Source organism: Mobula birostris, chromosome X, assembly GCF_030028105.1.
Source record: "Mobula birostris isolate sMobBir1 chromosome X, sMobBir1.hap1, whole genome shotgun sequence".
NCBI classification, from domain to species: Eukaryota; Metazoa; Chordata; class Chondrichthyes; order Myliobatiformes; family Myliobatidae; genus Mobula; species Mobula birostris.
The window spans coordinates 46244051-46388229 of record NC_092402.1 but is presented as its reverse complement, the minus strand read 5'-3'; the positions used below and the strand labels follow the sequence as shown (position 1 = coordinate 46388229).

General features: G+C 41.5%; 1 protein-coding gene across 13 annotated transcripts; it reads right to left on the bottom strand.

Moving 5' to 3' along the window:
• Positions 1 to 28697: 28697 nt before the first annotated feature.
• Positions 28698 to 134436, bottom strand: lrrc3ca (leucine rich repeat containing 3Ca). Of its 13 annotated transcripts, XM_072249313.1 has the most exons (6): positions 99305 to 99875; positions 90399 to 90494; positions 86527 to 86591; positions 75356 to 75416; positions 70167 to 70415; positions 28698 to 32512 (listed from the first exon to the last, which is right to left on the bottom strand). In XM_072249313.1, the coding sequence occupies exon 6, from the start codon at positions 32424 to 32426 to the stop codon at positions 31644 to 31646; it is 783 nt and encodes a 260-aa protein (XP_072105414.1). In that variant the 5' UTR covers positions 32427 to 32512; positions 70167 to 70415; positions 75356 to 75416; positions 86527 to 86591; positions 90399 to 90494; positions 99305 to 99875; the 3' UTR covers positions 28698 to 31643. The 13 variants fall into 13 exon arrangements, with proteins under 13 accessions (XP_072105414.1, XP_072105413.1, XP_072105411.1 ...); XM_072249312.1 differs by lacking the exon at positions 90399 to 90494; XM_072249310.1 differs by lacking the exons at positions 70167 to 70415; positions 75356 to 75416; positions 86527 to 86591 and adding an exon at positions 94730 to 94771 and having other exon boundaries at positions 99305 to 100171.
• Between the last annotated feature and the right edge of the window lie 9743 nt (positions 134437 to 144179).

Genomic DNA, 144179 nt, shown 5'->3' with positions numbered 1-144179 from the left:
CCCTTTTCATGTGTATGCCTCATAAACCTCACCATGGCAACATGAAATGAAAAGTGAACTGAGCACTTCCAGGCAGCCACAGAAGAATAGTCACTGATTTCAGACCTCAGGTTGCAGTCCGACACCACTTGAACATTTACGATATTACTGTAGATCCAATGACACTGACACATTTTTGGGAGGATAATCCAGAGTGTTTCGGGACACAATCAATTTTGTGGATGAACTGCAGGCTATAGTTGTACCTACTCAGGCCAACCCTGCAGTGAAGTATGGTCTACTGAATATTCTGGGTTTCATCACCTAAGTTACAGAGAAAGGTTGAACAAGTTGGGTCTTTATTCTTTGGAATGTAGAAGGTTGACGGGGGACTTGATAGAGGTATTTAAAATTATGAGGGGGATAGATAGAGTTGATGTGGATAGGCTTTTTCCATTGAGACTGGGGGAGATTCAGACAAGAGGACATGAGTTGAGAGTTAAAGGGCAAAAGTTTAGGGGTAACATGAGGGGAACTTCTTTACTCAGAGAGTGGTAGCTGTGTGGGACAAGCTTCCAGCAGAAGTGGTTGAGGCAGGTTCGATGTTGTCATTTAAAGTTAAATTGGATAGATATATAGACAGGAAAGGAATGGAGGGTTATGGGCTGAGTGCAGGTCGGTGGGACTAGGTGAGAGTAAGAGTTCAGCACGGACTAGAAGGGCCGAGATGGCCTGTTTCTGTGCTGTAATTGTTACATGGTTATATGGTTAAACAATACAGTGCCTTCACCCGAGCATTGATGGAAAGTAGCACATGTAGAGGAGGTCCACGAGAATTATCCTGGGAATGAAAAGGTTAATGTATGAAGAGTATTTGATAGCTGTGGGCCTGTACTTGCTGGAGTTTAGGAAAATGAGGGGGGACCTCACTGAAGCCTATCAAATATTGAAAGGCCCAGATAGAGAGGTGGAGAGGATGTTTACTATAGTGGGGGAGTTTAGGACTAGAGGGCACAGCCTCAGAATAGAAGGACATCCCTTTAGAACAGAATGAGGAGAAATTTCTTTAGCCTGATGGTGGTGAATCTATTTAAAGCGGAGGTCGATAATTTCTTGATTAGTAAGCGTTTCAAAGCTGATGGGGAGAAGGCAGGAGAATGGGGTTGAGAGAGGTAACAAATCAGCCACGGTGGAATAGCAAAGCAAATTTGATAGACCAAATGGGCTAATTCTCTTCCTCTATATTATGGTCTTATTTCAGTACGGTGTTGACATTTTATTAGCAATTTCTTTGATTTCATCTCAATCTCATTGGCTTCAAAACCAAGAGTGGAACCTTGAGACCAAATAAACACAAGCAACTTAAATGATTCTCCCCCAGAAGAAAACCAGTTTTATTATTGTCACATGTACCAAGGAACAGTGAAAGATTAGATCAAGAAGAGTTGAGGAAGACTTTGAGAAGTGACTTGCAATTCAGTAGACCTCCTGCCATGCCAGTCTGATGTCAGTTTGTTACCTTGCTGCTCATCATAGGGAAGATATATGAATTTACAGAAAAATTAAAACCTAAAGAATACTGCTGTGTTAGAAATCAGCAACTCTAAGAGCCAGCATCACTTCAACTGGCCAAATGGATTCTTTCGATGCCTCAAGATTTAATCAAGGATTGAGAATCAACTTCATTCACCATATACATTTACATGTGTTAGGAATTGTTGTGGTGTGTTGACAGACCTGCAACAGAAAACAACTTTTAAAATTCATGAAATCTGAAACTAAGTATAGAAACAGTAAATTAGGGAGTTCTACTAAGGCACAGACTATTTTAGCTCAGTGTGCTATATCACTGAAGACTAGCAAATTTCTGCAGAGCAGCTCGTGGTTGATACCACTAGAGATCAGTTATTTTGGATTGGGTGTTGTGCAATGAACTGGAAGAGATTGAAGAGTTTAAAGTAAAAGAACCCTTAGGGGTAAGTCATCATAATATGATCAAATTCAACCTGAAATTTGAGAGGGAGAAGCTAAAGTCAGATGTATCACAGTTGAGAGCATCCTGGCTGGCTGCATCACTGCCTGCTATGGGAACTGTACTTCCCTCAATCGCAGGACTCTGCAGAGAGTGGTGCGGACAGCCCAGTGCATCTGTAGATGTGAACTTCCCGCTATTCAGGATATTTACAAAGACAGGTGTGTAAAAAGGGCCCAAAGGATCATTGGGGACCCAAGTCACTCCAACCACAAACCATTCAAGAAATGGTACCACAGCATAAAAGCCAGGACCAACAGGCTCCGGGACAGCTTCTTCCACCAGGACATCAGACTGATTAATTCATGCTGACACAACTGTATTTCTATGTTATACTGACTGTCCTGTTACACATACTATTTATTATAAATTACTATAAATTACACATTGCACATTTAGACAGAGACATAACGTAAAGATTTTTACTCCTTATGTATATGAAGGATGTAAGTAATAAAGTCAATTCAATTCAATATTACAATGGAGTAAAGGGAATTACAGAGGCGTGAGAGAGGAGTTGGTCAGAACTGATTGGAAAAGAACACTGGCAGGAATGATGACAGAGCAGCAGTGGCTGGAAGTTCTGGAAATAATTCAGAAGGCGCAGAATAGATACATCCCAAAGAGGAAGAAGTATTCTAAAGGTAAGGTGACACAACCGTGACTAACAAGAGAAGTCAAAGCCATCATAAAAGCCAAAGAGAGGACAGAAAATAGAGCAAAAATTAGTGGGAAGTTAAATGATTGGGGAGCTTTTAAAAAACCATCAGTTATTTTATTCTGAATAAGTATTTTGCACCAGTCTTCACTGTGGAAGACACTAACAATATAGCGGAAGTTCCAGAGTATCACGGGTCATGAAGTGTGTGAAATTACCAATTCTAGGGAGAGGATTGTTGGGAAACTGAAAGGTCTGAAGGTAGATAAAGTGACCTGGACCAGATAGTGTACACCCCAGGGTTCTGAAAGAGGTGGCTAAAGCGATTGTGGAGGCATTAGTAATGACCTTTCAAGAATCAATAGATTCTGGAATGGTTCCAGAAGACTGGAAAATTGCAAATATCTCTCCACTCCTTAAGAAGGGAGAGAGGCAGAAGAAAGGAAATTATAGGCCAGTTAGTCGGACCTCAGTGGTTGAGAAGATGTTGGAGTTGATTTTTAAAGATGTGGTTTCAGGATACTTGGAGGCACATGATAAAATAGGCTGTGGTCACCATGGTCTCCTCAAGGGAAAATCTTGCCTGACAAATCTGTTGGAATTCTTTGAAGAAATAACAAGTAGGATAGACAAAGGAGAATCATTTGATGTTGTGTAATTGGATTTTCAGAAGGCCTTTGACAAGGTGCCACACATGAGGCTGCTTGACAAGCTACAAACTCAGTATTGCAGGGAAGAATCTAGCATGGATAAAGTAGTGGCTGACTGGCAGGAGGCAAAGAGGGGGAATAAAGTGAACCTTTTCTGGTTGGCTGCCGGTGATGAGCAGTGTTCCACAAAGGTCTGTGATGGGACTGATTCCTTTTACGATGGTGCAATTGATAGCTTTATTGCAAAGTCTGCAGATGATGTGGAGGCAGGTGAAGGGGCAGGTAGTTTTGAGGAAGTAGAGAGGCTACAGAAGGACTTAGACAGATTAAGAGAATGGGCAAAGAAATGACAGATGGAATACAGTGTCAGGAAATGTATGGTCATGCACTTTAATAGAAGAAAAAGAAGGGATGATTATTTTCTATATGAAGAGAAAGTACAAAAAACTGAGGCTCAAAGGAACTTGGGAGTCCTTGTGCAGGATTCCCTAAAGGTTAATTTGCAAGTTGAGTCTGTGGTGAGGAAGGCAATTGCGATGTTAGCATTCATTATAAGAGGACTAGAATATAAAACCAAGGATATAATATTGAGACTTTATAAAGCGGTGGTGAGGCCTCACTTGGAGTATTGGGAGCAGTTTTGGGCCCCCTATCTTTGAAAAGATGTGCCGAAACTGGAGAGGGTTCAAAGGAGGTTCACGAAAATGATTCCAGGTTTGGACAGCTTGTCATATGAAGAGTGTTTGATTGCTTTGGGCCTGTTTTCACGCGAATTCAGAAGAATGAGGAGTGACTTCATTGAAAACTATTGAATGGTGAAAGGCCTTGGTAGAGTAGATGTGGAGAGGATGCTTTCTATTGTGGGAGTGTCTAAGACCAGAGGACACAGCCTCAGAATAGAGGGCATCCTTTTAGAACAGAGATGAGGAGGAATTTCTTTAGCCAGTGAGTGGTGAATCTGTGGAATTCTTCGCCACAGGCAGCTGTGGAGGCCAAGTCTTTATGTGTATTTAAGGCAGAGGTTGATCGATTCCTGATTGGTCAGGGTATGAAGGATTACAGGGAGAAGGCAGGAAATTGGGGCTGAGAGGAAAATTGGATCAGCTATGATGAAATGGCAGAGCAGACAAGATGGACCAAATAGCCTAATTCTGCTCCTATATCTTATGGTCTTGAGGTACTGTGGAGAGCATTCTAACTGATTGCATGCCATCTGGTATGGAGGGGCAATTTCACAATATTGGAAAAAGCTTCAGAGGGTTGCAAGCTCTGCCAGCTCCACCACGGTCACTAGCCTCCGTAGCATTGAGGACACCTTCAAAGGACAAAGCCTCAAAAAGGTGGCATCCATTATTAAGGACCCCTATCACCCAGGACATGTTCTCTTCTTATTATTACCAACAGGTAGGAGGTACAGGAGCCTGAAGACTGACACTCAATATTTGAGAAGCAGCTTCTTCCCCTCTGCTATCAGATTTCTGAGCAAACAATGAATCCAACCCAAGAAAACCACCTCACTATTTTGCACTATTTATTAAATTTAATTTTTAGTATGCTTTATTATTATGCACTGCACAGCTGTCACAAAACAACTAATTTCACAACAAATGTCAATGTTAATAAACCTGATTCTGATTCCATTGACCGCTATGTCCAGATGCCACTCATTGACTATAGCTCAGCATTTAATACCATCATTCCCACAATCCTGATTCAGAAGTTGCAGAACCTGGGTCTCTGTACCTCCCCCTGCAACTGGATCCTGAATTCCTAACCGGAAGACCACAATCTGTGCGGATTGGTGATAACATCTCCTCCTCACTGACGATCAACACTGGCGCACCTCAGGGGTGTGTGCTTAGCCCACTGCTCTACTCTCTCTATACACATGACTGTGTGTCTAGGCATAGCTCAAATACCATCTATAAATTTGCTGATGATACAGCCATTGTTGGTAGAATTTCAGATGGCGATGAGAGGGCGTACAGGAGTGAGATATGCCAACTAGTGGAGTGGTGCCACAGGAACAATCTTGCACTCAACCTCAGTAAGACGAAAGAGCTGATTGTGGACTTCCAGAAGGGTAAGTCAAAGGAACACATACCAATCGTCATAGAGGGATCAGAAGTGGAGAGAGTGAACAGTTTCAAGTTCCTGGGTGTCAAGATCTCTGCGGACCTAACCTGGTCCCAACATATTGATACGGCTATAAAGACGGCAAGACAGTGACAAAACTTCATTAGGAGTTTGAAGAGATTTGGTATGTCAACAAATACACTCAAAAACTTCCATAGATGTACCGTGGAGAGCATTCTGACAGGCTGCATCACTGTCTGGTATGGGGATGGGGGGGGGCTACTGTACAGGACCGAAAGAAGCTGCAGAAAGTCATAAATTTAGTTGGTTCCATCTTGGTTACTAGCCTAAAAAGTACCCAGGACACCTTTAGGGAGCGTTGTCTCAGAAAGGCAGTGTCCATTATTAAGGACCTCCAGCACCCAGGGCATGCCCTTTTCTCACCGTTACCATCAGGTAGGAGGTACAGAAGCATGAAGGCACACACTCAGTGATTCAGGAACAGCTTCTTCCCCTCTGCCACCCGATTCCTAAATATACATTGAACCCGTGAACACTACCTCACTTTTTAAACAAATATTATTCCTGTTTTTGCACAATTTTTTAATCTATTCAAAACATATATACTGTAATTGACTTATTTATTTATTACTACTTTTTTCTTCTATATTATGTATTGCATTGAACTGCTGCTGCTAAGTTAACAAATTTCACGACACATCCCAGTGATAATAAACCTGATTCTGATTCTGCAATCTACAGAAAATGGATTTTAGTGCATAAGAGGCTAAGGATTATGTGGGCGTAGCTTTCTCTTCAAGGAATTCGATAAAATGAAATACGCCCAGCAAGACACTGCTGTTTTACAGCTGTTGTGTCAGAGTCAATTTTGATTCATGGAGTCTATACCTAGAGTAAATGTCTGCTGCTCAGGGATTTTCAGGTCTGAGCTGATCCAAGATGCAAGATTCAAAATTGTTTGAAGTCATTTCCAGTACACAAGTGTAAAGGGGAATGAAATAATTGTTACTCTGGATCCAATGCAGCATGAAAAAAGCACAATGAGATAAAGAACACAATAATAAACACAAGAAATATACCATAAATACATAAGAAAGCTTATATACTTAGGTTGATTGTATGTCCATAAAGTGATGCTAGGCATATGCGTGTTCGTATAAGGTGACTGACAGGAAACGATAAAGTAGTAGTGGTGGGAGATTGTGGAGGGGTGGGTTAGTGGGTGGAGGTGTTAATTAGCCTTATGACTTGGAGAAAATAACTGCTTTGTGGTCCAGGCATGGATGTTACGTAGCTTCCTCCGTGATGGGAGTTGGACAACAATCCATGTGCAGGGTGGGTGGGATCCTTCATGATGGTACTGCCCTTTTCTGGCACCTTTCTGTATGTATGTCCTTGATGGCGAGTAGGCTGGTGCTGGAGATGTGTTGAACAGTTTTGACTACCCATTGTAGAGTCTTCCTACCCACTGCTGTGCAGTTTCCGTATCAAGCAGTGATGCAGCTTGTTGAGATGCTGTCTACTACGAATCTGTAGGATGATGTGAGTATGTGTGTGCATAGTCCAGCTCTCTTCAGTCTCTTCAGTCTCTTCAGAAAGTAGAGATATTGGTGAGTTTTCCTGATAGCATAGGATGTCAGAGACTCTGTAGCTTGTGTGCATCAGGGAAGGGAAAGTTACCTGATACTTTGATACAAGAGGAAACCACTCTTCTTAGATTAAAAATGCAAACACAAGGAAATCTGCAGATGCTGGAAATCTTAGATTAAGTTGACATGGTTGGTCAGTTGAGATGAAAAGGTGGATGTGATTACAAGTGGGGCAGATATGGTAAGTGGAATAAGCTTCAACTGGTATGAGATTCTTGTAGCTTGTATGGGCAAGAACTGAGACAGCTGTGCGGATGAGCAAACTGACCACACACTGGGATACAAAATGGCTGTCAAACTGGGGAAACGAAATGGAATATTGTCGTGATCAAAGTTAATATGATTACCAGGGTAGATGCCGTTTTGCATCTTCGGAGCCATACAGCACCAAAGTAGGCCCTTCAGCCCAACTGATCCATGCCGGCTAAGATTCCCATCTAAGTTAGACCTTCTTCAACCACTTCCTTTGGCAGCTCATTCCACATACACACTACACTCTGGGTGAAAAAGTTGATTATTGGGAAAATATACAATGGCAATGGAAACCCTCCACCTTTTGGAATATAATGTTCAGTTTTTGTCAACCTGTTTTAAATAAGATAGATGCAATTATGTTGAAAGGGGGATTTAAGAGGATGTTGCCCAAACTTGAAGGTCTGAGTTACAGAGAGAGGTTAAGCAGGTTTGGATCTGCTTCATTTGATTCAGCTTTAACTGTGAGTTCCAAAGACCGTTATCTGTCAAACTCCGGTCTTAAGGTTATCTCCTTGGAGCCGAAGACGGACTTGGAATGGAAGAGGAACGATTCAGTTGTCAAGGTGCATGTGGAAACCAACAACACAAGTTGGACAGAGGAGGTTCTGATGAAGGAATACATCAGAATCTGAATCAGATTTATTATCATTGACATATGACATGATATTTGTTGTTCTGAAGCAGCAGTACAGTGCAAAGATGTAAAAATCTATTAGTTACAAGTGTAAACAGTGCATAATAAAGGAATAATGATATAGCATTCATGGATTCAAGGACCATTCAGAAATGAGATGACAGTGGGAAAGAAGCTGTTCCTAAATCATTGAGTATGGGTCTTCAAGCTCCTGTACTTCTTCCATAATTGTAGTAGTAAGAAGAGAGCATGTCCAGATGCTGGGATCCATATTTTCAACCAGAAGCACAAAGCCATAGGTTCTAGGTTACTGCCACCTATAAATTACCACGGGATCAACTGAAAGAGAGAACTGAGTGTGCCACTCACTGACTGGTAAGGGGGAAAGTGTTTTGAATTCTGGGGCACTGGCAGCTGTACTGGAGAAAGAGAGATAGTTCATTTAAATCAGTGTGGCTCAGTTTCCTAGGAAATCGAATAACTAGAGCTGAAGATGAGGCTTTTAACTAAGTAGCGTGGGATCAAAGGGTCCTAGGAAGGGACAGAGCAGATCAACTGTATGTTGCAGTCAAAAGAGTGAAAAATAGTAAAAAGGCCAAATTGAAGACTCTGTCTAAACATATCCAAACGTCAGTATAGAATAGATGAATCAGTAGCAAAAATAGAAATATGTTCAGTTGCCACTTTATTGGGTACCTGCTATTCCTAATAGAGTAGTCACTGAGTGTATGTCGGTGGTCTTCTGCTGCTGTAGCCCATCCACTTCAAGGTCTGACATGTTGTGCATTCAGAAATGTTCTTCTGCACACCACTCTTGTAACGTGTAGTTATTTGAGTTACTGTCACCTTCCTGTCAGCTTGAACCAGTCCGGCCATTCTCCTCTGACCTCTCTCATTAACAAGGTGACCTCACCCACAGATCTGCCGCTCTCTGGATGCTTTTTGATTTTTCACATCATTCTCTGTAAACTCTAGAGACTGTTGTGTGCGAAAATCGCAGGAGATCATCAGTTTCTGAGATACTCAAATTAAGCCATCTGGCACCACAGTCAAAGTCACTTAAATCACATTTCTTCCCCATTTTGATGTTTAGTCTGAACAAAAACTGAACCTCTTGACCAGGCCTTCATGCTTTTATGCATTGAGTTGTGGCTACACGATTGGCTGATTAGATATTTGCATTAGCGAGCAGGTGTACAGCTGTATCTAATCAAGTGGCCCTTGAAGGTAAATGGTTTAATTTTAGCTATCTGTGATTGCAGAGAGACAAGGATAGGAAATTAAATGTTGAGGATCCTTATCATCTTTTAAAAAAAGGCAAAATGAAGAAGAGGAGCTGTTCTTAGATAATAACGGTTTGGGTAAACGTGCAAGCTGATAGGGTTGTTAAGAAGGTGTATGGCATGTTGGCCTTCATTAGTCAGGGGATTGAATGCAAGAGCCATGAGGTAATGTTACAGCTCTATAAAATCCTGGTAAGACCACACTTGGACTATTGGGTTCAGTTCTGCTTGCCTCATTATAGGAAGGATTTGGAAGCTTTAGAGTGCGCAGAGACTATTTACCAGGATGCTGCTTGGATTGGCAAGCATGGCTTATGAGGATAGTTTGAATGAGCTGGGCTTTTCTTTTTGGAGTGAAGGAGGATGAGAAATGATTTGATAAAGGTGTACATAATGATAAGAGGTATAGATTGTGTGGACAGTCAGAGACTTTTTTCCCAGGGTGGAAATGGATAATACAGGGGTGCATAACGTTAAGGTGATTGGAGGAAATTATGGAGAGGGGGATGTCAGAGACAGTTTTTTTGTAACACACAGAGTGGTGAGTGCATGGAACATGCTGTCAGGGATGGTGGTAGAGGCAGGTACATTAGGGACATTTCAACAATTCTCAGGCACATGGATGATAGAAAAATTAAGAGTTTTGTAGAAGGGAACGATTAGATCAATCTTAAAGTAGGTTAAAAGTTCGACATAACATTGTGGGTCGAAGGACCTGTACTGTGCTGTAGTGTTCTATGATTTACGCTGTAGGATCTTAACTCAGAAAACCAATATGTATAATTCAATTTGGTTGCAAAGAAGGAACAGCAAAAGGCAGAAACCAGTAGGAGACAGAAGAGACTGCAGGCACTGGAGCAAAAACAAATTGCTAGAGAAAACCAGTGCATCGGGCAGTTTATTGTAGTTTTAGAGCGATACAGCACAGAAACAGGCCCTTCGTCACGACTCACATAGTCACAAATGTGTAAGGCACTTTCACCCTGGAAAGCTAAGTCTTATCCTGTTTAATAAGACAGCCAATGTATGGCTGTGATTCCGAACGTTTCTCTCTTCCATTGTAAGATGTCAGATGGTTTCTTCGGCAGTGACCTCTCATCTGGTGTATTCAGTGATAGATCTCTGGAGGTGGACCATGAGGTAAGCGCTCAATCCTGTCAGTGAAATATTGGAAAAGTGTCTTTTGCTTACACCACTACAGTTGCTAGAGATGTTGTACGCACAACTTTTGTGATACTTGAGACATATCCTTCACATTTGAGACCTACAGCATCCCTCCACAATGATCACAGAATGCAATACTTCGTCTGTTGAAAGTAGGTTTGATTGGAAGAAATTTTGCTCCAGTTGTACAAAGTCCCGCTAGCAACACTGTGTACAGATCTCCTTCCCCAAGGAAGGTATGCTTGCGATGGAGTCATTGTGGTAAGGATTCACCAGATTGATTCCTGGAATAGGACATTTGTCATATTGAGGAGTTAAACAAACTGAGCTATTGTTTCAAGTAACACACACACAAAATGTTGGAGGAGCTCAGCAGGTCAGGCAGCATCTATGGAGAGGAATAAAGAGCTGATGTTTTGGACTAAGAGCCTTCATCAAGAGTTAATATAAATCCCTCTGTCATTGATTCAAACTCACACATTTGACTCTCCCCTTCCTGTTGGCAGGTAAGTTGGCAACAATACTTCCAATAATCTGGCATCCAAAAATGAGCAGTTTGGAGGTCCAGAGTGCAAGTTGGATGTGCAGCCGGATTTGGGGTGGGGATCTGAATATGGCATTGGAGCAAAGATTGGGTCCCAGGAGGTGTGTAGGTTTGTGGCTGGAACTGAGTTCTGGAATGCCAATGCCTGTAAATTTTCAGCTCCCTCTCCCTCACCAAAGAATCCACTTATAATGCAGGAGTGTGACAAAGGTTCTCCAGATTGAATACTGGGATGGGGAACTTCTCCAGACAGGAGCAGTTAGACACACTGGGCTATATTTTCCTGAGTTTTGTAAAATGAGGTGGTTTCACCGAAGCATAGAAATTTCGATTGCAGCAACAGGACAGATACAGGATTGATGTTTTCCCTGATTGGAGCATCTAGAACCGGGGATCATAAGGGAAGAGGCACTCTATGATAAGACAAGATTAAGGTAATGATTAGCTTTGTCACCTGTACATTGAAACATCAGAACATACAGTGAAATGCATTATTTGTGTCAACGATCAACACAGTCTAAGGACATGTTGAGGGCAGCAAGTGTTGCCACACTTCTGGCATCAACATAGCATGCACACAACTTACTAACCCTAACCTGTACGTCTTTGGAATGTGGGAGAAAACCAGAACATCCGGAGGAAACCCAACACGGTCGCGGGGAGATTGCGCAAACTCCTTACGGACAGCAGCGGGAATTGGACCTCAATTGCTGGCACTATAAAGTATTGCACTAACCACTATGCTACCGTGGCGTCATTCCGGACAGAGTTAAAAAGAAATTTCTTCTTCGCACAGAGAGTAGTGAACTTTGGAATTCTCTGTCAAAGTAGATTCAGTCAGTGTGTCTATTCATGATGGAGGATGATAGACTTTTGAATATGGAGTCAAGATACAAGGTGATTGCAGGAAAGTGGCGATGAGTTAAAGGATCAGCTATTGAATAGCAGAGTAGATACAAGGGACAAAATGTCCCACTCTGTTATTACAGTGGATTCCGGTTAATTGAGACACATTGGGGCCAGCACATTTTAGCCCAATTAAGCGGCTACCCCGATTAGCCAAAGCTTGATGGAAATAACTAAAGAGGTATAAAAAAGACAAACCACCATTGAACTGAGTAACAAATTATGCATTTAAATGAAATATGGAAAATAATTAGAACACTACCAACACTACTACGGTACTGTAAAACTGTGTATAAGTTCCCAGCAGTTACCCATGGAGGAATTCATTCAGTGTATGTTTCCACGTTCTTTTGATTTACTGTAAATGAACAAAATCAGCACAGATATAATGCTATTGATGATTGCAGTCTGCAAATCTTCATTTTCATTATAACATTCAAGATGATTGTCAATACCTTCAAATTCTTCATAGTTTATAACTTGTTGAATTAGTGAAATCACTTGATTTTCACTCCCAGTCATTTTGCACATCTCTAAGCCTGAATGCTCGAAACTGCAGTAAGCAAAGCAGTTCAGAATTGTCTTACTGCTTATTTCTTTCTGTGACAAAAATCACTGCATTTTAAACACAAAGACATGCAATGTTATTTAAAAACAATTCACTCTGAGCATGGTGCAGTGTCTAACAGCCACACAAATGCATGGAACTGATGATAGTTAAAAATTGTTGGGCAGTCTCCAGTCCCAATTAAGCAGCACAGTGTCCCAAATAAATGAAGGGAATCCTGGCTATTTTCTCAATTAGTTTTTGTTCTTTAAGAGTTGTCCCAAGTAAGTATCTGCCCAATTAACTTCCAACTTCCCATTTTGCCTCTAACTTCCACCCTGCCCTCAAATTTACCTGGTTCATTTCCAACACCTCCCTGCTCTTTCTCAATCTCTCTGTCTCTGTCTCTGTCTCTGGAGACAGCTTATCTACTGATATCTATCATAAGCCCACTGACTCTCACAGCTACCTGGACTATACCTGTCACTTGTAAAAATCCTCTTCTCTCAATTCTTCCGTCTCCACCGCACCTGCTTTCAGGATGAGGCTTTTCATTCCAGAACGAAGAGGATGTCCTCCTTTTTCAAAGAGAGGGGCTTCCCTTCCTCCACTGTCAACACTGCTCTCAATTGTATCTCTTCCATTTCACACATGTTTGCCCTCAACCTATCCTCCTGCCACCTCACCAGGGACAGGGTTCCTCTTGGCCTCACCGAACACCCCACCAGCCTCCATGTCCAGGGCATCATTCTCCAAAGCCTCCGCCATCTCCAAAGGGAGCCCACCACCAAGCACATCTTTCTCTGCGTGTCCCCCCCCCACTTTCTGCTTTCCGCAGGGATCACTCCCTACTTGACTCCCTTGTCCATTCGCCCCTCCCCACTGATCTCCCTCCTGACATTTATCCTTGCAAGCAGAACAAGTGCTACACCTGCACCTACACCTCCTCCCTCACTACCATTCAGGGCCTCAAACAATCCTTCCATGTGAGGCTGCACTTAACCTGTGAGTCTGTTGGGGTCATCTACTGTATCCGGTGCTCCCGGTGTGGTCTCCTGTATATTGGTGAGACCCGATGTAGATTGGGAGACTACTTTGCCGAGTACCTACACTCCATCTGCCAGAAAAAGTGGGATCTCCCAATGGCCACACATTTTAATTCCAGTTCCCATTCTGACATGTCAGTCCACGGCCTCCTCTACTGCTGCGATGAGGCCACACTCAGTTTGGAGGAGCAACACCTTATACTCCCTCTGGGTAGCCTCCAACCTGATGGCATGAACATCAATTTCTCAAATTTCCGGTAATACCTCCACCCTTCACAATTCCCCATCCCCTTTTCACTTTCTCACCATATCTCCTTACCCGCCCATCACCTCCCCCTGGTGCTCCTCCTCCTTTTCTTTCTTCCATGGTCTTCTGTCTTCTCCTATCAGACACCCCTTCACCACCCCTGTATCTCTTTCACCAATCAACTTCCCAGCTCTTTACTTCACCCTTCCCCCTCCCAGTTTCACCTATCACCTTGTGTTTCTTCCATCCCTCCCCCACCTTCCTACTCTGACTCCCCGTCTTTATTTCTCCAGTCCTGTCGAAGGATCTCGGCCCGTAACGTCAGCTGTATTCTTTTCCATAGATACTGCCTGGCCTGCTGAGTTCCTCCAGCATTTTGTGTCTATTACCTTGGATTTCCATCATCTGCAGATCTTCTCTTGTTTGTGCCCGATTAACCGATGGCCCAATTTTCTGGAATCCATTGCACATATGATTTTTGCTTGCGCCCTTTATTTCATGAAAGCAGCAGCAGATAAATGAACATCATTCTGTATTTGTCACTGCAGACAGTGAAACCATGCCTGGCAAACACTGGCAGCTGCTGCATATAAAATCCATCTAGCTTTTGCAGAATGATCAAGTCCTTTGTCGTTTTCAACGCTCCGCGCGCTGGGAGCTCTGAGACAAATAGCAACACCTTGGTTGCTGATTCAGTTGATCTCAAACCCTGGCAGCAATCCTAAACCTGTTTCTTTAATCTGTTTTACCAATATGTGCAACAGACTGGCCAGGCCCCTGAAGATGCTCTGGTATGCTTAATGTTTAAGTCAAGAATATCTATGATTTGGAAGATATTATCAATGCAAATATCAGAAGAGTAATTACAAGCAGAGGTATCCAAATGACTTTTTTAAGAAAATCCTTCAGAGACTAAAATCTATGTTTGCCATCAGTCCAGCCACTAGACTGGCCTTAATAATGAGCAGGGTATAGATTTTTAAAAGGTACTGAGCAGATGAAGGTTTACTGATCAATACTATGATGGAACATGATACCCAGCTGATTAATAGCAAAATCATTAACTCTGCTGTCTACAGTAATGACCGGCCTTTGTTTCCTTCTCATTGTGTTGTCCAGCAACTGAATAAAATCTGCAACATCAATGTTCCCAATGCTTCCCAACAAAAAATATTGGCACAGCAGTGGGCACCTTGAGTAGAAATTAATAATGAGTTTTGAGTCTGTTTCTCATCATCAAACACACTTCATGATTATAATTAAAGTGCTATTCTTCTTATTATTTTATTTAGAACAACAGAAAACTAAATGCACTTCTTTGGCACAAGAGATTCTGCAGAGGCTGGAAAGATAGCCACACACACAAAATGCTGGAGCTAGTCAGCAGGTCAGGCAGCATCAATGGAGGGAATAAATAGCCAACATTTTGGATTGAGGCTCTTCATCAGTACTAGAAAGGAATAAGAAGGTGGCAGGTGATAAGTGAGACCAGGTGAGGGGAAAGGTGGGTGAGTGTGGGAGAGGGGAATGAAGTGAGAAGCTGGGAGGCGATAGATGGAAGAGGTAAAGGGCTGAAGAAGAAGGAATCTGGTAGGAGAGGAGAGCAGACCTTGGAAGAAAAGGAAGAGGGAGGAGCATCAGAGGGAGGTGATGGGCAGGTGAGAAGATGAGAAGGTGTAAGAGGGGAGTTAGAATAGGGAATAGAAAAATGAGAGAAGGTGTAGAGAGAAGAAATTACCAGAAGTTATAGAAGTCACTATCTGTACCGTCAAGTTGGAGGCTATGAAACAGTTCTATATGTGGAAGTGAGTGAGATTCATGGTTGCATCAAACACAGTTTATAGAAAGTGAATTGCTCAGGTGATCTTTAAGTGCAGTAATCCATCCAAATTCAAGACTAATTAAATATTCATTATTGCTATTTATGGGATGCAAACCAGCATTTATTGTCCATCGATAAATGCCCTTGAGAAGCTGTTGGTGAGCTGCCCCTTGAATTGATGCAGTCCTTCTGGTGAAGACACAACAATCTCTCACTCGAATTCAGCAATCTGAAGAGCTGATTATCAACTACAGGAGGAAGAAGCCAGTCCTCAATAGGGGATTGGAGGTGGAGAGGGTCATTAATTTTAAATTCCTTGACGTTGTCATAGCTTTGGCTTTGCGGGAGAAACCAGAGAGTGTTAGTACATGGTTGCCTCTCTGACTGGAGGCCTGTGACTAGTGGAGTGCGGCAGGGATCAGTGCTGAGCACATTGTTGTTTGTCATCTACATCAACGATCTGGTTGATAATGGGGTTAACCGGATCAGCAAATTTGCATATGACACCAAGATTGAGGGTGTAGTGGAACCTGGTGGTCAAAGTCCAGAGGCTCTTGTACCTTCTACTTGATGGCAGCATGTCCTGGGTGGTGAGGATCTCTGGTGATGGATGCTGCTTTCCTATGACAGCATTTCATGTAGATGTGCTCAGTGGTTAGGAGGGCTTTACCTGTGATGTACTGAATTCAAGGACATTGGTGTTTCCATACCAGACTGTGATGCAGCCAATCAATATACTCTCCACTACACATCTATAGAAGTTTGTCCAAGTTTTAGATGTCATGCTGAATCTCCACAGACTCCTTAGGAAGTTGAGGTGCTACTGTGCTTTCATCGCAATTGCACTTACGTGCTGGTCCAGGACAGGTACTCTGAAGTAATAACACCCAGGAATTTAAAGTTGCTAACCCTCTCCACCTCTGATCCTCTGATGAGGACTGGCTCATGGACCTCTGATTTTCCTCCCCTGAAGTCTATAATGAGTTCCTTGGTCTTGCTGACATTGAGTGAGAGGTTGAACATGGTATTGGAGCTGTGCTTAGCCACACATTCATAGGTGTAAAGTGAGTAGAGCAGGCTTTTTCCACTGAGGTTGAGTGAGACTACAACTGGAGGTCATAGGTTAAGGGTGGAAGGTGAAATGTTTAAGGAGAACATGAGGGGAAACTTTTTCACTCAGAAGTTGGTGACAGTGTGGAACAAACCGCCAATGGAAGTGGTGGATGCGATTTCGATTTCAATGTTTAAGAGAAGTTTGGATATCACAAAGGCAGAAAAGAGTCTCTACTATCTTAGAAGTTTACGTAGATTCATCGTGTCATTTCAAACTCTGATGAACTTCTGTAGATGCATAGTGGAGAGAATACTGACTGACTGCATTACAGTCTGGTATGGAAACACCAATGCCCAAGAATGGAAAAGACTACAGAAAGTAGTGGATACAGCCCAGTCCATCACTAGTCACAAGAAAGCAGCATTCGTCATCAAGTCTCCCCACCATCCAGGCCATCTCTCTTCTTGCTACTACCATCAGGCAGGTGGTACTGTACAAGAGTCTTCTGGGTAGCCTCCAACCGATGGCAAGAATATCAATTTCTCTTCCACCCCCCTTCTTCTATTCCTCACTCTGGCCCCTTACCTCTCCTCACCTGCCTATCACCTCCTGATGGGTCCCCTCCTCCTTCCTTTTCTCCTATGGTCCATTCTCCTCTCCTATCAGATACCTTCCTCTCCAGCCCTTTACCTTTCCCACCCACCTGATTTCACGGGTCACCTTCTAGTTATCCTCCTTCCCCTTCCCCTCACCCCACCTTTTTATTCTATCTTCCCCCTTCCTTTCCAGTCCTGAAGAAGGGCCTTGGCCTGAGACGTTGATTGTTTATTCCTTTCCATAGATGCTGCCTGACCTGCTGAGATCCCCCAGAAATTTTGTGTGTTGATCTATATTATTTTAATACAGCATATAAAATATATAAATAATACTGAAAACATGAGTTGTAGGGTCCTTGAAAGTGAATCTTTAGGTTGTGGAAACAGAGATGTGGTGAGTGAAGTTATCCAATCCAGTTCACTGACTAAGTTCATTTGCACCATTGTGACTGAGAACAAGGAAGCTCCCAGACCACACTAATCTTGTCTCTCAACATACCAAGCTTGTTCACAGCAATGTTCTCTCTAATTTGTAATGACCAGTGTACGCAAAAATCTTGTGCCGTGCAATTTATTTGCCCAGTGACAACAACATAAGCACACTGGATTTTACATATAGAGGTTTTATATTTTAACAGCAGCAAAACACTGTCAATAAGAACTTGGATCTCCTCTGAGTTTGATCATTTTTGCTCTCGTTTATCTGCACTCTCACAGAACATACGTAGCAGGCCTGTAATGGGTCATGAAGGATTTCTCGCTGGAGGTTTTGCACACCATCCATATGCAGTTTGTTTGCTAAATGACACATTAAAAGGTCAAGTTTCCAAATATCCTTCCACTTTTTCCCACTGCAAGTTCTCCAGCAACTTTTGCATTGTGATAATACACACAGGTAATACTGGTTTCTGTATTGTAAATAAATATTTATTGTAGCTGCATGTTCCTGACCTCATGAGCTTTCGGTGTAGCAGTTTCTACTGTTTCATTAAACCATCCCGCTTTAAATGAACTGCCAGTTCTTTTGCACTTCACACCCTTTGCTTCTTTGGAATTCGACATTGTGAATCAATAATTTCTTCAATAAAAGCAGTATACATCAGCCAGTTCTAAAACCTGTAGACGAATCATTGCAGACTCTAAGTTATCAGTACTGCCCGCATCAGAAACTGGAAAAAGAAATATGATTGTGTATGATTGTGAAATATACTTAACATGCCAATGAGGTAGAGGGTGGCAATCTTTTGTGCACAGTTTAAGTTCCTTTGTACGCTGGTAGCAAAAGGTGCATGCACGCGCACACATGCATACTTTAGAGGGAACATTGCATCACAGACATATTTGCTCAGAAAGTGGTAACTAGTAGAAAGTAGTAGCTAGATGAATTCAGGCTGGGATTTTAAGAAGGTTGGAGTTGAAAGATAAAGAAAAAGGTTTCATAGAATTGAGACTTTGCAAATAATGCTTTAAGAGCAGAGGTTATTTGGATCCAGGTAAATCGACTAGTTTAAGCAACGTTTGCAAAGGAAGTATGTAGGAGGATAGAATGAAGTATTACAGAATAAATACTTCAGAGGTTAAGAAAAAGTTTCAGAGGTTAAATGTTCTGTTTGCGGATGCTTGAGAAAGGATTTAAGAGCAGGATGGGATGGATTTTAGAAAGCTGCTGAGAAGGTGAAGTACTGAATCAATAGCATCTTACACTAGGACAGACTGGGGTAAAACAAATTAATACCACAATCTTCAGACTTTGGATCAAATTAAAGCATGTTCTCAAATCAATATCATTTTTTAGCTGTCCTTGAGAATGGTGGAGGTTGTTGAGGATTTATTTTGTGGTGATTCGCTATTATTACAGGATCCATAAGCTATCTGCTATACACTGGAGATTGGAACATATCAAGTAGTCCTATGATGAGGTCTACAGTACCAATATTCTAGGATTCAATTGATTAAAAGCTTTGAACTTCTCAGAAAGTTAATTCACGCCTAGTCTATTTGTGCAGCATTCCATTTCCCAACAATTTTCTGTCCAATTGTAGGTCATCTGAATATCATTAAAATACTGCCAATTAGCCCATTGCTTTGAACTTAGCCTGATTTAAAAGGGTTTTAACCAGCACTACGAATTATTGAAATAACTTGGGAATACGTGATGACTCAGTGAGCATAGTAATGCATTTTTATTCTTCTACTGTATATATACAGTATATAAAATGAGAGTTTAAGCCGGTCGGTGGTGTAGTGGCATCACCACTGGACTTTGAGACAAATGGTCTGGCCGGTTCCTTGCAGGCTTTCCATCTGTGCTGGGTTGAGCATTGAGCTAGCAACTCGGCCTCGTAAAAAATAGTCAAATGCAACCAAAACAGCAAAAATGCTGCCCAATGTGCCACGGGGTGGGGGGGGGGTGTTGTGAAAAGGAACAAAAATAATGAATGTTTATTCTGGAATAAAAGAATGCAGCCAATGCAAATACTCTGTGGTGAAGGACCACAGCCTAGGGTCCCTCTGCTAATGATCAAAGGGCCTTAGTTGTGTGGGGAAGCCGCTCAGATATTGAAATGGTGCAAATGGTGTATCTCCCTGAGTGGGGGAGGACACACAAGTGGTATTATAGTTCAAAAAGGCATGACACTACTGAATATATTAACAATATATTAACTACCCAGCGGATTATTGGTACCCAATTGCCCACCATTGAGAACATCTACCATAAACATTGACTGGGCAGGGCGAAAAGCATTATCAAGGATGCATCTCACCCTAACAATGGACTTTTTACTCTCCTCCCATCTGGTAGGCGCTACAGGAGCCTCCGCTCCTGCACCAGCAGGCACAGGAAGAGCTTCTTCCCTGAGGCTGTGACCCTGCTGAACCTCACGTTACAGCACCAAGCGGTATTGCATCCGTATTGTACTGTCTCAGTACTTACACATTTGTGTGCTGTAGCACTTAATTTTTATTCGCAGTTATTTTGTAAATAACACTATTCTTTGCATTTCTGGTCAGATGCTAACTGCATTTCATTGGCTTTGTATCTGTACTTGGCACAATGACAATAAAGTTGAATCTAATCTAATAACACTAAGAATGCAAAAAAATTGCAATATGCTTATTCTTTAGCATAATTTTTATTCTGAATAAAGTTCAAATTTGAAATAAAAATAATAACATAATTCCAGAATTTCCAAGTGGAAGAGCTGATCATTAGTTTACTATTCTTGCAGATGAAAAACCTCACAAAAATTACAAACATTGCAAATTAAATCCCCCATTGTTTAAGACAAAGAGCAACAAAGTTTCAAACTTGCAGATCAGAATTCGAAGTTTGCAAAATCCAGTTGTGTTGCTGAGAAAATGGATAGTTTAGTATTATTAAAGATGGATGAAAGGAGACAAGATTTTCCATCGCTTCTGTTTGCTTCAGCTACTCTTCACAGCAGGCTTTTCACATAAAAAACATATACACAGATACCTCATCTGTGCCTCTTCTAACCAAGTTTCCCTAACTCCATATCATCAGGGTTCAAGTTGATTTCATGTATAGGTAGATCAGACAAAATAAGGCATAAATCACAGACGTGCAGCCTAAACAGACTAGCTCAAAACCCAATACCGCAGAAGGACAATGGGATTCGAATGAAACAGACCAAGTAAAGAAACAGATTGGTTGTCAGGCACTTGAAAAGTTGCTTGCAATTCCCATGATACATTGCACTTCTCTTTCTGCTGAGTAGTGACTGAATGGCATACATACGAGCACTACCTGAAACCCTGTCACTACTGCCCTAGAATGTTCTGGTGCAAACTGCTAGCAAACAACGTCGAGAAGTTCATCAGTAGTGCTTCCTTTTGTGAGCATGACTGGATTATTTGCATCTTGAGATATGGAGTTCCCAGCATGCATTTGGTTCTTTAGGTTTACAGGACCATAAGACATAGGGGCAGAATCCATTTCCCTCTCAACCCCATTCTCCTGCAATCTCCTCATAATATTTCACACCCTGACTTATCAAGAATCTATCAGCCTCCACCTTAAATACACCCAATGACCTGACCTCCACAGTTGCCTGTGGCAACAAATTGCACAGCTTCACCACTCTCTAGCTAAAGAAATTCGCCTTCATCTCAGTTCTAAATGGACATCCCTCTATTCTGAGGTTGTGCCCTCAGGTCCTAGATTCCCCCTCTATCCTCACCATATCGAGTCTATCTAGGCCTTTTAACATTCAAGAGGTTTCAATGAGATCCCCTCTCATTCTCTTAAATTCCAGCAGGTACAGGCCCAGAGCCATCAAACGCTCCGTATATGACAAGCCTTTCGTTCCCAGAATCATTTTTGTGAAGCTCCTTTGAACTCTCTTCAATGTCAGCACATCCTTTCTTAGATAAGGGGTCCAAAAGTGCGCACGCGCCGGTCGTGCATGCAGCCTGTTACAGCCGTTCCGATCAGTATTCTTACTTTATTCTTCTTACTTTATAACTTACGTTATTTTTTGTTTTTTTTTCACGGTAACACGTCGAAGCTGCACCCTCTCTAACATGCTGATAGAGAGAGTTTTATTTGGGTTTTTAGCGCTGGAAATAGTCACATCCCGACACATCTCATTAGCGGGACAGAAGCGTGATCGCAGTTTATTCCAGGGACCAGCTGATTGCGCTTATGCCGGCCAGTTTAGCAAGCAGAGCGGCGGACACCCCGGCTGAAATCTAGAGGAAAACACACAGAGGATGCAGAGGGGGATCACAAAGGCGAGGAAAGAGGACCGGGTCGAGACAACAGAGACTTATGGAGAACAGGAGTTCAGTGGGTAATAAAATGGACGAGTTCACGGCGCTAGCCAGGCGTCAGAGAACATTTCAGGAGTGCAGTGTTATGTGTTTCATTGGAACGGGACTGCATGAGGACATACCCGATCAAAGCTTCTCCATGGATGGCTTCCGGACCGTTCCGGCTGACCGGAAGTGCACTGAGAGCGGTAAGCGTAAAGGAGTTGGGTGCTTACTGTTCTGGTTAACAACAGATGGTGCAATCCGGGTCATATTACGATCGAGGAACGTGTTTGTAGACCGGATATTGAACTTTTTGCTGTTGGACTCCGGCCATATTCCACCGAGATACAACACTGGGCAGCACGGGAGGTAGTTCCTGCCTGTGGCGATTGAACTTGCAGTTCCTCCCGTGGAGGGTCAGACATCCTGGGCCAATAGACTGATCCTGGACTTATTTTCCATCTGGCATAGTTTGCATTTTGTTGTTTGATTGTTTGTGGTTTTGTATTGTTATATTTATGCTCTACTCTTGGTTGGTGCGGCTGTAATGAAACCCAATTTCCCTTGGGATCAATAAAGTATATCTATCTATCTATCTATCTATCTAAAACTACTCAGAATACTCCAGATGAGGTCTCACCAGTGCCTTATAAAGCCTCAGCTTTACATCCTTGGTTTTATATTCTCATCCTCTCAAAATGAATGTTAGCATTGCCTTTGTTTTCCTCAGCACCAACTCAACCTGAAAATTAACCTTGAGGAAATCCTGCATGAAGACGCCTAAGTAATCTTGCACTCGAATTTTTTAATTTTCTCCACATTCAGAAAATAGTCTAAGCTTTTTTTCCTCCCACGAAAGTGCATGACTATACACTTCTCAACACTGTATTCCATCTGCCACTTCTTTGCCCATTCTTCTAATCTGCCTAAGCCCTTCTGCAACCTCCCTGCTTCCTCAACACTACCTACCCCTCCACCTATCTTCGTATCATCTGAAAACTTGGCTACAAAGCCATCAATTCTGTCATTGACATACAACATAAAAAGAAGTGGTTCTAACACAGTCTCCTGTGGACCACCACAAGTCACAGGCTCCCTTTATTCCCACTCTTTGCCTCCTGCCAAACAGCCAAAGCTATATCCATTCTAGTAGGTTTCCTGTAATTCCAACAGGTTTGTCAGGCAAGATTTCCCTTTAAGGAAACCATATTGACTTTATCCTACTTCATTGTGCACCTCCAAGTAACCCAAAACCTCATCCTTAACAATCTATTCCAACATCTTCCCAACCACTGAAGTCAAGCTAACTGGCCTATTACACTGGACAGCAAATTTTTTCAAAAGTGTTGCTTTCTCAGATTTTTTTTTTTGGTTATGACAGACTGCTTGAAGCTGAGCACAAATATTATGTCAACTTGTATCACTTAGGAATTTGGAGAAACATGAAATTAACTTTTATTGAACATAATGCATTAATTGTATAATGGTTCTGATGCTGATGCTAAGCTAAATGGTTTGTTGATTTTTGTTTGTACTCAGTGACTGAGGCTTCTTGTTTAAGTGTCCAACAATAATCAGCCAGCATTGATGGATTCCGGTTGCCCTGATACCATTTCTCTATGACCGCAATGTCCTGGGGAAACCTTTCACCATGCTCGTCACTGACAGTACCAGAATTTACAGGGAAGAAGTCTAAACGGAAATGCAGAAAAGTAATCTTTAGTGACATGTTGCACTTCATGGTTTTGTATGCTTGAAGCATGTTGTCAACTAGCTACATGTAGTTCGGTGCTCTGTAGTTGCCAAGAAAATTTTCAACAGCATCCTTGAATGCTTTCCATGCAAGTTTCTCCTGTTCCTCTAGAAGTTCTTCGAATTGCCTGTTATTGATGACCTGCTTGACTTGTGGACCAACAAAAATGCCCACCTTAATCAGTATTTTTGGGAAACATCTGTCTGAAATATTGAAATCCGTCACCTTCCTTGTTCATTGCTTTCACAAAATTTTTCATAAGCCCCAGTTTTATATAGAGAGGAGGCAAAAATATCTTTGATGGGTCTACAAGTGGCTCATGTGCCGCACTTTTCTGCCCTGGAACCAACTGCTCATGGAGTGGCCAATCCTTCTAATGTAATGAGATTCTTTAGCAGAGCTGTTCCATTTGCAAATGAAACAACAGTGTATCCAAGCTCCATTCTTAGTCGCAGTGCTACCACCTTCAAATCACCACAAATGTTCCATTTGTAATTGCTGTACTCTATGTGTTTCAATAAGGTTTCCAAAGTTTGGTAGTTTTCTTTCATGTGTACTATATAGCTAATTGGTTCTGAAAGGTGGACATTGACGTTGTGTAGCAGCACAGCTTTCAGGATTAACACTGAAGAATCAACAAAAAGACCCCATTGTTTTGGGTCATGCCTGCACCCAAAGCATAATCAGGCATGCCTGGGCAAGATAGAAAACTTACCAGCATATATTGTGGACAATATTTGAATTTACTTGGATTATGAATTGAAACAACAAATATAAGTGATTCAGAAAAAATGGTGCCTGACAGTGAAAATTCAAAGGGTCTTTGCAGAAGCATTGACTGTACTTTTTTCCATAGATACTGCCTGGCCTGCTGAGTTCCTCCAGCATTTTGCGTGTGTTGCCAGGGAAATTTCATGGTGATTTTCATGATCAGCAGTCCAAAATCCATAAGATACACCCAAAAATCTTTGTTGTCCCATGTAATTTCCTTTCTTGTGCCTCCCTCCCTTCTTGAGGAGTGGTGTGACATTTGCAATTTTCCAGTTCTCTGGAACCATGCAAGTAGATTGGGAAAATCCAGTTGGTGCTGACTTTGAATGTCAAGAGAGAATCAGAGTAGCTTGTAGTTGAGCCGACTAGGGGATCACCAATTGCGGAAAGGGTGTGTGTAATGAACTGGATTTGATTTGGGAGCTGAAGGAACAGGAACATTTAGGAGACAGTGATCATAATATGATAGAATTCACACTACAATTTGAGAGGGAGAAGCTAAAGTCAGTGGTATCGGTGTTACAGTAGAGTAAAGAGAATTACAGATGCATGAGAGAGGAGTTGTCCAAAATTGATTGGAAGAGGACACTAGCAGTGATGATGGCAGAGCAGCAATGGCTAGCGTTTCTGTGAGAAATTCGGAAGGTGCAGGATAGATGCATCCCAAAGAAAAATAAGTTTTTTAAGACAGGATGACACAGCCATGGCTGACAATGGAAAACCAACATAAAACCAAAAGAGAGGAGGGAAAAGATGAAATATGAAGGTAACCTAGCCAATAATATCAAAGAGGATACCAAAAGATTTTTCAGCTATCTAAAGAGTAAAAGAAAGGCAGGAATAGATTATCGGACACTGGAAAATGACACCGGAGAGGTAGTAATAAGGGACAAGGAAATGGCGAACGAACTGAATAAGCATTTTGCATTAGTCTTCACCGTGGAAGAAACTAGCAGTATGCCGGACGTTCGAGAGTGTTGGGGGGCAGAAGTGGGTGCAGTTGCCATTACTGGGGAGAAGGTGCTTGGGAAACTGAAAGGTCTGAAGGTAGATAAGTCACCTGGACCAGATGGATCATGCCCTAAGTGTTCTGAAAGAGACAGCTGAAGTGGTTGTGAAGGTATTAGTAATGATCTTTTTACATGCCTTTTCTATCTCCTGTTGTAATTTGTATCCCACATCCTGCCTACCGTTCGGAGGCCAACAACACCCAATCCAGAATAGCTGATCCCCTAGTGGGCTCAGTCAAGATCTGCTCTAAAAAGCCATCTTGTGGACATTCTAGAAATTCCTTTCTTGGCATTCAGCACCAACTTGATTTTCCCAATCTACCTGCATATTGAAGTCCCCCATGACTATTGTAACACTGACTTTTTGACATGCATTTTCTACCTCCCATCGTAACTTGTAGCCCACATCTTTGCTACTATATATAACGCCCATCAGAGTCTTTTTAGCCTTGCAGTTCCTTAACTCTACCCACAAGGATTCTACATCTTCCAATTCTATGTCACCTCTTTCTCAGGATTTGATTTCATTTTTTACCAACAGAGTCACACCACCCCCCCTCCCTCCCCGTCTACCTGCCTGTCTTTTCAATACTATGTGTATCTACCATAAACGCTGCCTGGGCAGGGTAAAAAGCATTATCAGGGATGCATCTCACCCTAACCGTGGACTTTTTACTCTCCTCCCATCCAGTAGGTGCTACAGGAGCCTCCGCTCCCGCACCAGCAGGCACAGGAAGAGCTTCCTCCCTGAGGCTGGGACACTGCTGAACCTCTCATCACAGCGCTAAGCAGTATTGCTCCCATATTGTACTGTCTCAGTACTTTTACATTTGTGTGCTGTAGCACTTACTTTTTATTCGCAGTTATTTTGTAAATAACACTATTCTTTGCATTTCTGGTTAGATGCTAAGTGCATTTCATTGGCTTTGTGTCTGTACTTGACACAATGACAGTAACGTTGAATCTAATCACATCTAATCTAACCTAATCCTTGGATGTTCAGCTCCCAGCTATAATCTTCTTTCAGCCACGAATCAGAGTTCCTGTATTCATCACCCTTTTTGATTTTACCCCCGTTACACTTTAACTCCTCCCATCTGCCTATCCTTCCTGACAGTCTCACTACACACTGCATCTACTTTTATATCAACTGTCCCATCCTCAGCCCAATCACTCTGATTCACACCCTCTGCCAAAATATTTTAAACCTTCCCCACCAGCTCTAGCAAACCCGTCCGCAAGGATATTTGTCCCCCTCAGTTTCAGGTGTAACCCATCCCTTTTGTACAGATTATTTCTTCCCCAGAAGAGATCCCAATGATCCAGAAATCTGAAACCCCGCCCTCTGCACCAGCTCCTCAGCCACACACTCATCTGCCGAATCATCATTTTCTTACCGTCACTGGCACATGGCACAGGCAGCAATCCAGAAATTACTATCCTGGAGGTCCTGCATTCTGCCAAAGTCCCCGCTTTCTCCCTTCAGAACTTCCTCTCTTACTGATGTTGTTGGTGTCAATATGCACTTTGACTTCTGGTTGCTCACCCTCCTCCTTTAGAATGTTGTGGATCCAATCTGAGATATCCCTGACCCTGGCACCAAGGAGGCAACATCCCATCTGGGCGTCTCTTTCACATCCACAAAACCTGCTTTCTGTTCCTCTAATTAAGGAATCCCCTATCACTACTGCTCTCCTCTTCTCCCTCCTTCCCTTCTGAGCCACAGAGGACATTGGTGCCAGAGACCTGGTCGCTGGGTTTCGCCCGGTAGCCCCACACCCTCCTCAACAGCATCTGAAGCAGTGTACTTATTATTGAAAGGAAAAGCCACAGGGGTGCTCTGTACTGGCTGCCTGCTCCCTTTCCCTCTCCTGACAGTCACCCAGGGACCTGCCTCTTACATCTTAGGGGTGACTACCACCCTGTAGCTCCTATCTATCACCTCCTCATGCTCTAATATGAGCTGAAGGTCATCAAGCTGCAGCTCCAGTTCCTTAATATGAGCTCTAAGGAGCTGCAGCTCAATGCACTTCATGTAGATACAGTTAACAGGGAGACTGGAAGTCTCCCAAATTTCCCAAACCTCACACAAGGAAAATACCACTACCACCGCATCCATTCTCAGCGCGCTAGCAATGTACTAACAAAAAAAACTTATAGAAACTTTCTTACTTACTTACTTCAAACCTCTGCCTGTGCTTGCCCAAGCCTGTTCTTGCCTAAGCCTCTTGAGCCAAAGCTGAACTATTCTAACAATGCCCCTCTCACGCAATAGCCACTCCAACAATGGCCGCTCTATTTACATCTACTTTCTCTGTTTTGCTGGGAATATTCCTCAGTATTGAGACAATTGCAAACATTGGCAGGATTCATAAATGAAAAAGACGTTGTTCTCCAAGAGATTTGCTTCATTAATGTTTCATTTGCTCCATTTTTTCTTGCAACAGGGGTTGTCTGGTGGTCTGAGTGCCCTCCACTTTTTTCTGGAAAAAAATGTCTAGCCAATTTCCCTTAACCATTCTCCTCATTGAACTTGTTCTTAGATGAAACAATTTATCCTTCAACATTACTCATTTTTTCTAGATCAAAGTTCCAGATCCAGACCTAAAAACACTCCATGGTCCCAAGCAACGCCTATAATTATGTGGGATATAGAGTCATACAGCACGGAAACAGGACAAAATGCTTATCTAAACTATTCCATTTGCCCACATTTGACCCATATCCCTCTAAACTTGTTCCTATCTAAATGGATGTTAGGTGTTGTTAATGTACCTGCTTCAATCACTTCCTCTGGTTGTTCATTCCATAAATTGATTACCCAATGGGTGACAAAGTTGCCCCTCAGGTTAATTCTAAATCTTTCCCCTCTCACCTTAAATCTATGCCCTCAAATTCTTAGTTCCCCTACTCTTGGAAAAAGACTGGAAAACATTTGTGGGCAAGAGTCATGACAAGAGGAGAAAATAGTTATGGATGGAATCCAGTAATGTGAAGTTTGAAGAGGGTTGAAGTTTCCATCCAGCATTTAATTAATGGGACTTCAGCTGAATTTTAACCTTATCAACTCTTGTCTTGGTTCAGTTTTTGCTGGAAGAAATAGGCTCTCTCAAGAGATTTGTAACCTAACTGATTTACTGAAAAGACTTTTTTTATGAGCAATGCACAGTTTAAAACAAATAACGCTGATAATAGAATCTTTAAAAACTTTATTGATTAGCCAATTAGTACTACATAGGTTGAAAAATACAATTTGAAAATCACAGACTCTTTCACTGTAAGGCCGAAGTATTGGTTGCAGGGTACTGAGGGGAATGGTTGCAACTCAATGTTAGGTACAATGTCTGACTTTTATAAATAGTTTGTGCAATATTGAGAAATTTTCATGCTGCATTTTCTAGTATGTCCTTACAAACTATACAGTAAGCACAGAAATATTAGATCACATTAGATCCAGATGGTGCAGTTTGAGCTCATTGGAGAAATCCAGACTAATTCTTAAATGTCAAAGCAATTAAAACGGGGGAATATTTATTTAAATAATAATGTCATTTATGATTTGGAAATGCCCCAAAGCATTTTACAGCTGATGAAAAGTCATCAAAAGTCATCAATGTGAAATTCTTACTTACTCTTTTTTTTAAGAGTACCACCTCTCAAAAGTTGCTCCTTGACCAGCAAAGTATTACCACCATTTACTCTTAATGAAATTATATCTTGAAAGGAAATCACTGCTGTAATGTAAGGAACTCAGCACCTTGTTCTATTCCCTTTAGTGGGATCAGTCTGAAAAGGCTGAGGTGGAGAAATCAACCTTGAGTCAGCAGCACTACACACATCTATACGCATTAAAGTCAATGGGACTGAATGTCAAGAGACAATTAGGACCAACAGTTGGTAAATCTCACAAGTATTTAACACTAACAAGCAAAGATGAATTTTCCCATATTATTCCAGCAGCTGGCTACAGTTTCATTAGTGAGGCTCATCTTCTGTTCTGCATTTGTGGAGTGTTAGTTGAGTCCACTAATGCCAAAGGTTTTTGCTCTCTAAGGGTGCAAGTTTGGTTAATTCTTTTAAAAGCAGAGCTGTTTCAATCTTGGTGCTTTCGCTCTAAAGAGGCGAGCAGGAAAACCATTCCAGTGCTATTTGTTAGTGGGTAAATTGGTTAGTTCTAATCTGTCTTCATAACTCATTGGTTAAATGTGTTACACTTGATTACCAAGTGAAACACCAGGTAGCAACAGCTCCAGGTATGGTAATGCCTTACTGCTTCTCTTCTCAAGTTCAAAGCTGTTGGCTTCACCTGTGACTTCTCTTTCCTAAGTTACCATCCCACATTACAGGTCTGCATTTCTTGTTTGCCTGAACGAGCTCTGTGCACCCAATCACTTCCACGACCTTAGATAGTAAACTTATTAGGTCATGATCCATGGTTTTCAGCAATATCTTTGTGTGCAAAAGGGAGCATTCTTTTAATCTCAATCCTCGATATCTCCAAATGTGATTTTGAAACCAAGGCAATGAGTGAGGGTGTGCATGTCACAGCTTCCTGGACTGCAAGGTCATACAGGTGTCTGGATAAGAGTTTTGATGCTGCATGGTCCACTAAGTCCTTTCAGCATATTGGTTCATAAACTCAGCCTCAGATTCATACGACCAGTTCTGCATCACTTCTGTCGTGAGTGCTATTTTTCATCATCCTTTTCAGGCTGGCCAAAATGAAGCTGGCTATACAGTTGTATAAAGGCAGCTTCTCTGCTCTATTTGTCAGCTGTTCAAGCAAGGTTCAAGCAAGTTAGATGACATCTGGAAGCCATCAGATTTCTGAATGGACTATGAACCCATGAACACTACCTCACTATTTTTGCTCTCTTTTTGTCCTACTTATTTATATTATATTATATAATTTATACATATATATATATATATATATATATATATAAATTATATATATACAATTTCTTTTTGCAATTTATAGTACATTTTATGTATTCCACTGCAAAATAACAAATTTTGTGACATATGTCAGTGATTATAAACCTGATTCTGTTTCTGATTTTGTGGCCTTCAGCTGTTTTGATTAAGAGATTAGGCCAATAGACTGCCAAAAATGTGTAAAATGATGGGAGTTATAATGGAAGATAAGAGTATTTGCCATACAGCGCCTAAGATCGTCTATCAGTATCATGTTCAGAGCCAATTATTACTTTGATGTTTGGTGGGCAGCACGAGAGCGTATAGTGGTTAGCGTAACACTTTTCAGTGCCAGATGTAAGATCAGGTTTCAATTCCCGCCACTGAATGTGCAGAGTTTGTATGTTAAACCCATGACCGCATGGGTTTCCTTCGGGTGCTCTGGTTTCCTCCCACATTCCGAAGACATATGGGGTTAGGGTTAGTGAACTGTGGTCATGCTATGTTGGCGCCAGAAGCATGGCGACACTTACGGGCTGCCCCCAGCACTTCTCAGACTGTGTTGGTCATTGACGCAAACAACGCATTTCACTGCGTGTCAATATTTTGTTGTATATGTGACAAATAAAGCTAATCTCTGTGTAATCTTTAATCTCTGATGCAGTGTGATCTTCCATAAAGAGACCTGAAAATAGCCACAACCTCAAGTGGCCACCTCTGGTTGCACAGGGTGGCTATCATCATCCTGTTTGTCTGTCCCTCAGAAGCATATCTGCAGATTGGACACAGTGGGGAGACAGACTGGGAGAGAAAGGAGGCCAAGATATTAAACTTGGACAAAGTTAAAACAAAACAATATCTTTCAGGACACATTGAAGTCACAGGCATATTTCCTTTCAGCTACAAACTAATTCCTTATTCTTTCCTTGGTTCTGAGGAGCATATCATCAACAGTACACATTGGACTGTGACCTCTTAATCTGAGTACACTACTGTGCAATGTACTGCCATATCCAATGAATTCATTATTATTTGCTTTTGGCAACTAATTTTTAAATGATTCAGTTTGGTAGATCAGGAGAAGAGGCCAGAGTTATGATCCACTGGTCTAGAAGAACTGATCTTCCCCGTTCCACCGTTCCAGTGTCATGGATCATGAGCCAATAGATAGTTGTGTTTTTATGTCACCTTCACCTCCTCCCCACCATTCCCCCACCCCACACACCCCAGTGGCAAGGATTGGAAGTACATTGTTACACCACTGTGCTGATGGTGGAGGATGCCTCTGACTTCCTCTGCTTGCTGGGAAGCGACTTCAGGTACTCAAGGTGGCGCCTGGCATCTTCCTGGTTCTGCCTGACGTAGTACACCAAATAAGAGATGACCATGGTGAACCAGCCAAACATGGTGATCAGCATTGCCACATCGGTAGTCTTTTTCTGAAAGTTACAGAAGTTGACATGGTGGGCGACCTCCAAGAAGGATTTCTTTGTGTGTTCCTCTGGATAAGCAGATGCACAGATGATGTCATTGGTGGACTCAACCTTGACAGTAACTGTCTTGATCATTTCCTGCAGGTCACAGTTACAAAACCAGGGGTTGTCCGAAAGTTTAATAACTGCTTTCAGTTTGCTGAAGACCTCTTTGTTGACAGTCACCAGTTTATTGTGGGAGAGGTTCAGAAACTTCAGGCTTTCATTTAGCCCTCGGAAGGCGCCCAACTCCAAGTGCTGAATGGCATTATTGGACAGGTCCAGTTCTTCCAGCTCGTGCAGGTTCTTGAAGACCTCATGCGGAATGGAAGTTATTTGATTGGAATCAAGGTAGAGCTTCCGAGTGTTGTTTGGAATGTCCCTGGGGACCTCCTTCAGGTGCATGTCGCTGCAGCGGACGGTCAGTTTCTTGTCCGGGTCCGAGCAGTAACAGCCTTTCGGACACGTCGTTGCTGAGTTAAAGCAGAAGATCATCAGGACAAAACTTTGTAGGAGCAGCCACATGGCGACAGAGTGCCGCAGGAGCAGGATCCTCAGCTCCATTCCGGGGCACCGGCATAATCCTGGAAATCCTCCAATCCACGACGGAGCCCACACTCTGTGGCACCTCTGGGAACCGCAGCTGCGATCTGAAAGGAGGGGAAACATGCAAGTTTAGTGAAGAGTGTTCTGCAATTGATATATCACAGTTTCAGAATGTTTAAAAGCACCTAACAATGATGCACCCTTGAAGTGCAAAGAAGGAAAGACAGTATTCAATTGTGGCCAAAGTTTATTTCAACCCCATTCTCCCACCTTCTCCCTTTAACCCCTTTATCAACGAAGAACACATTAATCTCTGCCTTAAATATACCCAAAGATTTGGCATCCAAAACCCTCCATGGCAATGAATTTCACAGGTTCAGTAAGTTTCAAAGGTACAAACGTACATTTAATGTCAGAGAAATATATACAATATACATCCTGAAATTCTTTTTCTTCGCAGATAACCACAAAAACAGAGGAGTGCCCCAAAGAATGAATGACAGTTAAATGTTAGAACCCCTAAACCCCACCGCCCCCTTCCCACATGTAAGCCACAGCAAAGCAACGACCCCCCTCCCCCACCAGCAAAAAGCATCAGTGCCCTCCACTGAGCACTTAAGCGTGCAGCAAAGCATCAATAAAGACACAGACTTGCAGTACCCCAAAGACTACTCGTTCACACGATAATTCGACATACCACAGGCACTCTCTCTCTCCCTAATAAGGCAAAAGAGGTGTCTCCGTTTCACAGCAAGAGGGGAGACATAAAACAATTCGCTGATTTATGGTGTTATGTCCTCTGATTGAAGAAACTTCATTTCAGTTATAAAAGGGTGTCCCTTTATTCTGACACTGCACATTCAGATCTGAGACTCTCCTACTAATGGAAGCATCTGCTCCACATCCACACTATGTAGGCCTTTCAATATTTAGTAGATTCCTCCTCATCCTCTGAACCCCACTGAGTACAAGCCCAGAATTTTCAAATGTTTCTCATGTATTGGGATATGATAACTCTTTCAGTGATGTTGTTTATGGAATACTAATCAGAGTACTAGGGACAATTCAGACAATATTTGAAATAGGAACAGGAGTGGAGGGATTTAGACCTACCAGACTTCCCCAACAGTCAGTAAGATTATGGCTGATCTAACTGTAATCTCAAATTCACATGCTCGTTTTCCCACAGTGAGCTTGCTTATCAAGAATCCATCAATCCCTATAGAACGTTCGAAGTCTTATGTTTCCACTGCCTTTAATGGAGAGATTTCCAAAAACTCTCAACCCACTCATAGGATTTACTTCATCTCAGCTCTATTTGAAAGGGCGACTCCTTATTTTTAAGCAATGGCCCCTAGTTCTAATTCTCCCACCAGAGGAAACATCCTCTTCATGTCATTCCTTGCAAGAGTCCTCAGGATCTTTTACATTTCAATCAATTCCCCTCTCACTGTTCCAAACCCATGTAGATAAAAGCCCAGTCAATCTAATCGTTCCTCATAAGACAACTCACCCATTCCATGTATCTGCCTAGTAACCTTTATCTGAACTGCTTTCAACTCTTTATTTCCTATCAACAAACATGCCTTCTGTTCATGCCAAAACTTCACCTCTCAGAACAATAATAACCAAAAGCCCCAATTGTTACAATTACCAACTAGAAAAAGAATGAAGACTGGATAGCTGCTGAAAACTTAGATTGTCTTTGCTCTGGTAAATCTCTTCTATTGGGTGTACATTTTAAAATGGCTACCATGTATTATGGATCAAGAGTGCGGTTTTCATAATGTGAATATTGAACACAATCTAGACAATCACATTTGTTTGTGGACACATAATAAAATAGGATAGTCAATAATGTAACCATGGTAACTAGAGAAAATAAAATGAAAATACTGAAAAATTCTAACTTTGAGTGTCCAAGCATACTGGTTTCTACCAATTTAGTTCCAATTTAGTTGATCTGTTTGGCTGAAAATGTTTTAGTCTAAGGATATTAGATTTTGCCAAACAATAATAACAAGTTTACAATCAAGCAACACACATCAAAGTTGCTGGTGAACGCAGCAGGCCAGGCAGCATCTCTAGGAAGAGGTACAGTCGACGTTTCGGGCCGAGACCCTTCATCAGGACTAACTGAAGGAAGAGCTAGTAAGAGATTTGAAAGTGGGAGGGGGAGGGGAAGATCCAAAATGATAGGAGAAGACAGGAGGGGGAGGGATGGAACCAAGAGCTGGACAAAATGGATATGAGAGGATCAGGGAGAAGAAAAAGGGGGAGGGGGAAAAACCCAAGAGGATGGGCAAGGGGTATAGTCAGAGGGACAGAGGGAGAAAAAGGAGAGAGAGAGAGAAAGAATGTGTGTATATAAATAAATAAAGGATGGGGTACGAGGGGGAGGTGGGGCATTAGTGGAATTTAGAGAAGTCAATGTTCATGCCATCAGGTTGGAGGCTACCCAGACGGAATATAAGGTGTTGTTCCTCCAACCTGAGTGTGGCTTCATCTTTACAGTAGAGGAGGCCGTGGATAGACATATCAGAATGGGAATAGGATGTGGAATTAAAATGTGTGGCCACTGGGAGATCCAGCTTTCTCTGGGGATATGAGAGGATCATGGGACAGGAGGCCCAGAGAGAAGGAAAAGGGGGAGGGGAGAAAAAACCCAGAGGATGGGCAAGGGGTATATTCAGAGGGACAGAGAGAGAAAAAGGAGAGAGAGAGAAAGAATGTGTGTATATAAATAAATAATGGATGGGGTACGAGGGGGAGGTGCCGCCAGAGAAAGCAGGATCTCCCAGTGGCCACACATTTTAATTCCACATCTCATTCCCATTCTGATATGTCTATCCACGGCCTCCTCTACTGTAAAGATGAAGCCACACTCAGGTTGGAGGAACAACACCTTATATTCCGTCTGGGTAGCCTCCAACCTGATGGCATGAACATTGACTTCTCAAACTTCTGCTAATGCCCCACCTCCTGTCCCATGATCCTCTCATATCCCTTTTGCCTATCACCTGTCCAGCTCTTGGCTCCATCCCTCCCCCTCCTGTCTTCTCCTATCATTTTGAATCTCCCCCTCCCCCTCCCACTTTCAAATCTCTTACTAGCTCTTCCTTCAGTTAGTCCTGACGAAGGGACTCAGCCCGATACGTCGACTGCACCTCTTCCTAGAGATGCTGCCTGGCCTGCTGCGTTCACCAGCAACTTTTATGTGTGTTGCTTGAACTTCCAGCATCTGCAGAATTCCTCGTGTTTGAACTTTACAATCAATCTTGAATTGAACTAAGAATAACAACTGAATAATTCAAACCATAGAAATAGAAATTATTTCAATAATAAAAATATTTTCTTTTCAAAATGTGGGTATTGGAAAATATCTTGAACTAAATGGGGTGGCACAGTAGTCTAGTGATTAGTGTAATGCTTTTACAGTGCCTATGGCCTGGGCTCGATTCCACCGCTCTCTGTAAGAAGTTTGTTTCCAAAGACATATAAGTTAGTAGGTTAATTGGTCACATGGGTGTAATTGGATGGCATGGACTCAGTGGGCCAGACGGGCCTGTTACCATGCTGTATCTCTAAATAAAATAGAATAAAATAAATCAGAGATTGTATCCTTTCTGAACAAAATTGAAATCCAGGGTCAGCAACAAAAAGTGTTCCTTTTACCTTTGCAATAAAAGTTGCACATACATAGCAAGCTATAATGTAAGACAACAGCCAAGCAGCTTCATGGGAAACTAATCAGAAAAGTGTTTATACCAAGCCACATAAGACATTTATGCCTTGGTCAAAAAGAAAAATTTTAAGAACAAACTTCAACAGATGGGTAGTTTAGAGAGGGAGCTGGTAAAGAGAGAACATAGTTGTTCTGCTGATGGGCAAGACTAGATCCCCACCATTGAAAGCAGCCCTATCTCCACCCAGGAATGATCTGGCCACGGTACATGGATAGATTCTTGAAGCAGAAGGTTTAAATTGATTCATCTTGCTGTGCTAAACATAGTTTATTTTTAATGTTATTAGTTTGCATTTCCATTTATTTATAGAATTAGACAAACCCCACCAACATCAGGATATGCTCTCCTCTCATTACTGCTATCAGTAGGAGGTACAGGAGCCTGAAGGCACACACACAACGTTTTAGGAACGGCTTCTTCCCCTCCGCCATCAGAGTTCTGAATGGACCATGAACCCATGACCACCACCACGCTAGTTTTGCATTCTTTTTGCAACTTACAGTATATTTTATGTATTGCATTGTACTGATGCTGCAAAGCACACATTTCATGACATATGCCAGTGATAATAAAGCTGATTCTAATTCTGATTCTGAAATTGCCCAAAGAGTGAGCAGATTAATGTAGTTCAGAGATGTGAAAATGTTCAAAATAAAGTAAATTTATAACCAAAGTATGTATATATTACTATGAACTGCTACCTTGAGATTCAGGCAAGAAAATAAAGAAATACAATAGAATTTCTAAAAAAAATCTTTACATAAGCGAAGACTGACAACAAATGTGCAATAGTATACAAATTGTGCAAATTTTAAAAATACTGAGAATGTGAGTTGTAAAGAGTCCTTAAAAGTGAGACTGTAGGTCATAGAATCAGTTCAGCGTTGAGGTGAGTGAAGCTATCCACGCTGGTTCAGGAGCCTGAGGGTTGAAGGATAATAACCGTTTCTGAACCTGGAGGTGTGGGACCTAAGGCTTCTGTACCTCCTGCTTGATGGTAGTTGTGAAAACAGGGTATGGCCTGGATGGTGGGTGTCTTTGATAATCGATGCTGCTTACGGTAGTGCTCCATGTAACTGTACTCAATGGTGAGGAGGGATTTGCCTGTAACGGAATGGCCTATATTCTTCACTTTCTGTAGCCCTCTTTTCATGTGCATTGGTGTTTCCATACCAAGCAGTATCACAGCAAGATTTTAAATCTACTGACCCTTTCCACTTCTGATCCCCTGGTGAGGATTGGCTCGTGGGCCCAGTCCTCATGGAAGCCGGTTCTAGCTTCTTCCTCCAGCAGTTGAGAATCGGCGGTTTGGTTTTGCTGACATTGAGTGAGAGGTTGTTGTTGTGGCACCACTCAGCCGGATTTTCATTCTCTCTCCTATATGCTGATTCATCACAACCTTTGACTCTATCAACAACAGCGCTGTCATAAGCAAACTTGAATATGACATAGGAGCTCTACTTAGCCATGCTATCATAGGTATAAATTGAGTAAAGAAGGGGGCTAAGCACACAGCCTTGACTTCTCTAAAGCTGATTGACTGGCAGTAAAACACAGGGGCAATCAATGCCCAGTTGGCATCTGGACAGTAACTGATCAGGATGCTTCACAAGTATCATTACTCAAATTAGTCCAACACTCTATGCTCCTGGGTGCATAGAGACTTGCTTTTCAATGCTGCTAATTTGCAAATTCAAACAAACTGACATCTTCCAGCAGTGAAATGAAACCAAGATGGAGTTACCAGATTGGAGATATGTTACTCACCAACTTCAACATGAAGAGAGCATTGGCTTCTCCATGTTGGAACTGTCCTGTCATCCCCATCAGAGTCCAAAAGAGGAGTAAAAGCCAGAGGCCATTCTCCTGTTTGTCCACTCTAACCCCAAAGGAAGCTCTTTAAGTAACAAGAAGGGCACATTGTATGTCATTAATGTAACTCTGTCATTGTACGTCATTGTTTGTAATTCTGTTTCTACCATATATAACCGTATAACAATTACAGCACGGAAACAGGCCATCTTGACCCTTCTGGTCCGCACCGACCTCTTACTCTCACCTAGTCCCACCGACCTGCACTCAGCCCATAACCCTCCATTCCCTTCCTGTCTATATATTTATCCAATTTAACTTTAAATGACAACATCGAACCTGCCTCAACCACTTCTGCTGGAAGCTTCAGCTACCACTCTCTGAGTGAAGAAGTTCCCCCTCATGTTACCCCTAAACTTTTGCCCTTTAACTCTCAACTCATGTCCTCTTGTTTGAGTCTCCCTCACTCTCAATGGAAAAAGCTTATCCATGTCAACTCTATCTATTCCCCTCATAATCTTAAATACCTCTATCAAGTCCCCCCTCAATCTTCTACACTCCAAAGAATAAAGACCCAACTTGTTCAACCTTTCTCTGTAACTTAAGTGATGAAACCCAGGTAACATTCTAGTAAATCTCCTCTGTACTCTCTCTGTTTTGTTGACATCTTTCCTATAATTCGGTGACGAGAACTGTACATAATACTCCAAATTTGGCCTTATCAGTCCCTTGTACAATTTCAACATTACATCCCAACTCCCATACTAAATGCTCTGATTTACAAAGGCCAGCATACCAAAAGCTTTCTTCACCACCCTATCCACATGAGATTCCACCTTCAGGGAACTATGCACCATTATTCCTAGATCCCTCTGTTCTATTGCATTCTTCAATGCCCTACCATTTACCATGTATGTCCTATTTTGGTTAGTCCTACCAAAATGTAGCACCTCACATTTATCAGCATTAAACTCCATCTGCCAGCTTTCATCCCACTCTTCTAACTGGCCTAAATCTCTCTGCAAGCTTTGAAAACCTACTTCTTTATCCACAATCCCACCTATCTTAGTATCATCTGCATACTTACTAATCCAATTTACCACCCCATCATCCAGATCATTAATGTATATGACAAACAATATTGGACCCAGTACAGATCCCTGAGGCACACCACTAGTCACCAGCCTCCAATCTGACAAACAGTTACCCACCACTACTCTCTGGCGTCTCCCATCCAGCCACTGCTGAATCCATTTTACTACTTCAATATTAATACCTAACAATTGAACCTTCCTAACTAACCTTCCGTGTGGAACCTTGTCAAAGGCCTTACTGAAGTCCATATAGACAACATCCACCGCTTTACCCTCGTCAACTTTCCTAGTAACCTCTTCAAAAAATTCAATAAGATTTGTCAAACATGACCTTCCACGCACAAATCCATGTTGACTGTTCCTAATCAGACCCTGTCTATCCAGATAATTATATATGCCATCTCTAAGAATACCTTCCATCAATTTACCCACCACTGACGTCAAACTCACAGGCCGATAATTGCTAGGTTTACTCTTAGGACCCTTTTTAAACAATGGAACAACATGAGCAATACGCCAATCCTCTGGCACCATCCCCGTTTCTAATGACATTTGAAATATTTCTGTCAGAGCCCCTGCTATTTCCACACTAACTTCCCTCAAGGTCCTAGGGAATATCCTGTCAGGACCCGAAGACTTATCCACTTTTATAGTCATAGTCATGGTCATAGTCATAGTCATAGTCATACTTTATTGATCCCGGGGGAAATTGGTTTTCGTTACAGTTGCACCATAAATAACTAAATAGTAATAAAACCATTAATAATTAAATAGTAATATGTAAATTCTGCCAGGAAATAAGTCCAGGACCAGCCTATTGGCTCAGGGTGTCTGACCCACCAAGGGAGGAGTTGTAAGGTTTGATGGCCACAGGCAGGAATGACTTCCTATGACGCTTTGTGTTGTATCTCGGTGGAATGAGTCTCTGGCTGAATGTACTCCTGTGCCCAACCAGTACATTATGTAGCGGATGGGAGACATTGTCCAAGATGGCATGCAACTTGGACAGCATCCTCTTTTCAGACACCACTGTGAGAGAGTCCAGTTCCATCCCCACAACTTCACTGGCCTTACGAATGAGTTTGATGATGCTGTTGGTGTCTGCTACCCTCAGCCTGCTGCCCCAGCACACAACAGCAAACATGATAGCACTGGCCACAGAATCATAGAACATCCTCAGCATCATCCGACAGATGTTAAAGGACCTCAATCTCCTCAGGAAATAGAAATATATTCCTTAAAAGTTCCAGTACTTCCTCCTTCTTAATCATCATAGTTTCCATAACTTCCCTACCTGTTTCCCTTACCTTACACAATTCAACATCCTTCTCCTTAGTGAATACCGAAGAAAAGAAATTGTTCAAAATTTCCCCCATTTCTTTTGGCTCCACACATAGCTGTCCACTCTGATTCTCTAAGGGACCAAGTTTATCCCTCACTATCCTTTTGCTATTGATATAATTGTAAAAAACCCTTTGGATTTATTTTCACCTTACCTGCCAAAGCAACCTCATATCTTCTTTTAGCTTTTCTAATTTCTTTCTTAAGATTCTTTTTACATTCTTTATATTCCTCGAGCACCTCATTTACTCCAAGCTGCCTATATTTATTGTCAATCCCTCTCTTTTTCCAAACCAAGTTTTCAATATCCCTTGAAAACTATGGCTCTCTCAAACGTTTAACCTTTCCTTTCAACCTAACAGGAAGATAAGGATTCTGTACCCTCAAAATTTCACCTTTAAATGACCTCCATTTCTCTATTACATCCTTCCTATAAAACAAATTGTCCCAATCCACTCCTAAATCCTTGCTCATCTCCTCAAGGTTAGCCTTTCTCTAATCAAAAACCTCAACCCGGGGTCCAGTCCTATCCTTCTCCATAATTATATTGAAACTAATGGCATTGTGATCACTGGACCCAAAGTGCTCCCCAACACAAACCTCCGTCACCTGACCTATCTCATTCCACAACAGCAGATCCAACACTGCCCCTTCTCTAGTTGGTACCTCTATGTATTGCTGCAAAAAACTATCCTGCACACATTTTACAAATTCTAAACCATCCAGCCCTTTTACAGTATGGGCTTCCCAGTCTATGTGTGGAAAATTAAAATCTCCCACAATCACAACCTTGTGCTTACTACAAATATCTGCTATCTCCTTACAAATTTGCTCCTCCAATTCTCACTCCCCATTTGGTGGTCTATAATACACCCCCATAAGTGCTACTACACCTTTCCCATTCCTCAATTCCACCCAAGTAGCCTCCCTAGACGAGCCCTCTAATCTATGCTGCCAGAGCACCGCTGTAATATTTTCTCTGACAAGCAATGCAACACCTCCCCCTCTTTCCCCTCAGATTCTATCACACCTGAAGCAATTAAGTCCAGGAATATTTAGTTGCCAATCACACCCCTCCTTTTTCTTCCTTCTCCCCTACATCTGTTCCTACGCTCTGGTTCCCCTCCCCTCTTGTATCTAGTTTAAATCCACTGGAGCTTCTCTAGCAAACCTACCTGCAAGAATATTTGTCCCCCTCCAGTTCAGATGTAAACCATCCTGCTGGAACAGGTCCCACCGTCCCTGGAAAACTGCCCAATTATCTATAAATCTGAAGCCCTCCCTCCTGCTCCATGTCTTCAGCCACGTGTTGATCAGCGCTATTTTACTACTTCTAAACCCGCCTGCACGTGGCACTGGTAGCAATCCTGAGATTGCTATCCTGGAGGTCCTGTCCTTTAACTTGGTGCCTAACTCCCTAATCTCACCTTTCAGAACCTCCTCACTCTTCCTACCCACGTCATTGGTCCCTACATAGACCACGACATCCGGCTGCTCATCCTCCCTCTTGAGAATACCGAGAACTCGATCCGCGATATCGCAGACCTTGGCACCAGGGAGGCAACAGGCAATCCGGGATTCTCGATCTCTTCCACAGAACCTCTTATCTGTCCCCCTAACTATCGAATCCCCTATCACTATTGATCTCCTCTTTTCCCTCCTTCCTTTCTGAGTTGAGAGTCCCATCTCGGTGCCAGAGATGCAGCCACTGCAACTTGTCCCTGGTAGGTCGTCCCCATCAACAGTATCCAAAACGATGTACTTATTATTGGTGGGAACGGCCACAGGGGTACTCTGCTCATTCTGTCTATTCCCCTTCCCTCTCCTGACAGTCACCCAGCTACCTGCCTCCTGACTCTTAGGGGTGACTATCTCCCTGTAACTCCTGTGTATTTCTGCCTCTGCCTCATGAATGATCCGAAGTTCATCCAGCTCCAGCTCCAGTTCCCTAACTCGGTTTGTCAGGAGCTGCAGCTGGATGCACCTTTTATAGGTGTAGTCATCAGGGACGATTATGCTCGCCCTGACTTCCCACATACTGCAAATGGAGCACTCAACTGCCCTAACTGCTGCCTCCATTGCCTACTCTTAAGGTAATTAGATTTATTCAAGGAACTAACCCCGCGTTACCTCACTTGGAATGAAGCTCTTCCTCAGCCTCTGCTCGCCAAAGCCTTCCTACTCTGTCTCCCACTAGTTCCCACTACTCCGTCGCGCGCTACAACGTCTGTTTCTGAGACATAGAAGCAAATTCATACAAATTCTGCTTCTAAGACATAGGAGCAGAATTAAGCTATACAGCCCATCGAGTTCTTGATCATTCAATCATGACTGATTTATTATCCCTCTCAATCCCTTTCTCCTGCCTTCTCTGCATAACCTTTGGAGCCCTTATTAGAGATTTAACAAATAAAGCTGATGTTATATGTGTACAGGAAACCTGCTTGAAATGTTGTCTAAGTTTTAAGGTACAAAGTTATGTTGATAATAAGATGTGATCAGAAAATAGGTAATGGAGGAGAAGTGGCTACCTTTGTCAAAAATGGGATAATACATAGAGTAATCGAAATTGGGGCTGTTTATGAGTCAATTGTGGTTTAAGTTTGGGGAAAGAAAAGTGTGTTGGTGGAAATGGAAAAAATAAGGTCATATGGTATGAGGATTTTAATGCTCATAGTACTATATGGGGTTGTAGTGACACAAATGTGAAAGGGATGGTAGTGGAAGGCTTTCTGGAAGCAAAGTGTTGGGTGTGCTCGAATGATGGTAGGAGTACAAGGATAAATCTAGTTAACAACACTGTTTCTGCTACAAATCTGACACTGGTATCTGAGACTATAGCAAGTCTGTGTAACCAGGAAGTGTATAATGATACAACAGTGGGGAGTGATCATTTCCCCTTTGTCTGTACACTGGGAATAGATGTGAATCAGAGGAAAGGTTCTTGTATCCCCAGATGGAACTTTAAAAAGGCAAATTAGGATGTATTTGATGATTTATGTGAAAGCAGATCTCCTGATCATTTGGTTTTGGAGGATATCATGTTGAGTAATAACACCTTGAGCTCTGTATTCAACTCAATAGCTCTGGAAGCAATTCCCAGATCACTGGGAGATAACAAAAGGAGAGCTGTTCCCTGGTGGACGGAGGAATGTAAAAGAGTTGTGACGGAGCGGAATAAAGCTTTTCAGAAAGTTAGGCAGTGTTACTCCTGTTCATTGTTCATACAAGGTAAAACAGCTCAAGCTATAGTTGGAAAAGTAGTGAGAAGGGCAAAGAAAATGTATTGGAGAATGTATTGTGATAACATTGGGAAAGTGATCCAGGTAGGAGAGGGTTGGGGTTTGATACAGAAAATAGGGGGAGTTAGGAAACTTGATGCATTACTGGTTTTGGTATGGTGGGGAGAAGGTTGCAGTTACTAACTCTGAAAAAGCAAGGTTATTAGCAAATACATATGTCAGTGTATATAGTTTCTCAGATTGCTGAAAAAAAAGTATGTTCTAGTTCCTGCTTGGATATTGAATTTACATTGTCTGAACTTAAAAGGGCTATTAACGGTGCTGGTCAGACATCACCTGGAAAAGATGATATTTGTTATAATATGTTTACACAGTTATCAGATTCAAAACTTATGTTGTTTTTGAAATTCTTTAATACAATATGGGTTGAAGGGTGACTTCCTGCTTCCTGGAAATTAGTGGTTGCTATCCCTACATTGAAATCTGATACGGATCAATCAGATCCTTGCAGTTATAAACCTATTTCAGTAACTTCACATGTCTGTAAGATAATGGAATGAATGGTTATAGCAAGACTTTGTTATTTTGTGGTAAGTAGTGGAAAATTAGCTTTATACCAATCTGGATTTCGTAAAGGGAGAATGACCATGGACTCAGTGTTAAGTTTGGAATCTGATATTCCTAAGGTCCAACTTAATAAAGAATCAGTGGTAGCAGTTTTATTTGATGCAGAAAAAGCTTATGATATGTTATGGACACAAGGGTTGCTGCTTAAACTGGAAAAGATGGAAATACGTGGTAGAATGTTCAATCTGATTCGAGATTTTTTATGTGATAGGAAGATACAAGTTCGGGAAGGGACAACATTCTCTAAGGAGAATGCAATAATTTAAAAAATGTATTTGATTACTTTGGCAACAAAGTTGGGATAAGGAAAAGGACAGCATTTATATAAAATTAGGAGGACAATGGGAGATGGACATAAAAGGAGAGAAGAAGTTATTCTTGCACATTTACATATTTGAAACACTAGGTTGAATAATTCCTTGTTCAGAATTAATATGCATGATGTGGGCATTTGTAGGGAGCACACTTGTTAAGGAACAGTGCAGCATATATTTTTGAATGCAGTTCCCATGAGGTGCGAAAGAAACACCTAATTGCTAAATTGAGATCTTTGCGACAGACACAGCTTAACATGGTAACACACATAAAATGCTGGAGGAACTCAGCAGGCCAGGCAGCATCTATGGAAAAAAGTACTGTCGACGTTTTGAGTCAAAACCCTTGGTAAGTTTATTAAGATATCACTGTCATTGTAATGTATATATGTGCATATTTGACTTTCTGAAAAGCAAGCATGAGACTTCTTGATATTATTTAAGGTTTTTTTGGGGGGGGTTGAATTTCGTGTGTATATTTCCTGTCTCTTTGTTCCATACTCCAGTCAGTAGGTGGCGGTAATGTATTTTATGTTGGTCTCCCAACCACCATTAAACTTGACAAGAAGAAGAAGAGGTGAAGTTGTTGCTCAGACCAAACATCAGAATGAGGAAGAAATGTGATCTCAGTGACTTTGACCATGGAATGAACGTTGATGCCAGATGGGCTGGTTTGAGCATCTCAGAAACTGCTAACCTCCTAGTACCTTTGCACACAATAGTCGCTAGACTTTACAGAGAATGGGGGAAAAAGCAAAAAATTCTAGAGAGCAGTAGTTCTGTGAGTGAAAATGCCTTGTTAATGAGAGAGCTCTGAGGAGAATGGCCAGCCCTGGTTCAAACTGACAGTAATTCAAATAACCACATATTACAACAGGGGTGTGTAGAAGAGCATCTCTGAACACACAACATGTCGAACCTTAAGGTGAATGAGCTACAGCAGCAGAAGGCAACAAACTTACACTCAGTGGCCACTTTATTAAGCACAGGAAGTACCAAATGAAGTGGCCACTGAGAGTATACCCCTTGAAGCGATTTCTCTCTTTATTGCTGTCCCTGATCTATCAACCAGAATCATCTCAGCAATGCTCACCTCATCCCAACTTTTGTCTTCTTTGTTCTAAACTTTTCTTTCGAGCTTCTCTGCATCTTAAAAGTAACTTATGTCCTCTCCTTCCCATTTCTGATGAGAGACCTTTGAAATGAAATATTTACTCAGTTTCTCTTTTCCACAGGTGCTCCCTTGCCTGCAGATTCCCTTCAGTATTTTCAGTTTTCAGAGGTACAAAAGACTACAGATACTGGAACCTGGAGTAATAAACACACATCTGGAGGAACTGCGCTGATTTTGATTTTGTGGAGGCAAAGGAATGACTGATGTTTCGGGTCATGACTCCTGTATGAGGATTCTGCATTGTTTCTATCTCCTTTTTCCAGCATTGGTAACATTTGTAATATAGTTAAGATGTTCCAAGATCTTTCAGGGCATTTCTTTTTGGAGTGAAAGAGGATGAGAGATAACTTTACACAGGTATACAAGATGATAGTAGGCACAGAGAGCCTCTTTCCTGGGGCGGAAATGGCTAAGGTGAGGGGGCATCGTTTTAAGGTAATTGGAGGAATGTTTGTGGGGGAAATATCAGGTAGCTTTCTTAGAGACGTAGGAACATGACATGTACTGCCAGGGGTGATGATGGAGGCAGATACATTTGGGTTATTTAAGGGACTCTTACATAGGCACGAGGATGGAAGAAAAATGGTGGGTTATGTGGGATGGAAGGATTAGATTGACCTTACATTGTGAGCCAAAGGGCCGATACTGTGTGTGTACTGTTCGATGTTCACACTTCACAGGAGTCTTAGTGAAAAAAAAAAATCACAACATCGACCAAGCTGTAGCTTTAAGCCAAGTAAACTTCATATCTAAACTACAAAATCTCAACATCAACCAAGCTGTAGCTTTAAGCCAAGTAAACTTCATATCTAAACTACAAAATCTCAACTTTTTAAAGCATTTAGTCCAATTTTGCAAATTAAACAATGTTAAATAGTTGGTACATTGCCATCAAGCATTTGGAAGCCAGTCCTCATTTTTATGCCCATAATTATAATATCAACAGCTGTATTGTCCTTGTATGTGTGCCAAATGCCCATAGTGAAGGGTAATTTCTAAGATGTAAGGAAAACTTTTTCTCACATTCCTTAGCTGAGACTTGGGTCATGCTGAACAGGGTCGTAACTATTAGCTCCACTTCATTGTCTAATAACAAGAGACTTTCAGCAGCTCCCACCAGGTTTATTGCCAGAAAGCAACTGCAACAGGAATAAACAACAGGAAAATGCATTCGGTAGCTGCACCCTGCCTGAGCAACTGCAAACAGCACCAGGTGTAGTGGAGCACCAATCAATCTGTTAGAGAAACTCAGCAGTTCAAGCAGCATCTGTGTAAGGAAAGGAAATGTCAACATTTCAGGTTAAAACCCTGCATTAGGTCTGGAAATGTGAGGATTTACGGCCTTCATAAATCAGAGTATTGAGTACAGGAGTTGGCATCTTATGTCGAAATTGTATAAGACATTGCTGAGGCCAAATTTGGAGCTTTGTGTGCAGTCTGGTCACCTACCTACAGGAAAGATGGCAATAAGATTGAAAGAGTGCAGAGAACATTTACAAGGATGCTGCCAGGACTTGAGGACCTGAGTTACACAGAAAGGTTGAATCGGTTAGGACTGTATTCTCTAGAGTGTAGGAGAATGAGGGGAAATTTGATAAAAGGTATACAAAATTATGAGAAGTATAGATGGGTAAATGCAAGCAGGCTTTATCCACTGAGGTTGCATGAGACTAAAACCAGAGGTCATAGGTTAAGGGTGAAAGATGAAATATTTAAGGGGAACCTTCTTCACTCAGAGAGGGTGGTGTGAGTGTGGAACGAGATGCCAGCAGAAGTGGTGGATACAGGTTTAGCATCAACATTTAAGAGAGGTTTGGATAGGTACATGGATGGGAGGGGTATGGAGGGACATGGTTGAGATGCAGGTTGATGGAACTAGGCAGGAGACCAGTTTGTCATGGACTAGATGGGCCAAAAGCCCTATTCCTGTGCTGTAGAGCTCTATGACTCTAGAAGGAGTTATTTGTATTAAGAACAATTCAGTCAGGGAGATGAGTGTTGGTGGAGGGGAACTGGTTGAGTAAGTGGTGAGATCAGCTCTGATGAAGGGTTTAGACCCAAAGCGTTGATGATCCCTTTCCTCCCACAGATGCTGCTTGACCCTCAGAAGATACAAGCATCTACAATCTCTAGTGTCTCTATTGTACGCCTGGCAGAGATAGGAAAAAGAGAGTAAGCTACAGGCTGTGAATTCATGTTTATTCTTGTATCCTATTTGTCCAGTTTTAGAAAGCTTAGTCCATAAAGTTCAAATTCATTTTCCTCTTCATATCCAAACATCTGAATATTGACCTTACCCGATGTATCCACTGGTTAAACCCTTCAGAACCACAAACTTAAAAGGACAAGCAGTTGAAGTAGAAGGTATGAATGCACAGGAATGGATCTTACTGCTTAGTGGATCATGTGCCCAGAGTTTATTCAAACAAATGGGTCATAGGCTATCGCATGGATTATCCTTCAATTTCATCAATTTTAATGCAATATCCAAGATTTAAGTGGATTTCATCTGGCTGTTATCTATCTTACATAATGGAAACACTGGGTTGTCTGTGAAAATTCCTCTACCACACCACATTATCTTACCCCTCTATACCACCCCCTTGCATATCCTATGCGTGTAATTATGAGGGGTGCTTGATAAGTTCGTGGCCTAAGGTAGAAGGAGTCAATTTTCGAAAACCTAGCACATTTATTTTTCAACACAGTCCCCTCCTACATTTACACACTTAGTCCAGCAGTCATAGAGCATACAGATCCCTTCTTTGTAGAAGTGGTCCACAGCAGGGGTGATTGATAAGTTCGTGGCCTAAGGTAGAAGGAGATGAGTTATTAACTTCAAACTTTCTGCATTATCACTCAAAGAGTTGAACTGCACGTGCAAGTAACAAGAGCATCTTGGACCTCCAGGTGGTCCACAGCAGGGGTGATTAATAAGTTTGTGGCCTGAGGTAGAAGGAGGTGAGTTATATAGCTCTCGTTACATGCACATGCAGTTCAACTCTTTGAGTGAAAATGCATAAAGTTTGAAGTTAATAACTCATCTCCTTCTACCTTAGGCCACGAACTTATCAATCACACCTGCTGTGGACCACTTTCTGGAGGTCCAAGATGCCAACTTCTACAAAGAAGGGATCCGTGTGCTCCACGGCCGCTGGACTAAGTGTGTAAATGTAGGAAAAACAAATGTGCTAGGTTTTCTAAAATTGACTCCTTCTACCTTAGGCCACGAATTTAACAATCACCCCTTGTAAGTCATACTCAGAGATAAAGGAAGGGCTGAGGAAAACAAGTCACCAAGCTCACAGTTTGGGAGCTGCAGTGGCATTGTGTGAAACAGGTAGGGTTTTATCATTGCACAGATTAAACACTGCAATTTTGCAGTGTTTATGCTGACTGTAGTTCTGCTCTCAAACAAAATCCACTACCTTATATCCTAAATGTGCTATTTGTTCTCCCCATCCTAATCTCCCAACAAGGAAATTAAAATTTCAAAGTTCAAAGTAAATTTATTATCAAAGTACATATATGTCATCATATGCTGCCTTGAGATTCATTTTCTTGCAGCCATTCAGAGGAAGATAAAGAAATACAATAGAATTTATGAAAAACTATAAATAACAAAGACTGACAAACAAACGAATGTTCAAATTTCAAAGTCAAAGTAAATTTATTATCAAACTGCATATGCAGCATGTCACCATATGCTACCCTGAGATTTATTTTCTTGCAGGCATTTGGAGGAAAATTTAAAAAAAATACAATAGGATTTATGAAAAATTATAAATAACAAAGACTGAGAAACAACCAATGTGCAAAAGAAGACAAATCATGCAGATAATAATAATAGAAAGTAAATAAATAATACTGAGAACACAAATTGAAAGTGAGTCTATAGCTTTGGAATCAGTTCAATGTTGAGGTGAGTGAAGTTGTCCACAATGGTTCAGGAGCCTGATAGCTGTAGGGTAATAATTGTTCCTGAACCTGGGTGGTGTGAGACCCAATGCTCCTGTACTTCCTGCCTGATGGTAGTAGTAAGAAGCGAGAATGACCTGGATGAGGGGTTGGTCTTTGCTGATGGATGCTGCTTTCTTTTAAATGTGCTCAATGCTGGGGAGAGCTTTCCCTGGAATTTTATTTTTATTTTTTATTTTTATTGAATAGACCCTTCCGTTCTTCAAGCCACACCACCCAGCAATCCCCAGATTTAATCCTAGCTTAATCACAGGACAATTTACAATGACAAGCTAACCTACCAACCGATATGTCTTTGGGCTTTTGGAGGAAACCGGAGCACCCGGAGGAAACTGAAGTGATCACAGGGGGAACGGAAAAACTCCTTACAGGCAGCAGTGGGAGTTGAATCTGGGTCCCTGTACTGCAAAGCGTTGTGTTAACCAGTATGGCACCGTGCTGCCCTCATAGACTGGGCTATATCCAGCACTTCCTGTATTTTTTTCCATTCCTGGGCATTGGTGTTTCCATAATAGGCCATGATGCAACCAGTCAGAATACTCTCAGTTAGTCAATGATAACAACTTTCTTTCTCATGGACAATTTCTGTAGCCTTTATTTTACAGATTTCACCAAATATGTAACAGAAGTTAAAAGGTTATCTGATGAAGCAGCTAGAGTTAAGAGCTCAATAGTAATACTCACACAGTTATGAATTTATGCAATGTGAATAATCGGTATCACATTTGAACAGCTGTTGGTTTGTAGCCAGTGATTCATTTAGAATTCTATTGCCATGGCATCTTTCACAGTGCTCTATGTCCTGGTGCTCAGGTCCTTTACAGCCTTCATTTTCCAGCCCCGTGTTACTCTAGGCTGACACTTTCAATAGCCAGCCTAGAAATGCCACGGCCTCATTCCAAGAGAACATAATATGCGCTTCATAAAAAATAAATAGAAGAAGAGGAGAAATGCCAGCAATCAATTGAATAGCCAGAGACATGTAGAATGAGTCAACAAGAAGATATGGGACCGCGGGGATGAACTAGATCAAGGCTCCTTTCACTTTTCCACTTACTTTTGAAGGAAAGCTCAATCATATCTGTAAGCTGTATCTGCCAAGATTACCGAGGAGGAGACAGAATCAAATTCTGCAGTTTCTTATGTCAGGGTGCCAGAGGATGGCATCAATTTTAAATTCACTTTTCTATTTGTCTACACAGATCTTATAAGCCATTTCCAGCCAATCTCTTTGTTCCCATCTTGAGATTCATACATCACAAAAGCATCATCAGCGTTTAAACACAAGATTTCTGGAAGTCACACTGCAGGGTTTGACCCCAACTACCGCTATGGTCACGCAGCCGTCATCATGGCCTGATTCATTTCCTCTTCAGGAGTGTAAATAGCATGATCTGAGGACATTTGACATATATATATAAATGGATTTAGAATACAGGCAGAATTCCAGGTTGCAGAATGCACAGAAAAAAGGCTGTGTCATCAGGGTTTACCAGCCTTCATGACAGCTTTCAGACCAGAAACCACCCTGGGAAATGTAAAGACAAATCAGAAAATGTGAATAAAAGTCCATTGTATAGATCAGGCTGGATAGTTCAATAGTCAACGTGCCTGCAGTCCGATAGATTAGACTGCCCTTTGATATTATTTGATGATGAGTTACAATTTTAAAACGTTATCGATAATGGTTTCAGTTATACAACACCTAAAGATCTCAACACAAACCTGATAACCAAGGTGAACATTTTGTTGATGTTTTGCTAATATTCAAATCATAACAACACGAATTTAAATAACAGCTCCAGTTATTGTGCACTATTGCCAGGATTTCTGTATCAAATTAGCTTCCAGTGCATCACAATGTATGATACAGTGAGTTGAAATAATCTTGGCTGGTTAAACAAAATGCTGACTAGCGAGTCATAAGCTGGTTATAGGTGCCGTCTTGTATAGAAAATTTGATGTGTAAAATCACTGTTGATTTGCCTTTGTCACCATTGCACAATTACTCAATAAAAATTTTGCCCTCAATATTGTCTACAGCTGTTCGCAATGCTTCTTTTTATTCTACTTTTTAGATTTACACTCAGTGGCCACTTTATTAAGTGCACCTGTACACCTGCTTGTTAACACAAATATCTAATCAGCCAATCCTGTGTCAACAACTCAATTCATAAGAGCATGCAGACAGAGCCAAGAGGTTCAGTTGGTTTTCAGGCCAAACATCAGAATGGGGAAGAAATAGGATTTAAGTGACTTTGACTGTAGAATGATTGTTGGTGCCAGATGGGGTGGTTTGAGTATCCCAGGAACTGCTGATCTCCTGGGACTTTCATGCACAACAATCTCTAGAGTTTACAGAGAATAGTGCAAAACCAAAAAAAGACCTAAAGTACGTAGTGAGAGGCAATTCTGTGGACAAAAATGCCTTGTTAATAAGAGAGGTCAAAGGTGAATCGCCAGACTGGTTCAAGCTGACAGGAAGGGGACAATAACTTAAATAACTACGTGTTTAGTGGTGTGCAGAAGAGCATTTCTGAATGCACAATCTGTTGAATCTTGAAGTGGATAGGCTACAGCAGCAGAAGACCACAAGCATATACTCAGTGGCCCTTTTATTAGATACAGGAGATATCTAATTATTTTCTTGAGTGCACGTTCTCAAAAAAAAACTTTGTTAATTTATGACTTTGTAGATGCAGTGCTGTGTGGATTTGAGTTGTACAGAATCCATGAGGATCTCAGGTTTGCTGACCTCAGCTGGAAAACTAAGATCAATACTCATTGCATTGTTGTATTTAAGAGAAAGGTTGATAAATATTTGTTGTGCTTAAAATAAAAGACTAAGTCTTAATTAATGCTTTCCAACCACAGGGAGTCCCAAACCATTAAAACAGGTATATCTGAACTATAGTCACAATTGTAATGAAGGAAATACAGCAGCTAATTTGAGCCTGGCAAGCTATTACAAGCAGCGATATGATGATAAATAGATTTTTCATGAGTGCTTGCTGCGATCATATTGCTCCTGTGACTGCACTTCAATGCACTTAATTGTTTATAGAGCAATTTGTTTCTATTCTGATGCCACAATCGTGGGATTGTTTACAGCCACACGATTCAGCCTCTGATTTTATATCTGCGGTGTCACAGGTATACAGCGTGGTTAAAAAAAAGCGACTAGCATGCGAGGCTTCTTCAGTCAGGCCATTAGTTGCAGTTGTATAAGTCACTGATGAGGCCACATTTGGAGTACTGTGTACAAATTTGGTCACCCTATTGTAGGAAAGACATAGTTAAACTGGAAAGAGTGCAGAGAAGATATACAAGGATGTTGTCAGGACTCAAGAGCTCGAGATATAGGGAGATGTTGGCCGGGTTCAGTCTTTTTCCCATGGAATGTAGGAGAACGAGGTGAAATTGACTTACTTCTATTCTATTTGGAAACCAGAGCACCTGGAGGAAACCCACACGATTATGAAAGGCATAGATAAGGTGTTTGGTAAAAGTTTTTCCCCAGTGTAGTGGAGTTCAAAATTAGGGGGCATAGGTTTAGGGCAGGAGGGGAAAGCTTTAAAAGGGACCTGAGAGGCAACTTATTCATGCTGAAGGTATTGAGTATATGGAATGCACTGCCAGACAAAGTGGTTGTAGCAGGTACAATAGTACTATTTAAGAAGGACTGGGATAGGTACATGCAAGGGTGGAGTTTAGAGGGTTATGAACAGGAAAGTGGGACTAACTGGTGGGCTGAAGGGCCTATATTGCTCAATGACTCTATCTCATCTGAAGGTCAGCTTCTTCCACACTGGGGTAGTTCAGAGGTAATTTAGACCAATGGTTTTTTGACTGTCACTTGTGTCATAATTGGGAAAGAGTGAAAGAATTTTGTGGGAAATTTTGGAGCAAAACTGACATCAACCATTCATTACCAATCCTTGTTTGCTAAGATAGTGGCACTTAATAGTTTAAAATGAATGTTAATACCAGTGGATGAAGATTAAATTTTGCTATTCAGTCCTTTCATGTGTCAGGAATATATATTTAAGGCTGCAGTTGAACCCTTCACCCAGGTTCTTGAAGAGCAGACTGTAATTGTTCTGCCTGTAACTTACTGACATAATTAAGATTTATGAACAGCCATACACAGATAATATTCTCCCATATTACCATTACTCTCCTCCTCTGACGCAAACCATAAATTACAAGACATAAACTAAGCCTGTGGTTACATCAGTGGGATGTCATCAACCTTATCTAATTGCTCAGATTTTAAAGTTTCCAAAAGCATAAATTTTACAAACATTCACATTTGGGTGTTATTCTCTGTCTATCTCTCTTCCCAAGGTATTGCTTCTTTTCTGGATTTAAAGGTAAACTGAATAACTAGAGTAATCTAAACAGTCACAAACAAGAGTACATCTGCAGATGCTGGAAGTCAAAGAGTTTGCCCAGCATTTTGTGTGCAAACTAAACTGTAAACACTTTGGACGGTCAAAGCAGGGCAGGACTTTCACAATGAACAGCAGAGCGCTGGGCCTGGTTTTGGAACAGTGGGACCCAGGAATACAAGTATATAGTTCCTGGGAAGTGGTGTCACAGGTATACAAGGTAGTGAAGAAAGTGTTTGGGATGCAGGCCTTCATCAGTCATGGTGAGGTTGCACCTGGAATATTGTGTACAGATTTGGTCACCTTGTTACAGGAAAGGCATCATTTAGGTGGAAAGTGAGTGAAGAAACTTTATTGAAATGTTGCCAGATATTCACAAATATGAGTGGTATAGACAGGTTAATGCAAATAGGCGCTTTCCACTGAGGTTGGGTGAGACTAGAACTAGAATTCATAGGTTAAAGGTGAAAGATGAAATACTTAAGGGGAATATGAGGGAAAACTTCTTCACTCAGAGGCTATTGAGAGTGTGGAACAAGTTGCCAGTGGAAGTGATGGATGCAGGTTCAATTTCAGCATTGAAGAGAAATTTGGACAAGTACCAAACGGGAGGGGTATGGAGGTCTATGTTGAAGATGCAGGTTGATGAGATTGGCATGGACTAGATGGGCTTATGGGCCTGTTTTTGTCGTATAATGCTCTATGACTATGTGATTCTATGACTCTATGCAAGGGCCTGAATTATACAGAGAGGCTGGGCAGCTAGGACTTTATTCCTTGGATCAAAAGAAACTGAGGGGTGGCCTTGTGGAGGAGAAAAATCATGACAGGCATAGATGGGTGAATGCACAGTTTTTCTTTCTCCCAGAGAAAGGGGATCAAAAACTAAAGGGCATATGTTTAAGGGGAAAAGGAAAAGATTTAAAAGACACCTGCGCGGAAACTTGTTCATGCAGAGGGTGGTTATCAATATGGACAAGCTGCCAGAGGCAGGTACAATAATAAAATTTAAAACACACTTGGACAGGTATATGGATAGGAGCCAAACACGGGCAAATGGGATTAGCTTCTATGGGCATCTTGGTTGGTATGAACCAGTTGAGCCAAAGTCCCATCGACTCTAAAAATTGATTACATAGTTGATCATCACAGCCAAATCAGAATCAAGCTTCATTCAATGACATTTAATAGGTGGCACAGAGGGACAGCAGGGGCTGGTGACACACAGCTCCTTCCACCTCAATTTATCTCTCACCTCTGGCGCCCTCTGCACCTTCCTAGTTTTCCATTCGGTGTCTTGTTTCCCTTTGACTTATCCCAAAGATGTGTGGGTTGGCAGGTTAACTGATCCCTGCAAAATTGCTCCTAGTGTGTAGGTGAGTGGTAGAATCTAGGGTAATTGATGGCAATGAATGGAGAAAAAATGGACTTATGGAGGAATTGTGCAAGTAACTTGTTTATCAGTGGGATTCAGTGCCCCAAACAAACTATTTCTATTCCTTATTATTTTATACTCTATCTCCTTGTGTAAGTTTTGCCAGAAGATATTGATGATCAGTGGTTTTTTGCTTTCGTTTTCTGTCCCTGAAGTACCAAAGCAGTTATAGTGGCCCTTCTATTGCCAGATCAGCTAATTTATTTTGTAAAGAATGATCATTCACCAAGAACAGACTGAGCTTTCAACAAGGACAAATACTAGAGAGAAATCTACTAAAATAACTCTGAATTATAAACCATTCATAACTGGTAACCATTGACAGCAATACATATTATAACTTCGAAAGGTTTTGTGCACTGGACAATTAAGCCAATCAATAATGTTCTGGGGAATGCAGTTCCAGAGTTCCAGGTCACAACATTCTCAGAAAACAGGATAATAGGATACAGGAGAAAGGATTGGCAGCCAATGTTAAGAGTTTTCTTCCTCAGTTTTTGACTTATACTGTTCTGATAGGCAGAAGAACAAGACTTGAAAGTCAAATATTTTAGAGACAATTAGAATCTAAGATAAAAAAAAAACAAGAAATAAAACGTAGAACACAAAAAAGTTGCAGCCGACTGAATAAAAGGTGGTGATGAATCAGCATATAGGAGGGAGATTGAAGATCTGGCTGAGTGGTGCCACAACAACAACCTCTAACTCAATGTCAGCAAGACCAAGGAGCTGATTATTGACTTCAAGAGGAGGAAACCGGAGGTTCATGAGCCAGATCTCATTGGAGGACCGGAGGTAGAGGGGATCAGCAACTTTAAATTACTCTTTGTTATCATTTCAGCGGGCCTGTCCTCGGCCCAGTACGTAAATGCAATTACGAAGAAAGGACAACAGCGCATCTATTTCCTTAGGAATATGCGAAGATTCGGCATGGCATAAGACCATAACATATAGGAGCAGAATTAGGTCATTTGGCCCATCGAGTCAGCTCCCCCATTTCATCATGGCTGATATATTTCCCCCTCAGCCCCAATCTCCTGCCTTCTCCTTATAACCGCGCCCTGACGAACCAAAAACCTATCAACCTCTGCCTTAAATGCACCCAATCACTTGGCCTCCACAACCGCATGTGGCAACAAATTCCACAGATTCACCACTCTCTGGCTAAAACAATTACTCTTCATCTCCATCATAAATAGGTATCCCTCTATTCTAAGGCTGTGCTCTTTGGTCCTAGGCTCGTTCGCCACAGAAAACATCCTCTCCACGTCCACTCTATCAAGGCCTTTCAATGAGATTCCCCCTCATTCTAATAAACTCCAGTGAGTACAGGTCCAGAGCCATCAAACTCCACATTCATTAACCCTTTCATTCCTGGAATCATTCACGTGAACCTCCTCTGGACCATCTCCCATGCCAGCACATCTTTTATCAGATAAGAAGCCCAAAACTGCTCACAATACTCCAAGTGAGTCCTTACCAGTGCCTTATAAAGCCTCAACATTATATCTTTGTTTTTGTATTCTAGTCCTCTCGAAATGAATGCTAACATTACATTTGCCTTCCTCACCACAGATTCAACCTGCAAATTAACCTTTAGGGAATCCTACACATGGACTCCCAAATACCTTTTTCAGAAATTTCTCCCTGTTTAGAAAATAGTCCATGCTTTTATTCCTTCTACTAAAGTGTGTGACCATAGACTTCTTGACACTGTATTCTATCTGCCACTTCTTTTCCCATTCTCCTAATCTGTCTATGTCCTCCTGCAGCCTTCCTGCTTCCTCCACACTACCTGCCCCTCCACCTACCTTCGTATCACCTGCAAACTCGGCCACAAAGTCATCAATTCCATCATGCAAATCACTAACATACAATGTTAAAAAGAAGCAGCCCCAACACAGACCCCTGTGGAAGCTGTCATTTATGAATTGCTTGTCAAAGTGCTGCATTTCCTTTTTAAGTATTTATTGATAGTTTACTTTTCTATGTACGTTTGTAGATAACTGCTCAAAACTTATTATTAAGACATTTGCTGTTAGAGCAGGTCTCACTAATGTCTCTGGAGTTAGTCAGGAGCAGCTCTTTGCCACTTGCAGCACAGAGCTTAGCTTTCAATTGATACACTGTAAATAGTTAGCTTCTATTATTTATATTAAAATTCACACGCGACTCATAAGTAGCCCTTTTGTTTTATCAGCCATGAATAATTCAGGAACAAGCCCACTAACTAGGCAACACAAGATTGGATAATCAATACTCTTCTATTTTGAGCTACCTTTTTGTTGTTACGAGTTGTTAAAGCCTTGCTTTTCAATGCTATTGAAGACTCTGGAAATGGTAGTTGACTTCAACTAATAGCATCATATCAAGAAGAGCAAGTCACTTAGCCCCTCAACTCTTTCCACTATTCATGCAAACTCTGGTTGGTTTGTATCACAGCTTCCAATTTCCTATCTTCGATCCATACTTACTGGATAATTTGGTCCCAACACTCAACCTCAATCTTAAAACATCGAATTCTTCCTATTTACAGCTTTCCAGAGGGTAGGAGTTACTAATTTCCACAACATCTCTTTTGAGAAAACGATTCCTGATTTCATCTGTAAGTAGCTCTGTATTACTACAGCTTTGCTCCACCCAGAATCTACCACTCACCCACATAACAGGTGAAGTTTGCAGTGAAGCACACATTTGACTAGAGTCATGAAAAACACCATGAAGATCTCATAACAGTTGCATGATACTGGTTGTGAGCCAGTAAGTACTTTATTTATTGTCAACAATAGAGCAAATACACTCAGTAACAATGGTTGTTTAGACCACAGGGTCATTGCCAAGCTAGGTTGGATTAATTATTTTGTTTTTTTTGTTTGATTAATTGTTAGATGCGACAGATTCTGAAAAAATACTTGCAAGATACTTCTTTGGAACCTTGTATTGGATAGATTCCAGGACAGTTGATGGAAAATTAATCTTACAGAAGAAAGGACTAAAAGCTTCAATGACTTCTGATCATTCAGGCCTGTGTATCTCATTGAACTCAATTGTATCTCCTTAACTTTTCAACGTTGGCGGGATTCCTCTAGTCCATTTGGTTAAGCAGGGTTGGGATACTAATTAACTGTAGTCAAAGAGAATTCTAGTTGAGGATTGAAGAGCTAAATACATTCTGTTCCTAAAGCAATCGGTCTTCTTGCAACTTTGAACGTACAGCCCACAACAGATTGTGTAGATGAGCCTCAGAGCACTTTCTATCCCTGTGCTTTGCTGTTCTATGTGTAACTTGTGCTTAGATAATCGACCTACCCCACCTGCACCTCTTTGTGATGTGAGAGGAAACCAGAGATTCCAGAGCACCATCAGAGGGAGAAAGGTGCAAACTCTTCACAGGCTGGAGATCAGGATTGAACCCATATCGGTGGAGCTATGAAGCAATAGCTTTACTAGCTGAAACATTCTACCACTTTAAAGTAGCAGAAAGCCACCTTAATGAAGTCCAGCACTCCTACAAAGGTCTGGAATTATGAGATGAGGAATATGTCTAGTCTAAACAGTAGGCAACGGAGAGGGATACCTGTAAGGCATTTCTTCAAGGTTTTGTCCACCTCAGTGATGGTATTTAAAGGAAGTGGTATTTAAACAACTAGTAAACAGAAGGGATTGTGCAGTTGCTGGAAATCTCGGGCAACACACACAAAATGCCGGAGGAGCTCAGCAGGTCAGGCAGCATCTATGCAGGAGATAAAACAGTGGATGTTTCAGGCTGATTCCCTGAAGCCGACTGTTTATTTTCCTCCATAGACTGTCTGAGTTCCTCCAGCATTGAAAATAACTGTCTACATATTAGAACCACAGTGCACACAAACAGACAAGTTAAATTTCAACTTAGCTAATCAATTGTACGGGAATGTGTTGAGTTTCTTCAATGCCGTTGCACTTATTGGATGGTCTATTTAAACTTTGGATTGTGAAACTCTGGGAGATTTTAACCGGAAGTAATTGATGACTGGTTATTCACTTGTGTGAGATTACCTGATACAACATCCTCTCATTTATCTGTTGTTAGGCAATGACTTTTTTAAAAGATTGTGTCATTTTTAGGAAAATAAGTTGAATAGTGAATTTTCTTTCAAATATTATGTATAATAAGTGTGAAAACATATTTAGTTCATTGATTTTATACACGAAGATGATTATAGGCTGGCTAACAGCAACATCCTTTGAAGATTTCGCACTTCTGGTGATATTGAGTAGAGACAGTCAATTGTTTTTTTTTGTGTGGCTGTATCTTACATTCATACATTTGGCCCTAAGATAGAGAATTGCAGTGTAAAACATTATTATTTTAAAGAATAGGGACATGGCATAATGCTGGGAAATTTATTTAAAGATTTATGCATGGAATACTAGTGTATTTTGTACAAAAATATTTTATTTAAGCAATTCTGATGCAACCAGCACTCCCTGCCATTCCCTGTAGATGCTGGATACTATAATTCTGTAGGAGATATGTCACTAGATGCTTATCAATCCAGTGTCCTGCTGTGGGCTAGGCAGAGGCTGCTTCATTGTCTGAATTATGCATAGTACTGACACAATGAAATCATCGACAGTTTCCATTCTTGACCTTCCATATAAAAAAATCAAAGCAGGAGGAGGGTGTGATGTGAAGAAGGATATAAATGGGGAAGTTGGAGCTGGCTTTTCTGATAACACTTCACGGAAGCTCTCATGGAGTGGTGACCTGGGACCACGCTGGTCCATTTACAGCAACCACAATAATCATCACTGGTCGGTTAACATTTTTCAACACTACTTCCGAATTTTAAGACAATGCATCATCACAAGAGTCTGCATTCTCATCCAGCACTCTGAACCCAAAATATATGAAGAGATTAGTTGAATTTAAGGTTATAAGTTGGGCTGGTGGAACAGGCAAATCATACAGCAGATGAAGTTCAATGTATATATTGTCCCTTTGCTTAATAATACCTCTGACAAAAGATTAAAAATGGGTATTTGACGCTGACTGTGGAGTTGGTGGGTTGAACAGTCTAGTTCCATGATTCATTCTTTCATTCCCATTCTCATTCTCTTTCTCTTCCTCTCCCTCTCTCTCCCTGACTGTGTGTGTTAGAGGGTGGGTGGGGAGTTTGCTGTTGTTGTTCTGTTTCATTGCTGTTGTTGTGTTGGTATTGTTGTTGCTTGTGTTATTTTACTGAACTTTGTGAGCATGCTAAATTGGCACCAGAATGTGTAGCGACACTTGCGGACTGCCCCCATCACATCGTAGGGTGGTGTTGGTTGTTATTTTGATTAGATTCATCTTCAAATTTTTCACCAGAATATTTTAGGTTGAATGGTTCAAATGCATTGCCCCAGAAATTCAGTCGCCTAGTGTTGTTTAATGCTATGGGATGAGAGTTGTCTTTACCAGAAGGCCATAAGACATGGGAGCAGAATTAGGCCATTTGTCCCAATGGCTTTGCCATTTGATCATGGCTGATTTATTTTCCCTCTCAATCCCATTCTTCAGCCTTCACCCCTAACCTTTGACACCCCTACTAATCAAGAATCTAACAACCCCCGCTTTAAATATATCCAATGACTTGGTCTCCACAGCCGTCTTTGGCAATGAATTCCACAGATTCACCACCCTCAGCCTAAAGAAATTCCTTCTCTGTTCTAAAAGGACATCCTCTGCCCTCTGGTCCTAGACTTTCCCACGACTGGAAACATCCACTCCCCATCTACTCTACCTCGGCCTTTCAATGTTTGGTAAGTTTCAACGAGATTCCACTTTCCCACCCCCGCCCACCATTCTTCTCAAGTCCAGCAGAGTCACCAAACCCTCCTCATACATAAACTCTTTTATTCCCGGAATCATTCTCATAAACCTCCTATGGAGCCTCTCCAATCCCAGCACACTCTTCCTTAGATATGGGGCCCAAAACGGCTCACAATACTCTAAATGTAGTCTAACCAATACCTTATAAAGCCTCCATGGGGCTGAACCACAATCACACGCATTTTTAGGTTGCTGAACATCACTTACTTGCTGGGGCAAAGCATGTTTGAGCACTTTACACAATTGGAGCATTGTAAAAGAAATGAGACACTATTTTCCTGGAAGTGATAGTTGTTAGAAGTCCCTGGGGCAAGTAATTCTTTGTGCTACAACACTGGACTTTGGCCCCGGTAAATCCTAAGCATTCCTTTTAAGTTCACGTCCTTCCCTTGCTTGCTCAGTAGTACTAGAGAACCTATTTCCAACCCACCAATCTTCCCCCTCACCTTCTGTTGGTCCAGGCTCCATGTCCTCACCACAGTATTTAGCTAAATGCATATTTGTCCCAAGCCGCACTCTGGCCTCCCATTTCTGGTTTTCTTTTCCTTCTCCTACTCTACAGCTATCATCCAGCAAAATGTTTAGAGCTTTCTGGAACTTCTAAGCTGCTACGTTAAGTGAGTTTGTTTGATTCATCCACTTTAATCCTTGGTAGAAAATAACCCTGGCAGAAATATATTTTTGGATCTTTCACCTTTGTGTCAGATTTGGAAAATAATATTTAAGGAGTGCCTCTGTAGAGTTGACTAATTCGTTCATACTTGAACCCCACCAGATCTCTGACAAACACGCAAGTTTGACTTGGGTCAGTATTATCTCCGGATTAGTGCTATGTGTAGCTAAAGTCCAAAAGACTGTAAGGAATCTCAGGCTAAGCCAGCGGGGGGAAAATGTTTCTCTGACCTACAGAAGGGACTTCAGCTACAATTGTTTTTGGGTAGGTACAGGGATGGGATAGGTTTAGAGGGATATGGGCCAAGTGCAAGCAAATTGGACCAACTCAGGAAGACACCTTGGTTGGCATCAACAAGTTGAGCTGAAGGGTCTGTTCTACATTGTATAAGTCCATGGCTCTACTGTAGATGGTCAGGTAGATTTTAGAAAATGGAGGGATATCTTTCACAGTGATTCTATCAACCTCCAGCCTGATCAGAAACACATAATTTAGCTCAAAACTGTTTGTGGGATTTTGTCTAGTGTAAAATCAACCACTGTGGTGACTTGCACAACACTCAATGTAGCTGCAGTTGTTATTATCTGGTAAACACTTTTGGATGTTTCTAAGGCAGTTGAAAGGAGTTGTTTCTGCCTTTTGTAAGTTGAAAACACAGAAAGCAAGTTTCCCTTCAACAGTTTGAAAATAGACAAATTAGAGCAGCATAGCACAGGGATAGAAAGTGCCCTGTGGCTCGTCTGCATAATCTGATCTGAGGTATTTGTTCATGGTTGCAAGGAGACCAATTAATTTAGGAACAGAATATTTGATTCTTCAATCCTCAAGTACAATTCAGTCTGACTATAGATAATTGGTACCCCAACCCTGTTTAACCAAATGGACTAGAGAAATCCTGCCAATGTTGAAAAGTTAAGGGGATACAATTGTGTTCAATGAGGTACACAGGCCTGAATGATCAGAAATCATTGAGGCTCTTAGTCCTTTCTTCTGTGAAATTGATTTTCCATCATCTGTCCTGCACTCTACCCAATACAATTAAGTTCAAATGAAGTGTTTTGCAAACTTATTTTTCATATTTCTGTCACCCCAAACAATTAATCAAAGAAAAAAATCTAAATGTTTAATCCAACCTTTCTTGGCAATGATCCTATGATCGAAACAATCATTGTTATAGCACCCACAAAGTCCTTACTGGCCCATACCAATATAAGGCAATATTTAAGAGATCTTTATAGTTTGTTCAAGACTCTGGTCGAACGTGGATTCCTCCGTACATTTTCTGGGCTTATGTCAATTCAATAAATGATCAGTTTGCAGAGGACAGGCACGTTATTCTCAATCTGCTTGATCACAGAGTTGCTCTCTCCATTAAGCTGTGTATCTTAAAGTCCAATCATTTCAACGAGCAGCCTGTTTGTCAATCTGGCACAAGTACGATGCATTCAACCTGTATAAGAAAATACTGGCTGCCCATGAACTTGGTAGTTCCTTCCACAGGCTTTTTAATGCCCATTAATCATGGAGAGGTATCTTCTCTCACAGGTGATGGGGTCTGCTTCCCTCTGACAGGTCGCTAATGCATTATCCTACCTACAGATCACATCTGCTGCCATTTGGCTTGGCACAAACATCCCAGGTACTAAGACTCTAATGCCTTTGAGTGCTGTGTTTTTCTTACCAACATTTCATTAAAAATGTCTTCTATCCATTGCAACATACACAAATGCCAGAGGAACTCAGCAGGTCAGGCAGCATCCATGGAGAGAAATAACCAGCTGATGCTTTGGGCCAAGACCCTACATCAGGACTCCATACGAAGAGTCTCAAACTGAAGCTGAGACTACATTCGCTGCCTTCAGAGTTTATTCCTGCTCATTGATGCTGCCGGACCTGCTGAGTCCCTCCTGTGTTTTGCATATGTTGCTCTGGATTTCAAGCATCTGCAGAATCTCTTGTGTCTGTGATTTTCTGTCTATTATCTGGTTTTCTTTTGAATTATGTGAAATCACAGTAAATAAACAACAATCATTACTGAATTAATTGCTGCTGAATAACTGAGAAGCTGTTTGAACATGACTCTTGATGTAAAAGAGTGCCTTCTCACATAAAGAAACCAAAATCTACATGTACACTGGAAAACTAACCATGCCAAACTAATAACATCATCCTACCCAGTGATAGTCATAGTCATTGTCATACTTTATTGATCCCAGGGGAAATCGGTTTTCGTTACAGTTGCACCATAAATAATAAATAGCAATAGAACCATAAATAGTTAAATAGTAATACGTAATTTATGCCAGTAAATTATGAAATAAGTCCAGGACCAGCCTATTGGCTCAGGGTGTCTGACCCTCCAAGGGAGGAGTTGTAAAGTTTGATGGCCACAGGCAGGAATGAGTTCCTATGATGCTCTGTGCTGCATCTCGGAGGAATGAGTCTCTGGCTGAATGTACTCCTGTGCCCACCCAGTACATTATGTAGTGGATGGGAAACATTGACCAAGGTGGCATGCAACTTAGACAGCATCCTCTTTTCAGACACCACCGTCAGAGAGTCCAGTTCCATCCCCACAACATCACTGGTGTTCAACGTTCCAACTTCACAAACTGATTTCTGGCAGGCAACTTGCTCCCACCATCCAACCCACCAACAACGCCCAGCCTAGCACCTTTTCCCATTTGGTCCTAACCCCTCTACTCACCAATTAGCCTTGACTGTCTCTGGGCCTCACTCCTCAGCAACTCCCTGGATCTGGAGCTGGACCAGCTCCTGTCTTGACCTATTTACTACATAATAGTGGAACACAGGCATTTCTTTTCATGTAAGATCTATTCAAGGGGTGTTACGGTAGCGTAACAGTTAGCTCAACGCTATCACAGCTTGGGGAGTTTGGAGTTCAATCTGGCGTTGTCTGTTGGGGTTTGTACATTCTCACTGTGAACCACATGGGTTTCCTCCAGTTGCTCCAGTTTCCACACACAGTCTAAAGTCTAAAGGCATACCAGTTGGTAGGTTGATTGGACATTGTAAATTGTCCTGTGGTAGGTGGGTTGCTGGAAAGTGCTGCTCATTGAGCAAAGGGCCTGTTCCGTGCTGTATCTCTAAATTAAACAAATAAATGTCAACTCATGGAGAATTGAAAGTTGAGTCTAATAGAAAAATACTCAGCATCTTCAAGAAAGTAAGTTTCAAGATTCCTGAAACACAAAGGGTGAGGAAGACAGCAAATGTAGTTGCAGTTTCTTTTTCAATTCAGAATCAAAGTAAATTTACTTCCCAGGTAAGTATATGTCACCATATACTACCTTGAGATTCATATTCTTGTAGAAGTTTCATTTGTTTTAGCGTGTCTGTTATGAAATAATTGTATAAAATCCTGCTGGCTTCATTTGGCTTTATTTAAACTCCAATCATCTCATCCCAAATAGTTGTTCACTGGCCCTACAACATACCCATACCGTGAATTCCATTCTCCAATAGCAATTGGATCATGGATGGATTCTTCTTTATCCAATTGGTTACTGTAATTTTCAGTCCGACAGTGTTTCTGATTACAGCAGGAAGTTTTATATTACTAATAAATCAACGTGCTCAAAAAATGTGTAATAGTTTTAGCAAAAATACTTGATAAACTGGTGGTGATAAAATACTGATAAAAGTGGTGGCAATAAGTGGCAACTTGTTGCATGGAGCTCTGATGGGAGTCATCAAATATTCATGCTCAGGACAGCTGAAATCCACAATCACAGTCATGGGTGCTTCAGTAAGCAACATCGTTTTAGACATGTAAGAAATCTATTGATATTGATATCTGAGCAACACACATCAAAGTTGCTGGTGAACGCAGCAGGCCAGGCAGCATCTCTAGGAAGAGGTACAGTCGACGTTTCGGGCCAAGACCCTTCGTCAGGACTAACTGAAGGAAGAGTGAGTAAGGGATTTGAAAGTTGGAGGGGGAGGGGGAGATCCAAAGTGATAGGAGAAGACAGGAGGGGGAGGGATGGAGCCAAGAGCTGGACAGGTGATTGGCAAAAGGGGATACGAGAGGATCGTGGGACAGGAGGTCCGAGAAGAAAGACGGGGGGGGGGGACCCAGAGGATGGGCAAGAGGTATATTCAGAGGGACAGAGGGAGAAAAAGGAGAGTGAGAGAAAGAATGTGTGCATAAAAATGAGTAACAGATGGGGTACGAGGGGGAGGTGGGGCCTAGCGGAAGTTAGAGAAGTCGACGTTCATGCCATCAGGTTGGAGGCTACCCAGACGGAATATAAGGTGTTGTTCCTCCAACCTGAGTGTGGCTTCATCTTTACAGTAGAGGAGGCCGTGGATAGGCATGTCAGGATGGGAATGGGATGTGGAATTAAAATGTGTGGCCACTGGGAGAACCTGCTTTCTCTGGCGGACAGAGCGTAGATGTTCAGCAAAGCGGTCTCCCAGTCTGCGTCGGGTCTCGCCAATATATAAAAGGCCACATCGGGAGCACCGGACGCAGTATATCACCCCAGTCAACTCACAGGTGAAGTGTTGTCTCACCTGGAAGGACTGTTTGGGGCCCTGAATGGTGGTAAGGGAGGAAGTGTAAGGGCATGTGTAGCACTTGTTCCGCTTACACGGATAAGTGCCAGGAGGGAGATCAGTGGGGAGGGATGGGGGGGACGAATGGACAAGGGAGTTGTGTAGGGAGCGATCCCTGCGGAATGCAGAGAGAGGGGGGGGAGGAGAAGATATGCTTAGTGGTGGGATCCCGTTGGAGGTGGCGGAAGTTACGGAGAATAATATGTTGGACCCGGAGGCTGGTGGGGTGGTAGGTGAGGACCAGGGGAACCCTATTCCTAGTGGGGTGGCGGGAGGATGGAGTGAGAGCAGATGTATGTGAAATGGGGGAGATGCGTTTAAGAGCAGAGTTGATAGTGGAGGAAGGGAAGCCCCTTTCTTTAAAAAAGGAAGACATCTCCCTCGTCCTAGAATGAAAAGCCTCATCCTGAGAGCAGATGCGGCAGAGACGGAGGAATTGCGAGAAGGGGATGGCGTTTTTGCAAGAGACAGGGTGAGAAGAGGAATAGTCCAGATAGCTGTGAGAGTCAGTAAGCTTATAGTAGACATCAGTGGATAAGCTGTCTCCAGAGACAGAGACAGAAAGATCTAGAAAGGGGAGTGAGGTGTCGGAAATGGACCAGGTAAACTTGAGGGCAGGGTGAAAGTTGGAGGCAAAGTTAATAAAGTCAACGAGTTCTGCATGCGTGCAGGAAGCAGCGCCAATGCAGTCGTCGATGTAGCGAAGGAAAAGTGGGGGACAGATACCAGAATAGGCACGGAACATAGATTGTTCCACAAACCCAACAAAAAGGCAGGCATAGCTAGGACCCATACGGGTGCCCATAGCTACACCTTTAGTTTGGAGGAAGTGGGAGGAGCCAAAGGAGAAATTATTAAGAGTAAGGACTAATTCCGCTAGACGGAGCAGAGTGGTGGTAGAGGGGAACTGATTAGGTCTAGAATCCAAAAAGAAGCGTAGAGCTTTGAGACCTTCCTGATGGGGGATGGAAGTATATAGGGACTGGACATCCATGGTGAAAATAAAGCGGTGAGGGCCAGGGAACTTAAAATCATCGAAAAGTTTAAGAGCGTGAGAAGTGTCACGAACATAGGTCGGAAGGGATTGAACAAGGGGGGGATAAAACCATGTCGAGGTATGCAGAAATGAGTTCGGTGGGGCAGGAGCAGAAATGAGTTCGGTGGGGCAGGAGCAGAAATGAGTTCGGTGGGGCAGGAGCAGAAATCCCTTCCGACCTATGTTCGTGACACTTCTCACGCTCTTAAACTTTTCGATGATTTTAAGTTCCCTGGCCCTCACCGCTTTATTTTCACCATAGATGTCCAGTCCTTATATACTTCCATCCCCCATCAGGAAGGTCTCAAAGCTCTACGCTTCTTTTTGGATTCTAGACCTAATCAGTTCTCCTCTACCACCACTCTGCTCTGTCTAGCGGAATTAGTCCTTACTCTTAATAATTTCTCCTTTGGCTCCTCCCACTTCCTCCAAACTAAAGGTGTAGCTATGGGCACCCGTATGGGTCCTAGCTATGCCTGCCTTTTTGTTGGGTTTGTGGAACAATCTATGTTCCGTGCCTATTCTGGTATCTGTCCCCCACTTTTCCTTCGCTACATCGACGACTGCATTGGCGCTGCTTCCTGCACGCATGCAGAACTCGTTGATTTTATTAACTTTGCCTCCAACTTTCACCCTGCCCTCAAGTTTACCTGGTCCATTTCCGACACCTCCCTCCCCTTTCTAGATCTTTCTGTCTCTGTCTCTGGAGACAGCTTATCCACTGATGTCTACTATAAGCTTACTGACTCTCACAGCTATCTGGACTATTCCTCTTCTCACCCTGTCTCTTGCAAAAACGCCATCCCCTTCTCGCAATTCCTCCGTCTCCGCCGCATCTGCTCTCAGGATGAGGCTTTTCATTCTAGGATGAGGGAGATGTCTTCCTTTTTTAAAGAAAGGGGCTTCCCTTCCTCCACTATCAACTCTGCTCTTAAACGCATCTCCCCCATTTCACATACATCTGCTCTCACTCCATCCTCCCGCCACCCCACTAGGAATAGGGTTCCCCTGGTCCTCACCTACCACCCCACCAGCCTCCGGGTCCAACATATTATTCTCCGTAACTTCCGCCACCTCCAACGGGATCCCACCACTAAGCATATCTTCTCCTCCCCCCCCCCCTCTGCATTCCGCAGGGATCGCTCCCTACACAACTCCCTTGTCCATTCGTCCCCCCCATCCCTCCCCACTGATCTCCCTCCTGGCACTTATCCGTGTAAGCGGAACAAGTGCTACACATGCCCTTACACTTCCCCCCTTACCACCATTCAGGGCCCCAAACAGTCCTTCCAGGTGAGGCAACACTTCACCTGTGAGTCGACTGGGGTGATATACTGCGTCCAGTGCTCCCAATGTGGCCTTTTATATATTGGCGAGACCCGACGCAGACTGGGAGACCGCTTTGCTGAACATCTACGCTCTGTCCGCCAGAGAAAGCAGGATCTCCCAGTGGCCACACATTTTAATTCCACATCCCATTCCCATCCTGACATGTCTATCCACGGCCTCCTCTACTGTAAAGATGAAGCCACACTCAGGTTGGAGGAACAACACCTTATATTCCGTCTGGGTAGCCTCCAACCTGATGGCATGAACATCGACTTCTCTAACTTCCGCTAGGCCCCACCTCCCCCTCGTACCCCATCTGTTACTTATTTTTATGCACACATTCTTTCTCTCACTCTCCTTTTTCTCCCTCTGTCCCTCTGAATATACCTCTTGCCCATCCTCTGGGTCCCCCCCCCTTGTCTTTCTTCTCGGACCTCCCGTCCCATGATCCTCTCGTATCCCCTTTTGCCAATCACCTGTCCAGCTCTTGGCTCCATCCCTCCCCCTCCTGTCTTCTCCTATCACTTTGGATTTCCCCCTCCCCCTCCAACTTTCAAATCCCTTACTCACTCTTCCTTCAGTTAGTCCTGACGAAGGGTCTCGGCCCGAAACATCGACTGCACCCCTTCCTAGAGATGCTGCCTGGCCTGCTGCGTTCACCAGCAACTTTGATGTGTATTGCTTGAATTTCCAGCATCTGCAGAATTCCTGTTGTTTGATATTGATATCTATTTGGCAGATTGCAGGCTGCAGACTCAGGCCGTGAGTGCAGTTTCCCTTTAAGAAATCGGAAGTGAGGAAAATATGCTGGGCTGCAAGTAAGATTGAAACGCAGAGGCTTTAGACCCCCACTCCCAAATATGCTTCTGTCGAATGTACAGTCTCTGGAAAATCAAACTGAAGACCTCAGAGTAAGATGGCTCTACAAGAGGGTCATCAGGGACTGCTGTGTACTTTATTTCACGGAAATGTGGCTCACCAGTGCCATTTTGTACACAGCACTATAGCTCAATTGCTTCACCATTCTCTGCAAAGACAGAACAGCTCAGACTTTTAAAGGAAGAAGAGGTGGAATATGCTTTATAATTAACTCATTGTGGTGCAGAGACGTGGTTCTGTCTCAGTCCTGCTCACCTGATCTGGAATATCTAGCAGTCAAGTATTGTCCTTTTTATCTGCTGAGGGAGTTTTCCACCATCACCCTAGTAGCGGTATGCATTCCACCTCAGGCCGGCATCAAGAAGACGCTGGAGGAGTTCAACACTGTAATCAGCAGGCACGTAACTGTACACACTGATGCCTTTCATCTTTTTGCCAGGTATTTCAATCAGGCCACCTTGAAGAAGTCTCTGGACAACTACCACCAACGTATCACCTGTGGAACTAGAGAAGCCAACACACTTGACCACTGTTATACCACCATCCAGAATACTTACCATGCCATCCCACACCCACACTTTGGAAAGTCTGATCACCTGGATGTACTTTTACTCCCAGCGTATAGGCAGGGACTGAAGACCACAGCACCAGTGGTGAGGACAAAGAAGGTATGGTCAAGGGAGACAGAGGAAGCTTACAGGACTGCTTTGAGTCAGTGGACTGGACAAAATTCAGGGATTCATCTTCAAGTCTGGATGAATATGTCATAGTTGTCACCGACTTCATCTAGGTCTGTGTGGATGAGTGTGGGCTTTTGAGAGCATGTTGGACGTACCCAAACCAGGAACTGTCGATGAACCAGGAGATTTGTAGTCTGCTGAGGGCTCGATCTGTGGCATTCCAGACAGATGATCCAGAACCAAACAAGAAGTCCAGGTACGACCTACATAAAGCTATCTTCAGAGTGAAAAACAATTCCAATTGAAATTAGAGATGGAATCAGATTCACACCAGTTCTGGCAGGGTTTGCAAGCCATTACTTCCTACAAGGCAAAACCTAACATCATGAATGGCTGTGATACTTCACTCCAAGATGAACTCAATGCCTTTTATGCATGCTTTGAAAGGAAGTGTAAAACTACATCTATGCAAATCCCTGAAGAATCCAGGGACCCTGAGATCTCTGTCTGTCTCAGAGATCGATGTCAGAACATCTTTCAAGAGAGTGAATCATCTCAAGGTGTCATGACCTGAAGGTGTATTTGGGGGTGGGGGGTGGTTGGGGAGGGCTCTGAAAACCTGTGCCAACCAACAAGTGTTCAATGACATCTTCAATCTCTTACTGCTGTAGTCAATGTTTCCCACCTGCTTCAAAAGGGTGACAATCATCCCAGTGCCCAAGAAGAGCAGGGTGAGCTGGCTCAACAACTATTGCCCATTTGCGCTCACACCTACTGTGATGAAGTGCTTTGAGAGTTTGGTATCGACCAGAATCAACACCCGCCTAAGCAACTTCCTGGGCCCGCTGCAATTTGCCTATCACCACTATAGGTCTACAGTGGATGCAATTTCACTGGCTTTCCACTCGGCCTTGGATCACATGGACAATATTATTAATATTTACGTCAGGCTGCTGTTTATTGATTACAGTTCAGTGTTCAACACAATCATACCTTCAGTTCTAATCAAAAAGCTCCAAAACCTGGGCCTCTGTACAGTACTTCCTTCTGCAACTGGATCCTTAGCTTCCTCATTGGGAGACCTCTGTCTATGAGGATCAAAAGTATCATCTCCTCCTCGCTGATAATCAACACTGGCGCAACTCAAGGATGCATGCGTAGCCCACCGCTCTACTCTCTCTACACCCACGACTGCGTGGCTAGGCACAGCTCAAACGCCTTCTGTAAATTTGCCAACAATGCAACTATTGTTGGTAGAATTTCAGATGGTGACGAGGGGGTGTACAGAAGTGAGATAGATCAGCTGGTTGAGTGCTGTCACAGCAACAACCTTGCACTCAACATCTGTAAGACCAAGGAATCGATTGTGGACTTCAGGAAGGGGAAGTTGAGGGAACACACACCAGTCCTCATCGAGGGATCGGCAGTGGAAGGTATGAACAGTTCCAAGTTCCTGGGTGTCGGCATCTCTGAGGATCTATCCTGGGCCCAACACATTGACACAATTACAAAGAAGGCACGACAGAGGCTATATTTCATTAGGAGTTTGAGGAGTATTGGAATGTCACCAAAGACTCTCACAAATTTCTACAGATGTACCATGGAGAGCATTCTAACTGGTTGCATCACCGTCTGGTTATGGTGGGGCTACTGCACAGGATCAGAAAAGGCTGCAGAGAGTTTCACAATGAGCACTAGCCTCCCCAGCATCGAGGACATCTTCAAAAGGCAATGCTTCAATAAGGCAGCACCTGTCATTAAGGACCCCCATCTCCTTTTGTCATTGCTGCCATCTAGAAGGATGTACAGGCGCTTGAAGGCACACACTCAATGCTTCAGGAACAACTTCTTCCCCTCTGCCATCAGATTTCTGAATGGACAAAGAACCCATGAACACTTCCTCAGTACTTTTTTATTTTTATATTTTTATTTTTTCCCTCTCTTTTTGCACTACTTTTTTAATTTATGTATATTTATATAAATATAAATACATATTTATTTATTTATTTGTTTGCTTCTTCTTGTAATTTATAGTTTTATTGTTATGTATTGCTTGGTACTGCTGTCAGAAAACAACATATTTCACAACATATGCCAGTGATATTAAACTTGATTCTGATTCAGGTACACAGTTTTGTACTTGTCTTCGATGCTACAGTTTGTTTTGGGCTCAGCTGCAAGCAATGCGTCCTTAATGCATCATTAATCAAATTAACTTTGAATGATTTGTTCAAACAGGAAGCTTTCTTCCATTAGTGGAGGTGCTCAGTTTTTTCTTTCTGGGTCTCAGTGAAGTGATGCTTGGGTGGGGAGGAGGGCCAAATTGCAGTTTCATTCAGGTAGTGGTCTAGAAGTTTGTGCTCACTGTAATAAGCCACTGGATAGACATATCGTGGTCATAGTCCATCCAGGCATTTTTATGGGATATCACCAATAAGGGGGTGGAAACAGGAATGAGGCAAAAGTTAAAAAGTTAAAAAAAATCACAAGGTAGATTTATTATCAAGTGCATATATGTCACCGAATACTGCCCTGTTATTCTTTTTTTTTTGCAAGCGTTCACAGTAGAGCAAAGAAGTACAATAGAATCAATGAAAACTATACACAAAGACAGAAGACTGTGCAAATACAAAAAGAAACAAGTAATAATAACAAATAAACAAGTAAATAATACTAAGAATATGAGTTGTAGAATCATTGGAAGTGGGTCCATAGGTTGTGGAATCAGTTCAAATTTGAGGTGAGTGAAGATGTCCACACTGGTTCAGGAGCCTGATGGTTGAAGGCAGAAGGATCTACTGTCAAGTGGCTCACAGTGTTTGACCCGTGGCAACAATGAGGAGGAAAGTAAGCATTTCTTTAACTTGCACAGAAACAGGTCGCACATAACTTTTTGAAACTTTCTTCACCTTTAAAGTTCTTTGGCACTTGTGGTCAACTCCTGTGCAGGAGCATGTTGAATGAGTAGCAACCAAAATTATATTGAACACCAATGGATTCCAGAGAGCATGTCCAGTGATTTAGTGCATATTCAAGTTCACAAGCATGGAGGAGCTGAACTGACATTGTGCATGGTCTTAACTGAGATCAGCTTCCATCCCCAATAATTATTTTGTTGCTTCTATAATTTTACTTCTAGCTTGCTCGCAGCAGAGACTGGAAGATTTATCTTCAGTTCCCTGTAGACTAAGTTTAGGGTAACACTGGTTGGTTGGCATTCCTACTAAGAGTAAATGAAAATCCATTTTGTTGGATATCATGATACACTGGATTAAATTTAGGAAAGGATCAAATTTAATGAGAATCCAAATTGACATGAAACCAATAGCAGGTGAAAATATAGACGGGAGCGTGACAGACACATAGTTTTGAAATGGTGGTGCTGAAGGAAGAACAGCTGTTCCAATCCAATGCTATCATCATATTGGCTCCCCATGGACATAGCCACTAATACTCTGAACAAAGTCTATGCTTTTCTCAGTGTGACCGAAATCACCTTTTCAAATTCCAGGCAGAAGTTCAAATGTACTTCTAATCTCATCCGGTAACCAGAGCCTCCAGTACAAACTACAGCATTTCTAATCGCTTCCAAGCCAACTTCCCAGTTCCAACAGCATCTCCCAGACATGTGACCTTTGGAACCAAGAGCAACAAGGGCAAGAGGTGCCTTGGAACACCACCACCTGCAGGTTCCTCTTCAAACTGGACATCAACTTGATTTGGAATTATATGTTTGTTCATCATTATTGGGTCTAAATCTTCAACAGCACTATGGAAATATGTTCACCAGAATAACTTTGCCCAACATCTTCTCTTGGGGCTGGCCTTGACAACAATGTCAGCATCCCCAAAGTTATTACGGTAATGCCAAAAAGGTAATGTGGAGATGCCCGAGGAAACAGAATGTTTTATATTCTTTGCCATGTTTCCATAGCATAAAAAAAGTTGGTTACCTCTGCTTTAGATAATTTGGTAATTATCATGCTGCTGTTTGTGAATTTTCTCTAGGTGCGAAGCAGTTACTGTACTTCCTCCGTCACAATTGTCACTACCCATCAAAAGGAACGGGGGTGGATTGATGGGAGGTAAGTGGCTTACTTTGCTGTTGTTTTGTTGCTTGTTGTTTTCTGTGTTGTTGTGATGAGCATTGTGGGCATGCTATGTTGGCACAGAAATGTGTAGCGACACTTGCAGGCTGCCCCCCATCACATTGTTAAGTTGTGCTGGTTGTTAACACAAATGATGTATGTTTTGATGTACACGTGATAAATAAATGAATCTGAATCTGTTATGGTACAGTTCCTCCTCCACTAATTTCAACTGTAAGTTATTGTGTACTAGTCTCACCATGAGTCATGAACTCCACAAAAATCTAGTCCTTGACACTCCAGTGCAGTACTGAAGGTGTGCCGCATTGTTAAATCTATCAGTGTACCTCTTTTGCCCCCTAATGTAGGGAATCAAAGATCTCGCAACACTACTTGAAGGAGAGCAGGGCAGTTCTTCCCAATTTCTATACTAGTATCATTCTCAAATTAGTTCCTATGTTCTCTGTATCATAGCATTGGTTGGACTTCAAGTAGTAAACCTGCTTAGAGTGCTTTGAGATGCCTGAGGTCATAAAAGGAGCCACTGAAATCATTTTACTCAGCGCATGCTGAAGAAAATAAGAGTCAGCCCCAGCCCGCTCACTGAGTTAGTCTTAGTAATGTTTTCAGCTAGTCTTAGCTAACAATACACAAATATTTATAACGTGATACTTGCCAAGCAAGAAGCAGAGCTGGTGTAGAGAATGGAAAAGCGAATCCACTGTGCACTTCTAAATCTAGGATTAAGCAGACACAGTAAATTCTAACAACCTTTTACACAAGTTAAATGGTGCAATGCAATTTTGTAACTGCTGCTGCCCAATGGCTGATCTATACTTCTGCGTTAACTGGACGCCGTAACCTACGTGCGTTGTGAGCATTTATACTTGTGCGTTGGCGTGTCTGCGCCGCTCTGCAATGCATGCACGTCACGCATGCGCACTCACCTGCCTGCGCAAGGCTTCATGGTCATGGTAGTCTTTCTCGGGGTAAACAAGATGCAAGCGTCTTTCTTCGTAAAAGCAAAATGTGTCCTCCATAATTTCGGAGGTCTGTAAAGCTTTATGGAAAGCATTGCAGCCAGAGCTCCTTCCCTGCCCTTCAGTCGGCCAATGGGAAGCTATTGCAGCGTAGGATGAAATGCGATGCTACCAAGCGGACCAATCACAGCTGTTGCGTTCTGCGTTGCCGTGACACGCGGTTACATTTTGGGAGAGGTGCATGTTGCAGCAATGCAGGCTCTCGCGTAGGGTTCCGCGTCGGCTTTGCGTAGGGTTTGCGGCGACACAGTACTTATGGCGACGCGTTGAGGCAGAAGTATATATCAGGCTTTATTCAGTGACCACTTTATTAGGTATCCCTGCTCGTTAATGCAAATATCTAATCAGCCAACCATGTGGCAGCAACTCAATGCATAAAAGCATGCAGACATGGTCAAGAGGTTCAGTTGTTGTTCAGACCAAACATCAGAATGGGGAAGAAAAGTGTTCGAATTGATTTTTCCATGGAGTGATTGTTGAGGGTAGGCAGGGTGGTCTGAGCATCTCCAAAGCTATTGATCGCCTGGGATTTTCATGCACAACCGTCTCTAGAGTTTAAAAACCAAAAACCATCCAGTAAGTAGCAGTTCTGTGGGTAAAAACGTCTTGTTAATGAGAGGTCAGAAGAGAATGGCCAGGCTGCTTCAAGCTGACAGGAAGGCGACAGTAGCTCAAGTAACCACCCATTACAACAGTGGTGTGCAGAAGAGCATCTCTGAATGCACAACATATCGAACCTTGAAATAGACAGGCTACAGCAGCAGAAGACCATGAACATATACACAGTGGCCACTTTGTCAGGTACAGGAGATACCCAATAAATTGGCCACTGAGTGTAGTATTGACTAGCTGCTTATTTTTGATACCAGGATGGTTAAGAACACAGAAGGAGGACATATACCCCTGTGAGTCTCTAGCAGCTCACAAGGAACAATCCAGCGTGTCCCACTCTCTACACAATTCTTTCAATTTATCTACTTGGACAACATCGTCTTGAATGCTACAATTGAATCAGTTTCACTTCCATCCCCAGCCACTTGCTGTATAAAACACTTTTACCTCATGCCCATGTCACTTTCAATTCATTTGTCAACCGTCTTCACTGTGTTCCGTAGTTCTCGACACTGCCACTGATTTGTACCATCTCTATTTACTCTGCTTATACCCTTCAAGATCCATCAGACCCTTTTGTATTCTCCCCTCTTCTGCAGAGAACAAGGCTAACTTCTCTGGTATATCCTTATAACCCTCTTCCCTAGAATCATTTTGGTAATGAGTTTATTTAATTGAGAAAAAACACTCAAGTTTCATGATAATTTAGATTAAGAATGAAACAGACGTGAGATGGGAACTGTAAAAGATATGGTTCAAGAGGTAATACTTAAGGAGGTTCATGAATTGGGGAAAATGAAGCAAGACAGGGAGACATGAGGCAGTTCCAAAGGTTTTGGAAGAGATGACTAAAATGTTTTGGTATTAAGGGCAGAATAAAGGAATGGATGCAACAATACAGAAATGTTTTCTGTATCACAGCATTGGCTGGACTTCAAGTACTAAACCTGCTGTAAAGTGTTTTGAGATGCCTGAGGTCATAAAAGGAGTCACTGGTTCCTGCCACTATCCTTATCATAAGAGAATACAGCACTGAAACAAGCCCCTCATCCCACCAAGGTGGTGCTGACCACCAAGCACCCACTTATGCTAATCCATTTTATCCTCTAAAGCTCCAATCAAATCCCCCATCGCCCCACACAGATTCTACCATTCACTTACAAAATAGATACCATTCCAAGGGCTAACTGACCCACCATCACTCATGGGAGTACCTAGAAGGAATCCACATGGTCACACGGAGAACAAGCGAACTCCTCACCAACAAAGAAGAGGCCAGGGTTTGACTAGATCACCAAAGCTGTGAACAAGAAGTGTCCTGCACTGGCTGTGTTCAATTAAAGTGAAACTAAATTCAGGTTAAAGCAGCCGGCTACATCATATCCAGATCAATCCTGAATTGGAAGCAGGTGGGAGAGTGGGGCTGGATCCTTCCTGCCAATCATATTAATATTTCTGCTAACAGTACCTTACAGATATAGTAATATGATTTGCAAGCAGAAGCACAATACTCAGCTAAAACTATTGTTGACCTGCCAGACTGTCTAATTAGCAAAGGAAATATCTTCAAAAGCAAAAGCTTTGTCATTGAAAAATTTGATTATGTTGCTGACGTTGTTACCACGACTAGGAACCTGGTCCTTGTATTTTCTGAAGCCCTGCATTTCCTTCCACCAATTTCTGATGTTTGTTTCAGTCCTTTTAGACTTCAGTATTTTAATGAAAGTGCTGAGTAGTTTGCTTTCCAGCTTATGATGAAGGTCAGCAAACAGCAAAGATTAGCTGGAGCCAATCTCCACTGAAGTTTTCCTTGTCCTTTAGGCAAACAAGTAAGCAATATGCCTTCAGGTTCTGGATGTGTGGTAGATGGCATGACCAAAACAAGCCACAATTGGCCAAATGAACATCTACAAAAATGAACTGACTCATTTATAGAAAACGCCAGAGGGGCAATCAGCATAAAAGTCAGTCCTGAGACAAAATTACATTTCTAGGCTAAGCTTCCTCGGATTCGGTTTATTATTCCAAGCCAAGAGCACACTGTTTGGGATATTATCCCTGGTGCAACCACAGACGTGTTATGTTTTAGTAACAGCACCAAAGGATAATTGATTCCCCTAGCTAGCAGTATCAAGCTGTACAATGAGCAGCAAAGGATGCATCAAATGAGAAATTACAGAGCTCAATTTTTAAAACCAAGGTTGTAAACCCAGCATTGTAAATGGTCCAGGTTGTATAAAATCCTACAAGTTGTAATTGTCTATTACTGTTTAATAACTAATCAAAACTATTCTGGAAAATAATCATTCATCCATATCCTCAGTCAATAAATTGAATTCCAAATGCCAAAATACCATCTTACACCATCTAAATCCTATATTTTCCCATTTGTCTTTGGTAAGTAACTATGATTAATTGGATAGCAGACAAGGAATTTCTGTACAAACATTTAAAAAGCTTCATTTCAAGTCACAACCAAGGTAACAGCATCTCAGCATCTCTTTTTTGGACCTCAATCTCAATGTTCGTTCGTTATTCACTTACTCACAATCCTGCATGTTTGCTCCTTAGTTGCTCTCAATAAAATGCTAATAAGCTGATGAAGTTTCACCAATTGACTCCAGCATGTACACACGTTTGTTTTACAATCTGAATAAAATTCACCCTCTAGTTTAGGCCTTATCCACTGGAGTGAAGAATGAGTGATGATCTAATATATAGCTGTTGGATTGACAAAGGGAATGATGGGAGCTTGCTTCCTTTATCTGGAGAATCTAGAGGGCACTAGAGGGCATGATTTCAACATAACGACTCAACCACTTGGGAACGAAGTGACGTAAGATTTCTTCTCCTGGAATATCCTGAGTCCTTACAATTCTACCCAGAGTGCTGTGAAGGCAGAATCATTGAATATATTCAAGGGTGAAGTTGATAGATTTTTGGACATTATGACACAACTGAACATTTATTTAAGGGACAGAAATGACTGTGATTTTAGTAAATTGTGGCTCAGGCTCCAGGGGCCATATGGACTGCCTCTTTTTCTAATTACAGTTTGATGTAGGTAGACAAAAGAACATAATGTCTGGTACAATTCTATTCTGAGTGCAGACTTCTTGTGTGAGAATTAATTCTCCAAGGGAAATAGAGCTGTAAACTGCAAGGGAGAGATGGCTTATTAATAAGGCAGTGACCAGCTTTCAGAATAAGGTCACAGCATGAAGAATCTTAGTTGGTGACAAGAATCACAAATTACCCTCCAGTAATGCTCACTATGCTTTGGAATCTCCATTAAATATTCTGATTAATCCTCCTGTCTGCTGTTTGTTTGTTGAATATAATGGGCATTATCTGCACTGCCATACCTCCCCGGAGCTTGTGTATTCATCTTCTTGCAGCAGATCAACGTGCCTGTGCTCACCTTCACAAACTGATGACCAAAACCCTTGACTTTCCATGCTAGCTTTCTGTGACCTCTGTCTCAAGAAACTTTCTGAAAGGAAGAAGGATCTTCTCCCACATGTTTTTTTAAATGTGTAATGGTTAGCAGAATCATTTGTTTTGTTGTATAACATAGAGTATAGAACAGTACAGCACAAAACAGGCTCTCAGGCCTAAAATGCTGTGCCAAACCAATTAAATTAGTAATCAAATAGCCAACTAAACCAATCTCTTCTGCTTACACAATATCGATATCCATTGATTTTCTTCACATTCGTGTGTCTATCTAAACGTCTTTTTATTCTTTCTTTTTTTCCCATTACTGTAATTATTTTTCATCATAATGAACCAGGTTGGAGGAATGTTTAATAGGAACACTAATTAATTACTTTATAATAATATAATTTACATCAAAATTCCAAGTACATATAACAAAGAAATTGGCCATTCCCAGCAAGCCCCTCTAGAAGAGACACATCCTACTAAGCTTCATTCCTTCTATTAACTAAATGAACTTTCTATTTGTTACGCCCTTGTGTGTTTATCTAGCTAATCTTTGGATTAATCTGTACCATTTGCTTCAATTAATGTGATGTATATATGAGTAGGAGTGTATTTTTAAGCTCTGTGATATGAATTTTGATATGTTGTTATACATCCACTATTATTGATTGAATGTTGATATCCTCTATAAAGGATGTTTTGGTGATAGCTCTATCCTTACTAATCGCCTTAGTGACTACAAAGTAACTTGTTGGTTCTATAACTAGGGAACTCGCATATTCTAAACACACTTTAGGTGAAGGCGAGCTCAGACTTTTCTTTTTGAGAAAAAGAAGATGAGAGATGACTTGATAGAAGTGCACAAGATGATAAGAGGCATGGATAGAGTGGACAGAGACGTTTTCCCAGGACAGAAATGGTGAATACTCAATTTTAAGGTGAGTGAAGGAAGGTATAGGAGAGATGTTCTTTTTTTCACATGGCGAGTCGTGGGTGCATGGAATGCACTGCCAGGGGTAATGGTAGAGGCAGTTACGATAGAGATATCTAAGAGCCTCTTAGAAAGGAACATAGATGAAAGAAAGATGGAGGGCTATGTGGAAGGGAAGGATTTGAGAGTGGGTTAGTAGGTCAGCACAACATTATGGGCAAAGGGCCTCTACTGTGCTGCTCTTCTATATTCTATGAAAATAAAGTAGCTACAATAGACAGCATATAACTCTTAAACCCAGACATGGGAGGAATATTCTGAAAGTATTGTTGCCTATCCCTGTTGCAAAAGACATTGTTGATGAAATAAAAGAACGAGAGTCTATCCTAAATAGTGTGGAAGCCCATCCGTGTAGTCTAATGAGAAACCTGCTGAGCCCAGAGAAACCTTGTCAGAAAAATTTAAGAAGCTTGTTGAAGAATTTCTTTAACCCAAAGCCCAGCAAGATTGGGCAAATGCTTAAGTTTGATTCATATTTAAGAAAACCAGTAAAAACAGTGGCTGAGCTTTTAGCTGAATTAAGGAAGTTATCACAAGACACAATGGTGAGATGTTAAAGGACGGGTCACTGCGCAGGATCAGCGACGAGTGAATTCTGAGGCGGTTGTTATCAAGAGGTGAACCCAATCTATGAGAACACACTGGAAGTTGCTCAAGTGTGGACTCAGCAAATAAAAATATACGAGACTTGCAAATGAGATGTGCTGTTCCAGGCAACAGAATGCACAGGGAATCAGCAACAGAACATGTTTTTCTGAATGCAGTAACATCTATAATTCTTGTAGTAATAAATGGCTAAAGGTATATAGCTGATAATTGTCCTGCTGCAAGCCAACAGGGTTTAAGATGTTTGTCACTGTTTTGATCTTTGACAAACACTGTTTGCTTTCTGTATGTAGGGGCTATATCAGCAGATATGTGCGCTCAGCAGGTTTGAAGTAAATAAATATATAAGCTTCCTAAAGGATGAAATTTAGCCTCAACCTTTTTTTATATTAAAGTATAACACATGGAAAAGAGGGTGGGGACAGTAGCACAGCAGTTAGTGCAATCCCTTTACAACGCCAGTGATTATTGATAAGGGTTCGATTCCCACAGCTGTCTGAGAGAAGTTTGTATGTTCTCACTGTGACAGAGTGGTTTCCTCTGGGAGCTCCAATTTCCTCCCACATTCCAAAGACATACAGGTTAGGGTTAGTGAGTTTTGGACGTGCTGTGTTGCCGCTGGACGCGTGGTGACACTAGCAGGCTGCCCTCCAGCGCAACACAAACAATGACATAAATGACACATTTCACTGCATGTTTCAATGTACACGTGGCAAATAAAGTTAATGTTTATCATCTTTAATTCATGACAAAGAGTCTGTTTAACCTCTCAAAAGCAGAATCAGAATCACATTAATTATCACTGACATACAGTATGTCATGAAATTTGTTATTTTGCATCAGTACAATACATAAAATCTACTATAAATTATAATAGGAAATATACAGTATATGTCTTACAAATTATTTCCAACAGTATAAAAAATAAATAAGTATGGAAAAAGAGAGCAAACCAAAAATAGTGAGATAGTGTTCATGGGTTCATTGTCCAACACGAAACAGTTATTTTGACACTATCCCTGTATCCTTCAGTAAATTTCCTGTGTCATTTTCCTCTGCTTTTCCACTCACAGCCTATCCATGGAATATTTCCTCCCCATTATCTTCCCTACAGCTAAGGGAACAAATTGGGAATTTAGATATGGCATTAAATTCCCCCAACTTTTATATAATAAAATGAAGACTTTGGTATTATGAAGGAGAACAGTGGAAAGAAAAGCTCTGAACTCACGGAAACTACAGGTAACAAAGTCTCCCTCAAAACTACAGACTTCAGGAGAAATGTGTCTCCTCTCCACCCACTCATCATTAACAATTTTACAGTTAACATCTTTCAACATTTAGGTTCCTGGGCATTATTATTTTGCAGGACCTCATGTGGGAGAACCATATCTCCTTCATTAACCAAAAAGCTCAGCAAAGGCTGTACGCCTTGCGGCAGTTTGTAAAATGCCATCTTCCCCAGGGGATACTGATGCGGTTCTACTTTGGCATCCTCACATCAGCCATTACTGTCTGGTGTGGTGCAATATCCTCTCGCAATGTATGAAAGCTACAATGAGCTGTCAGGTCAGCTAAAAAGGTCATTGTATGTGCCCAGGACAAAGAAGTGGGAAGGAAAAAAATCATTGCGGACAGTTCCCACCCTGAAAACTGCCTTTTCTAAAAGCTCCTTTCTGGAAAGCTCTATAGGGCTATTAAAGCAAAAACTTCATGCCATCTTATAAGTTTCTTCCCCCAGGCAGTTTATCTGATCAACCATTCTAGTCAGCCCCTCATGCCCCGATCTATCTATTATCTCAGTCACTGCAAACACCCTAAACCACTTTCTATAAACAAGAGGAAATCTGCAGATACTGGAAATGCAAGCAACACACACAAAATGCTGGAGGAACTCAGCAGGCCAGGCAGCATCTATGGAAAAAAGTACAGTCGACATTTTGGGCTGAGACTTCCTACTGAAGGGTCCTGGCCCGAAAAGTCGACCATACTTTTCTTCCATAGATGCTTCCTGGCCTGTTGAGTTCCTCCAGCATTTTATGTGTGTTACCGCTTTTTATAATGCTGTTTATGCATGCTGGTATTTATGTATTTATGCATGTTTTATTGCATATCCATACTTCAAAACACTAACTTTATATTTTACGTAATTCTTTATTCTTCATATTTGTTGAATGTTTGTTGAATTGTTTTTTGTTGCATATCATGCCAAATTTCTAATAAATGTAAATGTATATGGCAAATAAAGCTGATGCTTGATCATGGCTGGGAGTCTCAATAACTGTTGAGCTGAGGCAGGGGCAGGGTTGGGTTGATGAGGTCACATAGGTGGGAGTAGACTCTCCTGGTGATAGAAAGGTTATGGGGTCAAATAAGAGTATATAGACCATTACCTGGCTGTCTCATGCTTCCCCTGTTCATAGAAATATGCAAGGTAGATCAGTCAACCCTTAACTTGTGATACTAAAACCAACTCATCTGGTACCAACAATCATTCCACAGTCTAAATCATTTACAGTAGATCACATTTCTTCCCCATTCTGATGTTTGGTCTGAACAACAACAACTGAACCTCTTGACCATGTCTGCATGCTTTTATGCATTGAGTTGCTGCCACATGATTGGCTGATTAGATACTTACATTAATGAGCAGGTACCTAATAAAGTGACCACTGAGTGTATTTCATGTGTATGACTTCCTTTCGCCTCCTGGCACCTCTGAAATACATATCATAAATTTTTGATCATAAATTTACTTTGAGCTTTGAACTTTGAACTTTTTTATCAATGCTAAAGACTACTGATAGACCACCCACATTTAAAAGTGAAAACTATATCAATTTTTTTAAATGTAGGAAAGCATATTTAAGCTACCATGATTTGCTTTTCAAAAACAGGCTGCCAATCAAACAAAATTTTGTGCAAATCCCATGACACATTCAAAAGTGAATCTGGTGGTTTAGGTGTCAAAGTCAGAACAGAACAATCATTGGACACTCTTGGGATAACTAGATCCTTACTCTCCAGCACTGGACCAGGACCCCACTGAAGTAAGTTTCATACCTACCTTGTATCCTACTAGATCCCCTCTCCCATGTTCCACACCCCTATACTAACACATCAATCTCACTTCCCCCATTGTTCAGTCAAGACCACATTCCCCACACTGTCCCCCAATACTTTGGCCTGGCCTGAATGCCACCAAAGTTTTTCCTAGTGGGACCATCAACAAAATGGTATATCTTCACAGACTCTGGTATATTTCTACAGATGTACCAAGGCACTCTAACTGGTTTTATCACCATCTGGTATGGAGTGTCAATGCACAGGACTGAAAAAGTTGCAGAGGGTTGTAAACTCAGTTGTAAACATCATGGGTACCAGCCTCCCAACCATCAAGGTCATCTTCAAAAGGCAATGCCTCAAAAAGGCAGAATCCATCATTAAGAACCCCCACCACCCAGGACGTGCGCTCTTCCCTTTACGAGCAACAGGGAGGAGGTACAGGAGCTTGAAGACACACATTCATTGTTTTAGGAACAGCTCCATCCCCTCCAACATCAGAATTCTGAAAGGCCCATGAACAGTGCCTCACGATTTTGCTCCCTATTTGCACTGCTTATTTATCTTTTAATATTTCTTATTGTAACTTATAGCATTTCTTTATGCATTACACTGTTCTGCTTCCACAAAACAACAAACTTCATGACATAGGTCAGTGCTAATAAATTTGATTCTATTCTGATTCTGAAGATCTCTGAATGATTCATGAACCCATGAACACTACCTCACTATTTTTCTCCTTTTTTTGCACTAATCGTGAAGAATTTTTATATGTCTTATTGTAACTTATCGTATTTTTTATTATGTATTACACTGTACTACTGCCACAAGACAACAAATTTCACAGCATACGTCAGTGACAATAAACCTGATTCTGATTGTCACATTGCTGCTATGTCCACCTATTCAGTACATTCATTGGGCTACGTTGTTTGCACAAATGAGAAGGTCACAGAACCACCATGATTGTCCTAAACAGACCTAAGGTGATAAGTGATTTAGTTCCCATACTCCTATGAGCAGGGAAGATTAACTAAGGCTCGATGAAATCTGAGTCATGAATGATTTTGATGGCATAATAAATGAGGAACTGTTTTCAACGGCAGAACAGGTTAACCAGAGATCATGGGTACAAAATGATTGGCAGGTGGAAGAGGGATGACAGGAATATTTTTTCCTTTCATAACTATGAGTTGATGTGGTCTGTAATATGAAAATTGTACAAATTAAAATGCTAAAATTTTGAAATAAGAACAGAAATACAGAAAACACTAAGTAGGTCAAGCAGCATGTGTAGTCTGCATAGCATAGTTAATGTTTTAGGTTCAAAGCTCAAAGTAAATTCATTATCAAGGTACGTACATGTCACCAAATAGTACCCAGAGATTCATTTTCTTGCAGACATTCACGGTAGACAAAGAAATACAATCGAATCAATGGAAAACTACACACAAAGACTGATAATCAACCAATGTGCAAAAGAAGACAAACTGCAAATACAAAAAGAAAACAATAAATATAAACATAAATAAGTACAAAAAATAATACTGATAACATGAGTTGTAGAGTCCTTGCAAGTGAGTCCATAGGTTGTGGGAACAGTTTAGTGATCATTTCAGAGTTGTGGTGAGAGAGGTTGAGGACCCTTCATCAGAACAAGTCTGGAATTCACAGGCGGCAGCAGATTAACTAGTCACATTAAAACAAGTGAATAAATAAATGAGGAAATGCTTCTCTGTTGTGAGAAGGCGCAGTGAAGGGGGATTAATGAAGTCTCACAGAGCTGGTACAATCTGACTAAACACTGGCACCAAGTGATATACACTGCCTTTCCTCTTTCAGTCACTTCACAATCTGCTCTCTGGTAATGTCCCCAGTCAACTGTTTTTCAAAACTGCATTAATGAAACTCTGTCAGAACATGATTCACATTATCCACAATCCTAAACTAAATTTCTAAACTTAGTCGTCCTGACTAATTTAACCTCTATTAACCTATTAATCTCTGTCCTTGACCAAGTCTACAAATCTATAATTACAGCTAATTCATTTCTTCTTTTGTTTTAGGTTCTCTTTGTTAGATTTTTGTTACCTTATGCTCTTCTGAAAAGGGTTCCATTCATCGCTGTATAACTTCCATCAAGTGGTCAGTTCTATCTGTTACAATGGACCATGTCATTAATATAAATTCATCTTACATTGTGGTAAACCACACTTTCTATACCAGTTTAACATCCCCTGCAACATGCCCCCGTCACCATCAGATTTTCAAAGAACATAGAACAGTGCAGCACAGTACAGGCCCTTCGGCCCATAATGTTGTACGGACATTTCAGCCTAATCTAAGATCAATCTAACCCTTCCCTCCCACAAAGCCCTCCAGTTTTCTTTCATCCATGTGCCTATACTTCCATTCCTGAAATACATTTCTCTTGTCCTGGAATTGTAAGCTTGTGAAACAATTGCTACATATAGTAAACACTTGATAACAAAATAATGTGTTTTTTTTTGTTGTTGGTGATTGAAAATTGACCTTACCCAGAGCAGAATGACCACTCCGGGTCATTTAGCATCATTCCAGAAATTTGGCTAGGCAAATCCCAGAGCAATTGAACTGTGCACAACAAGATAATATTATTCCCCATGCAATGTTCTTTTTCACCCACGTGGGAGATCACAGAGCAATGATTGTTGAGAACTCACAAGAGAACTGGGGCTGCATGGGAACTCCATTAATTTATGTCCCATCTTTACTTTTGGTCCTTTTGATACAAGTTTAGCTCTGAGGTAAATTAAAGAAGTTCAAGGTGTGGGTGGGGTGGGAATGAGTGCAGCCAATAAAATACTCTGGAGCTCACAGCAGTCCTCTCTGGAAACAAAAAAAAATACTGCAGATGCTGAGATTTGAAACAATATCAGAAACTTCTGGAAGAACTCACTCAGTTAAGCAGCACCTGTGGAAAGAGAACCCTCACACTAAACAACATTTGGTTTAACTTTCCACACATGCTGCATGACTAACTGAGGGGCGGTACAGTAGTGCAGTGGTTAGCATAACACTTTTACAGCACCAGCAATCACAAATCAGGGTTCAATTCCCACCATTGTCTGTGATGAGTTTGTACCTTCTCCCCGCGACCATGTGGGTTTCCTCTGGGTGCTCCAGTTTCCTCCCACACTCCAAAGATGTATGGTTGGTATTGGTGAGTTCTGGGCATGCTATGTTGGCATGGGAAGCATGGCAACACTTGTAGGCTGCCAGCACAATCTTCGCTGACTTGATTTCATGCAAGCGATGCATTTCACTGTATGTTTCAATGGACAGGTGACAAATAAAGGTAATCTTTATCTATTGTTCTGTCATTCTTGATTTTGCTTCATTCATCTATGATCCAACCATTGTCATGTAGTCATACAGCATAGAAATGGGCCCGACACCCCTCTATGTTCTTGCCAAACTTTTTGCCCATCTACAGTAATTCCTTTCAGCCATATGAAGACCATTTCCTCCTAATCCTTGCCTTTTTTTAGTATCTGTCTAAATGCCTCTTAAATGGAGTAATTTTATCTGATTTCATCTCTTATGCCAGCATGTTTCAGATATCAGCCACTTCTCGTGTTTAAAAAAACTTACCCGTTTAATCTCCTCTTAAATCTCCCTCCTCTCACCATAAACCTATGCCCTCGTGTTCTTGATATCCCTAGCAAGAGAAAAGTATTTTGACTATCTATCCTATCTATGCTTTTCATAAGCTTATGCATATCTAGAGGGTCACCCCCAACACCCCAGTCTCCTTTGCTTCAGTGTCAAGGCAATTTTTAATTACATATAACTAAGTGTGTTTTTTTTACATCACAGCGATTAATTAAATCACACTGAAACCTAGAAGAAATTTCAGTGGAATAGACACCAGGCCTGCTGAGTTTGGCACAGTCCAAATTTCCCAGAAGGCTCCTCAATCAGATTTTAATCACAGACTTAAGTCATAGTAACAGGACAAGGCCATTTGGCCAATCGAGTCGGCTCTGTGATCTCCTCATTTGCATATCCAAGTGCACAGTTTTAAATAGCCTGAGATATTACACAACCCAGACTTGCATCATTAGGTCACAGCATGTCAGACCCCAACATTGGAACTCATGTCATTTTGCCCAACCCACCCAAAGGGTTACAAGTACATTGATTTCAATACATTGTTTGCAGATATGTCCAGATTTTTAAGTGAGGCACTGTTTTCTTACTGCTCCTTCCATGTTCACTTTTGCATATTGATTCCACTCTGACAAGAAGTGTTTTCTGTTTTATGAGTAACACACCAGGCATCAAAAATGATTGTTAATAATTTACAAGGCTTTCATTTTACTAATATAAGCTCAGCTTCCCTCCTGTAACAAGACCTCAGCTCACTTCAGATTCTAATATTTCATTTGGAAGCTTCAAGCGGTTCTCCCATTAGCCAAGGAAATATCATCCCATGGATATAGGTCCATAGTTACATCAGACTCCCACTTCCTCGCCAAAGATGTGGCCATAAACTCTGGTTCAGCAGATCCCTGAAGACCTCCAGTGCATCCGCTTATAGACCATATTTCCAGCATGAGACTAAGGATTCAACAAGGAAGTCCTGTCCTGTTAGAACAGAGATGAGGAGGAATTTTTTAGCCAAGGAGTGGTGAATCTGTGGAAATCATTGGCGCACACAGCTGTGGAGGCCAAGTCATTGGCTATATTTAAAGCGGAGTTTGATAGGTTCTTGATTATTAAGGATGTCAAAGGCTACAGGGAGAAGGCAGGAGAATAGGGTTAAGAGGGATAATAAATCAGCTATGATGGAATGGTAGAGCAAGCTAGATGAGCCAAATGACCTAATTCTGCTCCTATGTCTTATGGTCTTTAATTTTCAGTCACAATAGGCACAATAGCTGTGCCAGTTCAATCCTCACATAATGGCCACAGACTTACATTTTCGAACCAGTAATTGTATAGAAAGTCTGGTAAATATTCTTCATGGTTCATAGACTCTGATAACTGCTGCCAAAGCTAAGGTTTATCGGTTAAACACAGGACAGAGAATTCAACTTATAATTTTCCAATCTACGCAGCTCGAAGCACCAAACAGGCGAAAATTTTATCTGCATGAGCCCATCTCTTCGAATTTATGATAGTCTCAGCAACAAAGATATTTTAATCAGTTTTTTTCAACCATTAATATTAACAAAAGCTCTGGATTATTATCTTTTCAACCATTTGACCTCAACAAGGTATCTGTTTTAATAATAACAGATACTTCTGGGTCTGTTTATTTGAAATCATTTATAATGCAGGACGTTATCATGATCTCCTTCATGCCAGCAAATATAAGATGGAAAGAGAGAGAAAAATGAACCGAAAAAAATGCAGAGGTGAATACATATGAATGAGAAAGGGATAGGTAAATGAAGAAAGAGAGATAAAGGGTAAAAATAGGATAATGCATCGTCTAATTGTGTTAGTCTTCCAGTGCCTCACTACACAGGCTTCAAACTTGTGACAGCGTATCTTGGAAAGAATCTACACAGCACAGCAATAAATCTATACTGACAGGCAGACCAATCTACACTGACATTCAATATCCATTATATAATGATTTTCCTGCAGCCTCTATGGTGCATTTGCAATGCTGACTATTCCATCTAGTTTCTTTTGAGAATTTGTTTGTAACTACAATGTTAGGACTTCACATTTTCTATCTCTAATAGGGATCCTGAATTCACAGAGTCTGATGATGACGGAGATTTTTTTTTACTTCATTGTAACAGTTTCATGACTACATCCTGCAACTCTGCTTTCCCCAAAAAATTATAAATCAGTGATTTTCATTCAAACTGTGTGGAAAACACAAAGCATTGGAACTAAGATGATGTTAGGTATTTGGGTTAACAGAAACGCCGGCTCTTTATTCCGCTCCATAGATACTGCCTGACCTGCTGAGTTCCTCCAGCATTCTGTGTGTGTTGCTCTGGATTTCCAGCATCTGCAGAACCTCTTGTGTTTGGATTTGTCAGAATAATGTCTTTTTTCTAAAGATTGAAGATAACAAAGGAGATAGTCAGGGATTTTTATAGGATGGACATAACAATGTGCTTTTGTCTTTAGTTGTTCCTCTCCGCGCCTTGTGGCACATCGGACAGCAATCTTTGTCACTTCCTTAGCGTTTGTCTGTTTTTTTACAAGGCCAAGTCGCTAGTTCAACACTCAATCCAGAACGGTTGGAAAGCATGCAAGGAGCCGGCTGGATTCGAGCCCAGAACCATTCACCTTGAAGTCCGGTACAGATGACACTACACCACTGACCACCTATTATGTCTTTAGGAAAGGGTAGAATTGGGGGTCATGATTAGAATATAAACCTGATGAAGAATTCAGTAACACACATAAAATGCTTGAGGAACTCAGCAGGTCAGGCATCTATGGTAAAGAATAAACAGTCAACATTTTGGGCCAAGATTCTTCATCAGGGCTGGAAAGGAAGGAAATCTCATAGTTCATCAGGGTAGCCTCCTGCCTTATGCCACGATCACCAATGTCTCCAACTTCTGGTAATATCTCCCCCTCCCCCTTCTTCCTTTATCCATTCCCCATTCTGGGTCCCCTCTTACTCCTTCTCTTCTCCTCACCTGCTCATCACCTCCCTCTGATGTTCCTCCTACCTTACTTTTCTCCCATATTCTACTGTCCTCTCCTTTCAGATTCCTCCTTGTTCAGCCTTTACCTCATCCACCTATCACCTCCCAACTTCTTCATCCTCCCTCCCCCACCTACCCACCTTCCCCCTCACCTGGCCTCATCTATCACCTGACAGTTTTTGTACTCCTTCCCTCCCTATCCCCAACTGTTAATTCTGGCTTCTGTCCCCTTTCTTTACATTCCTGGTGAAGGGTCTTAGCCGAAATATTGACTGTTTATTCCTCTCCGTAGATGCTACCTGACCTGCCCAGTTCCTCCAGCATTTTGCGTGTGCTGTTCTGGATTTCCAGCATCTGCAGAATCACTTGTGTTTAATAATTCAATAAAAACCCTTTTTTCTCATGATCAGTAAGGATGTAGAACAGAGAGTGGTTGCGGAAAATTGTGCAGAACATCTTAAGGGGAAAGTAGAACATCCCAATGGGGGAGGGGGGCAAAGGAGTAGATGGAAATGTAAACACAGTTAGAAGAGAAGGTTTGGAAGGAGATTTGCACAAACCACAAACAGTAGTGTTGGACTATTCGGTCTGCATAAAGCGTAATTAAAGTTTTTATTTAACTTTAAACTTAAATAAATTGGGATTGTGTTCAGTTTTGATCACCTCATTATAGGAAGGACATGGAAGTTTTCAAAAGGGTGCAGAGGAGATTTGCCAGGATGCTGCCTAGACTAGCAGGCATGTCTTATGAAGGTTGGTTGAGCGAGCTAGGGATTTTCTCTTTGGAGTGAAAGAGGATGAGAGGTGTCTTAAAAGAGGTGTTCAAAAGGATAAGAGGCATAGATCGAGTGGTTAGCCAGAGACTTCTTCCCCAGGGCTAAAATGGCTGATACAAGGGGACATAATTTTAAGGTGATAAGAGGAAATATAAGGGGAATGCCAGAGATAAGTTCTTTATGCAGAGACTGGTGGGTGTGTGGAACGTCCTGCCAGGGATGGTGGTAGAGGCAGATGTATTAAGGGAATTTTAGAAACTCCTAGAAAAGCACATGCATGGAGGGCTATGTGGGAGGGAAGGGGTAGATTGAAGGGCCTGTGTATGCTGTAGTCTTCTATGCCCTATGTACTATGAGATTATCTTTACGATCACCAAAAGAAAAGAGAGTACAATGTAGTCTATGTTTTATCAGGGAGGGTGGAGGAGAGAAGGAGAACTCATTTTCCATGCAATGCACAAGATCTTCTTAGAATAACATGAAATCAGACTGCTCAGTATGGCGCCATCTCCCACAGGGACTCAAACTCCTTGACTTGACTAAAAAGGACCCACCTATTTCCGTGTTAAAGTACAGAAAACAAAAGGCAATAAAACCTTAATGTTTTTGATTTTATCCCAATGGGCGTGCCTTATCTTTACAAATACACAATTCTTAGGGTTCACATGGAAGCCATGAATCATTTCACGCCCAACAGTGACATGGCAAAGCTCAAGTGACTTAGTGTCTGGAGATTGACCTTTCAATGCAGTTAATGGGTGCACGTGAACAATATTGTTCACAAAAGTAATTTACTGCTGAGAAAGTGCAAAACATTTCCCTCTATGCTTTCAGTTGGTGAGCCATTTATCACAAATTAAGAGTACTTTGTTCAAAAGGCCAGTCAATAGTATGGAACTTTGAGTGCTTATATTCCAATGTACTTCTCTTTCTAATTAGCCACAACAGTACCTTCATGCGAGGAATCCATGGATGACACAGCAGATTTACAAACTTGACACTCATTTACTTCTAATCAAGATCAAATTGATTTCTACTTTTGGTAGATTAGTGGCTATCCATCCAATATGTTGGAGGACTCAGCAGATCAGACACACAAATGTTAGAGAACTCAGCAGATCAGGCAGCACCTATGGAGGGAAATGAGTAGTCGGCATTTCAGGCGAAGACCCTTCATCAGAATAAATGAAATGTTCTGATGAAGGTTCTCAGCCTAAGATATAAACTGTTCATTTTCCTCAGCTGCTGGGTTCCTCCAGCATTTTGTGTGTGTGTGTGTTGCTTGAGATTTCTAGCTCCTCAGAATCTCATGTAACTAATGTTAACCAACACAATTTTCTTCTTGAACTCTGATCTTCTCTACCACCATTGATCAAGACAAAGTGGAAGATAAGAAACCCTTCATCAAAGGTAAAAATGGGCTACTGGTGGACCATATGGCTCACATCACATTATGCTTCAGATTGTCATATTTGTTTTGCATTTCAAATAATTCCACACCTATTTCCAAAAAATGATTATCTCCTTGTTTAAGTCCATCCTACACTTTTATCTCCATTCACTCTCATCACAGGTTCATCAGTTTATCAATTTTGTTTCAGTTTCTGAAAAGACCCACTCCCAGTTTTATGAATCTGATTGGTCTGGTTTCAATGACGCTGATCGAGCTAGTGTGGCACCCCATTAAGATTAAGTAATTCTGTTGTCTGTATAAAGTCATAGAGCACAGAAACTGGTCCTTCAGCTTATCCAAGCCGACTGCATTAACCAGCAAGCTCGTTCAATCTGCCCATATCTGGCCCATAGCTCTCTAAATCTCTCCTATCCATGTATTCATCTAGATGGTTTTTAAATATTGCTGATGTGCCCATCTCAAGACCTTAAGGGCAGCACGGCAATGTAGTGGTTAGTGCAATTGCTTTACAGCACTGCCTGTAAGATCAGGGTTTAATTGCCACCGCTGTCCTGTAAGGCACATTCTCCCCGTGACCGTGTGGGTTTCCTCCCACATTCCAAGGACGTACGGGTTTGGGTTAGTAAGTTGTGGCCATGTTATGTTAGCACCAGAAGCTCTGTGACACTTGCAGGCTGCTGACCACACATCTCAGACTGTGTAGGTTGTTGACACAAACAACTCATTTCACTGTATGTTTCAACGTTTCAATGAATATGTGACAAATAAAGCTAATCTCTTTTATCGTTTAATCCCAACCATTATTTCTGGCAGTTCATTCTAAATACACACCACCCTTCGTGTGTCTTCTCTATACCTTCACTCTCTTCTCCCACAATAAAGAAACTTTCTTTTTATATAAAGCCCTTTAAAAAACTACTCCATTACATGCACAGAAGTACATTTAAGCACGAGTTTTTGAATGCTGACTGAAAGCTTTGGTATTAAGCCCTGCATTTATCACTGTCGCTCAATGTTTTTCAACAGCACTCCTTTTCTGTCTCAGTAATATGTTTGCATGCTCAAAACCCAATAAGCACAATTACCCTGCTGTCCTGTTTCGCCACATCCCAGAGGGTGCTGAGTTATTTTTGGCTGCAAATTCTACTCTAGCATTTCCCAGCACATATGGTACAGAAAGGAAATCCAACCTGGCTACCTTTGCACTTATTTCAGATTCAGCTTTAGAAATGTTTTGTTTTGTTGAATGAGACGGCCAAGCGAGCATCCCGATTTTGTAGAGAGGGCGAGAACAGTTTCTGTGCTGATCGTCAATTTAGAGATTCAACTTCGATCCTTGGTTCTCACACTGAAAGACCAATCACCACTATTTCAAGGTGAACCTTTATCATTATTCTCAACGCATTTAGTGGATGGGAGATCTTTCCAAGGTTACTCACGGGTCTTCCTGACCAGAATGAGAATCAGATCCATGGATTACCCTGAGAAATATAACACAAGGAAGCTAAATTTCTCAGAATCAGAATTGGGTTTATTATCACTGGCATGGGTTGTGAAATTTGTTAACTTAGCAGCAGCAATTCAGTGCAATACATAATATAGAAGAAAAAATAATAAATAAATAAATAAATTACAGTATATGTATATTGAATCAATTAAAAAATTGTGCAAAAACAGAAATAATATATATTTTAAAAGTGAGGTGGTGTTCATGGGTTCAATGTCCATTTAGGAATCAGATGGCAGAGGGGAAGAAGCTGTTCCTGAATCACTGAGTGTGTGCCTTCAGGCTTCTGTACCTCCTACCTGATGGTAACAGTGAGAAAAGAGCATGCTCTGGTGCTGTGGGTCCTTAATAATGGACGCTGCCTTTCTGAGGCTCTGCTCCTTGAAGATGTCCTGGGTACTTCGTAGGCTAGTAGCCAAGATGGAGCCGACTAAATTTACAACCCTCTGCAGCTTCTTTCGGTATTGTGCAGAAGCGCCCCCTCCACCCATACCAGACAGTGATGCAGCCTGTGTTTTTTTTTGTTATAAATGTAGGTCCATTTACCATCTATCTGCAAGACCTACTGTGATAACTCATCTATTCTTCCCAAGTATACTAGCTTTCCCACATAGAGAGAGAAACACAGCATATCACCATTTACAAGATCCTCTCCAAGCCTGATTTAGAGCTATATTACTGGTCCTTCAGCACCTTCTAAAACCAGAACTCCCTATTCATAGGCCCATAGAGGGAAAAATCAACTTTTTTTAACCTCTCAGTTTAGAAAACAATGTGTCCTATGTAGAACTAGCTGGGGTTTCCCAACTCTGCTGTGTCATAGCTAAGGTGAAGCACCATTTTCCTTACCTACATTTCCTTTCAAACTTATTGTTTTACAACCATCCCCACTCAAAGGAACTGAGAATCATCTGAATCTTCGCCGTGTTCTAAATAACTCCAGTAGTGGACGTTAAACTGAGAGGAATGAATAGAACAAAATCACGAATGGTCTTTGAAAAGGGGTGTTGGATTATGTTATGTAGCAAATCATTCACTGAGGCATAATATAATCTCTGTAAGTTTGTGCTCATCTAATTTTGCAATAAGTGGTGTGTTTTTTTGAGTATGATATCCTCCTTTATTGTTAAACTGTGAGACTGTAATAGTCGCACAGCTTTGTGCCATCGCCTCCACATTTTCCTTTCCACAGCTAAGCTGAGGGCTTATCTCCATCAGTGGATCGTTAAAATGTATGAAAAACAGAAATATTCCCACCACCCTAGATATCCTACACAACATTCCTCCTCCAATAAGATCATAAAACACTCCTTGTATTTATTTATAATTTCTTACAACTTAAAATGAGGCCATTTGGCCCATTTACTTCTTGCCAGCTCTCAGACCATCCTTGTTATTCCCTTTGTTGCACTTATTTCTCCACATCTTATTTCCCGCCATATTCTTTCAGAGGAGTGTTTGATGGCTTTGGGCCTGTACTCACTGGAGTTTAGAAGAACGAATACACATAATTATTTGGCCTGCACAGCCATCTGTGGTAATGACTTCCACAGATTCACCACCCTCTGGCTGAAGAAAATGTTCCTCATCTCTGTTCTAAATGGACGTCCTTCAATTCTGAGGCCATGCCCTCTGGTCCTAGACTCCGCTGCTATAGGAAACCCCCTCTCTACATCCGCTCTATTGAGGCCTTTCAGCATTCAGTAGGTTTCAATGAGATCCCCCCTCATTATTCTAAACTCCAGTGAGTACAGGCCCAGAACTATCAAATGCACCTCATGTTAACCCAAGTCCCTTTGCACCTCTGATTTTTGAATTTTCTCCCCATTTAGAAAATAGTCCAAGCCTTTATTCCTGTGCCTCCAAGTACTTTGAAACCTCGTCCTTTATAGCAGATTCCAACATCTTTCCAACCACTGAAGTCAGGCTAACTGGCCTATCATTTCCTTTCTTCTGCCTCCCTCCCTTCTTAAAGAGTGGAGTGACATTTGCAATTTTCCAGTCCTCCAGAACCATTCCAGAATCTGGTGATTCTTGCTGAAAGATCACTACTAAACCCTCCACAATCTCTTCAGCCACATCTTCCAGAACCCTGAGGTTGTTACAATGCAACTCATCCCACTGACTGCAATTTTGCCATATCATCTGTCAGTCCTTCCTCACGATCTCACTACACTGCATATACTTGTATACCAACTGCACCATCCTCAACCTTATCACACCAGTTCACATCCCCCAGCCAAATTACTTTAAGCCTTCCTCAACTTCTTTAGCAAATCTGCCCACAAGGATATTGGTCGCCCTCAGGTTCAGATGTAACATATCCTTTTCGTACAGGTCATACTTTGCCCAGTAGAAATCCCAATGATACAGAAATCTGAATCCATGCCCTTTGCACCAATTCCTCAGCCACACACTCATCTGCCAAATCATCCCATTCTTACCCTCACTGGCACGAGGCACAGGCAGCAATTATTACCCTGGAGGCCCTGTTTTGCAGCATTTTGCTTAACTCCCTATATACTCTCTTCAGTACCTCCTCCTCCTCCTGTGTCATCGGTACCAATACGTACTATGATTTCTGGCTGTTCGCCCGCCCTCTTTAGAATGCTGTGGGCTCGATCCAAGACATTCCTGACCCTGGCACCTGGGAGACAACATACCATCCAGGTGTCTCTTTCACATCCACAGAATCTGCTTTCTGCACCTCTAATTATGGAATCACCTATCACAACTGCTCTGCTCTTCTCCCCAACACCCCCCCCACCCCCTTCTGAGCCAGAAAGGCCATCCTCCAGATAGTAAAACAATCTGGAGTGTTTAATGGCTCTGGGCCTGTATTTGCTGGAGTTTAGAAGAATGAGGGGCAATCTCATTGACAATGATCAAATATTGAAAGCCCAAGATGGACAGGATGTGGTGAGGGTGTTTCTTTCAAGGGGGAATCTAGGACCAGAGAGCACAGACTCAAAATGGAAGGAGCAGAGACGAGGAGGAATCTCTTTAGCCAGGGTGGTGGATCTGTGGAATTCATTGTCACTGACTCCCGTGGTGGTCAAGACATTGGGAATATTTAAAGTGGAGGTTGATAGGTTCTTGATTAGTAAGGGCATCAAAGGTTACAGGGAGAAAGCAGAAGAATGGGGTTGAGAAATAAAATAAATCAGCCATGATGGAATGGCAGAGCAGTCTCGATGGGCCAAGTAGCTTAATTCTTCTCCTATGTTTTATGGTCTTATGACTCCCCTCTCAGAGCAATTTACAGCAAGGCTTTAACCTGCCAACCAAATTCTATGGTCATGTAACACTGCAAGTGTCCTGGGTGTTGCAGTTCAGTATCTACTGCCTTCATCAGCAGATCTGGTATACAACAGTCTACAATATTTTACTATTCCTGATAGAGTTGTGGCTAATGCTTTACTTCTGGCAGGTCCCCACTACAAACATCAAGCATGGTTAATGCTGCATGAATACCACTAAAGATTTTATAAGTGAGGTTTTAATGGGTAAACTACTTATTGTTGGGCTAGTTTTAATAAGAGAGAAACGGAATTTAAGACCTAGTGGAGAAATAGTACAGGGTTTGGGGAGGTTAGTTGGGGGGGTGAGATTAAATGGATAATCATTTCACAACAGATCAAACTAAACTGAGGCCTCTTGGCTTCATCATTATCATTCTGCTTGTGAGATCTTGCAATTTCAGACTTGCTGCCTTGTTGTTACTTCCAATGATAAGTATTCCACTATGAGAAACACTGACGCGTTACAGCCTAACGCTAGAAGCATAAAATTTTGCATCGCCGAAGACGGCCATTCAGCCCATTGTTTCCGTGCTGGGCGAAAAACATCCGCCCTAATTCACTCTTATTCCCTAGTACCACAGCCTTGCAAGCTACTGCATATCAAGTGCTAATGTTAGATTTTTTTAAAAATATGAAGAGGCGTTCTCCCTCCATTAGGCAGCGAAATCCCCAGGGTGGGGGAAAATATCTAGAAAATGCAGTATAACTACAGGTACTGTTACTGATATAAGTATTCTTAACACAAAAGATTTGCGAAAAAAATTGTATCGATTTCCCCCGGAGCTGCTGTCCACGAGAGGTCGCGTTCACAGGTCGTTTGTGATTAACATCAGTTTTGGTTCTGTGAAACAATTTTAAATGAGAGAGGTAGCATTTTTAGTAAAAATACAACTGGACCCTTTTAAAAACTGCTCTACATTGTTGAGGAAACCAACCTTACGTGTTGTGGGGGGTGAGAAGAATGGGGAAGTACAAGCCTCGTTTGGCAAAGTGTTTCCTCCACCGCCTCCCCAATTCCAAGACTTTCCCTTCAACCTACTTTCCAGTGATGCACAACAGGGCGATCGGAGACAGCGACCGTGTCCGCCTGAGAGTGCATCAGCCCAGCCCGGGATCCCAGAGAGAGAGAGCCGAGTCTCTCTCAGCCCCACTCTCCGTTCAGCATCTCACGGCACGGAGAGGTGAATGAAATCTTATTCACTTACCTGTGGTCGCCAGCTCTGGAGAGCCAAGTCGCCCCTATAAACAGCGCAGCATCTTTGCATCTGAAAGGCAGGGCGGTGGAAAGGAGGAAGCAACAGGCGCTTGTTTAATCTCGATCTATTTCAGTCTTCGGTCAGTCCGTCGGTTCGCAGACAGCTTCTGATTCGAGCCACCTCCTCCTTATATTTACTTTCCCCTCTCTATTGCTCAGAGAGAGAGAGAGAGAGAGAGCGTTGTTTTCTACATATCTTGCCAACCCAAACCTTCAGTTGCTGCCGGGAGAATTCTTGGTCTGGCTTGTTGTCATCTTTAATGTATTCTCTCTTTCCAGCAACCACCCCCCACCTCTCTTTCCTTGGCTGATTTTTGTCTCTCTTTGTGCAGGCTGTGACTGTGTGTTGTGTGTTTCCGTTGGAACCCGATCCCCGAACTGCTGCAGAAGCCGAGGAGAAGGAATCGCCTCCTCCCACAACTACGAGGAGAGCGCGCTCCTGTTTACAGCATCAGGAGGAATCACCGACTCGGGAACAGCACGCAGCCCTTGCCCCGCTTCAAAGGGCTCTTCATCACCTCTGGGCACTGGAACTGAGATGACAGAATATTCTCTCTTCCCACATTTAATAACTTGCTGAGACAGTAGTTTTAATCCATCAAAATTTAATTGTAGTATCATCAGTCACAGGTATTGATTCCAAAAGAACTTGTCACTGCAACCACAGATGCTGCCTGACCAGCCAGCTATTTTAAGCTTTTACTGTTTGCCATAAGATTCGGTTAGTTTATTGTCATTTACAGCAGTGTGCAATGACATTCCTTGCTTGCATGAAGCTCACGGAGTAAACATGGCTATAATAAATACAATAATAAAGAGAGCAAGTGCAAGACAGCAGAAGTAACCACTAGCTGTGGTCTCAGAATCAGAACTGGATTTAGTATCACTGACTTAGGTGACGTGAAATTTGTAATTTTGTGACAGCAGTGCAGTGCAAGGACACAACATCATTGTGAATTACAAAAATAGTTAAGTAGTCCAAAATAAAGAAATAATAGGGTAATGTTGTCATTCCTGCCTGTAGCCATCAAACTTTACAACTCCTCCGTTGGAGGGTCAGACACCCTGAGCCAATAGGCTGGTCCTGGACTTATTTCCTGGCATAATTTACATACTACTGTTTAACTATTTATGGTTTTATTACTATTTAATTATTTATGGTGCAACTAACGAAAACCAATTTCCCCCGGGATCAATAAAGTATGACTATGACTATGACTATGTTCATGGACCATTCAGATATTTGATGGTGGAAGGGAAGAAACTGTTCCTGAGTCACTGAGTGTGTGTCTTCAGCTCCTGTAGCTCCTCCCAGATGGTAGTAATGAGAAGAGGGCATGTTCCAGATAATGAGGGGCCTAAATGATGGATGCCACCTTCTGAGGCACTGTCTTTTGAAGATGTCCTCAATGGTAGGGATAGTTGTACCCGTGATGGAGCTGTCTGAGTCTGCAACCTCCTGCAAGCTCTTACAATAAATAAGTCTCAATAATAAATTCTGATACATGAGGAGCAGAGCCAATCACAGATTATTTCAATGTAGAGAAAATCTATTTATCCAATGCCCTCCGTCAATGTATCATAAAAGCCATGGATATTCACAGCACTGGAGGAGGCTACTTTGTCAATGTCTGTAAAAGTCAACAAGCTTTTGGTTACCTCCACGTGCTCTGCAGCCCTAAATTACATCTTCCTAAGTGCTCATCCAACACTGGAAATGTACTGTAAGTTTTTGCCTCTAGTCAGGCAGCAGAGGTAAACAACGAATGAGAAAAGAATGATCAGCGGGTGGGCATAGCAAGTAGTCAGACAACTTGTTTGAAGGGAACTGCAATTGTCATGGGAGATTCTAATCTACATATTGATTGGATGAACCCAACTGGTGAGGGTGTTGCAGAAGAAGAATTTGTGGAGTATATCAGGGATTCCTGCTTCAAACAGTATGCTACAAAATACTGTAATGTGAGCAATGAAAGAGGGTTACTGAGCGATCTTGTGGTATGGGATGCACTAGAAGCTGGTGATCACAATATGATAGTACTCTAGATGCAGTTTGAAGGTGAACATCAGAATCAGGTTTATTATCACCGACGTATATCAGGAAATTTATTGTTTTGAGGCAGTAGTACACTGCAAAACATAAAAATTACTATAGGCTATAATACAAATAAATGACACACATAAAAGTTGCTGGTGAATGCAGTAGTGCAAGAGGATTAGCTATGGATGGAGTTCATGGACCATTCAGAAATCTGATAGTGGAGGGGAAGAAGCTGTACCTTCTTGCGGGCCTTCAGGCTCCGGTACCTCCTCTGAGATGGTAGTAATGCGAAGTGGGCATGTCTTGGATAATCAGGGTCTTTAACGATGGATACCATCTTCTAGAGCGCATTCTAACTGGCTGCATCATCATCTGGTATGGGGGGGGATGGTTTCGGGGGTCCTGTGCAGAATAAAGGTAAGCTGCAGAGAGTTATAAACTTAGTCAGCTCCATCATGGGCACTAGTCTCCGCAGCATCCAGGACATCTTCAAGGAGTGATGCCTCAAGAAGGTGGCACCCATCATTGAGAATCCCCACCACCTGGTTCATGCCTTGCTCTCGCTGTTATCATCAGGAAGGAGATACAGAGGCCTGAAAGCACACACTCGGCAATTCAGGAACAACTTCTTCCCCACTGCCATTCATTTTATGAGTGGACATTGAACCCGTGAACACTGCCTTACTACATTTTTTATTTCTATTTTTGCACTACTAATCGAAGTTAACTATTTAATATGTATATACTTACTGGAATTCACAGATTTTTCTGTTTTTATGTATTGCATTGTACTGTTGCCAAACTTCACGACATATGCCAGGGATATTAAACCTGATTCTGATTGAGCCACCACCTTTTGAAGATGTCCTTGTTATGGGGAATCTTGTGCCGAGATGGAGCTGACCAAGCCTACAACTCTCTGAAGCCTCTTTCGATCCAGCGTTTTGGAGCTTCCATACAAAGCCTTTATTTTTACAGGACCAAAGCCACTCTCTTCAACTTCACTAATGTTTTCACTCTTCAGCTTAATTACAATGGTATGAAAGTGGAGTTATTTGAAGTGAGTTGAAAAATAAGCTAAGAGACTGGTCAGTAAGTGAACAGTGGCAGCTATTCAAGCAGCCAGTCCACAACACTGAGCAGAAATTTATCCCAGTTAACAAAAGGGATTCTATGAGAAAGAGACACATTCTGTGGTTATCAAAGGAGGTCAAGGATAATGCTAGATTGAAAGTAGAACATTCAAAGTGGCAAAGGTCAGTGGACCAAGAATTTTTTTTAAAAAACCATCAGTGAAAGACTAAAAAGTTCATAAGAAGGGAGAAGTTTAATTTTGAGAGGAAGTTTATGATATTGATGTAAACAGTAACAGTTTCTGTGGAGATATGAAAAGGAAGGAGATGGTGTTGGACCTCTAAAGAACAAGTCTGATGCATTTGTAACAGGAAACAAAAGTGGCAGATACCTCAAATGATTTTTTTTGCATAATTCTTTGCCTTGGAGATCAGTAAAAATATCCCCAACATAATGAAAGGATAATTTCAAATAATAGGAAGGAACTTGTAAAACTCCAAATTACAGGAGATAAAGAATTAGAAAAACTTACAGGGCCAAAGGCAGACAAATAACCAGGACCCAATGGTCCACACTAAAGGGAACTAGCTGCAAAGATAGCATACTAATTGGTTGAAAATTTTTCAAAACTTGATCAATTCCAGGTGGGTATCAGAAGCTTGGAAAACCTCCTGACTGCCTTGTTGAAACAGAGGAAAGCAGAAGGCAAGGAAGTTAGTTTAACATCTCTTGTTGGTTAGAATCAATAATCAAAGAGGAAAGTTAAATAGATCAAACCTAGTCAACACAGTTTTATGAAAGATGATTCATGTTTTATAAATTTGCTCAAAATGTTTGAGAATGCAGCAGAGTGAGTTGATAGAAGGGAATCTATAATGGTAGATTGGCAGGGTAGCATAACGGTTAGCGTAATGCTTTACACTGCCAGCAATCACTGATCGAGGTTCAATTTCCGCCACTGTCTGTGAGGAATTTGTACGAGGGTTCATCACGAGGGTTTCCTTCAGGGGCCCTGGTTTCCTCCTGCATTCCAAAGATGTACGGTTAAGGTTCAGGTTAGCAAGTTGTGGTCATGCTAATGTTGGCGCCGGAAGCACGGTGACACTTGCGGGCTGCCCCCAGCACAATCCTCGGACTGTGCTGGTATTGACGCAAACGACATATTTCACCTGCCACCTTGTACTTCTTTCTTCCCTCCCCCCTCCTTCATGCTCTAACTTCTCATCGTTTTTTCCAGTCCTGATGAAGGGTCTCGGCCCAAAACATCGACTATTTACTCTTTTCCATAGATGCTGCCTGGCCTGCTGAGTTCTTCCAGCATTTTGTGTGTGTTGCTTGGATTTCACTATAGGTTTCAATGTTTTGACATCCTGTACATGTGACAAATAAAGCTGATAGTTAGATTTAGATTTCAAAAGACATTTGCATGGTGTCATGTAAGAAGCAGGTCATGTATTAAGAGGCTGAAGTATTGGAGGAAGTGAGTTGGAAAATTGGATTGAAAAGTGGCTGTCACATTAAAAGGAAGAGTTGGAATAAATATTCAATTTGACAGCTTCCTTCCAGACTGGATGGATGTAACTAGTGGAGGTTAAAGGCATATTTTACCTTACTATTGCTCTAGTTAGGCTGATTCTGAAATATTACATTCAGTTCATTATAGGAAGGATGCTGAGAATTTGGAGAAGGTACAGAAGAGGTTTACCAGGATGCTGCCTGGATTAGAAGATATTTACTATAAGGAGAGATTGGACAAACTCGGGCTGTGGAGGCTAAGGGGAGATCTAATAGAGGTTTGTTTGTTATGAGAGGCATAGATAGAGTAGACAACAAGTATCTTTTCTTAGGAATGAAATGGTTAATACCAGAGGGAATGCCTTTAAGTTGAGAGGGGGCAAGCTTATTACACCAAGGATGGTGGGTGCCTGGAATGCACTGTCTAGGGTGATGGTGGAAACAAATATGATAGACGTGTTCAAGGGGTAGGCACACAAATGTGCGGGAAATGGAAGGATATGGACATTGTATAGACAAAGGGGATTCATTTATTTGGACACTATTTATAAATTTAATTAGTTTAGCACAACTGAAGGGCCTGTTCCAGAGCGGTGCGAAGGTTAGTTCCAGGAAATCCCAAAACTAACCTTGAACAAAAACATATTCACTGGCAAGGTTACCAATTAACCCATTTGCATTCAATTTGATAGCTTCCTTCCAGGCTGTAGGGATATAAGTAGTTCTTTGCCGTTGATTGTTTACTATTTAGATTAGTGACCTGGAGGAGGGAACAACATGCAAGTTTGCCAATGAAAGAAAAATAGGTGGAAGTGCAAACTGTGATGATGACATTGGGATTCTACACTGGTGTATAGATAAATACACCAGAGCGACCAACTGGACAAAAGCCCAGAAAATCCAAGATTCAAGATCGCTTATTGTCATTCTTCAGTACATGAATGTAAAGGAGAACGAATAATTGCTACTCCGGATCCGATGCAGCAAAGAAAAACACAGTAAGCACAAAGAACACAATAAAAGAAACAAAATAAAACACAACAAATATAAATATAAAAGCAATCCTATCCAACACAATGTACAAATAACTGTTATATGCATAGACTGATTGTATGCACATAAAGTGGTGCTAGCTGATGTGTATTTAATGGTGGCGAAGGTGGCGGGGTGGGTGAATGGTGAAGGTGTTGATCAGCTTGACGGCTTGCGGGATATAACTGTTTTTGAGCCTAGTGATTCTGGCATGGATGGTGTATAGCCCCTTCCCTGATGGGAGTGAGACTAAGAATTCTCTGCCCCTGAGGGTGGTGGAAACAAATCTGTTAGAAATATTTAAGATGGAGATAGAAAAATATTTGAAAGATTGAGTAGAATTGAGGGTTAAGGGAACTGGCACAGAAGAAGAGTTAAGGCAGCTGTGATCATTGAATCATGGGGACTGGAAGCCTACATCTATTTTCTTGTGCTCTTGTCAAGGCCGACCTGGACGGAAAAGGCAGTTTCCTGGAGCAAATACCTTTCACCACATTGCATCCAGATATAATCGTATGGTCTGACACCAGTAGAGAAGCGGTTATTGGTGAACTCACAGTCCCCTGGGAAGACAACATCGATGAAGCCCATGAGTGCAAGTTAACAAATATGCAGAGTTAAGATCAGAGTGCAGAGACAGAGGGTGGAAGATCTCATGCTATCCATTCGAAGAAGGCTGCTGTGGGTTTATTGCATTAACTCTCCAGAAGTGGCTGCGTGACCTTGGCTTCACTAGAAGAGAGATCAAATCAATCAGCAGGGCTGTAGCTGAGGCAGCAGAGAAAGGATCAGCATGGATGTGGACCAAGTATGTCCAGAGGGGCAGATAGTCAGACAGTGTATACATCTTTTGCAAACCCTTCAGTAGTTGCATAGACACCTGAAGAGCAGACTATCTGTTGGATGGAAGTGACCAACAACTCTGATAGAGGCAGATGCCAAGTTTTTAAGCTCTCCAGTGGGAGGTGGTGCTCTAGCACTGCTGGCCCACCACCTCGAGGGAGTCTTGATCATAAGCGGGCCGAAGCTCCTGAAGACAGGTGGCAGATCAACTGATGATCCCACTGGTGATAGCACAGGACAGTTAACATCTTAGTCCACGTTCATTTTCAATTCTTAATTATCAGATGATAGATTGGCCTCTATTGCAGAGCATTTGAAGTTTGGAAATAGAAAAATTCAGTTAAATTTGTACAGGGTGTTTGTCACCAGACTTAAGAAAGAAGATAGTAACTTTGGAGGTAGACCAACGAGATTCATCAGACCATTTCTTGGGATGAGAGTACTACCCTATCAAAAGAGACTAAACAGGCTGGGTCCATACCCTCAGAAATTTAAAAGAATGAAGGACAATCTTATTAAAAACATGCAGGATTCTAAGGGGTATATATTGAGATGTTTTCACCAGTGGGAGGATCCCAAACAAAGACATTTGGCTTCAAGACAAGTGGCCAATCATTTGAAACTTATTTTGCAGAAAAAGAGGTAATATTTCACCCTTAATTGAATTTTACTATAAAGGATGAAAGCAAGTAATGATGCTATTTTCTGGCATATATTGTATGAAAGTAACAAACAGATAGGAGTAATTTGAGTAATTAGCAGAGGGAGTTCCAGAAGTTAAAGGCACATTTTTTTTTCAAGGTTAGTTCTGGTTGGCTGCTGGTGACGAGCGGCGTTCCACATGGGTTGATGTTGGGACCGCTTCTTTACACGTTGTATGTTAGTGACTTGGATGATGGAATTGATGGCTTTGTGGCCAAGTTTATGGATAATATGAAGATAGGTGGAGGGACCAATAGTGTTGAGGAAGTAGGGAGTCTGCAGAAGGACTTGGTCAGATTGAGAGAATGGGCAAAGAAGTAGTAGATGGAATATAGTGCAGGGAAGTGTACAACCATGCGCTTTGGTAGAAGGAATAAAGATGTAGACTAGCAACACACACAAGATGCTGTAGGAACTCAGCAGGCCAGGCAGCATTTATTGGGAAAAGTACATTTTTCCATAGATGCTGCCTGTCCTGCTGAGTTCCTCCAGCATTTTGTGTGTGTTGCTCAGATTTCCAGCATCTGCAGATTTTCTCTGGTTTGTGAAAAGATGTAGACTATTTTCTTAAAGGGAGAAAATTCAAAAATCAGAGATGCAAAGTGACCTGGGAGTACCCTTGTGCAGAATTCCCTAAAGATTAACTTGCAGGTTGAGTCAGTGGTAAGGAAGGCAAATGCAATGTTAACATTAATATCAAGAGGACTAGAATGTAAAAACAAGAATGTAATGCTGAGGCTTTATAAGGCATTGGTCAGACTGCACTTGGAGTATTGTAAACTGTTTTGGGCCCCTTATCTAAGAAAAGATGCTGTCATTGGAGAGGGTCCAGAGGAGGTTCACAAGAATGATTCCAGAAATGAAAGGTTATCGTATGAAGAACATTTGATAGCTCTGGGCCTGTGCTCTCTGGAGTTTAGAAGAATGAGGGGGGAATCTCATTGAAACCTATCGAATATTGAAAGGCCTAGATAGAGTGGATGTAGAGAGGATGTTTCCTATAGTGGGGGAGTCTAGGACAAGAGAGCATAGCCTCAGAATAGAGGGATGTCTATTTAGAAGAGAGATGAGGAAGAATTTCTTTGATCAGAGAATTGTGAATCTGTGTAATCCATCACTACAGACGGCTGTGGAGGCCAAGGCATAAGGTATATTTAAAGTGGAGGTTGATAGATTCTTGATTAGTCAGCGCATGAAAAATTATGGGGAGAAGACAGGAGAATGGAATTGAGAGGGCTAATAAATCAGCTGTAATAGAATGATGGAGCAGACTCGATGGGCCAAATGGCCAAATTCTGCTCCTACGTGTTATGGTCTTATAGGAAATCCTTGAACTTTGAATAAAAACATATTCACTGGCAAAGTTGATCATTATCCCTTTTGCCTTCAGTTTGATAGCTTCCTAGGCCATTTTAACAGTAAAAGTAAATTTAAAGTTGAGGTATCAAAGTTTATGGGGAACAGGTAAGAATATGTTGAGGCTAAGATCAGATCAGCATTGATGTAACTGAATGATGCAGTATGCTGAAGAATCCCATGGCTAACTCCGGCTCTGATTTCAACTTGGTCACATGGATTCTTCAAGGATGTGGGTGGATTTTTTTCTGTTAGTTAAGTGTCACCCTTGCTGATGCTAGCTTTTTATTTCAGATTTATTTCATTGACTTCATTAAATTACAGTTAATTGATCTGGTGGGGTTTGAACTCACATTTCCAGATCAGTTATCCAGGCTTTCATATTGCTCCTCTGGATTTTAAGTCTTGCTACTACTCTTGATTTAAAGCATTGGAGGTAAGGAACCAGAAGCCCGCACCTCTAAAGGAGATATTATACTTACAGATATTAGTAGCCACGGAGAAAATCAAAAGCTAATCAGCAAATCCTTCACAATTTACAGCCATTATCACATGCCCTCTTTGCATTATTACCATCAGGGAGGAGGTACAGGAGCTTAAAGACCCACCCTCAGTGTTTTGGGAACAGCCACAAAGCAATAAATGTCATGACATATATCAATAATAATGAGCCTGATTCTGATTCTTTGTCCTTGGCTTCACACACCGCTTCAATAAAGCTCCACATAAACTGAAGTAACAGTACCTCTTCCAACTAAACCTTCTGAAATCAACTTTAAGATTAACAGCATTTCTAATGCTCTTCTTCAGATCTTCAGCACATTCCTTTGCTAATTTCAGATAAGTATTCTGTACTTCCTCCTTCTCCAGACTGAGCATTTGCCCCTGTTACCATCTGCTTTCACTTTGCTCTGCCATCCCTTTGACATATAATCTCTTCTACCTTCTGTTCCATCAGAGAGCATCCCTTGCATCTGCCCCACCTCCCTTTTGTCACCTTTAACTACCCCATTCCTGATGTAATGTCATTGACCTGAAATGTTAACTCTCTTTCTCCAGCCAAAGATGTTGCTTGACCTGCTCAGTGTTTCCAGTGGTCTACATTTTTATGCCTGACTGTATATTCCCAACCTAAATAGCATTATATTCTCCATACATTACTTAAACTCAGCAGCCACCTTCTTAGGTGCCCCATGTACCTAATAAAATAGCCACTGGGTGTATGTTAACGGGCTTTTGTTGTTGTAGAACTTAATTTTGCACGGCAACCATTCAATAGAGAACAAATTTTCACTGCATTTTTAAAAAATCTCATTAAGCTAATGGCACTTAAAACACATGGGCTGATTTTGGGGCAATGACATGTTCTTTTAGAATTAAGTTCACTAATCCACATCTAGCTGCTGGTATCGGTTCAGTGATTAGATGCAAACTATGTCCTTGAGCTTTTCTGGCCAAGTGTTTTGCATGGAAATGAGAAAGGTTATATGAAATCCACACATACTGTCCTTCTGTGGGCTTCATTTGTTCATAAAAAATGGAATAGGTCACCACTTCCTAAATGCAAACCCAATCACTATGTGTATTTGAAAGTATTTAAATCCATCAATCAAGTATGAGCTAGCTTTAACACTAACTTAGAATCCTTTCTGGAAGGGAAGAAATTGAGGATGTAACCTGTGATAAATTAAAAGATTTAACTAGAGATTTAAAAAATTAGCTTAATTTGTCACATGTACATCGAAACATTGAAAAATACAGTGAAATCTATGGCTTGTGTCAATGACAAACACAGTCCAAATTTGTACTAGAGGCAGACAAGTGTTGCCGAGCTTTCAGCACCCACATAGCACACCCACAACTTAGTAACTCGACCCACACGTCTTTAGAATGTTGGAGGAAACCCACATGGCGAGGGGAGGACATACAGACTCCTTACAAACAGCAGCAGGAATTGAAACCCGATCAAAGATCACTGGTGCTGTAAAGTGTTAACACCAACCACCACACTACCATACCATATTAGAGTAAAGTTGTATTAAAATATATAATACATTGAAATAGCTACTGGTATAGCACAATATTGAATGGGGTAGTGGGTCACTAATTAGTTTCCGTGGAGCTGGGGTGGCAATGAGGAAGATCCCATAAAATGGGGATCATTTGGCCAAACAGGCATGCTAATGTGACATATCCAGTTGAAGGATTGCATCGGCTCTAATCCAATTACTGGAGATCATAAATTTATTTTTTAATTGCTGGAAATACTCTGCAGGACAGAAGCTTTATAAGGTCACCAATATGAAGCATAAATGCTATTTATCTCTCCAAGGATACTTCCTAGAAGTCGTGAGACATAAGATATAGGAGCAGAATTAGGCCATTTGGACCGTTGAATCTGCTCCGCCGTTCCATCATGGTTAATTTATTATCCCTCGCTCCCCCATTCTTCTGCCTTCTCCCTGTATCTTTTGACACATTGACTAAGCAAGAACCTATCAACCTCTGCTCCGTATATCCCAAATGACTTGGCATCCACAGCCTTTGACGTCCCTTGTCTGGCAATGGTTGCCTCATCCTCCTTTTAGAATACTTCTTTATCTTTGGAATGTGTCTAACCTGCACCTTCCAAATTGCTCCCAGAAACTCCAGCCATTGCTGTTCTGCTGTCATCCCTGCTAGTGTCCTCCTCCAATTAATTTTGGCCAGTTCCTCTCTCATGTCTCTGCAATTCCCTTACTCCACTGTAATACTGATACATCTGACTTTATCTTCTCCCTCCCAAACTGCAAGGTGAATTGAATCATATTATGATCACTGTCTCCTATGAGTTCCTCTACCTTAAGCTCCTTAATTAAATCTGGTTCATAACAAACACCCAATCCAGAATTGCCTTTCCCCTAGTGGGCTCAACCACAAGCTGCTTTCAAAAGGCATCTCAACCTGCTGGGTGGATGTTTATGGCATTTTTATTTTTATTTTGAATATCAAGTATTTGCAGATTATTTTTTGCTTTTGAATTGTTGAGGCAATAATTTGAACTTGGCTGAAAACAATGAAGTTACTTCTCAACTTCTGCTCTGGTTCAAGGGCAATATTAATGGACCACAAACACTCACCTGTGCTGATCAACTGGCTGGAGTGTTCACTGAGATCTTTAACCTTTCCGTTCAGCAGTCTTCTTCAAGCAGGCTTCAACTATACCGGTGCCCTGCATGGTGAGCGGCCTCAAAGACTATTGCCCAGTAGCACTTACATCCAGACTGATGAAGTCTTTTGAGAGGTTGGTGATGAAAGATATCAACTCCTGCCCAATAAGTGACTTAGATCTGTTCCTATTTGCCTACCAGAGCAACAGGTCCACAGCAGATGCCCCCTCATTGGTTCTTCACTCAACCCTGGAACAGCTGGACAGCTAAGATGTATACATCAATGAAGCATTGATCGTGTGGATAGTCAGAGGGTTTTTCCCAGGGCTGAAATGGCTAACACGAGAGGGCACAGTTTTATGGTGCTTGGAAGTAGGTATAGAGGAGATGTCAGGGGTAAGTTTTTTACGCAGAGAGTGGTGAGTACGTGGAATGGGCTGCCGGCGACAGTGGTAGAGGCAAATACGATAGGGTCTTTTAAGAGACTCCTGGATAGGTACATGGAGCTTAGAAAAATAGAGGGCTGTGGGTAACCCTAGGTAATTTCTAAAATAAGTACATGTTCAGCACAGCATTGTGGGCCGAAAGGCCTGTATTGTGCTGTAGTTTTTTTGTGTTCCTATGTTCTTTATCGATTACAGCTCAACATTCAATACAATCGCCCCCTCAAAACTAATCAATAAGCTCCAAGACCTTGGCCTCAATACCTCTTTGTGCAATTGGATCCTCGACTTCCTTATTTGCAGAACCCAGTCAGTTTGGATTGGCAACATCTTCACAATCTCCATCAACACAAGTGCATCACAATGCTGTGTGCTTAGCCCCCTGTTCTACTCACTTTACACTTAGCGCTGTGAGGCTAAGCACAGCTCCAGTGTCATGTTCAAATTTGCTGATGACACCACTGTCGTAGGCTGAATCAAAGGTGGTGATAAATCAGGATATAGGAGAGAGATTGAAAATCTGGCTGAGTGATGCCATAACAACCTCTCACTCAATGTCAGCAAGAGCACAGAGCTGATTATTGACTTCAGGAGAAGAAAACCAGAGGTCCATGATGCAATCATCATCGGAGGATCAGAGGTGGAGAGAGTCAGCGACTTTCAATTCCTCGGACCTGTCCTGAACCCAGCATGTAACTGCAATTATGAAGGAAACACAGCAGCGCCTCTACTTCCGTAAAAGTTTGCAGAGATTCAGAATGACATTTAAAACTCTGACAAACTACTATAGATGTGTGGTGGAAAGAATATTGACTGGTACGAAAACGTCAATACCATTGAATGGAAAATCCTACAGAAAGCAATGGATACAGCCCAGTCCATCAGGGGGTAAAGCCCTCCCCACCACTGAGCACATCTACATGAAACACTGTCACAAGAAAGCTGTGTCCATCATCAGGGACCTCCACCGTCCAGACCATGTTCCCCTCACGCAGTTGCCATCAGGAAGAAGGCACAGGAGCCTCAGGACCCACACTACCAGGTTTGGGAACAGTTACTACCCTTCAACCATCAGCCTCTTGAACCAAAGGAGATAACTGTACTCAACTTCACCTGCCCCATCATTGAAATGTTCCCACAACCTATGGACTCACTTTCAAGGACTCACGTTCTTGATATTTATTGCTTATTTATTCATTATTATTACTTCTTTCTTATTGTATTTGCACAGTTTGTTGTCTGTCTTCTGCACTGGTTGAAAGCCAAGTAGTGCAGACTTTCATTGATTCTTATTATTCTTTAGATTTATTGAGTATGCCGACAAGAAAATTAATCTCAGGGTTGTGTATGATGACATATATGTACTTTGAGTATAGAGTTAATTTTGAACTTTGAACTTTGGCCTTGTCATTGACATCCAGTTTAGAAATTCAATGGCATGGTAGGTGGATTAGGTCCATTGTGTATCCTACTATGGCAGCTGGAGAAGTTATATTCAGGTACTGTAATTAAGTAAATCTTGAACTGAAATGAAAAGCTGGTCTCAGTAACAGCAACCATGAAGTTATCAGATTTTTATGAAACACAGTCAAGTTAATTAATGTCCTTTGGAGAAGGAAATCTGCCATCCTTGCCCATCTGGCCAGTGTGATTCCATATCCAGCAGCCTATCTAATTCTGTTCAAGAGCAATGAACAATGACAATTGTCAGCAATATCCACATTCCACAAAAAAAATGTGAATGAACAAACATGGAGAAGTAGGGATCAATAAGTTTTGACCCAAAAAGTGGGCACTCCATTTCCCCCCACAGATGCTGCCTGACCCACTGAGTTCCTCCAGCAGCTCATTTTTTCATTCCAGATTTCAGCATCTGCAGTCTCTTCTGTTTCTGGACCCAACAATTTGATGCAATCATGAAGAAGGCACACCAGTGATAATACTTCATTTGAATTTTGAGGAGAGTTGGCATGTCATCAAAGACTCTAGAAAATTTCTAAAGATATACCATGGACAGCATACTAACTGGTTGCATCACTGTCACTAAGGGCCCCTATCACTTCTCTTCTTATTACTATCATTGGGGAGGAGGTACAGGAGCGTGAAGACACACACTCAATGTTTTCAGAACGGCTTCTTCCCCTCCACCATCAGATTTCTGAATGGACAATAAACCAACCCATAAACAGTACCTCACTATATTTTTGCTCTACTTATTTAATTTGAAATGTTATATATATTTCTTACTGTAATTTACAGTATTTGTGTGTATTGCACCGTACTGCTGCTACAAAACAACGAACTTCACAATATATTTCAGTGATATTAAAACTGATTCTAATTCTGATTCTGATTCCGAATCTTAGAAGCCTCCTTCCCTGTATTCCATGGTCCACTGTCCCCTCCTGTTAGATTCATAGTCATAGTCATAGTCATACTTTATTGATCCCGGGGGAAATTGGTTAAGATTCCTTTCTCTTCAGCCCTTTACTTTTTCTGCCTATCACCTCCCAGCTTCTCACTGCATTCCCCCTTCCCCACCCACTCTCTTTCCCCCTCACTTGGTCTCATCTCCCAGCTTATACTCTAGCCCCACCTTGTTCTTCTGGCTTCCTTTCCAGTCTTGATTAAGGGTCTCAGTCCGAAACATCGACTATTTATTTCCCTCCATAGATGCTGCCTGATGTGTTGAGTTCCTCCAGCATTTTGCATTTACACCATCTGCAGAATCTCATGTGTTACAGACTTGCAAACTACATATGCACCTGGTGATATCACTACTTTCTTTGGCCACTTATGCATAATCAAATACACCACGCTGATCATGACCTATGAGGCATGGAGTTTAAATGGTTCTTTAAAAACAATTTAAATTCCACATCATTATCTTCCTAATTTCTAAGCAGCTGGTCACAGTGTGAGAAGAAAGATGAGAACTAGTCACCAATGTGTCATACTGTTTTCTTAAAACACCACAGAAAGCATTTTAAAAAGCCGTGGTGGGCCTTAGGGCAACCATCTCTAGTGCATGTTTTAACCTCTCTCACACAACATGTGAACTACATTCAGGATCTCCAGAGGAGATCACGAGAATTATCCTGGGAATGAAAGGGTTAACATTTGCTGAGCATTTGATGGCTCTGGACCTGTACTTGCTGGAGTTTAGAAAAATGAGGGGTGACCTCATTGAAAACTATTGAATATTGAAAGGCCTGGATAGAGTGGATGTGGAGAGAATGTTTCCTGTAGTTTTGGAGTCTCGGACCAGAGAGCACAGACTCTGAATAGAGGATGAGTGTTATTATGCGTGCATAATAAAGAACTTCAGTTCCCAGTGGGCAATATGGAACCAGGAGCTACGATGGTGACCTGGTTGCGCGCACATAGGGTTGAGCAGTTCAGTAATAAAATTTTCTAACGTAAACCCACGCCAAGTTTGCCTTTATTAAGAACAAACATAGCATGGTGTCAGAAGACAGTGTGAGGTCCAAACATGGAGAGTAAATGAATAGCGTGTGCGACTGAGAAAGAGACTGCATGAATATAAAAGACACTTGAAACAAGTAAGGGCAAATGCTAGTTACGACGGAGAAAAACTAGCCAGTGAGGTGAGAGAGTACGTTGTTCCCAAAATTCAGCTGAAAACTGAATTCACCAAGAAAGATTCAGGTTAGAGGCCAAGAGTTCCTGTCATGGGATAACTAAGTCCTCTTGCACCTGCACAGTTTACCGGCAATCTAACTGATAACTGGAATTTCTTCAAACAGTGATTCAATATATATTTAGCTGCTAGTGGAGCAGGAGGGACTGATGAAAAATTGAAAGCATCTACTTTTCTTGAGGTAATTGGTGAACATGTTTCGAACATCTATAACAGCTTTCAAATTGATGAGACAGTCTTTATGTTAGACACTCTAATGACAAAATAGAGGAGTATTTTGTCCCAAGTGAAAACATCATGTTTGAGAGATATAAGTTTGTTTTCCCTGTGACCAGAAACAAGGTGTTAGCTTCAACCAATACTTCGCTGAGCTTCACACACTGAGTAAGTCCTGGAGATTTGAGAAACTCATTAGTTCAAGACAGAATAGTTTGCAGAATTCCAGATAATGAACTCAGAGAAAGACTGCTGCGTGAAAAAGATATGACACTGGAAAAAGCTGTGAGCATGTGTAGGGCAGCAGAGACCACACGGCCACAAGCTAAGGAGCTGCTCAGGGCAGACACAACAGTGCACGCTATGAAAACAGAGGAGCAGCACACATGGCATTTCTCAAAGCAACAACAAAGCAAAGAGGAAGGCTCAAATAGCAAATGTAGCAAATGTGGAGGTAGGCACATCCCAAAGATATGTCCAACTTATGAAAGTTCTACAATAATTGTACGAAGAAGTATCATTTTGCAAAATGCTTCAAAGACTGGGCTACCAAGAGAGAGGTGCACAGGGTTGATGAGGAAATGCAGGAATTCCATGTGGATTTTCTGCAGACTGTTGGTGCTGGTAAAACAGAATGGATTGTTCCAGTGACTGTAAATGAGACAGTAATTCCACTCAAGCTTGGCACCAGAGCCCAGGTGGATCTGTTATCCATGGATGATTACAAAACTGTCACAATAAAGAGCAAAATTTAGCCAATGAAGTTAAAAGTGACAGGCTACACTGGAGATAACATTCCAGTAAAAGGGTATATTGACCTTCAAGCACAAGGGGGAGCACTTAAAGTCAGAGACATTGATTGTAGAAAAGAGAGTACAGGGCATAGCCAATATTAGGTCTGAATGCACGTGAAAAGCCCAACCTGGTGAAAAGAGTTTTCATAGTGTCTTCACACACCAAATCTGACCACACAACACTCATAGAAGAGTACACAGATGCCTTTGAAGGGCTCAAATGCTTACCTGGTGTCGTCGTCATGGCTATCCCTCGAGGTCGAGGATGATGGTCTTCGTTCTGTTGATCTACTTATGGGCTCTCAAGTGGCCTATGAGTCCAATCTTGGCAGAAGTGGCCCACAGAGTGAAGACACCTGTGCGTGTATTTAACGTGTACTTGATGCTGCAGTCCAAGAAGCACACGAAACTTCACAAATCAACCAACTGATTCCAATGGCATGGAAACCATGACGATTGGAGCTGATGGATTTGTTGCAGCCTTCATCCGCCTTCACAACCGTTGAGTTCGAAATAACTTCGTCCGCCTGTCCCACTGTTGAGGTCTTGTTGGATTTTTCTTTGTCAGGGACCTCACCCTTGACTTTACCGCCATGGGTGACCCTACCAGGAGCATAGCTCCAGACGGCATTGCTCTCGGGATCTCAGGACCACACAAGCCTCTCCACCGTGACAAGGTGACAATCCACGGAGAAGTTACCTGGTGTACACAAAGTTCATACAGTGACTCCCATTGCACAAGGAGGTATTGAGACCAAGGTCTTAGAACTTATTGATTAGTTTGGGGGGAGGGGCGATGGTATTAAATTCTAAGCTATAATCGATAGAGAACATCTTTGCTGTCCAGATGTTCCAGGGTTGAGTGAAGAGCCAATGAGATGGCATCTGCTGTGGACCTGTTGCTCCAGTAAAATTCATATAGTAACACACAGGGAACGGATAAATGTCATACAGAAAATTGAAGAACCAGCAGATTGGGTGAGATCACTGCGCATCATGCAAAAGAAAAATAGAGCACTGCGGATATGTCTGGACCCAAGAAATCTCAATAAAGCCATGAAGAGAGAGCAGTTTAAATTGTCAACATGGGAGAAGATCATGTCCCAGTTTGCAGGTGCCAAGTGGTTTAGCAAGCTCAACACATCATCTGGGGTTTGGCAGATGAAGCTTGATGAGGCAAGTACGAGACTGTGTACTTTTAACACAACGTGGGGAAGATATTGATTTCTTTGGCTACCATAAGGGATTCTGTCCTCACCAGAAGTCTACCATAAAACCATCCACATGATCTTTGAGGGCATTCCTGGTGTCAAGACCATAATGGATGACATCATTGGCAGGGGGTCCACCAAGGATGAACATGATACGTGACTGAGACAAGAGCTTGACGTGACTCAGAATGTCAATTTGACATTAAATGAAGAGAGGTGTGTTTGGTGTTAAGACACTGATCTTCGTAGGAGATGTCATATCTGAAGAGGGAGTGAAGCCTGACCGAAGAAAAATGTCAGCCATTGAAAACATGGAGAGGCCCCAAAACAAAGAGAGGGTAGGATGTTTCTTGGGGATGGTGACCTACTAAGTTCATCCCTCCACTGTCAGCACTACTTTGGTCCGTCCTTGAGCAGCAGAGTGAGTGGATTTGGTCTCACAAGCAAGAAGAGTGTTTCCAGACACTGAAAAGCACCGTAACTGAAGAGCCCGTGGTGAAGTTTTATGATCCAGAAAGGTGTACTAGGATCTCAGCTGATGCATCCTGGTATGGTCTAGGAGCAGTACTATTGCAACAGCATGGTGACACATGGCAACCTGTGGCCTATGCGTAAAGGACTTTAACAAGTGCAGAAGCCAACTATGCACAGATGGAGAAAGAGCTTCTCTCCAGCACATATGCATGCAAAAGATTCCATCAGTACATCTATAGACAAGCTTTTGAAGTGGAGAGAGACCAAAAACCACTAGTCTCAATTATGTCTAAACCACTGTATGACTGCCCCATGAGGATACAGTGCATGTTGATAAGGCTGCAAAAATATGATGTGAAAATTATCTGTACACCAGGAAATTATAGGTTTACTGTTGATGCACTGTCTTGAGCAGTTGACAAGAAAGGAAAAAGTGACCAAGAGGTTAATGCAAATGCAAGCAATACAAAATGGGCAAAATGACCTAATTTTGCTCCTATTTCTTATGGTCTTATCATCTTATGATACCTCATCAGCCACCTTGGAAAATCATTAGTATCTGAAATCCCTGCCAAAAATTACTTCTGTTCTGATCTTTTTCTGGCAGTTAAGAAAGTTGATTTGCATCATTTAATTATCAGATGTAATTAGAGCAATCCCAGGGTTGGAGGCCTGAATCTGTGTTAGTCTTATTGAAGGGAGGATGTAAATATATTAGAAACAGTTTTAAAAGGATTACTAGACTAAACTCTGTATTGGGGAGTTTATTTGATGAAAAAAGATTGCTCTAGTTGCTTGCATTCTCTGGAGTTGAGAAAAGTGAGAGTGGACAAAGCTAAAACATAGAAGACCCTGATGTGCCTTAAGAGTTTGGATGTGGAGAGGAACTAAGGGGTAATATGCACAAAATGCTTGAGGAACTCAGCAGGTATGGTAGCATCTATGGAGAGGAATAAACAGTCGACGATTTGAGCCGAGAGCCTTCATCAGGAACTAAGGGGTGACTGTTTAAAAAGCATTGGATCACTTTAGCCTTTGAGTTATTCCATTACTGTTAACAGATCCAAACACAGGGAGGCGAATCCATCCAGCAGTGTTAAACGTTCAAAGGTTCATTTTATTGTCAAAGTATGCATGTACAACACAATTCTGATATTTGTCTTCTCCAGATAGCCATGAAATACAGAAAGACCGTGGGAGCTGTTGAAAGAAAATACATCAACATCCCCTCCCCCTCTACTTCACAAAAAAGAAAAAGAAACAAAACTAGCAAACCGCAAAATCTCCCACCTCCTACCCTGCAGAAAAGAAAACAGTGACAATAGCATCAAATCCCCAACCCCTCTCCTGCACATTTGAACCCCCTGAGGATCCCTGGCACCTGCGTTCATTTGACTGCTTCTCCTGTTGCCTCTCCCTCTATTTCTCTAACTTCCAGTAATTTCCCCATCCCCTTCCCTTTTCCATTCCCCACTTTGGCTCCCTTCTTACCTCTCCTCTTCCCCTTGCCTGCCTATCACCACCTCCTGGTTCCCCTCTGCCTTCCCTTTCTCCCATGGTCCAGTTTCCTCTCCTATCAGATTCCTTCTTCTCCAGCCTTTTACCTTTTCCACCTATTAACACCCTGCTTCTTACTTCCTTCCCCCACCCACCTGGCTTCACCTATCACTTTCGAGCTTGTGGTCCTTCTCTCCCCCTCCTCCACCTTCTGTTCCTCTAGCATTTTGTGTGCGTTGCTTTAGATTTTAAGGTTTTGGTTTTCTTGCATTCTAACTCCACTCCCAGCTGAATCCTCATCAGTAATTACACACCTTTTCTGGTTACTGCTCTCTTTCAAGTATTTTGATCAATCAGCTTATGCTCTTGTCATCATTCTAGCCCTTTCCATTCAATCTTATTATGGATTATAAAATGGACATGTGGAAAGAAGCACTCCTATTATGATCCAACTGCAATAAGATTTTCTTCTTAAAACTCCACCAAAACTCATATAAGTCAAAATAAAATGACAAGCAACATAAACAAAACTGACTATGGCATAGGAAATGAAATTTTTATGACATTTTTCTGTAACTTATAAGCTTCTGAAGCATGTTACATTGTATAGTTTGTTTGTTTTCTACCATTCAATCATGTGCATCAGAGTGGAGCAGTTAGTAAGCTAGCAACTCACAACTTTACTGACCAATCCTGGCCTTGGGTACTGTCTGTGTGGAGTTTGCATGTTCTCCCTATGATAGTGTCATTCTCCTTCCACATTCCAAAGATGTGAATGTTGGAAGTTAATAAGCTACAAAATATCCTCCCATACATTGGTGGTAGAATCTGGGAGGGAGTTGGTATGTATATGGGGAGACAAAATTGGGCCCATAAGAGACCGCAGACACTGGAATCGAAAGCAACACACAAAATGCTGGAGGAATAACATCAGCTATTCTGTAGAAGGGAAATGACAGCTGACCAGATGAAGGGTCTCAACCCAAAAGACCGACTGATCACTTCTCTCCATAGGTACCGCCTGATCCACAGATACCCTCCAGCACTTTGTGCCTTATGCCAGAATAAATTGTGTAACACACACAAAACTCTGGAGGAACTCAGCAGGTCAGACAGCATTTATGGAAATGAATAGTTGACGTTTTGAGCCAAGGCCCTTCAATCACTTTTTTATTTGCATATTTTGCTCAAGATTTCAGGCATCTGCAGAATCTTTTGTGTCCAGAATAAATTGCGTGTTTGACGGACAGTGTGGACTCAATGAATTGAAGCGCTTGTTTCCGTGCCTTATGAATTTATGGCCTTTTCAATTAATTGTACCATTGAGTATGAATGGTTTTAGAGAGTATGTGTCCATTTCAAAACAGTCTAATACACATTTTTTTTATTAGGTAGAGTATTGTTTCTTAGAAGCATGTATTTAAAATTACAACCACGGTTGACCTAATGGAATGGTTCAGGTTCAAAGGGCTAAACAGTCTCCCACTGTTCCTGTGTTCCTATAAGTTTCCATTGTGACTTCTGAACCACCCCATGCTACCTTGTGTTGTTTTGCCAGCTCTCCGGGTGTCCACTGCTTTGAGATATTCATAGCTTGCTGCTGACTTATCCATACTGTACAATTAACCATGAGATTACTGAAATGAGAACTAACTGCTTTGCCTCTGACAGGACTGTGAAATTTATCCATATTAATGCTATGGAAGCATTCTGGCACAAGAAAACTTGTCAGCAGCTGCTCAATTAGTTTTGTGTTGTAAACAGCACTATCCCTCAGAAAAGAAGTGACGTGAAAATGTTGCTAGATTGAGTAATGAGTAACACAAAGTTCTGAGTAAAGCTGGAAAAATGCAAACATTATTCATCTTATTACATTACCACGTTTAGTTAATCCATTCTGAAATAAGTATCACTTCTTTGAAATGTGATTTACTTTTCCACAGCTTGGAGCATTTTGTTTTATGCACGGCTTCATAATTTTATCCTACATGAAGACAGAGAGATCTGAATCATATGAAATTGTTCTGTGTCCAGAACCATAGATGTGACCGTGATTAATTAATCCTCCTCATTGCAGATCTTTGTAACTTTGACGTCTTTTGCTGCTAGGAATGTTACCTTGGAACTAATTTCCCCACATTAGATAACCATGAAAAATCCTGGCAAGTAAAGCTAAAAAGAATCCCAAGGCATTCTGTAAGTATATTAGAAGCAAAAGAGTAGCTACAGAAAGAGGGGTCCCCAGTGGGTTAACTTATGTGTGAAGCCAGGGGACGTGGGCAGCGTCCTAAATATATACTTATCTGTAGTCACCAAGGAGAAGATTATGGAAGATAGACAGGTCCGCAAGAGTTGTGTGGAACGGGTCAGTATTGAGAACAAGGAGTTGGATGCACAAGAGATTCTGCAGATGCTGGAAATCTTGAGCAACATACACAAAATGCTGGAGGAATTCAGCAAGTCAGGCAGTGTCTATGGAGGGAAATAGTCAACATTTTGGACTGAAACCCTGAAACATCAACTGTTTATTTCCCTCCGTTGATGCTGCTTGACTTGCTGAGCTCCTCCAGCATTTTGGAGGTGTTAAATGTTATGGAATACATAATGTTGATAAATACCCAGGACCAAATGAGACCTATTTCAGGTTTCAAAGGGAAGCAAGGTAGAAGATGGGTGGGGCCTGTTGGAGATTTTAATATCATTATTAGCTAAAATGAGGTGCTAAAAGATTAAAGGATGTCTAATGTAGTTCTTGTATTAAAAAAAGAACAGCCAGGTTGGTGAAGCTTGCATTGCTGGTAGGAAAGTTATTGGAGAATATATTAGGAGATAGGATTTATGTACATCTGGAAAGGCAGAGGTTAATCAGGGATATTCAAAATGACTTGTGTCTCTCTGATAGAGTTTTTCAGAAGCTGACCGAGTAGATTGACCGGGGCAGGGCTGTAGATATTGTTGATACTTACTTTAGTAAGGCTTTTGATAAGGACACATGTGGTAGGTTGCTCCAGAAGTTTAAGTCATATGCCATCCAACACATGCTGACTAATTGGAGCAAGTTAGTCTGGTGTCAGGAGACAAAGGGTAATGGTGAGAGGATGCTTTTCTAATTGGATGTGGCCGGGAGTGTAGTTCTAGGGTTAGTGTTGGGAAGCTCCTCATCTATGAGCAAACAGCAAAAAAATTACAGATGGTGTAAACCTGAAATAAAGTGGCATTTTCCAGAATATTTGTATTTATTTATTTCTTATCAATAAGTATTGATTAATCAAAAAGTACTCTGTCAAATACTGCAAACCAGCAATATCATGAGAAGATCAACTTTCTTTCTGTTTAGTCTGTCTTTTTTATATAGCTTTATTAGCATTCTAACTAATTTATAGAGGAGGACCACTAAGAGTGTCCCGACCAGCTGCATCACGGCCTGATACAGGAATTGCAAGGCATCTGACCGCAAGTCCCTACAAAGGATTGTGAGGACTACTGAGGGGATCATCAGGTCTCTCTTCACCCATCAGAGATATTTATCCAGAGCGCTGTGGACACAGGGCCGTAGCATTGGCAATGACCCCTCCCATCCGTCCAACAACCTCTTTGATCCCCTACCATCAGACAGGAAGTACTGTAGTATTAAGACTAGGACGGGAAACAGTTTCTTCCCCCAGGACACCACCCAGGTCTCATCACATATGAGGGACCGGTAGTGTTATACCGTTTGCTTTTTAACTTGTGTCATAAATGCACCTTATTATTTGCAAATTTATTTGTGGTAATACAGTGGATTCCCATTAATTGGGACACATCAGGACCAGTTTGGCCCAATTAGCTGAAGTTTCATGGATATAGTTAAAAAAAGGTATAAAAAAGACAAACATATTATGTGTTTGAATGAAATACAGAAAAAAATAGAACACTACCAATGGTACTACCATACTATAAAACTATGTATTAGCTGTACAAACCGGCTGTGTGGTGAAAAAAGCACAACAGCGCCTTTTTCTCCTCAGACAGTTGAAGAAGTTTGGCATGAGTCCCCAGATCCTATGGACTTTCTACAGGGGCACAATTGAGAGCATCCTGACTGGCTGCATCACTGCCTGGTATGGGAACTGTACAGGACTCTGCAGAGAGTGGTGCGGACAGCCCAGTGCATCTGTAGATGTGAACTTTCCAGTATCCAGGACATTTACAAAGACAGGTGCGTAAAAAGGGCCCGAAGGATCATTGGGAACACGAGTCATCTCAACCACAACCTATTCCAGCTGCTACCATCTGGGAAATGGTATTGCAGCATAACAGCCAGGACAAACAGACTCCGGGAGAGCTTCTTCCACCAGGCCGTCAGACTGCTTAATTCATGCTGACACAACTGTATTTCTATGTTATATTGACTGTCCTGTTGTACATAACATTTATTATAAATGCCTATAAATTGCACATTGCACATTTAGACAGAGATGTAACATAAAGATTTTTACTCCTCCTGTATATGAAGATGTAAGTAATAAAGTCATTTTAATTCAATTCAATTCAATTCATTTCATTCCACATTCTCACCGCCCTCTGAGCGAAGTCTTTGAGTACACTTAATGAAGTCCAGGGAAGGGCTAAAGGCATAGGTGCCAGCCATATATTAGACAAGAAGTGTAGTAAGCCATGACTCATTGAATGGCAGGACATGCTTGAAGAGCCTTGTCCTGCAAGTACTGCTTCAGTTTCATACGTTCTTACTCATCCACATTTAAACTCAGCACTGATCATTTCATGTTTTCTGAATCATCCATTCCTCTACAGATTTAATTCTACAACAAATCTGAGAATGATTTTGTTTCAGTCCTCCAGAAGATTATTAATGAAAATTATGTAACAGCCCACAGAACAATGAGGATCTCCAGTTGTAATTGAATTGTATTCAGATAAATCCCTTTAATATATAACTATTCTTCAAACAGTACCTGTAATCCTATAAACTCAAGTGAGGGATTTTTTTCTCTGATAGCCGCAGACACAATACACTGTTAAAAATATAGTTAAGACATCAAGTGTTCAAGGACAGCTACTTCCCAAGCACGTGGTTCTAGAAACTACCTGTACAACCCTTAAAACTGGAGTTTAGCAATAATATGACGACTATGAACAATATGACTTTGAAAACTTTGCATTAAAATGGAGACATTTTTGTTCTGATTGTGTTCTTGTAAATGTTGTGTTTAATTTATGATTCATTCTTACGAATAATGCTTAAATGATGTTACCTGCCTATGATGCTGTAACATGTAAGCTCTACATTACACCTGTGGCATACGTGCACTTGTCCAACTGACAATAAACTCTACTTTGACATTGATCTTGACTCCAGCTTTATCCTAAACACAAGAGATTCTGTAGTTGCTGAAAATCCAGAGTAACACACACAAAATGTTCGAGGATCTCAGCAGTTGAGGCAGCATCTATGGGAAGAAATAAAAGGTCGATGTTTCAGGCCAAGACCTTCACCAAGATTCCATCTACATTCTCAAGTTGAGCCATGTCCTCAAATAAGCTTTAGCCCAGTTGATGAGGCAGTTCTCTGCTGTGGAACTATTTTGATTGCCAGCAAGTTCCTCAAGTAATTAAACAACACATCAAGTATAATGCTTTTCTCTCATTCATATCCATGGGACAATCAATTTCAAAGACGGAGTTTAGTTTCCTTTTCCCATATAAACAGAACCAGATGAGCCTCAATATCAACCAACCAATCAATGAAATATGGAATGTACATGACTTTCAAAATACCCCTTTTTTGTAATAAATGGCTTGTAGTACTGCAGTAATATCATAGAGGGTTGAGAGGGAAAATAAATCAGCCATGATCAAATGGCGGAGCAGACTCAATGGGCTGAATGGCCTAATTTTACTCCTATGTCTCATGGTCTTAAGCAATTTATGACAGTTTGATTTGGTGTTGGTATTGGTTTATTATTGTCATATGCAATGAGAAATAATGATAAGCTTTTGTTTGCATGGCTTCTAGGCCAATCATGTCATACGTAAGACAATAAGACCATAAGACATAGGAGCAGAATTAGGCCATTCAGCCCATCAAGTCCACTCCACTATTTCATCATGGCTAATCCCATTTAACCCCACACATCTGCCCTCTCATCATTTCCCTTGATGCCCTGACCAATCAGGAATCTAACAACTTCTGCTTTGAATGCACTCACGGACTTGGCCTCCACCGCAGTGTGTTTCATAGCACTCCACAGATTCACTACTCTCCGGTTGAAAAAATTCCTCCTTATTTCTGTTCTAAAAAGTTGCCCCTCAATTTTGAGGCTGTGCCCTCTAGTTCTGGAAACCACAACCAGAGGAAACATCCTCTCCACATCCACCTTATCTAGTCCTTTCAATATTCAGTAGGTTTCAATGAGAACCCCATGCATTCTTCTAAATTCCAGTGAGTACAGGCCTAAAGCTGCCATATGCTAACCCCTCCAGTCCTGGAAAAATCCAGCCGGAACCTCCTCTGGAGCCTCCAATGACAATACATCTTTTCTGAGATAAGGGTCCTAAACCTGTTGACAATACTCCAAGTGCAGCCTGACTAGTGTCCTATAAACCTTAGGCAATATCTCCTTGTTTTTATATTCTATTCCCCTTGAAATAAATGCCAACATTGCATTTGCCTTCTTTACCACAGACTCGACCTGTAAATCAACCTTCTGGGAGTCTTGCTCGAGGACTCCTAAGTCCTTTTGCACCTCTGATGTTTGAATTTTCTCCCCATTTAGGTAATAGTCTTCACTGTCATCCATTTTACCAAAATGTGTTATCATACATTTCCCAACACTGTATTCTATCTACCACTTGTTTTCCCATTCTTCCAATTTGTCCAAGTCCTGCTGCAATCACATTGCTTCCTCAGCACTGCCTACCACGAATATGGAGTGACATTTGCAATTTCCCAGTCCTTTGGGACCATGCCAGAAACAAACGATTCTAGAAAGATTATGACCAATGTATCCGTTATCACTTCAGCAACCTCTTTCAGAAATCTGGGATGTAGTCTATCTGGTCCAGGTAACTTATCCATCTTAAGACCTTCCAGTTTGCCTAGGACTTTTTCCTTTGTAATAGCAATGGCACTCACTCCTGCTCCTTGTAATTCACGGACCTCAGGCATACAGCTAGTGTCTTCCACAGTAAAGGCTAAAGCAAAGTACTTATTAAGTTCATCTGCCATTTCTTTGTCCTCCATTACTACCTCACCAGCATCATTTTCCAGTGGTCCAATATCAACTCTCAACTCCCTTTTATTTTTTATATAACTGAAAATACTTTTGGTATCCTGCTTTATATCATTGGTTAGTTTGCCCTCATATTTCATCTTTTCCCTTCTTATTGCTTTCTTCATTGCCTTTTGTTGGATTTTAAAAACTTCCCAATCATCCAATTTCCCAGTCACTTTTGCTACCTTATATGCCCTTTCCTTGGCTTTTATGCAGTCCTTAACTTCCCTTGTCAGCCACAGTTGCCTAGCCCTGTTGTTTGAGAACTTCTTCTTCTGTGGGGTACCTTGTGAACTATTCCCAGAAACTTCAGACATCCCCACCAATCCACCTGGGCAAGCTCCTCTCTCATGCCTCTGTAATTCCCTTTATTCCATTGCAACATTGATACAAGCAACTTGCGCTTCTCCCTCTCAAATTGCAGTATGAATGCAATCATAAGTACACTGAGGCAATAAAAAGAAAACTGAACGCAGAATATGATGTCACAGCTACAGAGAAGGTTCAGAGCAAGTACAGGTACAAGGGCCCACAATGAGGTAGATTGGGAGATCAAAGATCCATCTTTAGGTGCAGCAACCCCAAATTCTGTCATAAGAAGCTGTTAAATTGTGCTTGAAAACTCTAATAATTCAATCTCCCTTTAGAAAATCACCATTATTATAAAATTACAACTGGTTTTATAATGCTCTTTGGAAAGGATCCTCCACCTCTCTTGTCGACTGCTGGTACGAACCACTAAGTAATGTACATGTAGAACAACAAAAGGCCATGAAATTAAATGGTAGCACCAATGACTTCTACTTCTCAAGACGTGCACTCATCATAGCTAAAGCTACATCTGCAAATATTTCTGATTTTGACTCGAGATTTCTATACTGAGACTGTAACGTCACATGGTTTCATCTTTAAAAGTGAGGCTGTTAGCCTCATCTATATTATCACATGTATCCTGACTAATCTCTCAAAGGAGCACAGAGCCTTTAAGAGCTGTAAACGTTATGAAAAAGCCTTGCTATCACTGAACTTGCCCACTATCTTATTCATGAAGCGGTTTTTAGCACTGCCAATAAAAGCTTTAGTCATCCTTGGCAATTTATTTATATCTGTCCCCATCCTGTTGACATTAGGTTGGAGTCATTTGTTTTAAAGCTTTATTTCTGTACAAATTCTCTCTACTTAGCTAATTGTTAGCTGAACTCTGTATTTACTGTCGGTAAACAAGGCTTTCTTGACCTTAAGCATGCAATTAAAAATAATCAAATTTTCTATAAAATGACAATCATTATTACCCACTGAGCTCCTATTACCCATCACTTTATTATAACCCACTCCACTGATTCCTCACCAGTGAAATTTACCTTTCCACAATGAGGTAGGATGCATTTAATAAGAGTACCAAGTAGCAATTAAAATGTGACAGTTCAGGAATAACTGCACACTGAGCATCACTATAAAGAGATCTTGTGATGCCTCTGGGTTATCCTCAGATACGCTATATGTTGTTGAGTATGGAAGTTATACACATTATGCAATCCTTGATAGAAACATCTTTTCTCTCTCTATCTATGTTGTCCCAGAAGACAACAGCATGTGTTGAGGATTAATTTCTGATCAAGCCTAAAATTTAATGGCACGGATGATGTGTGTGTCCAATAGTAACACTGGACAACAAAAAATTTTACTTCCTGGATATTTTTGGCTGTGTCTTATAGACTTTGGGCTGCTGATCATGAATGTCACCATGACATTTCCCTATCGTGCACCATCTTTTTGTAATTGCCGATATTTGTTATTTCAATTCATAACTCAAGACAATTAAAATGTTACCTACAATGTAAACTGGAAAGTTTTCTATCTTGTCCGGGCATTCCTAGGCAGGGTGGATGATGCATGGCAGGACAGGTTTTCGAAAGGCTACAAAAGCATCACACATACACCGTTCTGTGCATTGTGTTTACATGTAAATCGCTTTGCAATCACGTTGATGCGCATGCTCTACGCCCATAGCATATTGCGTGGACTCACTTTAATAAAGTAACTGTATTTTCAGGAGTATTTGCGATAGAAAAATGTCTCACCAGTGTGGCAACAGCTGCAATACTTTCTGCATATATTTGTGCTTAAATCTCAAAGGTGGAGCATGACTCCTCTTATTAAGCAAGCCTCCAACTTGGGTGTAAAATTGGTGGCCAAGACAAAGCGTGGGCTCCTCACATTTATTGTGCATGTTGCTTGGCTCAAAGATACTTGGATGTCAATGCTGTTTGCTGTCCTGATGATATGGTGAGAGCAGACGGATCACGTGACAGACTGCTTCTTCTGTCTGACCAGTGTGTCTGGTTCCTCTGCTAAAAACAAGAAATCCACTGAATATCCCAATCTCCCTTCAGCCATGTTGATAATCTTCCAGTACCAAAGCCACCAGAGACATGGAGTCAAGCAGAGGTAGACGAAGATGTCATGATGCACGAGCCAGGAATGGAAAGTAACGGATACTGATACAGATTTTGAACCCTTTATGTCAAGTGAGCCTCATCTGATAACTCAATCTGAGTTAAATGATCTGGTCAGAGACTTGGGTTTGTCAAAGGCAAAAGCAGAATTACTGGGTTCAAGACTGCAACGATGGGATCTGCTGTCACCAGGCACAAAAATTTCCATGAAGGATTTCGATATTTCAGACAGACGGTTCCCAGAGTACTGATGCCAAGATTATGGAAGGCATTTTTGTTGGCCCACAAATAAACCAGGTCATCAATGTCAGGCAATTTGAAGAACTTCTAGTGGGACCGGAAAAAATTGCATGGAAGGCATTCAAGGATGTTGTTGGAAATTTTTTTGGTAACTACAGAGCACCAAACTACATGCAGCTGGTTGACAACATGCTACAAGCATACAATACCATGAAGTGCAACATGTCACTAAAGATTAATTTTCTGCATTCCCACTTAGACTTCTTCCCTGCAAATCTTGGCACTGTCAGTGACGAGCACGGTGAAAGGTTTCACCAGAACATTGCGGTCATGTTGAAACAGAATCAGGGCAACTGGAATCCATTAATGCTGACTGATTATTGTTGGACACTAAAGCGAGAAGCCTCAGACACTGAGTACAAATGAAAATCATCAACAAATCATTTTAGCTTAGTTGAACCATTGCAAAGTGTCAGCACTGTTATGCAATTAAGTGCATTATATTCAATAAAAGTTAATTTCTTGTCTCTACAAATTTCTCTGTGATGCAAGTAGTCTGAAATTATACTTGTGTTCAGCTTCAAGCGGTCTATCATAACTACAAAACATCTCTGAGGAAGCAACACCTTGGAAAAAAGTTGCTGTTCAGTGTAATATGTCCAAAATTATAAATTATTATAAATTACTATGATTGCGCATTGCATATTTAGACAGAGATGTAACGTAAAGATTTTTACTCCTCACGTATGTGAAGGATGTAAGAAATAAAGTCAATTCATTCAATTCATTCTCAACTGCAGTTTCAGTAATTAACACGCATAATGCTTTCTTAGTGACCCAACAATTACAGAAGTAACACACACAAAATGCTGGAGGAACTCAGCAGGTCAGGTAGCATCTTTGGAAATGAATAAACAGTTGATGTTTCAGGCAGAGACCCTTCTTCAGAACTGGAAAGGAAGGAAGAAGACACCAAAATAAAGAGTACAGTCGACCTTTCGGGCCGAGACGTTGACTGTACACTTTTCCCAGATGCTGTCTGGCCTGCTGTGTTCCTCCAACATTTTGTGTGTGTTGTTTGGATTTCCAGCATCTGCAGATTTTCTCTTGTTTGCGGGGGAGAGGTTAAGGAGGATAGCTAGAAGGGGGATTGGCACAAAACTTTATCAGCTGTACGTTTAGACACATCAAGTAGAAATCAGAAATAGCAATTATCTTGAAGATCTCTAATATCTCTTTTATGCTGGCATCTTAAATCTGTTATTTACACATTAGCAATAAAGAATTCTCTTCCTGCCTTATGTAGTTCACGTTATGTAAGCCAACTTGATTTATCTAATTGGAATTAAATTCTTGTTATTATGCCCTAGATTTCCTTAATCCTTAAAGAACAGTCAATTTCCTTAATCCTTAAAGAACAGTCAAACAGTCCGGATTGGAAGCAGCATCTCCAACACCATCACACTGAGCACGGGGGCCCCCCAGGGCTGTGTGCTCAGTCCACTGCTGTTCACTCTTCTGGCCCACGACCATGCTGCAACACACAGCTCGAACCACATCATCGTTCGCCGATGACACAACCGTAGTGGGTCTCATCAGCAAGAACGACAAGTCAGCATACAGAGAGGAGGTGCAGCGACTAACGGACTGGTGCAGAGCCAATAACCTGTCTCTGAATGTGAACAAAACAAAAGAGATGGTTGTTGACTTCAGGAGGACATGGAGCAACCACTCTCCGCTGAACATCGACAACTCCTCCGTAGAGATCGTTAAGAGCACCAAATTTCTTGGTGTTCACCTGGCGGAGAATCTCACCTGGTCCCTCAACACCAGCTCCATAGCAAAGAAAGCCCAGCAGTGTCTCTACTTTCTGCGAAGGCTGAGAAAAGTCCATCTCACACCCCCCATCCTCACCACATTCTACAGAGGTTGTATCGAGAGCATCCTGAGCAGCTACATCACTGCCTCATTTGAGAATTGCACCGTCTCAGATCACAAGACCCTGCAGCGGATAGTGAGGTCAGCTGAGAAGATCATCGAGGTCTCTCTTCCCGCCGTTACAGATATTTTCACCACACGCTGCATCCATAAAGCAAACAGCATTATGAAGGACCCCACGCACCCTTCATACAAACTCTTCTCCCTCCTGCCATCTGGCAAAAGGCACTGAAGCACTCGGGCTCTCACGACCAGACTATGTAACAGTTTCTTCCCCCAAGCCATCAGACTCCTCAATACCCAGAGCCTGGACTGACACCAACCTACTGCCCTCTACCGTGCCTATTGCCTTGTTTATTATTTATTGTAATGCCTGCACTGTTTTGTGCACTTTATGCAGTCCTGGGTAGGTCTGTAGTCTAGTGTAGTTTTTGTGTTGTTTTACGTAGTTCAGTGTAGTTTTTGTATTGTTTCATGTAGCACCATGGTCCTGAAAAACGTTGTCTCATTTCTACTGTGTATGGTACCAGCAGTTATAGTCGAAATGACAATAAAAAGTGACTTGACTTGACTTGAATACCCTCAGCACCTATAAGTTACTTCCCAATGTTACTTCCTTTGCTCAGAGCCTGTCTTTGAACATAGAAGTTATTGGAGAGTAATTCATTCTCCAGAGAAAGTTATTTACTTGTTACAACCAGTAGTTTTATCAATCCTTCCAATGACTGGTGTTCTATGCCTAAATTTGTTCCCTGGTAAATAGTTTAGAAATGACACTGTCCTAGCTATTATACATTTCATACGGATAAGTAAAACAGTTTCCAAAGTATTTCCTCTCTTTCAAGCCATTCATCAATGAACCATTATATCATAATCAACCCTGAGATAGTTCCATTAAAAGATTTCTCACGTTTTTCAGCACAATGGTATCTCCAACTAATAAAACAATGGCATTTAAGTGCTTATTTTTGTACTTCAGTCCAGATGTTAACTGTGTTGAAATTCTATCCTCACTTTCCATTCTAGGTTTGTGAATAGTTAGGCAACAAGCATATCAGATGATGGGAAGCTGAGAATTGTTCTTAGCTCGACAATAAGTAATTTGATGACAGAGGAAAGAGGGCTTAGGAACTGTGAGCAGTGGAGTAATTAAAGACTTACCAACGCAATACAGTAGCACAGTGGTTAATGCAACGCTTAACAGTGCTGGATGTAAGACTGGGGTTCAATTCCCGCCGCGCTCTGGAAGGAGTTCGTACATTTGCCCCGTGACTGCATGGGTTTCCCTCGGGTACTCCTGTTTCCTCCCATATTCCAAAGACGTATGGTTAGGAATAGTGAGTTGTGAGCATGCTATGTTGATATCAGATGTGTGGCAGCACTTGTGGGCTGCTCAGCACAGTCCTCACTGATTTGATATGATGCAAGTGATGTATTTCAATGTATGTTGCGATGTATATGTAACAAATGAAGTTAATCTTTATCTTTAAGGAAAACATCAAGACCATTAGACATACGAGCAGAATTAGGCCATTCAGCCCATCGAGTCTTCTCTGCCATTCCATCATGGCTGATTTATTTTCCCTCTCACCCCCAATCTCCTGCCTTCTCCCCGTAACCTTTGGTGCCTTTACTAATCAAGAACCTATCAATTTCTGTTTTAAATATACCCAATGATGGCCTCCACAGCCATCTGTGGCAATGAATTCCACAGATTCACCAAGCTCCAAAGAAGTTCCTTCTCATCTCAGTTCTACAGAGACATCCTTATATGCTGAGGCTGTGCCCTCTGGTTCTAGACCCCCCCCCCCCCCACTATTGGAAGCATCCTCTTTAAAAGTGGCAGCCATCAGCAAGGATGACCATAAAACTACAAGATCTCATTCACTAATGTCTCTCAGTGAAAGAAACTATGTTGAACATTCTACCATCTGACAGTTTTGACTTCCATGGAACCAAAACTGGAGTGTTTAGATAAAGAGACCATAATGGTTCCTTTTAGGCCTTCCCCCATCTCCTTCCTCCCTCTAACAGTAAAAACAGATGCTGCATCTGTATCTCCACGTACTAGAAGCTTTTGCCAAATTCTTGTTCCCAATCATAGATTTAAGAATTTCTCATTACATGGCTGTTTCCCTGCATTATTCCTGCTTTATTTCTACATTCTATACATGATCATTTGTATTATTGCTGTTATATTAACACAAAATTGGCCAATTGGTTGTTGGTGCAACTCAAATACTTGTCTATAAATTAGTTTGATGCTCAAAAACTGTGGTGTAATGTATTACTGGGTTTCCTGAAATGTTAATTTGAAAATGCTGCAGTTTTCAGCCTTTAGGTCAGAAACGCCCAGCATTAAGTAATTAAATATATATATATTTTTTTCTTTTTGAGCTTGATTCTTCACGTCAGCTAAAATTTTGGACCTCATGAGAGTCTTCTCCTTGGATAGGTGGGGGAAGGGTAGTAAACCATCTCATTGAAAACTATTGGATGTGGATAGGATGTTTCCTATAGTGGATAAGTCTTGGACCAGAAGGCACAGCCTCAATCAGAGGGACATCCATTTAGAACAGAGATGAAGAGGAATTTCTTTAGCCAGAGGGTGGTGAATCTGTGGAATTCATTGCCACGGATGGCTGTGGAGGCCAAGTCATTGGGTATATTTAAAGCAGAGGGTGATAGGTTCTTGATTAGTAAGGGCATCGAAGGTTACAGAGAGAAGGCAGGAGAATGGGGTTGAGAGGGATAATAAATCAGCCATGATGGAATGGTGGAGAAGACTCGATGGGCCGAGTGGCCTAATTCTGCTCCTTTGTCTTATGGTCTATGATCTAATTAACCTTCCCCAGTTTCACCAAGGACCATTTCTTTCCTTATCCACAAAGTTCTTAAAACTTACAGAATTCTTAAAGAGCTGCTGCATTGAAACTTCCAGCACCCAGACTTTTCCCTTGTTGAACAATCTACATTCTTTTTCACAAATCCTTCCTGGATGCACATCACAAATTATGCTCCATCTACTCCTCTGGAACTAGGGGAGTCCCAGTCAATACCTGAGCCCAGGCTATCTTTAGCTTTCCCTGATAACATACCTGTGGATCCTGGCACTGTAGCTTCTTTCAGCACTCTCCCTCAAAAGCTAATCCTCCCATTACCGTGGTGTCTTTAACTCTTCAATGAGTAAGGTATTTTCTGTTGCTAGGCATTTTTGTGTAACTACAAATGATTGCTTAACTTCTGTTTATGTTTAAATACTTATAATGTAATGCAAAATATGCCTGCTCTAAAAAAGGTGACATGGAAGTGTCATGCAAATCAATAAATGCATGCATAACTATTGATAAATAATAGTAATTTAGCTTATTGTAATGTTTTTTCCTTGGATAAAGTCTGTCTGCCAACTTTGATACAATGTGTTTAAACTCTAAAATGATAACTATATTTTCACTTTATCTCCGGGTAACTAATTTGAATATTGAATTCAGAATACAATTAGAGCCACAATTGCAGTAATTGGTCTCTGAATAGCAATCAAATTGCAGCAATTTATCTCTGCTTTTCAAACTTCAAAAAAAATGAATCCAAAGATTTGATGCATTGCCAAATTCACTATTTAATAGGAGTTTTAAAACCATAATTTGATAAAAATCAAAGCAGCTTTTTACAACCAGGGCAAAATAAAAAGATAGATTCTGGAAGTCTGAAACCAAAGCAAAAAAAAAATGTACTGGAAGTATTCAGCTGGTTAAGTGGCATCAGTGGGGAGAGAAACTAAGTCAACGTTTCATGCTGTGCACTGGAAAGCGGGAAACTCAGGTGGTTTAAGTCTCAGGAATGGAGAGAAGGAGTCACTGTGATAGAGTGGAGACCAAAGTTGTTCAGAACATAGAACAGTACAACACTGGACAAGTCATTCAGCTCACAATGTTGTGCCAATCTTGATGCCATTTATACTAAATATCCTCCTCCTGTGTATCATCCATATCCCTCCATTCACTTCATATTCACATGTCTATCCAAAGCCTCTTAAATTTAGCCTGATTCCACACCTACTCCTGGTATCCTATTGTAAGCACCTACCATTCTGTGTGTAAAAATCTAGCCCCTCACATTGCCTTTAAATTTCCCTCCTTTGTTGAAAGGGGATTTTGGATGATAAAAACTGGAGGGAAGGGTTAGATTGATCTTAGAATAGGTGAAAAGGTTTGCACTACATCGTGGGCCTGTGCTGTGTTTAATGTTCTCTGTTGTAATGTAGGATTAGTGTAAATAGGTGGTTGATGGTTGGTGTCACATAGTTGGCTGAAGGGCCTGTTTCTTTGTTCTAGGTTTTAACCTTAAGAGCATGTGCTCTGGTATTTAACATTTCTACCCAGGAGAAAAGATTCTGACTTTCTTCTTTATCTGTGCCTCTCATAATTTTAAAAAGGTCTATGAGATTTCCCCTCATCCTCCAACACTTTGCAGAGAACAACCCAAGTTTATCCAACCTCTCCTTATAGCTCATACCCTCTTATGCAGGCAACCTCCTGGTGGACTCCTTCTGCACTCTCTGTACAGTCTCCACGTCCTTCCTATAATGGAATAACCATAAATTCATGCAATACTCCAAGTTCAGTCTGACGAAAGCATTGTGAAACCAATAAAAGAGAAAAAGGAAAGGTACTGCCACATGTGGTGAGAGAGAGGAAAACTATCTTGGGCTTACACAGTACATCGAGGGAGCAATATCAAAGCCAGAAATGTCAGGCTGAGAGCAGGGCGGGGAATTAAATTGCTGGGGAGCTCAGTCTCACACTTACAGATTTTATGGAGGTATTCTGCAAAGCATTTGGTTTCTCCAGTGTTAAGGGTACTACATTGAGAAAAGCAAATGCAATTTCTAAATTGGAAGAACTGAAAGGACTGTTTGGGTATTTATCAGATGGTCAGTAGGGAAGAGGACTTTTTACAAAAATATGTTAACAATTTTTCCACCATCCCTTCACAAAAAAAAAGCCACATCTTAAGGATTTAGACTGGATCATATACCAGTACTTAAAGTAAGCTGAGAATTTCTCTCACGTCAGCCATTACTGTCTGGTTTGGCACAGCATCCTCTCACAGTATGTGAAAGCTACAGCGAACTGTCAAGTCAGATGGAAAGGTCATAGGCTGCAGTCTACCATCACTGCAAGATCTGTGTGAGTCCAGGACAAAGAAGCGTGCGGAAAAAATAATTGCAGACACTACCCATCCGGCAAGCTGCCTTTTCCAAAAGCTCCCTTCTGAAAATCACTATCGGGCCATTAAAACATAAACTTCATGCCATCTTAAAAATTTCTTCCTCCAGGCAGTTAATCTGATGAACCATTCTAGTTAGCCCATCACTGCATTGCACCATAGACACTTTAAACCACTTTTTATAATGCTATTTACATTATAAACACATGCTAGTATTTATAAACGCAAACACGAGGAAATCTGCAGATGCTGGAATTTCAAGCAACGCACATAAAAGTTGCTGCGTTCACCAGCAACTTTTATGTGTGTTGCTAGCATTTATGCACATTTTATTCCCTATCCGTACTTTAACCTAACTTTACTTTTTGTGTAATTCTTTATTCTTTATAATTACTGAATGTTGTTGCTTTTTGTTGATTGCTGCGCAAATTCCTAATACATGCAAATGCATATGGCGAATAAAGTTGATCCTTGTATCTGGTCTGCCATTACATTTGTTCAGCAATATTTGTTTTTTGTTTGTAAATCTATGAAGGACCCTTGTATGTATAAGATACTCTACGATGAGAGCAAGAACCTCTCAGGTCTACACCTCTGTCAAAGGTGTTGATTGGTACTAAAAAAACAGTAAGTGGAATTCAGTCCAGAGAAGTGTGAGGAAAATCAGGGAGTGTACGATCATTAGAAGAGGAGAGGAACAGGGTGATTCTGGAATGCATATCCACAGATCTTAGAAGGTATCGGACTTATGTATTGGTAGTTAGGTAGGCAAGTGGCATGAATGGAGCTTGTATGTTCTCCCCATGACTGTGCGGTTTCCTCTCACATTCCAAAGATATATGGGTTAGTAGGTTAATTAGTTCCGTGGATGTAATTGGACAGCACAGGCACATTGGGCCAGAAGGGCATGTTAATATGCTGAACCCCTATATGTAAAAACATCGTACCTGTCCCACCCACACTTACTTGTGCCTGGTGAGCTGACTGTCCACTTTGGGGACTGAGCTGTGGATGGGATCCAGGACTGACACTATGACTATGTGCACAGGTCGCGTGTTAATTAGTGGTAAGCCTAAGCTGTGCTCATCAAACATGCACAAGCAGGCATTTCTGGCAAGGATTTAGCTGATAGCAAACAAGAAGGACCATAGTTGATTCATCTCCTTCTAGTTCAAGGAGCTTTGAAGTAAAATTGGAGAGCTTCCCTGAGTGCACTAGCTACGATCAGCTAATGTTGTGCTAAATACAGCTGTCTGTTTTTTTGATTGCAGATGCCAATTTTTTTTACACTGGTTCCAAAATGTGTATAATAATTTATTTCAAAGCTCAACGACTGTAATGGAAATGTTCTGGCTATATTATTCCTTCTCAGGGATGGTGGATGGACAGGGAAAGCTCTAAACAAGCTGCATTTCCCCAGGGAGGGTATTTCAAGTGCACCATTTTATTATCTGGTTCTCCATGTTGACGTGGGGTGATTTGCCTATGACTCCCTCAGAGTGAACCCAGTGTACAATTTGAGCAATTTAGAATGGATATGTCAGCCAGAGTACAGTGCTTTTCCAGAGGCTGGATTCACATCATTCCACATCTGGCGTAACCCCTGGGAATGCAATTTAATAATTGTAGTAAATTGTACAGCTGCTAAGCAGCTGCCACTTTGGCCTGTACCTCAGACGATCACATCATGTAAGAGGTATGGTCTTACTCCTTTTGCCAGTAATTTTCCCAAACAATGTCAGCCTGTTGCTTAAGATTTTGATGTTTTAACAAATCTTTGCAAACAGTTCCTTCAAATTCTCTATCATGGGAGAAAATTGAGTGCTGCAGAAACATTGATGATATGTACGCTCAGTGGCCACTTTATTAGGTACACCTGTGCACCTGCTCCTTAATGCAAATATCTAATCAGCCAATCATGTGGCAGCAACTCAATGCATAAAAGCATGCAGACATGGTCAAAAGGTTCTGTTATTTTTCAGAACAAACATTAGAATGAGGAAGAAATATGACCTAAGTGACCATGGAATGATTGTTGGTGCCAAGCAGGGTGGTTTGAGTATCTCAGAAACTGCTGATCTCCTGGGATTTTCATGCACAATAGTCTCTAGAGTTTACAGAGAATGGTGTGAAAATCAAAAAAAAAATCCAGTGAGCAACAGTTCTGTGGGTGGAAACACCTCGTTAATGAAAGAGGTCAGAGGAGAATGGTCAGACTGGTTCAAGCTGATAGGCAGGTGACAGTACTCAAATAACCACACGCTACAACAGTGGTGTGCAGAAGAACATCTCTGAACACACAACCCATCGAAACTTGAAGTGGATGGGCTACAACAACCAATCATGAACATTCACTCAGTGGCCACTCTATTCGGTGCAGGAGGAATCTAATAAAGAAGCCACTGAGTTTGATGAGGACAGCTTAGGCTTGCCATTAATTAACCAGCAAACAGTGCACACTTGCAAGGCACCAAGTCACAGTGAGATCTACCCATAGCCTGATCTCCAAAGTGGATAGTCAGCTCACCAGGCACAGTGTGGGTTGACAAATTCTGTAGCGTGGGTAAAAATTGAGGGCTGCAGAAATCTACTGGCTAGGGTCGAGCTCTGTGTGTATAGTCATGGCAAATGAAATTCAGTATTGATGTGTGAGAGGAAAGGAAATATGTGATAATGGTAGGATATCAGAAGAGTCATGAAACAGCAGGGCCTTCAAGTTTACATCCACCGATCCCTGGAGGTAGCAAGAGAGAATAATGTGGTTAGGAAAGGATACTTCCCTTCAATGGTGAAGTTAACAGCAGAAGTGTGCTGGAACTGTACAAAGACGTATCTAAGCCACAGCTAGAACACTGTGTGCCCTTCTGGTCGTCAATTAATGTCACTTAGTGGAATAAATAGTATTCGCTAATGCAGTCATGATTACTAAAATACTTCCAGAGATATTTCATGGAATGGAAAATATGAAGAAGAAAGAGAAGGTTTGTTTTGGAACATAGAAGAGAAGATAAAACTCAGATGTATAAAACTATAAGCAGCCTTAACAGTCTTATCTCATTGTAACCTACCGAATGTTAAAAGGACTAAATACAGTGGATGTGGAGAGGATGTTTCCTATGGCGGCGGTATCTAGAACTAGAGGGCGCAACCTCAAAATTGAGGGGTGACCTTTCAGAACAGAGGTAAGGAGGATTTTTTTCTAGCCAGAGAGTAGAGAATCTGTGGAATGCTCTGCCACAGACTGTGGTGGAGGCCAAGTCCATGGGTATGCTTAAGGCAGAAGTTGATAGGTTTCTGATTGATCAGGGCATCAAAGGTTATGGTGAGAAGGCAGGTGTGTGGGGTTGAAGCAGCAGACTCTGAATGGCCTAATATTACTCTATATCTTGTGGTCTTATGGACTAAGACCACAAGATATGCCACGCGTGCACAGCCCTCCGGTGAAAAATGATATGCTATCCGTTAAATAGGGGCCATGGACAATTCTGATTTGATGGAGACAGATGTGAAGGCACAGAGGAACATCTGGAAAAATTTCTGAAACGCCCGTTCGCTGCTGTCGTTACTGCGCGATCATGAATCTTCCGAAGGGAAGGCCTCAAAATCCCTGGCTTTGCCTGCTGTTGGCGACCAAGATTGAGGTCGAATCGTTCAGATAGAGATGGTGCTCAGTACTCGGTATTGGAGAGCTGATCAGAGGCTCAAAGTTTTTGGACGACTCAGAGTCAGACTGTGGTCGGGCATGGCAGGGAGAGTTTTTCTTCCTTCTCCCGTCTGCGTGAGGTGTGAGACATTTGAGAGACTTTGGACTTTTTACTGTGCTCATGGACTGTTCTTCATCAAGTTATGGTATTGTTGCACTGTTGTAACTATATGTTATAATTATGTGGTTTTGTTAGTTTTTCAGTCTTGGTCTGTCCTGTGTTTTGTGATATCACACCGGAGGAAATATTGTATCATTTCTTAATGCATGCGTTACTAAATGACAATAAAAGAGGACTACGTGTCTTCATAATCATAAAAGGACCTGTTTTCCTAGCAGAGGGCAATAATTGAGTGCCATGGTAATGTAGTGGTTTGCGCGACGCTATCATAGCTCGGAAGGTCAAAGATTGGAATTCAACTCAGTCGTTATCTGTCAGGAATCTGTATGCCCTCCCTGTGGAATATGTGGATTTTCTCTGGGTGCTCCAGTTCTCTCCCACAGTCCAAAGACGTACCAGTTAGTAGATTCATTGGTCATTTTAAAGTTACCTGTGATTAGACTAGGGTTAAATTAGAGATTGCTGGGCAGCGTGGTTCGTAGGGCCAGAAAGGGCCTATTCTGTGCCGTATCTCTACTGTAAGTAAATATAAATAAATAAAGGGCATTAATTTAATTTACCTATGTAGAAGGATTAGAAAGTCACAGAGACATATATCACATGCATCACAACCTGGTATGGAAGTTGTCCTGTCCAAGACCGAAAGAAGCTGCAGAAGATCGTGAACACGGCGCAGCACATCACACTAACCAATCTTCCATCCGTGGACTCACTTTACATCGCACGCTGTCGGAGCAGTGCTGCCAGGATAATCAAGGACACGACCCACCCAGACAACACACTTTTCGTCCCTCTTCCCTCCGGGAGAAGGCTCAGGAGCTTGAAGACTCGTACGGCCAGATTTGGGAACAGCTTCTTTCCAACTGTGATAAGACTGCTGAACAGATCCTGACCTGGACCTGGGCCGTACCCTCCAAATATCCAGACCTGCCTCTCGTTTTTTTTGCACTACCTTACTTTCCCTTTTCTATTTTCTATTTATGATTTATAATCTAAATTGTTAATATTTACTATCAATTTGTAATCCAGGGAGCACGAAGAGCAGAATCAAATATCGCTTTGATGATTGTACGCTCTAGTATCAATTGTTTGGTGACAATGAAGTATAAAGTATAAAGTAAAGTATGCGCAGGCCTTTCGGCACAATATGTCCATTCTAAACATTATGCATATCTGTCCTAGCCCTATCTACCCACATTTCGCATTCTTTGCCTTGACAATTCAAGCACTCATCTAGATGCTTCTAAATGGAGAGGTCTGGGACTCCCCTCCAGAAGAGATGGTGCAGATAAAAATCCTTATCCTGCTACAAAATAATAGCAGAGCTATAACCTATAAATCTGCAAATGGACAATTAGGAAGTAGGAAGATAAATAGTTACTTTTGGTAGACAGGAAAACACTGGGCTGAATGGCCTTGCTCAGTGTTGTAAATTTCAGCAATTGCACGATGCAGTCACATTTTATCCAGTCAAAAACAGAACAAGTATACTTGGCCCTGTATAACAAGGGTGTCTGATCTTTCCTTCACAAAGCCAAGCAACTTCCCAAGGGTTCGTCTGGTCAAAAGAGAATAGTTTCCATTGCAGTATTTCTACCATATCCCAGGGAGCTTTTTTGTTCTTATTTATTTTTGTTTAATTTCAACAATAGACTTTATTCGTAAAACATATATATAAATACAAAAACACAGTGCATGGCTCTCTTTCCATCTTAAAGGAATGAATTTTGGTTAAAGAAGGGACTTTAATTTGAATAGCACCTTAATTCTAGGAAGCCTCAAAGGATTCATAGAACATAGAACAGTACAGAACAGTACAGGTCCTTTGCTCCACGATGTTTTGCTGGCATTTTAACCTACTCCAAGATCAATCTAACTCTTTCCTCCACATAACCCTCCATTTTTCTTTCATGCCTATCTAAGAGTCTATTAAGTGTCCCTAATGCACCTGCCTCTAACCACCATCCCCAGCAGCACGTTCCATGCACTCATCACTCTCTGTGTAAAAAACCTACAACTGACATCCCCCCTATACTTTCATCCAATCACCTCAAAATTATGCCCCCTCATATTAGTAATAGAGATTCTACAGACTCTTGTGGAATATTATTAGATAGACAAGCTAACACTTCTAGTTGGTCGCAAACAACAGACGAAGGGTCTCGGCCTGAAACGTCGACTGTACCTCTTCCTAGAGATGCTGCCTGGCCTGCTGCGTTCACCAGCAACTTTGATGCGTGTTACTTCTAGTTGGTCCTTGTCCTCCATATCATGGCATTTTCTTCAAAACAGTGGAGGTGTTTTCATTGTACTCACAACTATTGATGCACATGTCAAACTGCAACTTGTGGAGATATAAAGAAAGAGGTGATTAATTGATTACATGATTGCCATAAAATTCTACAAGAAAGGCTTCACAAAAGGCAGTAAACAGAACATTAATTTATTGCTTGCACAGTGATAGATAACAGATAATGAATAACATATATAGGTAATGTGGCACATTAAATATACCAGGTCACGGAGTGCTACGAATGTTGTTCGAGGATATCACTTGGGGAATACTGGTCTTTCTAAAGATTGTAACTTCCCATTGCAAATGCTGAAAACCTAAAATAAAGCAGGACAATGATGGAAATACATAAGAATTCAGGCATCTTTTCCAAATGAGAATCCCCTTCTCCCTTTTCTCCACTCCTGCCATTGTGAGCAGTGTTAAGAAATATTCAGAAACTCGCATTGATCTATTACAGTGAAGGTGCAGTGATCAAAATTATCTGTATAAACAAGATCCAACGAATGGCGATAGCTTAAATGAATAATGTTTTATTTTTCTTTGCACTGAGGCTACCTGATCTACCCAGAATTTTAATATGTCAGTTATGCGACAGAGATACAGGCCATTCAACCTAATCAGACATGCTGGGATTCATGCACCACTTACGCCTCTTGCCACCGTCCCTCATTGAGATCTATCAGCATGATGCTCTTTCCCCTTCCCCCTCACACACTTGTCAAACCTCCTCCTAAACCAGTCCCTGTGGAAGCAAGCTCTAGGCCTCTACTCACTGGAATTCAGAAGAGTGAGGAGTCACTTAGTTCACATTTCCTCCCCATTCTGATGTTTGGTCTGAACAACAACTGAACCTCTTGACCATGTCTGCATGCTTTTATGCATTGGATTGCTGCCACATATTTGGCTGACGAGATGTTAGCATTAACGAGCAGGTGTACAGGTGTACTTAATAAAGTGACCACTGAGTGTATTTCTCCATTAGCAATGTTCTCTGTTTAGTTCTGTTTTTAATCAGAGAATATGTGTTAAAATGTTAGAACAGAGAGCATAGAACTGTATAGCACAGTACAGGCCTTTCGGCTCACAATGTTGTGCTGACCTTTTAATCTACTCCGGCATCAAACTAACCCCTCCCTCTTACATAGCTGATGCACCATCAATAGCTCCAAAAGACTGGAAGTAGAGTAAATACTGAAAGACTTTTATTCGCAGTAAAATGTAACCTCCATCATGCTGTGTATCTGCCCCTGGACTGAGGAGGAGGAGCAATGGCGAAATCGCCTTTATTCAGGGTTCTGTGGGAGGAGCCACAGGAGCAGTCAGCAGAGGGGCGTGTCCAGACAGTTAACCCAGTTACAACATATATATATGGTTTACCACAATAGCTCACCACTTTTCCTTCATCCATATGCCTAATTAAGAGTCTCTTAAATGTTACTAATGTATCTGCCTCTACCACAACCTCTGGCAGTGTACTCCATGCACTTATCACTGTCTGTGTATTAAAAAAAAACGACTTCTTAATCTGCCCTATACTTTCCTCCAAAAAGCTTAAAAAAA

Excerpts from the sequence above, each read along its gene's own strand:
- lrrc3ca (XM_072249310.1), bottom strand. The coding sequence starts at position 94,763 with ATGGATCTGATTCTCATTCTGGTCAGGAAGACCC. Across the intron at positions 90,495-94,729 it reads CATTCTGGTCAGGAAGACCC|AAAAAAGACATTATTCTGAC; the intron begins GTGAGTAACCTT and ends TTCAATCTTTAG. Across the intron at positions 32,513-90,398 it reads ATGCTGGAGGAACTCAGCAG|ATCGCAGCTGCGGTTCCCAG; the intron begins GTCAGGCAGTAT and ends CCCTCCTTTCAG.